Source organism: Rhinolophus hipposideros (genome assembly GCF_964194185.1).
Source record: "Rhinolophus hipposideros genome assembly, chromosome: 20".
Classification (NCBI taxonomy): domain Eukaryota; kingdom Metazoa; phylum Chordata; class Mammalia; order Chiroptera; family Rhinolophidae; genus Rhinolophus; species Rhinolophus hipposideros.
Window position 1 is genome coordinate 9,935,368 of NC_138066.1, and position 117,956 is coordinate 10,053,323.

Below are 117,956 nucleotides of genomic sequence, written 5' to 3' on the forward strand. Positions count from 1 at the left end.
TCGGAGTACTCTGCTATGAGCTGCTGGTGGGAAACCCACCCTTCGAGAGCGCTTCGCACAATGAAACTTACCGGCGCATCGTCAAGGTGGGAGGGCTGGCTCCGGGGGCCTGGCCCAGGCTGTGTGACAGCCATAGAGATCAGCGGCTGGGAGTAGCAAGAACATAGTTGTGTGACCTACAGAACTCTTCACATAGAATAGGTGGACAAGGAAAAAGCAGCCAGGATAGAACTAATGGGGTCCTTCCTTCTCCTTTATTGCAGGTGGATCTAAAGTTCCCCGCTTCTGTGCCCTCAGGAGCCCAGGACCTCATCTCCAAGCTGCTCAAACACAACCCCTCAGAACGGCTGCCCCTGCCCCAGGTCTCAACCCACCCTTGGGTCCGGGCCCACTCTCGGAGGGTACTGCCTCCCTCCGCCCTTCAGTCTGTCTCCTAAATTGTCCCTGTCATTTACTCGTCATCTGTGTTTGTACGTCCGTATATGTGTAGTTGAAAGGAGGAGTCCCTGTCTGTTCCCTTATCTGTCTTCTACGTCCTTTTTATTTAATAAAGTCTGAAGCTTTTTACATTGATGAGTGTAGATGTTTACAGGTGGAGACTTTGCCGGGGAGGAAGCTGTCCCCTATAGGGAGGAGGCTGGGGAGTTGCCCAGGCTGGGTGCAGAGATGGGAACTGCATCACTGCCCCTGGTAGCACCCTGCCCTCAGCTCTGACACCAACCCCGTCAGCTCCCAACCACCCTGCTCCCACTGTCTTTTCTTTCCCCTGCTCTGACTCTCAGGGTCTGGAGGCGCTGGGGACCTCGGCTCCACTCTGCTAAGCCTGATCTCTGTCTACCTCTTCTCACTCTCAATTGTCTGGCCTCTAGTCTTTCCCTCTCCTGGTTCACTCCCTGCCGACCTAGGAGCAACTGAACAGTGCTGTACCCAGTGCTTGTGTTACTGCTCGGGTCAGGATCTAGTACAGGAATGAACTGGAGCAGTACTGATGGTGTCTCATTCCTGACTCAATTTTTCACTGTTAAGTATAATGCTTGCTCTAGGTTTACCCTCATTTGGCAGATAAGACAACAGAAGCATTACGTGATCTGCCCAAATTCACACAACTAGTAAGTAGAGGAGCCCAATTTTAAAACTCCATATTTAATATAATAACTCTAGAATGGTATAATGCTGCCTTTCCACAGCACACACATTTATTTTCTTTTTATAAATTTTATTGGGGGAATATTGGGAAACAGTGTGTTTCTCCAGGGCCCATCAGCTCCAAGTCGTTGTCCTTCAATCTAGTTGTGGAGGGCGCAGCTCAGCTCCAAGTCCAGTTGCCTTTTTCAATCTTTAGTTGCAGGAGGCGCAGCCCATCATCCCATGTGGGAATTGAACCAGCAACACTGTTATTGAGAGCGTGCGCTCTAACCATTTGAGCCATCCGGCCACCCCACACATTTATTTTCTGTGTACGTGTATCACAGAAGCAGAACAAGAATTACAATTTTTGCTGTTACTAAGTAGTCTTCAAAAAAGTCCTTTATCAGGTTAGGGTAGGCCTCGTGTCTTCCTAGTTTGCTAAGGGTTTGGCATTTTTGTGTCATTAATAGGCGTTGACTTTCATCAAATGCTTTTTCTGTATCTATTGATTATTTGCTCTTCTAATCCATGTGGCAAGGTACACCAATAAATTTTCTTATTTTTATTTTACCTCAGTGATTCATGCTGTATTTGATTCCTAGAGCTGCGGTAACAAAATACCACCAACTTGTGGTTTGAAAGAACAGAAATTTACTCTGGCAGTTCTGGAGGTCCAAAATCAAGGTGTCCACCATGCCACACTGCCTTTGAAGGCTCTAGGGAAAAATCCTTGCCTCTTCCAGCTCTAGGTGACTCCAGGCATTTCTTGGCTTGTGGCTGCATACCTCCAGTCTCTGCTTCCGTCTTCACACGGCCTTCCCTCTCTGTCTTTGTCTCTCTGTGTGTCATAAGAATGCTAGTCATTTAATTTAGGGCCCAGATAACCCAGGATGCTCTAGTCTCAAGATCCTTAATTATATATACAAAGACTCTTTTCCAAAAAACCTTCACATTCATAGATTCATAGGACATAGATATATTTTTTGAGGGGCCACCATGTAATCCACTACCCATAGCCATAGATTAAAATAATTGGATTATAAGCCTTTTTTTTTTCCTAAGGCAGTCTGCTCATTTCTTTCGCCAGAGACATCCAGTTCTAAATTTTTTTGCTGTTTTGTGTTTAGTATTTACCATCTATTTCCAGATAATATGCTTCTGTTGTGACTTCGTAAGTCTTCCATTTTAGGCATTACCTAGTGTTTCCCTGCCACAAAATTTAAGGATTTCACTCTTCCACCCCACTGCTACCATACACATGTACATTTTCTGTTTCTGTATCCTTCTAATATAATTACGTCATAATTTGGTTGGATTTATTCATTTGACAATAGTTATTAAGTGCTTTCAACATTTGGGTACTGTTCTATAGAGGCTGGAGGGTAAAGCAGTGAATAGAAGAAAAAAATCCTCTGTGCTCATGGACCTTGCAAATCGAGAGGATCAATGTCCAGTGTTTATATTTTGACCATTAGATGCTTGCCAAGCTAATTTATGCGGCATTCTATTGTTTTCCTTTCTAGTACAATAGAACATCCCTGAAGTCAATAGCCTTACGTCATTTGCTCAATCCCTTATGTACAGATCACTCATCCATCTCCAAGTTCTCCCCCAGTCTGAGTGTCTTAAAGCTATCAACACCCATCAAGTGTCACTTCATTGAGTCACACAGACCTGATGTGGAGTATATTTTGTATTTTTCAGGTCTCAATATCCTCTAATTACCATTATGATTTCTTCTCTGATCCAGAGTATTTCAAAGGTGTTTGAAAAAGTCAAAATACATGAGGTTTCCTCCATCTGGGCTCTGCCCTATTTCTCCTCACTGCCAAGCCTGCTAGGCAAATGCACCAGTGACTTCTAATTTTCCTTATGCCCAGGCTCCACTTCCCCAGGGCTTGTGTTTGAGCTGTGTATTGTCTCTTTAAAAATTTTGTTTTAATTTACACAAATGAGTTAGTTCACTTATAAATAACACAAATAATACTACTAGTAAATATAAATAACAAAAATGCCATTTGTTGATGGACATGTAGACTATTTTCAATGCGTTATACTATAGCCATGTCTTTTACATTCTTCCCTGTGCTCCTGAGTGAGGGCTTTTCTGGGAAAGAGCTAGAGAAGACATGGCACTGCTGGGTTGTAGGGTATGCCTGGGAAATGTTCAATATATTTTGCCTAATTGCTCTCCAAAGTGGTGGTACAGCTCCTGCTCCCACCAGCAATGATAAAGGATACCCATTTTCCTGCACCCTCCCCCATGTGTTGGCTTTTCCACTCCCTAAGTCACCAAAGTTCTCCACAGTCCCCACCCTTATGACATTCCCTTGCATTCTCTGAGAAGCAGCAGAACTAGGTCTTTTACAATCCAATCAACGCTCCCAAGCTATCTCTCTTCACAAGTCAGCTGCCTCCGCACTCCTACTCTCAAGTGGAAGAAGCACCCTGGTCTCATCAGAGGCCACCTTCCAGGTGTGCTCTGGACCCAGTCCTTTTGCCATTCAACAAGTTCATCTCAGCAACTGTCCCTTTCTGCTTCTCTTGTCAACCATTAATATGTTCTTTTTTTGGTGGACAATTCTCATCATACAAACATCTAGTAACTTGAGCCACATCTGATTATGTCCCCATTTACTCTCGCAGCAAAATTTCTCAAGCGCATTGTCTACACAATGTGTGCACTGGCTTCCTCACCAATCTGCCATGACCTTTGTCAGTAACCTGTGCTTGACCCCCAGAGACTTAAAAGGCATCCTGTCCTGTATTGCTCCCCCACCCTCACCCCTCAGCTGCTGAAACTATTCCAGCCAAATCTGATACGCCCTTTTCTGACCCCACCTCTCAGCCACATTCAACGGGTGAACTTTCTCTTCTAGAACTACATCCCTCCCCTCCTTCCAACTTCAGAAACCACACTATCTTCATTTTCCTTCTGACCTAGCTAATTCCCTTGAGCTAAGCCCTCCTCTGAGCCTGATGGTGGACCCTGGGGGCTCCGTGCTGGGTTCTCTTTTCTTTTCCATCTACACTCTGATGTCATTCTATCCTATGGCTTTAACATGACTCTCACATTTAATATCTCTTACCTGAACTTTTCCACCAAGCTCGAGACTTGGCATCTCCATTTAATGTGTCTAATAGGCGTCTCAAAGTTAACACACCTAAAATGTACTTTCGATTCACTACCCCCCTCCAGAAAAAAACATATCTTCCCTATCTCAGTCAATAGCACCATCATTCACCCAGTTGCTGAGACCAAAAAACTAGGAATCATCCGTGGTTTCTGTGGTTTCTCTCCCTTTTCTTCTCCGCTACCCCTGCCCTTCCTACCTCCAGTCAAATCCACTGAGTCCCAGCCCCACCCTCCTTACAAACTTCTTTGTTGGCAAAAGATGTTTGCCGACATCTTTTCTGGCTTGGACGACAGCAACAGCCTCCTAACTGTTCTCCCAGCATCTATTCCTGGCCTCTACAGTCCATGCTCCACAGAATGGAAATTAGAGGATGTCATTCCCCTCTTCAAAACCCTGCTTTGGTTTTTCAGTGTAGTGCTTAGAATAAAATCCAAAATCCTTACCATGGCAAGGTCCTCTGTTGGTTTTCAACATCAGATTCACCTGGAGGGCTTAAAAAGAAAATAGAACTCTCAGACCTTCACTGTGAGAAATTCAGATTTAATTGGCCGGGCTTGAGACCTAGACATTTATATATGTTAAAACTCCCCAGGTGATTCTGCGTTTAAAATCCCTGCCTAAAGAGATCCTGCCCCTTCCTACCTCTCCAAACTTGTCTTCTGTTCATCCCCTTCCCTCACTAAAGCATTGGCCTCCTTGCTGTTCCTTGAACATGCCAAATTTGTTTCCACCTCAGGACCTTTGCTCTTGCTCTCTTCCCTCTGTCTAGAATGCCACTCCCAGACTATTTTGAGCCTGTGTCCTCAGTGATTTTGTTAAGATGCTGAATTAGCCAATCCTGGCGTCCTTGGCCATCTTTCTATTAAGAAAGATGCCGTTAAGTAGCATCTTTTGCTACTTGTAAGATCAAAGGATATCAATAATTTATCATGCTTGTATACTTTGCCAACTTTTTTTTCCTTTCTGCAGTCTGTCATGCGGGGGGTCCCTGCTCGCTGTTCCATGTGTCATGCAGGGTGTCATGCGGGTTTCCTGTCCTGCTCCCTACATAAGAACGCAGGATATGGCTAGGCCAAAAAGGAACACCCACAAAGCCATACATATGGGAGTCATACCACTATAGTCTCACTGGTGGCTGGGTTGGAGACACAGGAAGAAAACATCCTCCAGCACCCCATTAAGGGGTCTTTCTGCACCAGTCTCGCTTGCTAGCTGCAATCCGCTATGCTAACTGCAATATGCTCTTGCTAGCTTAGCCACCATCTTCTTGCTAGCCCCATTTGCTGCTTCCATAGCCGCGGCAGTTATATTAGTAGCCAGTGGTTCACTGGTTACAGCTGACGGCCAACTAGCCAGAGCTGATGGCCATCTAATCACAGTTGATGGACATTTACTACCTGAGCCAGCACCTTTCCACGTGAGGCTGAGAGCCTGGCAACTGCACTCCTGGCTCTGTCCCCAGTCTTTTAACATAATTTAGGGTGGCTTTTCTATGTTGAAGATTTCCAGTTTTATGTTGTCAAATCATCTTTTTCCTTTGTGGTATTTTACTTTTGGTCTTTCTTTAAAAAACCTTCATCATGCCAAGCTTATATATATATTTTAAATGCACTTTGTTTTCTTTCTGTACTTTCCTTCTTTTCATTTAAAATTGTGCTCAAAATGGAATTTACTTTATTTTATTTTTTGATGTAGGGAATGAAATAATTGTTTTTGGTTTTGCTTTAGTTCAAATTGCTGGTCTCTTATACCGTTTATATAAATTGATTCAAAATGCCATTTTCTTTGTATACTAACTTCTCATATACAGGAATTGCACAGTTTGCAACAAAAAAATACGTGTATTCATGGAGTAGCAGGGAAAACATGGGCCTTTAACAGGACACTGGTCCCTGATTGCGACAAAACCCATCCATCTCTAGCTCACTGCGTTGTGTATTACAGGCCTCTTTGACGAAAAAATATTTTTATAAAATATTGAAAAGCATATTCCAAAGCCTCCTGAACAGAGTATGCATATGTGTGAAAATAGGAGTGACATCAGACCTCCAGAAGTAACCAACAGTTGGTGACAGTGATAGGCAAACAGGAGAAGTAAGCACTTCCTGGGAAGTGAGCCACTTCTCAGCAGCCTGCAGTACAAGAGGTGGCAAACTTTATCTGTAAATGTCTGGGAGGTACTTAAGGTTTTGTAGGCCATATGGCTTCTGTTGCACCTCCTTAACTCTGCCGTTACAGCACAAAAGCAACCATAGACAGTACACTAACATAAATGAGTGAACATGGCTGTATTCCAATAAAATTTTATGGACATTAAAATTTGAATTTCATTCACATCTTGGGAGGCCAAATATAATGACAAATGACCCTTGTTATGGATTGAATGTTTTTATCTCTCCAAAGTTCATATGTTGAAGCCCTAATATGTGATGATATTTGGAGGTGGGGCGTGTGGAGGTAATAATGTTTAGATGAGGTCATGAGGGTAGGTAGGGTCCTCATGATGGGAATAGAGTCCTTATAAGAAAAGCTAACATTCTCTCTCCACCACGTGAGGACACATCAAGAAGGTGGCTGTCTGCAAGCCAGGAAGAGGGGCCTCACCAGGAACTGAATCAGCTGACACCTTGGACTTTCCAGCCTTTAGAACTGGAAGAAATAAACGTCTGTTGCTTAAGACTCCCAGTAGATAGTATTTTGTTGTAGCCAACCCAAGAAGACTAATATAACCTCCAAAGAATGACAAGTGACATAGCTATTTTGCCACCATAAGGAAGCCCACTTGCGATAAAGCTGCTCACAGACAGAAACCAAGGCCTTCATGATGGCCTTAGGGCACTGAAAGCAAGCTTCTTTAACATGCACTCTGTCGTGAGACCATTATTGCATGACATAATCAACCCCCCCCACACACTTTGTTGGATCAACTTGTGTTTTCTGTCACTTACTGAGTAAAGAGGATCTGTCTACAGAAGGGGTAAAAGAAAGATTGGTCTGGGGGGCGGTGTCAGTCTTGGAGAAAGGGAGTAAAGTTTAGAGTAGACCATTGGCCTCATGGTGTATTAATCAGGACTCTGGGTGCAAATGACAGAAAGAAACCCATCTTGAGTAAGCTCAAGCCAAAAAGGGGAAATTAATGACTTGGGGTGATTTATTTAATAAAGATTGAGCACCTACTATATACTAGGCACTGTTCTAAGCACCGGGGTTACAGATTAGCACCAAATAGACAACATGCCTTACTTTCATGGGACTTACATGAGCAAGAAAGCAAAATATATAGTATGTCAGATGGTGATAAGTACTACAGAGAAAAAGCAGAGAAGGAAGATTGGGAATTGCTGGGGAAAGCGGTGCAGTTTTACACAGGTTATAAGGAGAGGCCTCACTGAAAATTTCAGGTAACATTTGAATAAGGACCTGAAGGGAGAAGGGACGGAGGAATGTCCAAGTTGGAAAATTTTCTTGGTAGACTCAGCCTCCAAAAAAAAAAAAAAAAAAAAAGCAAGAGCTCCCTCCCTGAGGAGGGAGCATGTCTGTCCTGTCAGAGGAACAGTGAGGAGGAAGCCAGTGTGGCTCCAGCAGGCCAGTGAGAGGAAGGGAAGGAAGATACGAGATCAGAATGGTACCAGGGCTCTGATCTTCGTGTAGGGACATTCACTTATTGAATGTGTTATCTAGTAGTAAATTCACATGCTATTCTCCCAAGGGGAGAGACTCTCAAACCTGGAGGGGGAAGGAGAAAAAGAACAGAGTGGCAAAAGCACAGGAAAATCCTTCAAGCCCGCTTCGCTATCCACCGTTAGTGGTTCTGAGTAGTTCATCTGCTAGGTCAGTAAGCCGAGGACCATGGAACGAACCATTCATTTTCTGCTGAGAATTCTGGTTTCATCCTTCCTGATCAACAAGGTGCAATTCAATCCCGATAGTCCAAGCAGGATATATTATTTCCATCCCAAGAACCTCTTAGGAACTCCAAGTCTGGTTGGTCCCTACTTGTGTTTTGCTAAGCAAGAATTGTGGGCGTGACGACTGTGGGCATTAAGAATCTGAGCCCCGCCGGTGGAGGACTCCGGTATTTCAGGACCTTCATCTTTAAGACCCGCCCCCTGAAGTTGTTGAAAGGGCGGGGCAAAGACAGCACCTGTCATCTCCTTCTCTCCACCCCGTTGGTTCTCACGTGTGTCCTCCTGTTCAATAACAGCTCTTCTTCCGGGATTTCCTGGTCACTGCAACCAATCAGAGTGTTATTCCCTTCCTTACCATTGTCAGCCCGCTGCCAATCGGCGCGCCTCTACAAACGCCCCTTAAAGGCGCCGCAAACGCCTCCGGAGCAGGGGCGAACTAAGTCCTGGGTTCCTACGTTCATCTGCAGTATGGAGTCGTCCCTGGAGCGGCCTGGGCCGGAGACGGACCTTCTAGCTCTGAGGGGACAGCAAGCCGCGATCTTTGACAGCGGGCGGGGCCGAACGCCCTCTGAGTCGCCCTCAGGCCTCCGGGTGTCGGGGGAGGAAGAGGCCAAGAACGTTGGGGGCTCGAGCCACCACACCAGGGCGTCCCCGAAGCCTTCGAGCTGCAGTGTAGTCCACCGGCCTGACCCGGAGGCTCTGGAGAACGTGCCTGGCCTCGTAGGGACGCCGTCTGGGTCGGGGAGCCGCCGAGGGGTGCCGGGTCCCGAACACGACTTGCACGGGTCCTCCCTGCGCAAAGACCCTGAGCCGTGGGAGGACCAGCCTGCATCTGAAAGGGTCTGCTGTCGAGGGAGCGGGGGCGGCGGCGACATGGATGTTGAGCAGGAGGAGGAAGACGACGAGGAGGCGGCGACAACCGGCAGGGCTGGCCGCTCGTTCTCCGGCCGCCTTCAGGACAGCCGTAGCCTGGACGGGCTGAGTGGGGCGTGCGGTGGCGCCGGGTCCTCAGGGGGTGCGGAGTCTGGCGCAGGTGGCGGGCGTCGCGCCACCATCTCCAGCCCCTTGGAGCTCGAGGGCACGGTGAGCCGCCATGGTGACCTCACCCACTTTGTCGCCAACAACCTGCAACTCAAGATCCGTCTGAGCGGCGCCCCTCCACCCCCGCCCCCTGTGCCCGGGCCGCCCTGTTCAGCGCCCGCACTCATTCCGGCCATCCCCCCCATCGACCCTGAGGTGCTGCGGGACCTGGAGCGGCTCAGTAGGGAGCTGGGCGGCAGGGTGGACCGTCTGCTTCGCGGGCTGGGTGGCGCGGTGCAGGAGCTGACAGCGCTGAGCGTGGGTTGTATCCAGACCTACCGCGACGCCGTGGACTCCCTAGGCGAAGCTGTGGACATGAGCATCAAGGGCATGTACACCCTGCTGGCGCGCTGCGAGGAGCTGGAGCGGGCTCTGCAACCGGTGCAGGGGCTGGCGCGCCAAGTCCGGGATATCCGACGCACCCTGGAGGTGTTGGAGGCTCTGTGCAAGTGACCAAGGAGGGTAGGAGAGGCCAGGCCGGGCCAAGGCCCAGCAGAATCCTAAGGACTCTTCAAGGAGTCCTAGTGGGAACTGCCCGCGGAGAGGAGGCTCTTCCAAATGCATTTAGCAGGCCCGTGACCACTGGCTGGGCCTTATGCAGGTGTATATGGGGAAGTTCTAAAGGCCCTCCTGGTTGGAGGGGATGATGCTCTGCTTCGATTCAGTTGGCCATCTATAGCTACCTTGTTCTCCCCTACTCTTCCCTAGCTACCGCACCATCCCTAAGAACTCAGGTCTTTGGGTCTAGGCTTGGGAGACATGACTGCCATACGTGATCAAGAAAGGAGAACAGAGGAGGCCCCAGCCCCCACTGTGGTCACCCTGACTCCAGTGGCCACATCTCAGGTGCCAGGAGCTATGGGAGCTTGAGTGGTCCTTGACCACACACAATGCTGACAAGGCTGCACACCTGCAGATGGATAACCTCTTGCTTCTGCCCTCTGGCCCCCACCATTCCACTTCTTCAGCCAGAACCAGGGTGGAGCTAGAAGGAATGCATTGCATGGTAAAGGGGGTGCGTTGGGAGGGGTTTCACTGCTCTCAGGTTTCAGTAGAATTGTTGCTGGTTTTGAAGCTTACCTGTTGTGGAGTGTTCTAATCAGTTTTGGCTTTCTGAGTTTTTGTGGAATTAAAGTGCTGCTGCTGCTAAGGCTGAGGCTGTGTCTGTGTGGCGTTACAGGGATTAATAAGCCAAAAAAATGGGAATAAGGGTTGGTCTTTTTCATGAAGCTCCCTTGGGGCTGGGGCTGGGGTGGGGACACAGGTTATATGGGGAAGGATATCATTCCTGCTCTTAGGCAGCAGGTCTGAGCAATGCAGGGCACAGATACTGGCTCAGAGATGCAGTAAAAGCCGAAACAGAAACAAGGTGCTCCAGAAGAGAAAGGGAAGGGCTCTTTTCTCAGATGCTGAAGTAGGCAGGTAGGAACTGGGCAAACAACATCTGGGCTGTGGAGGAAGACTGAAAACACTTGTTAGCTTCATTCCTGATCCCATTTTCTACACTGCACTGATCAGTGCCATATGTATGGTTGGAGACAGTCTTTGTACCAATCCCTGGCAGCGTTCTGTTTATGGTCACATAGTTCCAGCAGCCACCATGTTATTTATGGTCAGGAGATTTAGAAACAGAGATTACAGAAAAAGCTGGTTTGGTTGCACCCTCCTCCTCTTCCTGAAAACACTACCACTTTGAAACGAGTTTAAACACGTTTTTCTTTTGTGTGTGAAGAGTTCTGAGATTGGAAATGTTGCTAAATAAACCTTGCCCGGTGACAAGAAATTAACAGCACACTTACTAAAAGCAACCTTGCTGGCCCGTACGGGGATCGAACCCGCGACCTTGGCGTTATTAGCACCACGCTCTAACCAACTGAGCTAACCGGCCGCTTCCTGTTCAGCGCCTCCATAAAGAAGTATATAAAACTATTTGGATTTCACATTAGCCCTCTCCTTGGAAAATTTTAAAAAATGGAGATGATTGTTTTGGGAGACATGAACAGGATGCGAAAATTGAATCCCCAAGCATTTCGGGAAGTAATAGAATGGCCAAGCTGTAATATTCATAAGCACATATGATTATGGCGTTTGGCGGCAGGCGGAAGTGCAAATCAGGTGCTCAAGACTGACACATACACATGGTGCTCATGAACAGAAACAGACGTGGAAAAACACAGCCTACTAAGGCCCTGGGAGAATCCCGGAGAGAGAACGTGAACCTGTGGGGCGTTTTATGGGCCGGAAGCCCAAATGTTCAGCGACTATCGCTCGCAGGGTCTTTGCATGAAGAACGAAGACTCAAGGAGACACCACTGATACTCTAACCCACAATCTACTAGACAGGAGCCTTCATTAACTAAGCCACTTCACCTGGAGTTGGGAGGGTTCGCATCTTATTTCCCTAGGGAGGGGACCTCCATGGTCAGTGAATAAATTTGCGCGGGTGTTTTATTACCAACCTTTGTCTATGCTGGAAAATGGAGTACAAGTAACGAAAAGCCAAGGAAGGCTGCAGGTAAGAGAGAAAGAAGGCGTAGGGCGGAAATTGAATGTCTGCAGACAGAAGGTCACGGGAGAAATTATTTTTGGATTGCAAAAACGAAGACGTTTGAAACGCGTGAACAGCACACCGACGAGGATGGGATTCGAACCCACGCGTGCATAGCACAATGGATTAGCAGTCCATCGCCTTAACCACTCGGCCACCTCGTCCCCGGTGAAGCCGCTTTGGATGTGTCTTCTGGGGTCTGAACTTTTATCCCTCAGTAATATGAGTCCGCTTAGGTGACGAAGAGAGTTCATTTTTAGGATCCTGCCCAGCCCTGCGAAGGCAATTCTCAGGGTGCTGACGGAGCGACCTTCTCACTTGCGCGAACGCCCGACCCTCTTCCCTCTGGGTTGAGCTAACCCGAGAGTGCGCCAGCTCTCAGGAACCCTGCAATAGGCCCAGATCTACGGTACCAAATCTGCCACAAAAACCACCGCGAGACTGTTGGGGTCTCCCGACCGGGCGGAGCGCGACTTCGAGCCAAAAGACCTCTTCTTCCGGTCCCTTCAAGATGCTTCTTCTTTTAACCGGGCCCTGGGCTCTGGAGCTCGAACGCAGTTGAATATGAGGAAAATAAAGCAACCGAAGCCCATCGGGGTTAAAAAGGGAAGCACCTGACCCCGACGTGATTTGAACACGCAACCTTCTGATCTGGAGTCAGACGCGCTACCGTTGCGCCACGAGGTCAGCCGGCCAGGGTTGTGGTCAGATCCCTTCATAACCAGTTGGTGGCTTGACCGTCTTGAATTCGTGGCTTGGTGCACGCGTTTTCCTACCTGCCTCCTAAGATGAGCAAGGTCCACTGCATACCCGCTGGGCAGTGGCTTTACGTGCTCCGGACTCATCGGTTCCTCCAGCCCAGGCCCCAACGTCCTGCCGAAGATCAGGTGGCCCAAAGCTGGTTACTGGGGAGATCCAGAGCTCACAGACCAACAGGGTGGGTTGAAAGGACTGGATACCAGGCCGAACGTGATGGAGCCATGCCAGAGCCCAAGGCACCTGCAGCGGTGAGAGATTAGCTCCTCCAGAGTGCGTCTCCTTCCTGGCAGCACAGAACAATCGCCTTCGGTTAGCCACGCGCTAGCCCCAGGTTGGGAGAGCCTCATTCAAAAGTCCAGGATAGAGCCCGGGCATCGGTAATTTTATTACTTTTTACAATTTTGAGAATAATTTACATACAATGAAATGCACAGATCTTAAGTGTGTATTTTGATGAATTTTGACAAATGCAGCCTACAACCCTTTCAAGATGTAGGACATTGCCTTCACGCGAGAAAGTTCTTTCATGTCCCTTTCCAATCGATCCCCGTCTCTCCCTTTCTAGGGGCAACCACTGTTCTGATTTTGATCACCATAAACATCAGTATTTTTTAAAAGTTCCCCAGGTGAGACAGTTGGGATAGCAGAAGCTGGCAGAGACCCCCCATTTGCTTCTTGGAGGATGAGAGGAGTTCAACAGGCCAACATGAGAGAAGAGGTCGTGTTACATCTCACCCCTTCCCTTCCAAGCCAAATGTCTGAACATTCTGCACAGTGGCTCTCCAGAAAGTTACCAAGGACAACAGAAATGTCAAAGCCCCCCCCCCCCTATTTCTCAGGCCTGATCTTAATTTATTCAGAGCAACATCTTTTAAGAGACTTCTTCTTTGGTTGTCATGACACTCATCTGCTGGCCTTCCCGTAGCTCTTACCCACCCCCCCGACCCCCACCCTTCAGTCTCTTTTTCTGTCTCTTCCCTCAAAGTTCTGTCTTCTCTCTTCACACACTTCCCCTACAGTCAAGCCATCACATGCTCCTACCTCTGGATTCAGACGTCCAGTGCCTGCTCGACAGCTCTACTTGACCCTGTCATCCTTCCTTCCCAGTCCTTCTGCACTCCTGGCGAATGAATGGCCTTGACTCTTCCCTCTTCCTCACTTCCCATTTCCAGCCACCAAATCCTGTCAATTTCATTTCCTTCATAGTCCCCTGTCAGCCCTCATTCCCATAGCTATCCCCTCAGTCTCTCTCACTGGGTTATTGTAATAGATCCCTGTGATCTCTCTGCAGAATAATCCAAGAGAATCATCTTTTTAAAATGCAAACATGATCCCATCATACTGTAGCTTAAAATCAGGATTAAGTTCTAATTTATAGGCTGTGGCCCCAGGGCCAAGCACCTCTTAAGCACTGGGGGCTCTGGAACCAGGTTGACAGGGTTATATGCAGGCTTTGCTACTTACTAGTTGTGTAGCTTGGGCTAGTTATTGAACCTCCCTGTGTCTCAATGTCCCCATCTGTAAAACAGTAAAGATTATAATAGATGACTATTAGTTTATTCGCTACAGATAAAGTGCTCAGAGCCTGGTTGGTGATAATTACACAATCATTATGTTGTTTTTGTTGTTGTTGTTATTATTATTATTATCTGGTCCTTGCCTGATTCTTCAGCTACTGCCTGTTCATTTCCCATGTGACAACCATGCTGACTTATTTACAGTTGCCTAAACTTACCTCAGTCCCAACTGTCTCGGTGCCACTGTCCTCGGCAGTATTGCTTGATGGTCTTCCCAATCCTTCCTTACATGACTGATCCTTGCATCCCCCTCAAGACTCAATTCAGAAGCTCGCTCCTCCCCACTTCTCCACTCATCTGGGGGAGGAGGCCCTTCCTGTGTCTTTTCCAAGATAACACTTAAAATAATACCTTTTAATTGTTCCTTGGTTATTTCTCTTACTACAGTCTAAGTTACTCAGGAGTAGAAAATATGTATTTCTAGCACCCAGTACAATTCCTGGAATATAGTGTGTATTCAGTAAGCGTTTGTGAAATTAACGAGGGATAACTAGCAAAAGTATTATAGTGGGCATTATAGAGGAAGCAGACATGTCTGTGTAGCTGAACAACGTGGGTTGAGGTGGAAAATTTTCCTAGAAACGGAAGTTGGGTTAATGAATATGGTACCAAGGAATGTGGACTTGATCTCTAGGTTCAGAGAGGTTCTGCAACAGGTGTGAAGTATGATCAGTCCAGTGTCACCATTCAGAGTACTCTCTGAGGGTTAAATCTCCTCCATTGGTCCCACCAGTTTCTAAATTTTTAGAAACCAATAAATTATTCTGTCCAGCATGGCATTGCTCAATATGGTAGCCACTAGGGTGATGGCTTTTCAATACGGGGCTATTCAAATTAAATTAAAATGTAAAAATTTAGTTCCTTAATCCCACTAGCCACATTTCAAGTGTCTGACAGCCACATGAAGCTATCTGGCTACCATACTGAACAGAGACAATATGAAATATTTTCATCATCACAGGACTTCTGTGAGACAGTCCTGATCCAGAGGCTGAAAGTTGGTGGCCTGACACCTGTATGCTAGTGCCATCAAGGTTATATTTTTCTTTCTCATTTTTTCATTTTTAAGTTGGATACCAACATTTATAATTGGAATAAGAATCTGGATTTCTGGTCTCTCTTAAAACACACACACACACACACGAATCCTGCAACACTAGACTTTGATTCCCTCAAGACAATTGACTGAAGCTGAGAAGCTGCTGCCCCACTCCGCTGCTCTATACCCCTCAACTCCTACATAGATTTTAGAATGGGCAAGGGACCTCCTGGGCTTTGTTTGGTGTGTTTTTTTTCTCCCTGACTTCAAGGAACTTCATTTATCTGTTGCATTCATTTTTTTGTGTGTGTTCTAGTAGGAGAGACACAATAACTGAATAAAGTAATAAACCAAATATTTACAGATTATAATGAAGACTAGTGAGAGGTAACAGACTGATAGCAAAGAGCTCAGAGTCTCAAGTCAGCCGGGGTTTGAAGCCTGATGTCATCAATTATAGGATCTGTGACCTGGAGCGGGTAAATGTATTGCTCTGTGCTTCAGTTTCCTTATCTGTGTCTCAATACCACTGAACTGTATACTTTAAATGATCAATTTTATGTTGTGTAAATTTCACATAGAAAAGAAGCACTAATGAGCCAACTTGAAGAGGTTCCCGTTGGTCAAAACTGAGACAATTTGAGTATCAAAAAGAATAACAACTGCAATGAACTCAAACATACAAAAGATGATAAAATCTACAAGTTTCATAATGATACTAAAAACTACTAATTTGTCAGTTTTGGAGGATGCTAGGGAACCAACCCATTATTCTGAAAGCTGGTAAATAATGGAGGGGACAAAAAACATACATTTATCCAGTCTTTCCTGTATGACCTATATCTCATGGTAAACAACAAGCTGATGAGGGCACATTCTTATTTATAGCAGAATCCCAAGTGATAAATGCAGAAGGAATGATAGAATTAGGACATCCTCATTTTGCAACCTTTCATGAAATAATGGAGCTAGGCCATGACAATCAATTAAACCCATAGGTGAAAAGTGATAGGGAACTTTATAATGGTCGTCTCAGTCTAACCCCACTGCTCAGATTTTACACCAGAAAAAAGAGAGACAAGCAGGCATTAAGTAATTCCTGCTGTGATGGAATAAGAAGTACAAGCCATCACTCATAATGTATTTTTACCATAAAATTAAATGTGGGACTTATCTCACAGCCAGTTTACAGGAAACACAAGGCACAGAGGAACATGTTAAATGACCCAATCAGAACACAGCCCATAAATGGCCTGATGTCTTCAACAGATAAATTTCAAGAAAAGAAAACAGGAGGAAGAAGGAGGGAGAAGAACCTGAGATTAAAAGAGATTTAAGAGACAGATGAACCAAGTACAATGTGTGGACTTTATTTGGACCTGATTCAAAGAAACTGTAAAAAAAAAATGTATGAGTGGGCAATTTGAACTATTTGGTGATGTCTGAGATTTTACCTGAAAATAACCTAATAGGGATGGGAGGGAGAATATAGAGGAAGCAAGGTTGGTCACGTGTTGGTAATTATTGATATAGAATGATAGGCTTCAGACAGGCTCATTATGCTATTTTTTAAATTTGTATATATGTTTGAATTTTTGCACGACAAAATTTTTTTCTAAGTTCTTTTATGACCAGTTCAAATAAATGTTAGGATATGAGGGTTCCAGCTCTGGAGTGAGTGAACACCAAGTCAGCAGCAGTACCTCCTATGACCACAGGCAGGCTCCAAAACGCAATGTTTTTGAGATTTCTCTAGGTCACGCTTCTGTGAACCAAGGTAATGGAAAAATGACAGGACATAGCTAAATGCCTGCCTGCTATTTATTAATCCACAATGTGAAATATGACTACCCGGTTCTTACTATCTAGTCAGTCCCCCAGTCAGGAAGCCTATTTTAAGCAGAATGACCCAAACTTCCAGCTCCTGGAGCCAAAAATCTGTCATCCTTGACCTCTCCCTTTTTTTCACCAACCCACAGCCCCATGTTCAGACCTTCTTATCTTCTAACAATCTCTTGATTCCTTCCACGTTACCTTCTTGATTCCACCCTGGTTCAACCTCATCCTGTCCTTCTTGGATAACTCTATGGTTTCTTCACTAGCCTTCTACTTGAAATCTTCCTAAAATTCATTTTCCATGTTGCAATCAATATTATCTTCTAGAATACAAACCTGATCATGTCCTTCCCCATGGTTGCAAGGCCCAACATGATTTGACCCTTGTCTACACATCCCATCTCACCCTGATCTTTTTTCCCCCTTCCATTAGCTAGGCTTCAGACACACTAGCTTCTGTTCTGCTCAACAAACACACTGGGCTTGTTCTCACCTAAAGACTTTTGCACGTGCTGTTACTCCACCTAGAATGCTCTTTCCCCAGATTTTCACACAGCTGACTCCTCTATATTCTCTTTGTTCCAGGGACCTCATTTTGTAAAAGCAGGTCCCAGTCTTTCCTTATTTTCACACTATGACAGTGTTTCCTTCATGTACGAACAGTCAGACTTGATAAACTGTCACTGGAGGAATTTGGCTCTGAAGGCCTGGGCTTTCCATTCTTAGGAGAAAAGGCATGTAAGTTATAGGCAGAGGGAAGAAAAGCATGAAGACGCCTTCGGTCCTTGCATCTTGTCTATGTGCTAAGAATGTTTCCATGCTTGCTACTTTGTAATTTCCACATTGGAGAATACAGGAATCCCACCTCTCATTGTACTTTAGGTGTCATCAGTGTCACTCATTTTGAGGGTCTCATAGTGATGAGGGTGACCTCAAGAGAGAGAAACAGTTGGGTCTACTGTACTTGATGAGTTTGCCTGTTTAGCCTGAAATAGGGGAGGTTTGTAAATATTTTCAGAACTTTGAAATGGTTCAACAGTTAAAAGAAACTCCCCCCTGCACATCTGAGAGCTGAGATACCAGTGTGGGTAATATTTGATTATCATCCAATATTTTTCTGAGTAGAGAATAAAGAGATTTTGCTGGACCTCACTCTTGATAAAAATAATTTCTCTGAAAAGTCTAAATGATTGCAATTTGTATTTTATGAGTTTTGGAGATCAACTGTGTCCATTATGAGGAAAAGGTTGTGCTGTATTATATGAAAATACCATTATATGGTTTCAATATATGGTCCAACATTTCGGGAACTTCAATCCTAGAAATCATTCGTTTCATAAAGCAACTTAATGTCTCATTAATAATATTGTATAAAACCTGGAAGAAAAACTTTAAAAGGGCTTATTATGTAAAACTTATTTTAAAATAATTTTATTTACAGAAAAGTTACAAAAATAATACAGAGAATTCCCATGTACCTTCATCGAAATCATGTTTGCTTTATCATTCTATCTCTACAGACACATATATTTTTTTCTAAACCATTTGAGAGTAAATTGCAGACAGGCCACTTTATCCCGAAACACTTCAGTGTGTATATTCTAACAAGGACATCTTCCATAAAGGCAGTAGCATTATTTTCAAAAATCAGGAAATTAACACTGATACATACTATTATCTAAGCTAGAAATCTTATTCAAATTTTGCCAATTGTTCCACTAATGTCCTTTATAATAAAATAATAAAAGAAATGAAGTTTTTTTTTCCTGGTCTAGGATCCATTAGGATAACACATTAAATTTGTCATGTTAAATTTGTCAGGTCTCTTTAGTCTCCCTTAATCTGGAAGTGTTACTCTCTGTCTTTCATGACCTGAGGAAACATCTTTTGATCTCTTTGAGTTCTGAATTTTTTCACCCACTGGTTTAGAAAAAGGAAGTCCACTTATTACACTGGGGTCCTGGAAGAGCAAAATGTGTTTCTTCTCAATTTTGACCACATTTCCTTAAACAAAGATTAAGAACACATGACCCATTTTCAAAAAGCCTTTCCTTAATCAATATTATTCTAGTGTTTCCCTTTAAAAAATTTATTTATAGCACATATTACCATGCAGATTTGTTATTTATTTGCATGTTTGCTGTCTATCTCCCTGACTAGAATATAAACTCTATGAAGGTAGAAACTTCTGTCCTGTTCGTCAAGAACAAGAGCCCAGCACTGTACCTGGCACTTATGAGTTGGTCAATGAATATTTGTTGAATGAATGAATTAATAAATAAATCAGAAATAGAAATGCCTCTTGGATTTGCAGTTTAGACCGCCTTAAAAGAACTGAGATAGGGAGTGGGAAGAGAGCTAGCTCTTCTGGAAAGTGGGCAGGGAGGTCCCTACAAGAATGTTACTGGACTCTGAGCAATAATCACAGGTGAGAACTTTCCGTTCTTTAGGGATCCCCATTGAGGCCCAAAGGTCAGTGAAGTCGCCTACAGTAAGAAGTTCTTGGACTGTAACTGGGCAAAGTCGGGTGTCCACACCTGAAAGATGTAAGGAAATCGAAGCAGTCTGCATCGCTGCCCTCCCTTGCCTCCCAGGGACGCGGGTACCATTCCCTTCCTCCAGTGCCTCCTAGTCGGCCCCGTAGTCCATTCCCTTCCCAAAAGACGCTTCTCATCCACATTCTAGTTCAAGAGAGCTGGCCATTTTCTGCACTCTGCAAATCCCTCGCCAAACTGAGCAAAGTTGTCTGAGGGGGAACCGGAATCAAGGAAGGTTCAGGTCTAGGGTCCTAGGACAACCAGGGGCTCCGTGACAATAAGTGACAGCTGACAATCTAGGGATATCCACCTCTCCACGTTCGGCTTCCTTCGTCTCTTCGGGCCCAGGGCAGGGATGCTAGAGAGACGCGGAGGAGGAAAGGAGAGAAAGTGTCCATGCCTAAGGCATGGGGGTGCCCTAAGTCCGGCACGACGGTGACAGCGGTCAGCAGCGAGTAACTCTTACGCGGAAGGTCATCCTGGGCTACGCAATGGGGTGTGGGTCCGGGTCGCTCCTGGCGTAGGACATCGCGGAGGAACCGGCGTTCCCAGGCTAGGACAGGGCGGGTTTCCGTCCGCCGGACCCTCGTGGGAAAATTCGGCGGTGCGGGACCCAGTCACACAGCACAGTCTCAGGTGCAAACAGACGGCTCGGCTGCGCGTGGGGAGCTGGCGGGAGGCGGGCACCCGATTGCGACCACCCGCAGCTGACCCCAGACCCAAGCTCTCCAGGAGGCCCACTGCGGCTCGAGAATTTACTGATCTCGCGAGATTTTCAGAGATCCGGTCCTACTGTCCGCCTCCGCGGTTGCTAAGGCAACTGGGCGGCGCCAGTGAAAGCGGGAAGACGGCGTACGTCGAATTTTTGCCTGCTAACCTGGGAGACTTTCAGGAGAGGCGCTGCCTGAGCTTCCAGCCCTAGAGACCACGGCCTCTGCTCCAGGAGGTGCCCTTACCCCTGGGAGCCATGGGCCGGATCTCGGGGCTCGTGCCCTCTCGCTTCCTGACGCTCCTGGCGCATCTGGTGGTCGTCATCACCTTATTCTGGTCCCGGGTAAGACCCACGGCCACCCTCTTCCCAACCCCCATTCCCACGTCGGTGTGGTCCCAGCCCAACACCGCTCCTTCCCCAGGGCCTGACCCGGTTGGGTCTTTCTATCCCCCCGCTGCCAACCCCTCTTTCACTTCTCTTTCTCTGTGACCTGCTCAACAGGACAGCAATATCCAGGCCTGCCTGCCTCTCACCTTTACCCCCGAGGAGTATGAGAAGCAGGACATTCAGTGAGCACTTGGGGAGGGGTGGTCAGAATTAAGTAGTAGTTGGAGTGGAAGGGTCTTAGAAGAAGTCCAGAAGGCCTGAGCCAACCCCCTTCCTCTCTGCAGGCTGGTGGCAGCGCTGTCTGTCACCCTGGGCCTCTTTGCAGTGGAGCTGGCCGGTTTCTTCTCAGGAGTTTCCATGTTCAACAGTACCCAGAGCCTCATCTGTATCCTTTCCGCCTGCGTACCTTTCCCACAGGGCCCATTGCCATCGCGACTTCCTTCAGCCACTTAACTTTTTGGTACAATAGTGTCTGCCCTAGCAGGCAAACAGAATCTCTCCGGTTGAGAGGTCTTCTTAGATAATTTAATATAATCTCCTATGTAGCCTGGGGTAAATTGGGAACCCACTTCTACCTCATCTGAAGGGTCCAGGCTGGCCCCTAGATCTGGGATGGGGGCAGCCTGGCGTCCCAGCTGTGCAGGCTCAGCTCTAGCCTCTACTCACATGGCTGTCCTAAAACTCAGAAGGCAGGGCTACTGGCTCTGTGCCTTCGCAATTGGCGAGGGAGCAAGAAATGAACCAGACACAAATGCCAGCCCCACCACTGGCCTTTTCTGGTCCAACACTGCCTATGGATCCAAAGACTTTCCTTGACTCAGGTGCATTCCCAGCCATCGGGGCTCACTGTAGTGCGTCTGTGGCACTATCCTTTTTCATATTTGAGCGTTGGGAGTGCACCACATACTGGTACATTTTTGTCTTCTGCAGGTACAGTAACATCCAATGTTTGGGGATGGGATGGGGGAGGAAGGTTTACTCTAAATCTGAAGGTAGCCCCACCCAGCCCTTTACTCCATGTGTGAGATACCAGATCCACTCAAAGTCCTGTATTTAGTTTTTTGAAGTCCCGCTCCACCTATGCTTTGGGGGTGGGGTCTCTGGTTCGGGGATTTTTATTGGAAGGGGCCCTGAACCCACCACCTTACCCTTCCACAGTGCCCTCCCAGCTGTCACTGAAATGGCATTATTCATCAGCGTCTTTGGGTTGAAAAAGAAACCTTTCTGATCACTTTCATGGGAGCCTAGGGAGGAAGGCTGGAGAAGCAAGGGACCATGGACCGTTCCTGGAAAGAGGAAAGCAAAATCTTCAACCTTCCCTCCTAAAACTGCATTTGGCGGAGGATTTTAGAGTAATTATCTGTCGAGTCTGGGATTATCAGCGTTTTATTTAATGATTTGTAATCAAAACTATTTTAGAGTAAGATCAAGGCTTACAAAAATTTCAGAGAAGAATTGGGGTAGCCAAACTACTAGAGAAACGGAAGGCTGTTTTCCTTGCAGATTGTATCGCTTTTTTGGTTATTACGGTAGACGCCGGGCAGAAGGGAGTGGGCGGAGATATGTAAATAAGTAATGCCAAAAGGACTGCAAGATCGTGGAGTGGAGCATTCTGGGAGAAGTTAGTTTGTCCCTTTTGGCAGCCAAATGGGAAAAAACATGTATTTTAAAAAGATCTGCAAATAAATGTAGCAACAGAAATGGAAGAATCTGAATATCTTAGGTAGCTCCAACTAACGTGTTATATTCTCACCCTTGCTTATAGCGGAATCTTTTTCACTGAATGTGGTAATGCCCCCATCAATTCCTTATCGTCAGGTAGGATAATCCTTACCTGTTCCTCTTCGGAGGGCAGATTAGAATGTGATGATTGGAGTTCGCATGATTCGTGATTAACGTCTCTGCGTAATCAGGTCTTGCAACACCCTGATTGCTCCTATCTGATTCTTCCTGGCGATCATTTCTTTATACAACTGCGGTTGTTGGAGTTTACTGACTGTAGGTTTCATTAACGAGTGGTTTGTTATCTCGTCGTTTCGGTTTGTGGAGTGTCTTTAGGCGGTTTTGTTTGGAAGCTGTTAGTTCCGTTTTCTGACCTTGAGGCTTTGCGTTAACATACAAGGTTTTTCTTTCAATTTCTGGGCCAATCCAAGTGCCAAGTACTCCCAGTTTTTTTCCAGAGAAATCTGTCACCAGTAAATGTTTTTTGTTATCTTCGGTTTTTCTATAAAACGGTCATTAATGTTGATCATACCACGTGGTATCATAAATGGTCTTTTGTCAAATCTTTCACCTCACCATGGCAGGAAGAGCACGTGCTCAGGGAGAATTTCCCTGGTGGTTGGAGCTCCTACCCAGAAACCTGGCAAACCTGTTGTTCGCCGAGGAACAACACTCCACCTGTTAGCATCTGCCTGCTAGCACATGAAAAGAACATATTTAAAAGAAAAAATTTTAAAACACACACTATTGGGCATTATACACACAAACTACAGGAGTCTAAAGTTCTAATGTCACAAAATGAATGTTCTCAGGGTCATGTTTCCTGGTTAAGTGTATGTTGGGAGGGTTCTCTGTACTCCCAGGCCGTTCTAAATAAGCTAAAGGCATCCAAGGAGATACTTTCTGGTGATGTCTCTTTGAAGGTGATGCCGCACATATAACCCTTCCCTGGCCATGTTCCTCTCCTGGCAGTCCTTCATCCTGAGCTTTCACTCAATACTTACTGAGCATTTACTACATGTAAAGCACTGTAGTCGGTACTGAGGGACCTGTACTCAGCCTCGGACATCACAGATATTATGCCTCATAGAGACAGACATGAAACAATATCTGGTACTCCCAGAGTAATTTAATAGCAACTTGTGATAAGTGCTAGAAAGGAGACTTACAGATACTATGGAGTAGGGATTAATCTGCCCAAGGTTACAGAAGTGTTGCTCCTACAAGAGCAATTTGAGTGACTGGAGTAGACGCAGGGGAGCAGATTGTACAGAAAGACAAGGTGGACATTCCTGGCAATGTTTAGAGGCCTGATCAGGAAAAGTCATATCCTACTGCCGTCTGGCTTTCACCCCCACCCAGTGGTGTGTTCTACTGATTTGTGAAAGCTGACTTTTTGTTTTACAAAAACATTGTGGACTGGTTATTAAACACAGCTATTATTGAAAATTAAATAAGTAAACTTATAATTAAATAAATTCTATTTTAAAACAGAGGTAATAAATACTCAAAATTCATTATCTCCTGTTTATTTTACATTTTACTATTACACGCTCTTCAGGTTATTTACATTTATTGTATCTGTGTGGTAGAGATACTATATAATGATGTGCGACTGTATCTTTTCTGAACTTATTTAGTGACATCTAGTTGATAGTTTGAAATTGGTCTTGATGGGAGTATTTACACCATAGAAATTGGCAAACACAACAACATATCAGGCTTTGTTGATTGTCTAGATTTAAGAAAATGATGGAGAAAATGTTAATAATGCAGATTCAACTTAGAAGTGTCATGTCTGTAACTGTCGCATTGTGAATAGCACAAAAAAATTGAGCAAATATTCTCCCAGGATTTGTAAACTATTACCAGATTCGTCCAGTGTTTTCTCATGATTAGATTGAGATTATGCATTTCGGGTAAGAATACCAAAATCACTCAAGTTATGGAGGAACTAGAAGTTTCATATCTTCATTGTTTCATTTTTTGTGTTACTTGAAAATGTAAATAAAAATATCAACCAAAATTTATGTTGGAACTACTTGTATACCTGTAGTTAGGATACAACTCCATTTATGAAATCATGGACGTGAGAGTGGAATTTACAATAAATATTATATATTTTATTATTTGTAATTCTGTGGTACATATCCTTCACATCAGGAAAATTTGTAACAAACTTATGTACATACATAAATGGATACTTTTTTTAGAAAGTTGGTTGTTAAACATTTGCCAGCACTCTCCTGCCCCTATCATCCCAAGAAACTGCTCATTATCAGTGACTCCCTTGTTCCTAAATCCAGAGGTCATGCCTCAGACTTTAGCTTGAACTCTTTTCAGCATGTATTTTGACCACTTCCCTCTTTTTAAATTTTTTCTTGCTTAGCTTCTGAAAAATGGTTCCCCTGGTTTACCTCCCACTGTTCTGGCTTCTCCTTCTCAGAGTCACCCAATAAATACGTACAAAGCATCAGGCACTGAGGACATGCTACTGGGTTGTCTCTTCCGCTTGTCCCTTAAATCTTGGTGGTCGCTACTCCTTGGGTGACTTCATCTACCTCTTGTAGATGAGCCAGATGCTTCTGGTTTCCAAGTCTTGGCTCTGTTACATGAGCGCTAGCTCAGGGCAAAGTCTTTGGGAGCAAGTGGTGGAGCCAATCCTGGGTTCAAAGTGCACCCTCTACTTTTCTTGGCTGTGTGTTCTGCAACAGGCAGGTCACTTAACCTCGCTCTGCCTGAATTCCCTCAACCACACTCCAGAAGTAGCTACTATTAACACAAATACTTCAACTATTTGTTTCTTGGTCAACACCGGAGGCTTTGCCGATAGCATCAGAAATAGGTTTTCATTTTATTGTTAAATTTGTGGCTTGTTAATCAGCATAAGCCAGTCACAAAAAGAAATACTGCTTGGTCGTACTTATATGAGTATAAAAGTAGTCAAATTCACAGAAACAGAAAGTAGAATGATTTCTAGGAACTGCAGGGAGATAGGGTGGGGAATTATTAAGGGGTATAGAGTTTCACTTCTGGAGATCGCTCACACAACAGAATGAATGTATCTAACACTACTAAACATACACTTTTAAAAAGGTTAAGATGGTAAATTTTGTTATGTATTTTTTAACTCAATTTAAAAAATAAATAGATAATTAAAAAATAAAAATATCCCTGGGGAAAAGAGGGATTAGTCAATAAAAGAACATCTGAGTAGCCATCTGGGGAAAAATATGGATCAATACCTTATATTACAGATATCAAAAATTACAGTGTAAAAAATAAAACTGTAAAAGTACTCAGAGAAGCCTTGACATTTTTAATTTTTATTTTGAATAATTTTAGACCTATAAAAAAACTGCAAAAATGGTACAAAGTTCCTCTATACCCTTCACCCAGCTTCTCCAAATGTTAACATCTTGCCTAGCCATGGTATAGTTATTGAAACCAGGAAATTAGTGTTGATACAATACTATTAAATTATCTACATGTCTTATTTGAATTTTGCCAGTGTTCTAACTAATGCCCTTTTTCTGATTCATGATCTAATCCAAAGTTTCACATTGCATTATGATGTCTCCTTAGGCTTTTCCAATCTGAGACAGTTTCTCAGTCTTTTTTTTTTCCTTGATATACTTGAAGAGTACTGGTGAGTTATTTTGCAGAATGTCCCTCAGTTTGGATTTGTCAAGTGTTTTCTTGGTGACTAGATTGAGGCTATGCATTTTGGGCAAGAATACCACAGAAGCTACATATACACAATGGAATACTATTCGGCGTTAAGGAAAGATGATATAGGAGCATTTGTGACAACATGGATGGATCTTGAGAGTATAATGCTAAGTGAAATAAGTCAGACAGAAAAAGCAGAGAACCCTATGATTTCACTGATATGTGGTATATAAACCAAAAAGAACAAGACAAACAAATGAGAAACAAAAACTCATAGACACAGACAATAATTTAGTGGTTACCAGAGGGTAAGGGGGTGGGGGGTAGGTGATGAGGGTAAAGGGGATCAAATATATGGTGATGGAAGGAGAACTGACTCTGGGTGGTGAACACACAATGGGATTTATAGACGATGTAATACAGAATTGTACACGTGAAATCTATGTAAATTTACTAACAATTGTCACCTCAATAAATTTAATTTAAAAAAAAATGTCAATTAAAAAAAAAAAAGAATACCACAGAAGCAAATAGTGTGGAACAGGGAAGACATTTCTAAGTATGATAACAAGACACAGAAGTCATAAAAGAGAAGACTGATACATTTCAATATATATTAAAAATGTTAAAAGTACACATGGCAAAAAAAGTCAGCAAAAGTAAAAAGATGACAATCTAGGGGAAATATAATTCATGTTGCAGAGAAAGGGCTAATTTTGATACATAATAACCTCCTTCATATCTATAAGAAAAATACCAACAACCCAATTAAAAATGTACCCAAAAATGTGTGTGGACATTTTACAGAAAAGGAAACACAAAGAACTCTCAAATACATGAAAAGATGCCTAATCTCTTTCACCATAAGAAAAATGCTAATCATGTTTACTCGTAACATATTTGTAATGACCAAAAAGTTTCATATAGCTGGAGAGGGTATGGGTTTAAGTAAACAAACCTCACCTGTTTGCTAGTGGGAGTAAAAATTGGTAACATATCCATAGAGAGCAATTTGGCAATATTCATCAAAATCAGTAAAAATCACAAATACCCATACCCTTTGACCTAGGATTTTCATTTCTAGGAATAAACCCTACACATTTGCACATACTGTTAGGTGTAATGGAAATGTGTAGATTATTCTTTGCAGCTTTGCTTATATTGGCAAAAGATTGGAAACAATCTAAATGTCAAGGGAATTGGTTAAATTATATTACAGTGTAATATTATGAAGCCAGGAAAAGAAGCAAACTTTATACACTGTTACGGAATGATCTCCAAGTTACATGACAAAAATAAGGCACAGAACAGTTCATATAATTTGCTTCCATTTGTGTAAAGAAATGGAAAGCTGTGTGCATGGAACACCTCTGGAAAGAGGCCCAGGGAACTGGGAGAACTGGTTGTTGAGGGGCAGAGAAGCTGGGTGACTGGGAGACAGGGTGGGAGAGTGACTCTCTCCATATGCTCTTTTGAACGTTTGGAATTTGAACCACATACATTTAAAAAGAAAAACATACAAACTACAACATTTTTTAAAAATGGGAGACTGCAGCTGTTTATGTTCCCTGTCTGAAAATGAAGCTAAGTCAGAGGCCAGCAGAGCTAGAAAAGGAGAAATAGATCTCTGCTGACATCATGTGAGCACCTGGATCCTGCTGTTCCATTTATGTTCCAGTTACGTGAGCCCTCAGATGCTTTTTGGTTTAAATCTGTTTGAGCTGTGTTGGCAAGTGTCTTGATTATTATGCCCATCAAAGATCTCTCATGTGAGTTTTTTTTAACCTTTATTGAGATATAATTGACAAACGTACTGTGTTTTAATGACCTTTTTTCTTGTGTGTTATTGCAGCTCCTAATGCCAGCAGAATGCTTAGCATTGTAGTATGAAAGAGCCCTCATGCAACAAATAAGGGAAATAAGGCCCAAGGAGAAAACCATTTGCTTGGGGACATCATGCAGATAGGGAGAGGTGTGACTAGAATGCAAGTCTCCTGGCTGTTAGACCAAAGCTGACTCAATTACAGGAAGTTATTGAGCATCCACTACGAGCTAGGCTCTGGGCTTGGCGTGTGATATGGTGGGAAATAAAGAAGATGTGGCTTCTTACCAACCATACTATCAGAAGGGGGACTTTCTCCCCCAAATAGAGGAGCTTGTTAACCCCAGTGAATCTAACGAATGGAGGGTCAGAAAGTGAGGGTTTGGGACCAGGGGGTGTCTCTTATCTCCTAGTCCGAGAGGGTAAGCCTGTGTCTTGTCCTGCCCACACAGGGCTCTGGCATGTGGCTCCCCCACCGCCCATGCCCACACTACCCTGCATCCCACACTACCTTAAGAGCTGGGCCTACCTGCTGCAGTGACAGGAGTTGGGTCCCTAGCCAAACTGATAACAAGTGATCAGGGTTTGACCAGCCTAATCATGGCTGTCCTCACTGGAAGATTGGGCACACGGGTCCTGCTCAAACCCATCCTCCCCAAACACGTGCCTGGGAGTTCACTATTAGCAGTCCCCGGCTATCCTGGGTTCTCTAGGAAAACACTCTTCACTCAGTCTGTAGTTCACCATCATTCATTCACTATTCAGGTACTTGTACAGGGAGAACTACACAGATTAAAAGATACTACTCTATCTATATTATGTTTTATATTTTAAAAATCTAGAGATACTCTATCTGAAAAAAAGTTGATTAGCCAATTAAAAAAAAAAAAATGACCCATCAAGGCTAGGTTTCCCCAAATGTAAAATCAAGACTTCTTAATTCATAGGATTGAGGGTTGATTGATCATGGCAGGTATTTAGAACAACATTCCTAAGCACTGTTGTAATAGCAAAAAATAAACAGCAAAACTGGAAACAGCCTAAAAAGCTGGTCCTTGAGAAACTAGTTAAATAAACTGTGGTAAGACTTCTGTTTAAACATGAGCCATGAGCTCATGGCCATGAGCATTTGTCTTCTGATGATTGGCCATGATTGGCCATGAGCATTTGTCTTCTCTTCTTTCCAAACGTTAACTAAGTAACAGGAGAAGAGTCAAGTGTAAATCAATAAGTACCAAGAGACCAAGAGAGAAGACAGCTGCAGACCAAAGATTTCAACAAGGCTTTGGAGGCTGGACAGCAGCCAAAGTATGGTGACAAACCAAGTAGGGCAGAAGGAATCAGGAGGACATGGTGCCCGAAACCCTGTGGGTCTCCAGACCCTGGGTCCAACCTGGCTGAATGCAGGGGTGGCTGAGAGTTTGTGTTCAGTGTTAAGGCCCCTGGGGCTCCCTCCCCTTTTACACCCAAGTCACACATACCATTGCTCCCTCTACATGCTCATTTCCAAGGACGCTTTGAACTTGGGGACACCAGGCCCAGCAGAGGTAAGAACGGAGGCTAGAAACAGGAGCCCCCAGCCTGTCTCAGATCCACTCCCCCATCAAGGGCAGGGGATGGAGAATGAACGATATTGTTCTCTCAAAAATCTGAATGGCCCCAGAGAAAGCCTGCCACTGATCAACACTTGAGAGAGTCCCCCTGAAAAGCAAAGCTGATATGATAGCCAGTGAATGCTCCTTCTGCCCCCCACAGCTTTCACTCATCCTTTTGGTGGCTTCCTATTAAATATGAACAAAGTATCAGCCAGCATTTGAGGAAAGTCTCTAAAATGAAAGACACTTCCATATACAGCATCACAAAAAAGAAAACAAAAAAAGAGCCAATCAAAGAAATCTGGAAGAAACAAATACTAGGGAGCAAAAGTTAAAACAAACAAACAAAACCGATCATTGGAAAGTAAAACAAACAGAAGGAACAACTCAATAGTCTGTTAGCATTTGTATTTTTAAAAAGGAAAAAAGAATCTACAAGTATGGTGTTTCCCTGAAATAAGACCCATCTGGAAAATAAGCCCTAGCAGATTTTTCAGGATGACATCCCCTGAACAGAAGCCCTAATGCGTCTTTTGGGGCACAACTTCATATAAGACCAAGTCTTATTTGGGGGGAAACACGGTACTTACAAGACTGGAGACAGCAAATGTGTCAGGTATGGGTCCTGAGCAGCTCAGAACCAGGGTTCGTTGTACATTCCTTGGTACCTTTTGAATTTTGATTGTTACCTATTACCTCGTTTAAAATTTAATACTGAATTTAAAAAATATCCTCTGAGAGATGAGAGAAGATACTGCATTTTTTGAAATGAAAAAAATAAAATAAATATAACAAAACTTTTTTTTCCCAAAGAGGAAAAATATATGAAACTGTCCAGAAACTAAAACAAAAAGATAAATGAGTTGAAGGGGGACACCAAAGGAACCTCAGCTTTATGTGTAATGTTTTAATATTTTGCAAGGAGAATGTAGTCATATTATTTAATTTAAAAACTGAGCACATGTGGCAATCCCTCTGAAGCCTCTCGCACACAGTAGGTCTCTGGCAGTTTCTCTTCCCTCCAGATGAGCCCAGGGCTTTAGGCAGCCCCAGAGCCTCCCTGACTGGAGGACTCCGCCAGAGGTTACAGGGTTTGAGCAGTTGACTGTCATGGCAGTGACGCCAGCCCCTTGGTCCCCATTCCAGGCAGCATTCTCGAGGGCACACCTCTTCTGTTTCTAATTAGAAGGCTTTGATTTACAAGCTGCATTAAGGGACACACAAGGTCTCTGAAATTATAATTACCAGTTTGGTCTTGTTTAACTCGTGTGGATGGAGCAAGTTCATGAGTCAGTGTGGAAATGACCTAGGCCCCTTCTATCCCAACTTTTCAGTCAGTTGTGTTAGAAGAGGAAAAAAAAAAAACCTTTATAAAAGGTTTTCTCTGGGTCACCTACATCAGAATCACCAGAGTAAGTACTTGTTACTTACTTGTTAGATGTGTACTTAGGCCCCCTCCCACATCCTTTAAGCCTTGGGAGTGGGGGCCAGAGATTCAGCTGCCAACCCCTGAAGCAGGTAAATGTAGAAACCAGATCTCAGTTATGCAAATATCTTACCTTATTTTTCTTTAGTTCGACTTACCCCTATTTGGCTCTCCATTCTACCTGCTTGCAGAAAACATTCTTTTATTTATTTCCAAGTGAGCTCAGTCATCCCACCCCTCCCCCTTTTCCTGCCTCCACCATTGATCTAAATTTGGGGAGTTCCTTAACACCAAAGCACATGTTTGTGGGGGCCAGGATGAACTGCTCAGAGTCCTCTCTCTGAGATAAATCCTCATGGTCCCTGCCTCAGTGGATCACACTTGCTCTCATTCCTCCTCTGCTGCGGCTGCCCCCAGCATCCTGGAGTGATAGCAATATGCCAGCTTTCCAAGCCACACCCCATGGCCTTGGCTGCCCAACTTTACTCTGGATTCTGTCCCTTTCATGTCCTGGATTTGGCCATGTGGGAAATGGGGATCACTCCTAAATTGGTGTCTAACGTCTTGTCCTCCACTAGCTTCTCCACAGCTAGTGCAGGGTCTTTGGTCAGAGTAGGGAGGCTCTGTCTGTTTGTACCTCTGTCTAATTTTCCCTGTCCTAGACACAGACACTGCGGCTTTTGAACTTAAAAGTTAGAATTTGGTCTTTTTGTTCTCTGGCTAGAAAGTAGTGTAGCTTCAGGGCCTGAAAGCCAGAGCCAGCACCCCACACTGTGATCTGAAGCCCTCATGGAAGCCACTCTATTCCTCCTTTTCACATAGGCTGAGCCACCAGACATTCTGTATTAGTGAGTGCACAAGGACCAGTGAAGTGGCCGCTCCTAGAGAAGGAGGGAGCTGACAGCATCTTATCTTAGACCCAGCACCCATGTTCTCTTCTCACTCACCTCTCCCAGACAGCTGGGAAATGACACCTCTGGTGACACAAGCAGTCCCCAGGCTTCTGTTGGGAGGGAGTGGGGCGCTGCAAGGGGGAGGTTCTCACCCCTGGGAAGCTGGCTCCTGTTTGTCTCAGAAGCCAACACCAGCCTCCCCTCCTCCCCTTCGAGGGATACAGTGAGCACCCCCACTAGTGCTCCTAAGATGTCTCCTCCTTCATTCTTGAGACTTGTCTTCACCCACCACACCGGTTAGGCAGCTTACTTGGTCCTGTCTTCTCCTGGCTGCAGTGTCAGGCCTGCTGGGAATGAGCCCGGTGGGCATGTACAGATGCTGGGTCTGTTTAGGAGGCGTAAAGCAAGATCAGTCAGGGATGAAAGGGGCCTTGGATAAACTCCTCCACCATGTTCCAGAGCAATCCATATAAGAAATGTATATTTAGAGCCCGTACAGCTAATGTATTTTGGGTCCAGAGACAGGACAGGAACTGTCCAAGGTCACACCTAGGAAGCCAATCAGCATGTAAAGTAGTACCACGTAACCTGGATACTGCAGGCACCCCCCTTGCCTACTGTTCTTTCCACCTAAAAAAATAAATAAATAAATCCCAAAACAAAACAAACAAATAAAAAACTGTCCCTTTGGGCCTAGGCCCTGCGCGTGGAAAAAAAGGCTGAGCCCTCCTCCTGAGGCCGGGCTAACAATGGGCCAGAGCTAGGTTTTGGCCAGTTTGCAGCCATCATGTGAAGTAGCCCCAGGAAGCAGCCTCAGAGTCCTCCTCCCTGGGGCCCTAAGCTTGCCCTACCTCAGTCGGGCCTGGCTTGCCAAGTAGCCCTGGTCTGAAGCACCCAGTTGTGAAGTGGAGCACCTTTCACACCCGCAGTGACTTGGCTGGGGTGTGGGGGAAGAGCCTGCCTCATCTCCTTTCCTTCATACCCCCTACTCAGCGGCGGGGCGGGGGGGGGGGGGGAGGGGGTCTCAGACGTCCTTCGAGACATCCACCTGCGGGGTGATGGACTGGTTCCCAAATGCCGTCACTCCACTCCACCTCGGCAGCAGGGTCCCAGCTATTCGCATTGTTTCGGGATCGACACCTGCCTTTTCTAATTTTCCACCTCCAGCCCACGCCAAGGGCTAAAGGCGGGTTACCAGGCGTTGGGAGTTGGGTGAAGGGTGAAACCTTGAGCTGTGTAGAGTGCAGACTGATTGAAGTTTCACTATAGGAGGGAGGACGTGGTTTGGGGGTGAGAGGTGCCGTGGGGTGCGAGTGGCAGAGGCGTGGGGACGGCTGTGCGGGCTCTGGTCTAGCAGGGTGGGAAAGCAGCGGGCGCACGGCAGCCGCAGTCGACGGGCTGCGGCAGGTGCAGAGGCTCAGCGGGCACGCCCCGCGGCCTGCCGCGCCCCGCCCCCACGGCCCGGCTCGTACCAGTCGCCACTGCGCCCCGCCCCCGCCCCCGCCCGCAGTGCCCGGATGTGGGTGACGTGCAGCCGCCATCTTCCCGTCCCCGGGAGCCAGCGCCAGTCGGAGCCAGCGCGAGCCGCCATTCCTGCAGCTGCCAAGTCCTGCACCCGCTGCCCCCGCCATGTGAGTCGGTCGCCCTTGCCCGCCTCGGGCTGGCCTGCGCCCGGCTGCCGCCCTGGGGCCGGGGCCCGGGGTTCGGCTCGCGTCCCTCGCTCCCCGAGGCCAGGCCAGCGCCCGTGACTGCGCGCGGGCAGCGGGAGAGCCCCGCCACCCGGGCTGGCCGCGCGGGCGGTGGCCGCGGGAGGAAGTGGACCCGGCGTCCGCCCGCCCCGCCCCTGTCATCGCTGCCGCCGGTCATTTCGGGTCGACCCTGGACCAAGTCTGTGAGGTCGCCCTCATTTGACAGGCGGGGAAACTGAGGCCTGGAGGGGGGAAGGGGCCCCACTCAAGGTCATGCAGCTCTTCCGCGGCGGGGCCAGACGGAATCCAGGGCTCCCATCGGCTGGCTTCCCACTCGAAAAGGAGGAAGGGAGGGACGGCTGGATGGACAGGCGGATGGGCGGAGTCCTGGCTGCGGGGCCGAAGGCTCCAGGCCCTGGGTCTGAATCCGTCCCTGCCCCTCAGGTCGGCTACCGCTGCCACCGCCCCCCCTGCCGCCCCGGCTGGGGAGGGAGGCCCTCCTGGGCCCCCTCCAAACCTCACCAGTAATAGAAGACTGCAGCAGACCCAGGCCCAGGTGGATGAGGTGAGTGGAGAGGGGGTGGGGGGAACCAAAGACGGTGGGAAGGGCGCTGAGGGTTGGCAAACCAGTGTTGGGGGGTCCATCTTGGGCTGGGGGTGACGGTAGTTCACATTTATGAGTTTTGGAACAAAGACATACCGTGCCCCATCCCTGTGAGCATGCACTTGCAAGGGCCTGGGAGTGTTAGCTTTGCTAGTCCTCCGGTGTTTCAGCCTGGGCAGGAGTGCTCCGGCGATGGGCAGGCTACTTGAAACTGGATAAATAGAGGGTGCTGCTATGACATCTGAGATGTCTGGCTATCAGCATGCCCCTGATGTGTACTTCTTGCATGTCCCCAGGTGTGCTAGGCTTGTTCTGTGTGTGTCCTTGGCATGTTAGCCTGGCGACATCGGGGTGCATGTTCCATATGTGGGCATGGTGGTCGAGGAGTGCCCTCATTGAGGCGGGCCTTGGCATACCCCCTGCCTCGTGGACCCCTCCTCCAGGTGGTGGACATCATGAGGGTGAACGTGGACAAGGTCCTGGAGCGGGACCAGAAACTGTCAGAGCTGGACGACCGTGCAGATGCACTCCAGGCGGGGGCCTCCCAGTTTGAAACAAGTGCAGCCAAGCTCAAGCGCAAATACTGGTGGAAAAACCTCAAGGTAATGGTGGAGGCACGTGGGAGGGAAAGTAGGAGGACTGGTGGGCGAATGGGGAGTTTGTGGCCTGTCCACTGACCCTCTCCTCTCACCCACAGATGATGATCATCTTGGGAGTGATTTGCGCCATCATCCTCATCATCATCATCGGTGAGTAGGGCAGGAATGGCTAGGGCCCTTTCTTTGGAGAGGTTTCCCTATGAGTTCTGGGTTCTGAAGGTCATTAACCTAGTTTTTACTATTCATCAAAAAGCATATATAGCTGCCAATGGCAGTTCTGATTCATCTAGAGCTCCAAACCTTGATTTTGTTTAGCCTGCGTTTTGCCTGGTTCTGGGCAATTCTGTTTAGATTTTTGGAAACGAGAGCTAGTGGATCCCCACTACTCCCTTGAGGACTCTTTGGGCCTGAGAACCCTGAAATTGGGGAGTGGGAGAACAGGAAAGGCCCATAGGCTTGCTATATGGCTAGGAAGCCAACCACCGAATTATTTAACAGCTTGTGGTCTCAGAGGCCGAGAGGATTTGGGGTCTGTGGCTCTAAGGCCATACCATAGGCTTGAAGAGACCTTGGAACCTCCTGTCCAACCCCCTTGCTTTACAGGGGAGAACCCGAGGCCCAGAGGGGAAGGGATGTCAGTCAGCTGGGGAGTGGGGAGGATGGGAGCAGGGCCAGGCCTGACACACTGCTTTCTCTCTCTTTCTCCCCTCTCCCCCTTCATCCTTCTTTCCCTCTCTACAGTTTACTTCAGCTCTTAAACCCCCGAGGAGCCTGCCCTGCCCAGAGAAGGGCCTCTCCCCCCCATTCCCAGCTGCTCCTCCACCTCTCAGCCATATCTTCCAGCCCCCATCCGTGTGTGTCTGTGTGTGTGCCCCCCCTGTAAATAGCCAGCTGTTATTTATACATATATAATATTATATATATTTGGTCTGTTTGTAGTTTTATTACTAGAAGATTTTTCCGGTTGTCCTTAACACCCCTTCCTGAGGTTCCCGTCCTTCTTCCTCTTTCCCTCCTTCCCAGTCCCTCTTTTCCTTACCAGCCCCGAGTCCCTTCATTTGCATCTGCTATGCAATAGTCCCTCTTCCTCCCTTCTTTCCTTGGACTTAGCTGACCCTTCTACCCACCCTGGCCTTCCCCATACCCGCACCCCCCCTACAAAAAAGACAACAAGCAATTGTCCAGGCCTCCCTAGGTGCATTGGCTGTGCATCATTTGGGAGGCTCTGAGACTGGCCCCACTTGGTCCTATGAATCCCAAGGTCTGGGAGTTTCCAGCATGTTAATTAGCATTCATTTGCACACTGACATCCCTTTTGGTTTCCTTCTTTTTTGTTCCATCACTTTGTTTTTTCAACCCGTCTGTTTTTTGTTTTGTTTTGTTTTTTTTACTGAGGAGTTAGTCCCCATTGGTCACACTTTCATTTGCATGACATTACTTGTAGGTGGTGGGGAGCCTGGGCTTTTGGGGAACCAGGCTGCTCTGGCCCCCAGAATCATCCCCTCCTACCCCCGCTAGTCTAGTTTGCCTCCCCTACCCCCATTTTCCAAGCCTCTTGTCCCCTCCTCTCCCGCCCTCCAGCTGGTGTATACGTGTCTTGGAGTTCAGTGTGTTATGATGGACCAATAATTCTGCCACTTAGAGTTTCTCCCCACATTCCTGATCCCCAGTTTTCATGTGGGGCACTCAACTGACATTCCCATGGGGTCTCCCTCCCATCTGACTGATCTGCCCCTCCTCCTCCCACCAGGAGAGTTGGGGGTTGGCCACAATCTGATATCTTTTGGGAGGTGGCTGCCAGTGTGTGAGGGGTCATCACTGCCTTGGAGAGGAGTGGAGCAGGGCAGAGAATCTCCCCAATTCCTGCCTGAAGTCTCCTCTGGCCCCACCCCTGCTGGGGGCTGGACTGAAAACCCTCCTCAGTTTGGGGGGTGTTGCCTCCTTCACTGCCCAGCTCCTCTGACTGCCCTCGCTGAATTCAGAGCGTGGGTACTAGTCACTGCCAATGTGTGTGCGGGACTTGCTGAAAGATGGGGATTCTTGCCCCTCTCCATGGTGGTCCAGCCCAGAGAGAGAGCTGTCTCCTCTTTAGGTGAAGTGATAGAGGAAGGGTCTAATGTCTTTTTAAATGGCACAATTTTAGGGGTTTAAGGGTGCAGTCCCTTAAACTGTCGCTAGAGGGGACCCCCCCCAAACTTTCCCCCACACTCAAGGTGTCTGTGGAGGGGGAGCAGGGAGATCTAAGCTGTGGTGTGAAAGGGTAGGGAGAGATGCTGGGGGTGGGGGTGTTGTGCTCTAGACCCCCCCCATATTATCCCAGTGTCCCCTGCCCCCCTTCCCTCACCCCATGCCCCCAATTCTGTGGCGCATCCAGATTGTGAAAATGTACAATAAATGTGTAATGAGTAACTAAGTGGTGTCTGTTCTAAGGTCTTTTCTTAACCAGTGGGAAGAGTATTGGGTCTGCAGATTTAACAGGAAGGTTGAGAAGATACATTGGGAAGGGACTGAGCTTTTGCTGGAGAGGGCCTGACCTTGGACAGGATGGATGAAGTGTGATTCCCAAAGTGGCCACGTGGGGGGGCCCACCAAGAGGAGTTAACGGGAATGGAGATGACACACATGGCTCACCCTGGTGAACCCTGAGGTGTGGGCTTCCCAGCTTTCCCTCCCTTCTCCTTTGCCTGGAAGCAGGTTCGTGCTGTTTGTTGGATCCCTTTTACCCCTTGATTTAACTCCTATACCCTGTGCAGTCGCTCCTGTGGTCATTTACTCTTTTGCCTGAAGTAAATGGCCAACTTTTGTGAAACATCTCTTCCCCTTTGCGCCTGACACAGTGCCAGCTGTGTCCAGAAGGGGTTAATAAATACTTACTGAACAAATTGGCGCAGGGAGACCGAGCCGAGTGTGGTGTGGAGCTGGCTATAGATGGCCTGTTACCCCTGCACTCTGCTGTCCTGCTGGGAACTACTCCGTGATACATATCATGCGCCTGACGTGGCACCCTCGCATTCCTGTCCCCAGGTGCTTCAGCAATGAGTGGAGTGTGCTAGGAGAGCTCTGGAGGACACACTTCTCTGGGCTGCAGCATTAAGATTCAAGAGCATAAGTAACCTAGACAGCGTTTCCCAAACTTGTGGGCTCTTAAGAACTACCAAAAATGCATTTAAAATGAGATTTTCAGGCCCCTTCCCTGGAGAGTCTGATTTACCAGAGATGATTCTTATAATTAGGTACACAGTTACAATGTCCACCATTTATTGAAGGTTTACTATAATATATTCCAGTCAGTGCTCAGAGCTCTTTCTCATTTCATCTACTGAATACTTTCTAGGTTTAGGGTTCTCCTAGGCCTGAGAACCTGGGTTGGCCCCATTACTGCCTAGTGTTAATCCGGACGGATTATGTAACCTTTCTGGATCTGACTCTCATGTGTGAGGCAGTGGGGAGTAAGTGAGCCGGCCTCCAGGTCTGAGAGAAGAGCCTGGCCTGGCCCACAAAAACTCACAGGAGCCTGCTATTATCTTCATCGTCACCCTCACGCGGCACTGAGCTCCGAAGACCACTTCACCCTAATGTACCTTCTAACCTGGGGGAGCCTCAGGAACCCAGGACAGAATTTCCAGGGCTGGAGGCGCTCTCGTCGTCACTCCCGTAGTGCTCACCCGGGTCTCAGCATAAACCCCTACCAATGCCACCGCCGCTCACATCTGCGCATGCTTGTAGGTCACATTCGCTGCGCCTGCGCAAAGTCCGCAGCCTTGGGTAGGAGTGTCGTCAAGGAAAATCCCCAGCTTCTAGGTAAACAAGTTGCCGCGTGAGACCGCCGGCACGTGTCCTCTACAGCTCTGAGACCTCAGCCTATGAGAAAGTTCGGAGGGCTGGGTTGGCATTTGAGTCACCGATCTAGGCCATTCGGTATGTTGCCACAGCCAATCTGAACTTTGGAAGTGGATGGGGGCGTGGCTTCCTGTCAGGCTTGCAATAACGCGCCCGGACAGCCCCTCCCGCACGTGTGTCTTGTCACTGCCGGTTGGCAATCTTGACCAATGAGATGATGGCGACGGCGGGTGGCGCCAATGGTGGCTCTGCTGCGGCCCGGCGGCCGCACGCGGCGCGGGGCATGGATCGGCGCCCTTAGGCCAATAAGCTTGAGGGGCGTGGCATCCCAGTCGGTGGGCGGGCTCCTGGAGGAGCGAGTCCAAGTCTCTGTGGTCGTAGTTGAGAAGACACTACTCTGCATGCTAGCCGAGCGGTGAGTACTCCGGGTTGGAGGGAGGGGAGCAGGGGTCCGTGTGAGTTTTTCCGGTGGTGTGTTCTGTTTGTACGGGTGTTAATGGAGTGTGTGTGTGTTGGCGGGGGGGAAAATCCTGCGACTGCGTGATCGCCTCGGTGGCAGCCCTAATAGTTGAGGGGTATAGGGACCGAGAACTCAGCTCTAGAGGGACTGGGGCGGAAGCCACTGACATCAGATCCCTCACCGCCCTGGGGTACCTGGAGTCACGACTGCCTTGGGGGAGGGGCTTGGAAGACCTCAGCGACCTGAGGGATCTGAGACCCCAGCTACCAAGGAGGTACTGGGACGGAGACCCGAAGAGCGGGTGAAAGACGTTCCAGTGCGTAGCTGTTGTTTGGGTATGTGCCTTAAGCACTTGACAGAGGCACGGGTTCTGAGGCTGGAGGGACGCACTGGTAGGACAGGTGGGAGGATTCCAAAGGTTTGATGTAGTGATTTGTGTGACTCTGAGCCAGTTACATCACGGCTCTGAAAGTCTTACGTGTAAAGCGGAGGGGTTGGGCCTCGGAGTCATCCTTGGGAGTAAAAGTGTTGGATCCTTAGAGGGAGGATGGGGTTGTGCAGATTGGCTGTGCACGTGTCTTTCTGAGCCCCTGGAGGTGAGGAGGAACCAACAGGGTGCTCAAACAACCAGGCAGGTGGTAAAGGGACCTGGTGTAGGGTGGGAGAGTGAAGAAGTGGAGTTCCTAGGGCTGGTAGCTGCTAGGATGATCTCAAAGATTTCGAAAGCATGTGAAAACGGGCTATGATGATTCAAAGTGTGTGGGGAGTACACACTGAATATCGCAAAGGAAAGGAGGGATTAGATGGGGTCTGTTCCAGGTACCAAACTCAGAATCAGCTAGATATTTGAGAGGTACAGGTTCCCCAGTGCTGGGTAACACCTCACAAGTTCCAGAAGGCTAAAAAGCCAGAATGACAACCCATCATAGAGCTCAGATTTGAACCCTGGGTTCTATTTGTTTAAGAGCCTGAGAACATATTATGAGACAATTTAGTGAAGTTTAGTAATTTATTAGCCTTAGTCCTTATAGAATGGGGATATAATACCCATCTCACAGGGATGTTCTGGTGGTTAAATAAGATAATGTTTATAAATTGCTTAACACAATGACTGGGTCATGTTTTAAAAATTATTTAGCTGTGCTCGCTTCGGCAGCACATATACTAAAAATTATTTAGCTAAAAAATGCCTGTAGGACGACAAAACAACAGTGATAGGGCTAGAGATTTATGTGAATGCTGTGGTTGGGACCTATTCTCACATTCTCCGGTTTTTCTGCCAAGTTTGGTAACTCCCTCCCCTTTTCCTTCTTCCTGGTTCTGGTCTTCCGGCACCATCCCCAAACCCTCATTCCACCCTTTTATCCCTCTCCCCAGGATCCAGGCCCCAGGCTGGGCCATTTGCTCTGTCCCAGTATGATTTCCTCATCCTAGACCATTCTCCCTACTCCTCCTCCCTCTCTCTGCTGCCATAGTAACAAGAGATTCAGGCTCTGAAGGGGGCCTCTCTAAAGGAGCAAAGGTGCGTGTTCTCTTACAGAACGTGGGCCTCCAACTTCTCCGCCCTGTCTCTTTGGGATCGGGCCAGCAAATGTGTACAGTTTGGGAGAGGGGAAAAGCCATTGCCAGGAGCTGTAGAAACAAGCCGAGGGGAGGGCGGATGCGAGTCTGGAGAAGAGAATCAGGCATAGGGCGGGGGAGGGGGACCCCTTGTAATCCTCTCTCCAGGAATCCCTGGCGTTGAGACAGGACGGCTGTCGTTGGGTTGGGGGTGGCGCCCAGCCTGGGTGCATGTCCTGGGCCACCAGCCAAGAGAACATGATGTTCCTAAGTGCGCTGGCTGCCGCCCTCTTGGGCTGGCCGCCTCCCAAACCACTGCCTCTCCAACCTCCCTGCCCCACATTCCCCGGCGGCTTCGCCCCGCCCCCTTCCTGAGCTTTGACGTCACCTCTGTCTCCCGCCCCCTCTCCTCCATTGACGGCAGCAGGGCCTGGTTACTGTGGGGACCGTGAGGCAAGACAACCAGAGCCCTGGGAGCAGGTGAGGGCTGCTGGAGCACTGGCCCTTTTGTGTATGCAAGAAATAAATAAGGAGGTGGAGGTGGGAGAGCAAGGACTGCCTGTGTCCGGGGAGATTACACCTAAATCCCTGAGGAGAGCAGCGGAGGAACAAAAATGATGTTTCCAGAGAAGAGGTGTCTGAAAATGAGACCAGGGACGGGACCACAGTATGTGAGCTGGGGGTATATTTTCAGGGAGAGGAGACTGAAAATCCGGGCTCCTGAATCCTTTGTTTCCTATGTTTTCTTGCTTTGGCTTTTCTAGGTTATTTTACAACCCCACCTCCCCCCAGCTTTTCCACAGAGCCTCCTCCCTGGCCCTCCAACGGGAAACACCATTGTTAAGGAAAGCATAGGCCACGTGACAACGAAGGGAGTGCACCCACAGCAGATTATGTCAGCATGAGCTTGGGGGCCTCTTCACTTGCCATCCACATCTCCAGGGTGCCCTGGGAGGAACTACTCATCACAGTCCTGGATGGAGAATTCTGTGTAACTGCAGCTCCCCTGGGCCCAGTCTAGCATTTTGTCCCCCAAATCAGGCCCTTTATTTTTTTAGGACTCAATGTTCTGCTCCCCCTTTTTTTAAAAAGGCTATAATTTCCGGCCCCTTCTCCATTGCTGAAGCCCCTTTCTCTCCCCTATCTATCCTTGTTAAGGACGAAAATCACCGTTTTTATTAATCACCTACCATGTGTCAGGTTCTGTACTGGGGGCTGGGGAATACTGAAGGAGACAGATGATGTCATTGGCTTTCTCTTTTCCTAGTGGTGGGTATCTGAAGCCCTACCCACTCCCCTGCCCGGACATTTTCTCTGATTGAACACAGAAGCACCTGTTTGTTTCCCTTCACAGCCCCCACTGGCTCATTACTGTCCCTTCTATTGTTTGTCTCCTCCCCCCCAACTCCATCACACGTAGGCCCTCAATTGCCCTCCTTCTAGCTGTTCACAGGATTTGAAGTGTCAGACGAAGGGGCCGGGTAAAAGGGCTTTATTATGATGACAAGTTTGAGGCAAAGAACCCAGTAGAGGCCAGGCCAGTTTTCTGTCTGTCCCCCTCCTCCCAAAGACCAGCCATTATTATCCAGCTTTCAGGGTCTGCATTTTGTTACCCCACCCCTAGGAAGGCCAAGGTGTCCTGTTCTCCAAGGCTGGTCAGTTCAGGAAGTAGACATCTCTTAGGCACCTACTGTGGCCCGGGCATATTCCCGGAAGAAGGGCAGCTTACCTCCCCTTTTTTCCCCTCCCCTTCCTTTCAGTATTTACTGTACAAGGCGTCCTGCGCCCATTGGCTGGGCGGTGGTGTCTGGGGCTCTTCAGCTCAGTGCCAGCACCCAGATCCACGTGCACCCGTGTGTGTGACACAGCCCTGACCTCAGTGGGGGCCAGTAGCCAATCAGGCGCCACGACGAGATCCCCAGCCAATCGGGGGCGGGGCCTGTGGCTCCGCCGGCGGGAGGCCAATGAGGGGCAGTGCCTGGCATTATGCAACTCGCCTCCTGTCCCTGCGGAGCTTCCACTCCTTTGCAGGCTGCAACAGCGACGGGCAGGCGACCGGAGGGCGCTCGCGCTGACAGGTAGGCGTCTCCGTGGCCACCCGGAGACCGGTCACCGGCCTTGAGCCGGACAGCCCCCACTTCTAACCTTAGGTGCCGCTTTCGGCCCGGGCGCTCAGACCGCACACCAATAATTCTTCCTTGCGGCTGTCCATTCCCTCTCTGCCCCCCGGGGGCCCAGGTGTTCCTTGCAGCCCTGCACCCGGTGTCTGCATTCCTGACCCGCTTACCTTACCTTCCACTTTGCCTTCTGTTCCCAGCTCTCCTGGCCTCACACCCGACCTTCAGCAGTCATGCCCCCTGCCGCCTTTCTTGTCACTCGCGGGTCCCCGCTTTTGCTCCGGTACCGGGACCCCACCAGGCTCCCGGCGCTCCCCCTCCAATCCCTGGCCCGGCGCCGGCCGTGATGTCAGCCCGGTTCGGGCTGGAACATCCCGTTCCCGGCGCTAGTTCCTGCTGTTGGCCACAGCCTTTCCTTTTCTCCTGGCGCTCAGAAAAATGCTCGGGGGTTGGGGGTGTGGTTGGACACGGAGTAGGGGATGAACTAACTATGCGCAGGCTATTGTGTATCTCTGGCTCAGCTAAATGTATCTGCTTCGGATGGGGGTGGGGTTCTCTGGAAAAGTAGAGGACTGAGGAGAGAGGATTCCTGGGTTCCTGACACTGGCAGGTGCCGGCTTCAGTTCTGAGAGTCGGGAGAGGGTGTAGGGGCTGGGGAAGGAAAGGCTGTGTGTGCTCTTGACTAGAATGACTGGGATCCAGGCGACGCCAGGTTGCTGGGCTTTTGCTCTGAGGGCGGTGGTGGTTGTGTTTTGCCCTGGGGAGCAAGGCCTGTCCGTGGAACCCCGATAGGCCGCCCCTCTTCTTACGGCCACCTGGTTCTCTGTGGACCGGGAATGTATTAGCGGTGGGCGACCCCTGGCCACACCCGCCAGTGTGGGAGTAGGTCCATCCCCCACTTCCGCCGGGAAATGGGGGAGGGGTCGCCCCTCCCGCCCTCGCGTGGTCCCTCCAGCAACTGCTGAGCTCAGCCGCTGACGTCGGTTTCCCTGGCGACCGTGACAGCGGCGGAAGCGCGTGGTGGGGCTGTGCCTGTCCCGGCGCATGTGCAGCGGGGGTGGCGCCGCCCCCGGATAAAATTAGCCGGGGAGCCTAAATATAGGAGGCGACAGACTCACGCCCCTGCCCAGAGGCCTTGGAGTGCCAGGCAGTGTGGCGACCCGGTGGGAATTTGGGGATGGGAAGTGTCCGGGCTTTGGCCCATAGCCATAATTTTAGTCAACTGCTCAGACTCTACTTACCAGGCCACGTTGGCAGGAGATGTAAGGGAAGGCCAAAGAGAGACCCCTTTCCCACCTACCCCCTCCCCACGGGGACAGGAAATAGAACTTACCTAGGCTGCCTGTTGGAAGCCGGTTGCAGGAGCGGTTCTAGGAGCGTGGGGACATGCGGGGGAGGGTCTCAGTGAAGCCAGCAGGTACTGAAGTTAACAGCTCAGCTTTCTCTAAGCTCTTCCTCCTGGTCTCGCCCTCCAGGTACTGGCTGTGATCGAACTTCTCTCCTCTCAGAAGCTTGGGTCTCCCACCTCAGTCCCCTAGCCAGGCCTCCCGGCCCCCTTTGTGCGTCCGTTGTGGCCTCTCCGCCATCCCTGTTCTCCGCCTGCTCTCCCCATGGCCCAGACATGAGTGGCCCCCTAGAAGGGGCTGATGGGGGAGGGGACTCCAGGGCAGGGGAATCCTTTTGTCCTGGAGGGGCCCCATCCCCTGGGCCTCCACAGCACCGGCCTTGCCCTGGCTCCAGCTTGGCTGATGATACGGATGCCAACAGCAATGGCTCAAGTGGCAATGAGTCCAATGGACCCGAGTCTAGAGGTGCATCTCAGCGGAGCTCACATAGCTCCTCCTCTGGTAATGGCAAGGATTCGGCCCTGCTGGAGACCACAGAGAGCAGCAAGAGGTGTGTATAGATGTGTGTTATATACAGTCTGGGGGTGGACTTGTGAGCAGGCCGAGCTTGGAGACAGGCCCATGCTGCTGGCCACTTTCCCCTCATCTTGGACCTGTTGCTTCTTCTCTAGCACAAACTCTCAGAGCCCTTCTCCGCCCAGCAGTTCCATTGCCTACAGCCTCCTCAGTGCCAGCTCCGAGCAGGACAACCCATCTACCAGTGGCTGCAGGTTCGTAGGGTGAGGGCTGGAGGAGAGGCTAGGGGCCTGGATCATGCTCTAGGTCTAATGCCTGTATCCATTCTCTTCCTGTGGTCCCTGCAGCAGTGAACAGTCAGCCCGGGCAAGGACCCAGAAGGAACTCATGACAGCACTTCGGGAGCTCAAGCTTCGGCTGCCGCCAGAGCGCCGGGGCAAAGGCCGCTCTGGGACTCTGGCCACGCTACAGTACGCTCTGGCCTGTGTCAAGCAGGTTCAGGGTGAGTGGTGCTTCCGAGGAGGGCAGTGGTCAGGTCCTGGGGTGCTATGGTGGAGCAGTTCCCTCAGAATGTCCCACTACCCTCACCCTGCAGCCAACCAGGAATATTACCAGCAGTGGAGCCTGGAGGAGGGTGAATCTTGTGCCATGGACATGTCCACCTACACTCTGGAGGAGCTGGAGCACATCACATCTGAGTACACACTTCGCAACCAGGTCAGCCACAGCCCGGTATTTCCATCCCAACACACCCTCATTCTCCACTCGCGTGGCTCCTGAATCTACTCTTGTCTTCACTCTCCTGCCAGGATACCTTCTCCGTGGCTGTCTCCTTCCTGACAGGCCGAATCATCTATATTTCGGAGCAAGCAGGTATCCTGCTACGCTGCAAGCGGGATGTGTTCCGGGGTGCCCGCTTCTCAGAGCTGCTGGCTCCCCAGGATGTGGGCATCTTCTATGGTTCCACGGCCCCATCTCGCCTGCCCACCTGGGGCACTGGGGCCTCAGCAGGTGAGGTCCCCAAGTGCTTGGAGGGAGGGATGAGCAGTCCCAGGAAGCTCCTGCTGTGAGGGGCCAAGGGACCTATCATTTTCCTTGCTGGGTTCTTCTCCACCCAGGGAGGGTATGAGGGGGCTGTGCTCACCTCTCTCCTGGTCTGTTCCAGGTTCAGGCTTCAAGGACTTCACCCAGGAGAAGTCTGTCTTCTGCCGTATCAGGTAGGTGGGCGAAGTGGGAGCAGATCCCTCTCACCTTCCACATACCCCCTTTTTTTACTGTGTGAATTATGACCTTGAGGTAGAGGGTGGGTGACCCTTCATTAGTAGTTCCTAATGTCTCTCTCTCTCTCTCTCTCTCTCTCTCTCTCTCTCTCTCTCTCTCTCTCTCTCTCTCTCTCTCCCCCTTGCTAGAGGAGGTCCTGACAGGGATCCAGGGCCTTGGTACCAGCCATTCCGCCTGACCCCATATGTGACCAAGATCCGGGTGTCAGATGGGGCCCCCGCTCAGCCATGCTGCCTGCTCATCGCAGAGCGCATCCACTCGGGTTATGAAGGTAGGCAAGCCAGGGCCTGGCCTGGTGGGGACAGGAGGAAGGGTGCCTCTAGACTGGGGGTGAGGCAGAACGCGAGTCTGGGTGGCATGACGAGCCCGCCAGAATTTTGAAACAGGTATTATAAAGGTTTGAGACCTGCTTTAGAGGTAGAATTGGATAAGAGCACTGAGCTAAGAGAGAGCAAAGAGGGCTCTGTTCTCAGTTTCATTATTAGTATGGAGCACAAGAATGGTCCAGACCATCTTTGTAGGCCAGAAGACCCAGGGCAGAGCTGTGGGGAGGATTGCTAACCGGCCTGGGCCCCAGGCGGGGTGGAGGGCTGAGGAGCTGGACCATTCCAGATGAAACCCAGTGGCCACACTTTCTGTGCTTAGCTCCCCGGATCCCCCCCGACAAGAGGATCTTTACCACACGACACACACCCAGCTGCCTCTTCCAGGATGTGGATGAAAGGTGAGGTCAGGACCTGGAGGAAAAGTGAGTGGCCAGGGCTGAGGCCATGGCAAGACTGATGCCTCCTCCCATTTCAGGGCTGCTCCATTGCTGGGCTACCTCCCTCAGGACCTCCTGGGAGCCCCAGTGCTCCTGTTCCTGCATCCCGAGGACAGACCCCTGATGCTTGCCATCCACAAGAAGAGTGAGTTCCTCTTACCCTGTTCTTCCTTCCTGCTGTCTCCTGTGCTTCTTAATGGCTGCCCTTGTGGTTATGTGTCTTGATGCCTTGGTCTCCTGGATCTCCAGTGGGGCGGCTCTCTGCCTTACTCAGCTTTCCCTCCTGCTGACGCTCACTTCATTTCCCACTCCCTTCAGTCCTGCAGCTGGCTGGTCAGCCCTTTGACCACTCCCCTATCCGTTTCTGTGCCCGTAATGGGGAGTATGTCACCATGGACACCAGCTGGGCCGGCTTCGTGCACCCCTGGAGCCGCAAGGTGGCCTTTGTGTTGGGCCGCCACAAAGTACGCACGTAAGTGGGCCATGCCCCAGAGTTGGCATTGGGAAGTGGGACAATATGAGCGGGGCAGGGCTCGACTTACCCTTCCCCATCCCACAGGGCACCCCTGAATGAGGATGTATTCACTGCCCCGGTCCCCAGTCCATCTCTGTCCCTGGACCCTGATATCCAGGAACTATCTGAGCAGATCCACCGGCTGCTATTACAGGTGAGAGTTGAGGGGAGTGGGCTTGGGACATGAGGAAGGAGTGGAGTACAGGGCTGTAGACACCTAACCTGTCCCTCTCTTCGCCTCAGCCTGTGCACAGCTCCAGCCCCACGGGGCTCTGTGGAGTCGGCGCTGTGACTTCCCCAGGCCCTCTCCTCAGCCCGGGCTCCTCCAGTGATAGTAATGGGGGTGATGCCGAGGGGCCTGGGCCTCCTGCCCCGGTGAGTGTCCTCCTCCCACTTCACCTCGCTAGTCTCCTATCCCGTCCTTCTTAGAATCGGCATTGCCAATCCCAGAGGAGCTCTGCCTCGTTCCCACTCTTTTTCCTTCTTGTCATGCTCCCATGATGGCCTGCATGCCTCCCCACTGGTACCTTGTTGCACTGTGCCCTGAGCCCCTGACACTGGCTAGGACCCTCCCCCAATGCTGCCCTGCTCTGTCCTACAGGTGACCTTCCAGCAGATCTGTAAGGATGTGCATCTTGTGAAGCACCAGGGGCAGCAGCTTTTTATTGAGTCCCGGGCTCGGCCTCTGCCCCGGCCCCGCCTCCCTGGTGAGTTGGTGAGGGTGTGAGTAAAGGAGTGAGACCTGGGGGTCCCTTGACCTTCACCCCAACCCAGAGGAACTTTCCTTTTTTCTCTCTCTCCTTGGCCCAGCTACAGGCACATTCAAGACCAAGACCCTTCCCTGCCAGTCCCCAGACCCAGAGCTGGAGGCAGCCCCTGCTCCAGTGCAGGCCCCACTAGCTTTGGCTCCTGAGGAGGCTGAGAAGAAAGAAGCCTCCAGTTGTTCCTACCAGCAGATCAACTGCCTAGACAGCATCCTCAGGTAGACCGGTCTGGCCCCTTCTCCCGCTTGGGCGCTGGCCCACCCCACCTCAGGCCCTGCCCTCATGTCCTCTGGTGCATCGCCAGGTACCTGGAGAGCTGCAACATCCCTAGCACGACTAAGCGTAAATGTGCCTCCTCCTCCTCGTGCACCGCCTCCTCCTCCTCCGATGATGACAAGCAGAAGACAGGTCCAGTCCCTGTGGGGGCCAAGAAAGGTAAAGACCCAGTGCACGTCCTGCTCCCACTGCCTCTGGCCTGCTGGCCCCATGTCTCTACCCTTCTGCCTTTGGGGCCCCCACCTCGTTCTGCCCTGTCCCTCTCCCAGCCTCCAGATCTCCAGCCTCCTCCCTGTCTATCCCTCTCCCTCCTCCCTGGGATTCCCACTCCTGACCACCTGGTGGGGGCGGTGGTGGTAACTGGCGCCATCTCTCTGCACAGATCCATCGGCAGTGCTGTCTGGGGAGGGGGCCACACCTCGGAAGGAGCCGGTGGTGGGAGGCACCCTGAGCCCGCTCGCCCTGGCCAATAAGGCGGAGAGTGTGGTGTCCGTCACCAGTCAGTGTAGCTTCAGCTCCACCATCGTCCATGTGGGAGACAAGAAGCCCCTGGAGTCGGGTATGGGCGTGGAGTGAGGGGGCAGTGCCCAGGCTCCCCTTGGTCCCCAGCCAGAGCTCCCTCCCGCCTGCCTTTTCCCTCCCCCTCTGTCCCTAACGGAGAGCAGGAGGCCGCCATCTTAGCTTGGGGCTGCTGCTGCTTGCCTCCACCCCCACCAGCCTTTGTTGCTTTGTCTTTCCCCCATTCTCCTTCCTATGTTCTGTTAGTTCACACACCAAGTCTGGGGTGGGGGTGAGGGGGTTCAGCTCTGAAGTGCTGACCACAGAGGGTCTGAAGGCAAGGATTATTGAAAAACCCTGAAGGGCCTTGACCTGGAAAAGGAGGGAGGGAAGGGAAGGGGGTGGGCTTCCCTTCCAATGAAAGTCATGGAGGTGTCTTCCTAGGGCAGTGCCACTGGAGGGGACTGAGTAGCCTCTGTATCCTGGGACAGCTTTGCGTAGAGAAGAGGGCCCAGGGCCAGTCCTCATCTGGGAGGAGGCCAAGAGATACACACAGGGCCCAGGCTTGGCTGTGGGGAAGAGGCCAGGGGTTGGCTAAGCTGTTGGACAGGGAGGGTGTGGTGTGGATGTGTTAGCCCCTGAGATGATTCCAATGACCTTTCCCTTATCTTGCCTTCCTCAGACATCATCATGATGGAGGACCTGCCTGGCCTGGCTCCAGGCCCAGCCCCCAGCCCTGCCCCCAGCCCCTCAGTAGCCCCTGACCCAGCCCCAGATGCCTACCGCCCTGTGGGCCTGACCAAGGCCGTGCTGTCCCTGCACACACAGAAGGAGGAGCAAGCCTTCCTCAGCCGCTTCCGCGACCTCGGCAGGCTGCGTGGACTCGATGGTTCCTCCACAGCCCCCTCAGCCCCTGGTGAGCGAGGTAGCCACCTGTTATCTCCTTGAGCCTGCTTTCTGCCTGGTCTAGGACCAGATTGTTGTGGGAAGGGGGTTCTTGAGAGAGATACTTCTGCTCCAGGGACCCAGGCTGGTGCTCCCTCCACCAACAGGGCCCTGCCTTTGGACAGGCCCCTCGCTAGCCTCTCCCCACCAGGCCGGGGTTCCAGGCTGCAGCCAGAGGAGGGCAGCCTGGGGGTTTGGCACTGAGACAGGCAGGCGGAGGTGTTCTGCTCCAGGTAAGCTACTTCAGGCCCAGCCTGGGGGCAGGGGCAGGAAATATGCCCACTCTGGACTCAGTTATTGTTGATTAAGAAATCTGTATAGTAGACTCTGGGCCAAATACAGACAAAGAGGGCTGGGACAACTCTGGGCGGGTCAGGCTTCAAGGGCAGGTGACAGCTTGGCTTCAAGGAGGACCCCTGCAATCAGAAGCAGGGCTCAGGACTGGGCTTTGTTGCCCACCTCTTCACTCCATCATGAGCTAGGCAAAGCATGGCCTCTACTGGCAGGAGCATCAAGGCTGGCAGTGCCTGCTGGAGTTTGGCGGATGGACTGAAGCCGCCTGCCCACTCGTCCATGGACCCACCCTGCTTCCTCCCATCCGCTAGCATTCCTCTCTTGTCTGCACACCCCCAGCTCGAGCCCTCATGTAACCTTTCCTTTCTCCAGCTCCTTTCTCAATAAATCCCCCTTTTCCTGCCTCCTGTGATTCTTCCTTGAAGGTTTCCATCTCCCCAGAGTCCCCTGTAATCTGTGTGGGCTGAGAAGCCAAACTCTCTCTAGGGCCTTCGCCTGCCCTCTCCTTGGTTGGGGTAGCAGGGAAACTAATCCTCCAGGCTGAGGCCTTTCCTAATCCTGGTCTCCTCCCCACAGGCTGCCACCATGGCCCCACACCCCCTGGCCGCCGACACCATTGCCGATCCAAAGCCAAGCGCTCACGTCACCACCAGATCCCCCGGACTGAAGCCCCCTGCTATGTCTCTCACCCCTCACCTGTGCCACCCTCTGCCCCTTGGCCCCCACCATCAGCTACTACTCCCTTTCCAGCTGTGGTCCAGCCCTACTCCCTCCCAGTGTTCTCCCCCCGAGGTGGCCCCCAGCCTCTTCCCTCTGCCCCCACATCTATGCCCCCTGCAGCTTTCCCTGCCCCTCTGGTGACCCCAGTGGTGGCCTTGGTGCTCCCTAACTATCTATTCCCTACCCCATCCAGCTATCCCTATGGGATACCCCAGACCTCTGCTGAGGGGCCTCCTACCCCTGTATCCCACTCACCTTCTCCGTCCCTGCCCCCACTGCCCCCGAGCCCTCCCCACCGCCCGGACTCTCCGCTGTTCAACTCAAGATGCAGCTCCCCACTCCAGCTAAATCTGCTGCAGCTTGAGGAGTCCCCCCGTGTTGAGGGGGGTGTTGTTGCAGGGGGCCCTGGGAGCAGTGCTGGGCCCCTGCCTCCCAGTGAGGAAGCCGCTGAGCCAGAGTCCAGACTGGTGAGCACTGACAGCCCCCTGCAATCTCTTACAGCCCCCATGCAGCCCCTCTTCCCTTGCCCCTTCTCCACCTCCCACTTCTTCCTGCCCTCTGCCTGCCTGGCACCTCCATCTCCAGAAGATGGTGTCATGGGGTAGGGAGACCTCAGCTGAATTTCTGAATGAAGCAGAAATCGGCTGCCTCATCTGTGAAGTTGAGACAGTCCTGTCTGTCTGATAGGTGGTGGGGACATCCCAGTAACTTCTGAGAGTGTATCTGCCACTTGGAAATGGTTAGCGTTATGTCCTTATTCTTTGCCAGCTCTCTGCTCTCATTCTGGCCCTAGTGTCATTGAGTGGGATCAGAGACCGCTTGGGTTGTGTAGGCCCTCCAACCAGTGGAAGCAATTAAAGGGAAACCCAGGTGTTGATCGTTCATCCTTCCTGTCCCTCTCCCACCCCCCTCCAGGTAGAGGTAACTGAGTCCTCCAATCAAGATGCACTTTCGGGCTCCAGTGACCTCCTGGAGTTGCTGCTGCAAGAAGACTCTCGCTCGGGCACCGGCTCTGCTGCCTCAGGCTCCTTGGGCTCTGGCTTGGGCTCTGGGTCTGGTTCAGGCTCCCATGAGGGGGGCAGCACCTCAGCTAGCATCACACGTAAGTGTGTCCTACCATTACCTCCCAGGGTAGGACAGTGGGGAGTTGGGAGGCCAGGCTCTGTCTCCTAAGGCCAATGGGCTGGACATGTGTCATTCAGGGAGGCCCCAGGGATGGTGGCACCAGCTGACCTGACTCCATTGGCTGCCCCCTGCTTCACAGGCAGTAGTCAGAGCAGCCACACAAGCAAGTACTTTGGCAGCATTGACTCTTCCGAGGCTGAGGCTGGGGCTGCCCAGGCCAGGGCTGAGCCTGGGGACCAGGTCATTAAGTACGTACTCCAGGATCCCATCTGGCTGCTCATGGCCAATGCTGACCAGCGTGTCATGATGACCTACCAGGTGCCCTCCAGGTGAGGAGTTTGAGGCCTCCTCTGCCTCCCTTTCAGAGTCAGGGTGGGAATGCGGGCTAGCCCAGCAAACGGGTTTTTCTTTTCCGGGGCTGGCTGTCAGCTTCTCATCCTATCCTCTGCTTGATGGAGTCCCCTCATTAGTTCCTCCCAGGCCGAGGGAAGCTTTCCTGGTCTTAGAAGCCCTGAACTCCCAGATCACCAGTTCAGGGAAGGAGCATGAAGCAGTGGGTGGGGAGTTGTTGTAGAAGAAGTATGCCAGCCTCATGGGCCCTGGCCCCTACTCCTGACCTCTGCCTTCTGAACCCCTTCTCTGGGTAGGGACATGGCCTCGGTGCTGAAGCAGGACCGGGAACGGCTCCGGGCCATGCAGAAGCAGCAGCCTCGGTTTTCAGAGGACCAGAGGAGGGAACTGGGTGCTGTGCACTCCTGGGTCCGGAAGGGCCAGCTGCCTCGGGCCCTTGATGTGATGGTGAGAGGAGAAGTCTGGGCCAGGAGGGAGAAGAAAGAGTTGAGCTCAGGTCAAAAGGATATAGGCTAAGGGCTGATCCCTTTATTGTACTTGGATTATTAATCCTGAATGATACTAATTCCACTAAGTTTGCTGCTGGGTTATATAATATTGAAGCACATGAGTTTTTGTAGACCTTTTCTGGGCTAAATCTATGCTAATGTACATTGTGACTGTCCCGTAGTGGGGTCTGGATACAGTTTACAGTGCATTTTCCAACCTTGTTGGCCCCATGTGCATCTGTGTGGACTAGTGTTTCTTCAGAATACATTTTGGGAAGTACTCTTGGGCTGGGGGACAAGGGGAGCTGGGCTAGCAGGTCAGCAGTGAGAGATCCTTGCCTGACTCACTCATCCCCTTTGTCCCTCCAAGGCCTGTGTGGACTGCGGTAGTAGCACCCAGGACGCTGGCCGCCCTGATGACTCACTCTTCTCAGAACTGGATGGATTGGGGCTGGAGCCCATGGAGGAGGGTGGAGGTGAAGGTGGTAGCGGTGATGGTGAGGGAGAAGGCGGAGATGAGGCCCGGGCCCAAGCCGGGGCCAGGGTCTCAACCTCTCAGGACCTGGCCATGGAGGAGGAGGAACAAGGTGGGAGCTCATCTAGTCCAGCCTTACCTGCCACAGACAATGGCACCAGCTAGACTACATTTGGGGGCCTCCAGGAATGCATGAGAAGCTTCCTTCTCCTACATTGTAACTCTCAGAACTCAAATGTGGCTGGACCAACCAATAGCAAACTGCCCCAGCTTCTCCCGCTGTAGGGGGCCGGACCCCCATCAAGAGCCGAGGATCCAGGGGCTGCCTCTAGCCTATGAGGGAACAGAGTGAAACTCTTCAGCCCAGCCTGGAGAAGCCTCACCTAGCACCCTTGGTGAGGAGTCCTTTCCCCTGGACAAGGTTGCTGACAGGCTGCTGAAGTTGTCTCTTCAAGTCCCAGCTGAACCTAAGTCCTGGTCCTCGAGGGTTGTAGGCTTCACTTATTTATTGGGGGAGGAGGGCCTGAGGCCCAAGTAGGAGCCAGTGGTCCAAACCCTTAGCTGCTCCAGGGTGGAGGAGGTTGGTGGACCATGGAGTCCCTGGTGCTGCCCTTCAGGTGGGACCCAGGAGTTCTCAGCTGTATCCTCTACCGATGACATTTGTGTTTTTGATATTGTGTCTGTTAATATTTTTTAATACAAAAAAAAAAAAAACCAAACAGGACTTTGTGGAATGAAGTTTGGGGGTTGGGTGATGGGAGGTTTCTGTGGGGAGGTGTGTGTCGGCTTCCAGGAAGGTTGTAGTGAGTGAGCAATTCCCATCCCTCTTCTCCCCACACCTTTTCCAGCTGAAGGGCCTTGCTGAACCTGCTAAATCTCCACCTAACTCAAACTCTGCTCTCACCTCTAACATTATCTCAGTGGTATTTGTCCTGGGAAAGAGTGATGAAAAGCAATTTGTGGCTAAGGGCTTGGGCAAGCTCCAACTTGGGTCACAGTGCCCAAGGGAGGGAGAAACCCACTTAACCTGTTAGTGTCCTGAAGCAGTTGAGGGCGTTTGGCTTCTTCAGCACCGCACAGGAGAAGGCCTGAAGCTGTCTAGGTGGCAGAGGGACGGGAATTATGCACCCAAGCATTAGTTGGCCTAAGAAGGGAGGGGCGGAGCGTTAACTCTCCTGTTCAAACCTCAGAACCTGGGAAGGGGGCGGGACACAGGAAAGAATGAGTCACTGAAGTCTAAGGGCAGGCATAGCTTTGCAGCCTTTTACTGGCGCCCATAAACAGCTGATCTATGTGTAGACGCACCGTGTTTTCCCGCCGGCGCCGTGGCTTAGCTGGTTAAAGCGCCTGTCTAGTAAACAGGAGATCCTGGGTTCGAATCCCAGCGGTGCCTGTGCCCGGTTGGGAATGGTATATTATTGTTGCAAGGTTAACGGGTTTCCCTAAACCTCTTCCAAGGGTTCTTCTTCTTACCAAGCCAAATCTCTCTTTGGGCATCCGTTCCTGTGCTCCCATTTCCCCTCGAGTATGTTGAAGCCGCCATCCGTTTGTCGGCTTTGAAGGGTGTGGGTCCCTGAACCACGATGTAGGCCTATTTTGTTGGAGCCCTACCGTGGCTCGGGGCGAGGAGGGACAAAAGGAAAGTTGCTACGTCTTCAGGGGGCGCTGATGACGGATGCGAAGTAGGTGCAGTGAGCGCCGCAGAGCCGGGGCGCCAGCGCGCAGACATCTCGAGATTGCAAATCGAGTCAGCAGAGGCAGGCATGTTATCGGCAGTTATAGCTGCGCTGCCTAAGGCCGCGTGCGGCTGTGATGGCCGAGTGGTTAAGGCGTTGGACTCGAAATCCAATGGGGTCTCCCCGCGCAGGTTCGAATCCTGCTCACAGCGTCAGTACTTTTGACATTGAGAATGTGTATCAAGAGAAAGTAATTTGTTTTTCTAGAGCTTTCCTCCCTTGGAGAGGATCCCGCATTTATCAGGGGACTCTTAGGGACTCAGCTACATGGGACCGCTCCGCGAGCGCCCTCTTGCGGGTCTCAGACAGCTGCATTTACTTCGAAGGCTTTTAACTGATAATTTGAATTCATAACTCCGCCAAACTCAAGTGATTCCTCAGCGCTATCGGACAGTTGTATTACATTTCCTTAATCCATTCACCTTGCAACTCTTCTCTACTATTTCATTCCTTCTCCTTTTCACCACAAACCATGAATCCCTGCCACCTCCCTCAGCTTTACTTCCTGTTTCACTGAGAAAAGGCATTTGGAAGAGATTTTCCCATCAATATCCACAATTGCACCTACCTACCTACCTACCTGTGTCCACATACTCTTCCTTTCCCTCATTCCTGTAGATGAACCCTTCCAGCGAAGGCCAACCCCTACACTTATTCTCCAATGCATCTGGCCCATAAGGGCTCAAGGACATTGCTCTCTTTACCATATCATCAAAATTTCCCTCTAACTAGATTATTCCTACCAGCCTATAAACATACTGAAATGTATTCAATTTAGAACAAGCAAGACAACAAAAGCTATCTTGACCCCATGACTCCCTCCAGCTACCATTCTATGTCTCTGTTCTTCTTTTCTGCAAAACAAGTTGTGCTCACTGTCTGCAATTCCGTCTTCCCATTCTCCTTTGAACCCTATGTAATCAGGTGCCTCCCCCCTATTCATCAAAGCTGCTCTTGTTAAGGTTACCAAGTGACCATTACCTTGCTAAATCCATTGATCACTACTTAGGTGCAGCAGCACAGATGTCTACTCTCCCCTCTTAGAAACACTCTCGTCTTGTACACCTGAAACTAATACATTTAAAAAAATAAAATAAAATAAAAAATAAAACATATGGGATGATTCAGTGAAGAAAAAAAAGAAAAAAAAAAGAAACACTCTCTTCCTTGTCTTCTAGGACACCACACTCTTTTAATATTCCTTCCAGGACATTAGCAGTTCATTCACAGACTCATTTGCTAACTGATCATCTTCTAGATCTCTAAATGTTGGAGTATTCTCAAGGCTCAGTTTTCCAACTTCTCTATGTGTACTCACTCCTTTAGCGATCTCCAGTCTCAGGGCTTTACATATCAACTAGTAATATATTCTTAATACATCCAAACCTTTCATCTCCAGCTCCAGAATTCTTCCCTGAATTACAGATGCATATATCCTATTGCCTATGTATCATTTCCACTTGGCAATCAATCTTAATATGTCCAAACCAAACTCCTGGTTGTCTCCCCAAAACCTGCTAGTCTTTCCATCTGAGTTAATGGAAGGAAATTCCATTTCTTCAGTTGATCAAACTAAAAATCTTAAAATAATCTCTAATTCTTCTCTCACACCCTGCACATTGAATCAATCAGCAATTATTTAAAATATGTAAAATACTTGACTGCTTGTCACTGCTCTACCACTACACCCAGGTCCAAGCCACCTTCATCTTTCACCCAGATTACTGCAATAGCCCCTAAATAATTTCCTTGCTTCTGTTCTTGTTCCCTGTTCCCTTACAGTCTACTATGAACACATTGGACAAAGTGATCCTTTAAAAAATAAGATTCTGTCATTCCTCTTTTCTTCCAATGGGATATCAATATGAATTTCTGGTTTTCAACATGCATAGGTATAGAAATAAATGTATACACATACACAATGCATACACATGCATATACTTCCAACTCTGCCCACTGAGAGAGCCTAGAAGGAATCATACACAAGTCATGATCAGCACACCAATTGCCCAAATATTGGTTACTAAATATCATTCTCTACTAAAATGAACCAGGGCTCCTTGGAAAAAAAAGGTCAATTCAGGGGTTGCAGGTGGGGAATTACAAGATGATCTTGAAACATTTTGTTGCACCAGAAAGTAAAGAGGTGCTCAAAGAATATTGGATATATATCAAAAAGACAGAGCAGCTAGGGGCTGTAGCCAAATTGACTAAATCTGGGACAATCTGAGCATTAAAATAAATAATGATTGTGGTGGATTATATATAACTCATTGAATCAAGTAAGAATCTAAAGTTCATATCATATAAATAAATGGGAGGAAAAGTGAAAGCTCTTTTTATAGCAAACAGCCAACTAATAAATATAGAAGGAGTGTTAGAGTTAGAAATCATCAATGGACACTAAACTAGTGGGTAAACTTTTGATGAGGTACTAAAGAATCTCAAAATATCTTCCCATAAATTACATATTAATTACTAATAAGGGGAAGTAATAACTTTACAGTGGAGAATCCCAGCGAACACCATTTTAACCATGTGATTAAAGTTAATATCTCAGTATTGGGACAAACTGACATGTATCTTCTGATGTGATGGACTGAGAAAGACACATCACTTCTGTGGTGACATTCCTACCAGAAATGCATAACCTGAATAATTTGCATCTAACCATGGAGAAACATCTGACAAAACAAACTGAAGGACATTCTACAAAATACCCCAAACTCTTCAAAACTGTGAAGATCAAGGACGACAAAAATTCTCCCAGATTAAAATTTGATAACCAAACTATCAATTAAATTAGGTAAAGACATTTTTCAGACATACAATATTAAAAAAGAAATACCCATCATTCCTTCTCAGAGTAAACTAGAGATTGTCCTACACCAAAACAGAGAACTCACGTGAGTTACCAGAAACTTAGAGTCTAACACAAAAAAAGATATGAAGGAAATTCTCCCCAGGAGCTTTGTAGCAAAGAGAAGGAGAAACCAGCCTAGGCTGGAGCAGTAAGTGTGCTCCAGAAGGAAGACTGGTAAAAAAAAATTTTTTTAACCTGAAATTGATGGATTATGTGACTTGTTTTCTCACACTTGAAAGTTTAAATTGAGTTTGGATAAAAGAATTAGTATACACTATAGAAATTAAGCAAACCAAAAAATAAAGCAATTATTAACTATAGGAAAAATAAAATTACACAATGAAGGCAACTCAAATGCAAAAATATTTACCTTATCATAATTATATAAACACTAAATATTCATTTAACTAAAAATTATAATAATAGAACTGTAAGAATGAGGAAGAAATAAAAACATCTGTGAACAGAGGTCTGGAAGAACAGAATAGAAAGCCAGTAGAAAGTGTCTAAAGTGTGGGAAAAGAGATCAAGTATACGTACATGTATGTTACTCAGAAGTATGAAGTATAAATGTAAATGGCAGAACACACAACTATGAGCTGTCAAGTTGCCTCTGAGGAGTAGGAACCAGGAGTGTGAAATGGGAAGCCAACTAGACAAAAGTCTAGGAAAACGAAGTAGAAGCCATCTGGAAAAAGAAAATTAAAGGATCACAAGTGACGTTTTCAACAAGGGCAAAAGCTGGTGTGAAGGAATAGAAAAATGGCAAATCAAATGAGATGAACAAATGAAAACACAATGGAAGGCTGGGAAGATATGAGACTATGGACCCATTTCCAGAACTTGGACATTCTAGAAAGCATGGTCAGTTCACACATGACCAGTCTCTGCCATACTGGGAGTCAAATAATACTAATCTCTACTCTTCACAGCAGCTGCTTTGCCCCCTCCACCATCTCCCTTCCAAACTATCCAAAGCACCCTGTTTTGTTATTTTACTTAGATCTAAGTTTATAGAATATCTTCACATGTTCCAAAGTTACTTGCTAACCAATATTCCACTGAAACCTCCAGGTTCTAAAGTAAATGATTTATCATTGTTTGAAGAAAAACATCTGATTAAAATAATACTCTTTAAATGCTTTAAAAAAAATGATTCTTCCAGATTAAATGAGACTGAAGAAATATAACAACTAAATGTAACATGCGATCCTGGATTGGATCCTGGATTGGGAAAAGGCTATAATGAATGTCATTGAAACACTTGAGGAAATTTGAATACAGACTGAGGATTAAATTATAATATCATTTTAATTTTAATATCCTCATATTGACAATTGTACTATTACATACTATTATGCTACAGATATCCTTGTTCTTAGGAAATACACACTGAGTAACTAGGGGCAAAAGGGCCTGCCTGATGTTTCCAATTTACCCCCAAATGGTTCAGAAAACAAATATTTTGTATTATATTTGGAGGGAAGTGATAAAGCAAATGGGCAAATGCAAACAACTAATGGACTTGGGAAAAGAATATACAGGAGTTCTTGTAACTTTACTGAAAGTGAAATTATGCAAAAGTAAAAGGGCCAAAAAGCAAAACAAAACAAAAAAATGAAGAGAATAAAAGGCCTCCAGTGGCTTTTCATCTCACTCAGAAATGAGCCCTGACAAAGTTCTTGCAGTGGCCTAGACGGTCCTTCCTTTTATGGCTCCAATCTAGCCTCCTACAACTCCTGCACTTGCTACCTCCACTCCAGCCAAGCCCGAGCCGCCTTGTTGCTCTTTGTTCCTCTGACAAGCCAGGCACATCGCCCCTCAAGGCCTTTCTGCCAGCCTGGAGTGTACTTCCTCTAGGCGTCCCTGGAGCTTGAGCCCTTACCTCTTACATTTCACCTTCACAATGAGTCCTTCCCTGATCATACCATCTAAAATTACAGTTGCCACTCTCCACTCCTCTGCTTCACTTTTTTCCATAGCACTTATAACCATCTGACAAATAAGTTTTGTATAATACTCATTTGGCTTTTCCCCACAAGAAGTATATGACTCTTAAGGTCAAGGAGTATTGTCTGCTTTGTTTTGGTATATAGAGAGGTCTTCTGTCCCAATTTTTCCCTTGGCCCAAGAGCTTGGTCCTCCTACTTCCCAACCCCCAAGCTCCCAGGATTCACTCTCCCGGCACTCCCCCTACCCAGGACTCAGGGGGTCCCAGGAAGCTGCCTTCCCTTTGAAGAACAAAGAGGGAGGAGCTGAGTCATTGAGCCCAGCAGGGGAGGGGAAGCTCAGACAACTGGACCAGCTGTGCTGTCTCAGTTCCTTCCCTGCTCCCTGCCTCCCTAGGGGCCCAGCACGTGTGGGACACGAGCCCCCCTTACTCAAGCCCAGACTTGGCCCAGTGTTGAGAGCGTGGCCTGGAAGAGACTGGAGGCCCAGACATTCGGACACACACCATGCACAGACACAACCACAAACAGACATGGACACAGGCCTACACTGACACAGGTGTGCCAACCACATGGAGACCCCCAACTGATACCCTTAGAAACACTGGGGATGGGGATGTCCTCACAGCAATATCTGCACAGGAGCCGTAACTGGAGAAAATTACCCAGCCCCAACAGCTGGTCTCAGGTTGTGGGGACCTGAAATACGTGTGTGTATTTATATTTATTTATATTTACATTTCTATTTATATTTATATATGAAGTATATAAATATAAATACACACACATATTTTTGGAGTGAGGAGGGCTTTTAAAGAAAATGATACAAAATTAGGTACAAAAAGTAATATTTAGAGTGAAACACGAGATCACAACTTACAAATTGAAAAGGCTGACAAATGCCACAAATGTCACAAAGTCCAGAAGAGTAACTTATTTGTATTAATTAACTGCATGCACACCTCTGTAATAGTTTCCACAGACTAGCTACTGGCTCTATATTATTTCAAAACTCGTTTCTCCTCGACCACCTATGTACTTAAAGTGACAAAAGCCACTAGACACATTCATATCACATGTGCCCTCTGGCTTTGCCCGAAGCCTAGTGAGTAACACAGGTGATAGAGGTATTCCTGGAAGTCATTCCTATACCAGGACGCCTGAGCTAACTTAACTATCTGTGGAGTGACTGGGAATCATATTATATTAACATATCCCTCAAAACCATAAATCTTATGTCTGTTCAAATCACCTTCTCTATAACTGGATCCCCCAAAATGCCCACATCCGCCCCACACCAGAGGGAAAGTGTGACAGAGAGAAAGCCAAGTGGAAAGTGACAGTAGTCTTAACCATTTACTGTTAAACTACCTTACATTTGCAAATTTTACAGAAGCATTTGGGCCAGTGAAGGCATTGCTAGGACACTCCCAGGGGCCTGTGTAAGTGAGGAATCCTGAAAGGTAAACTTCATTAGTTTCATGGTTGAATTGGCCTCCCAACTTGAAATGTTTGATCCCGCATTTCAAATGGACTCAAACTGCCTAGAAATCCTATTCTCCCAGCCTAGAAGGTTTGTTTTCCCACCGTAGCTCTCTCCCCTCCAGCGATGAGCTTGATTCATTCTTTGAGAAAATGAGAGCAACTGAGAGAACTTGCCTCATCCTTCCCCTACACCACCTGACCCAAGCCCTTTGTCTCCCCCACCTCCCTGTGCATGAGCAGGCTTCCTTATTAGCTGAGGCTGATTTCTCTACCTGGCACTGGAATCTACCCATCTCATCCCACCCTCCCCCACCTTCCAGGTCTTGGTTATTCCCATCAGCATCAAACCTGTTTTAGCAACCCTCATCTCCTGTGCTCCTACTTGCCACACATTGTTCTGCTCACCAATCACAGCAAAACTTGATGGTGCTGTCTACTAGCCGCTGTCTGCATGCCTTCACATTTCATTCTTAGCTCACTCAGTGGGACTGCACACAGTCACTCTCCCGCCACATCCTCTGTGACTTCCAAGATGCTAAGCTGAATGGTTGCTTGTCTCTCTTCTCTTTATTTGACCTCCCAGCAGCTTAGTTAGAGCTGATGGCTCTATCCTTCTTCATACATTCTTCCTGGGTTTCCAGGACACCCCACTCCCCTGGCTTTCCTGCTACTTCTCTGATCACTCTAGATTCCTTTGACAATTCTTCCTCCTCAACTTGACCTCAAATGTTGGCGTGTCCCAGGCCTCTTCTCTCTCCATACTCTCTGCCTAGATACTCCAGTCTCATGTCATTAAAGACCATCTATCTTCCAATGACTCCCCTGTATTTACCCTCCAGCTCTGATCCCCAAACTTGTATATCCCTGGCCTACCTGGATAGGATGTCTAACGGAATCTCCACTAACCTGACTAAAAGTTCGTCTAAGGGGATGTCAACTAACCTGACTAAAGTCTAGTGTTTGATGTCTCTCCCTAAAGCTTTTCTGTCCCCTCCCCCTTTCAGTCTCAGTAAAAGGCACCAGCAACTTCCCGGTCCCTTAGGCAAACAACCTAGGAGTTCATGTTCACCTGCATTGCCACCACTTCAGTATAAGCCAGCATCATGTCTTGCCTAGGTGACTGCTCCAGACTCCAGATGATGTCCCTGCTTCCATCCTCCACACAGCCTCTACAGTGATCTTTTAAAACATAGGTCAGTGAATATACCTTTCCTATTAAAACCTTCCACTGGCTTCCCATTGCACTTAGGCTAAAATCCAAACTCCTTCCAGAGCCTCCAAGGACCTGTGTGATGGAGCATGCCTGACTCTCTGTTTATATCTCTGCCACACTCCAAATTCTCCCTAAGGGACATTGGCCCTCTTGCTCTAGCTCCTACCAGCAAAACCTGTTCCTGCCTCAGAGCCTTTACACTTGCTGTTCTTTTTGCCTGGACTCATGGCTGGCTTTGCTGGGCTGCATTTCATCCCCTGATAGAGGCTGTTTGACCACCCAGAATAAAGTAGCACTTCACTCTCAAGTTATGGCCATGCCTGGTTGTTCCTTGCCCCACCCCCAGCTTTGTATCCATCTGAACTTACATTATTTCCTGCTTTCTTAGCTATTTTGTGTCTCCCCTGTCTACTATGATGTAAGCTTCAGGAGGGCCCAGGCCCAATGTACCTCAAATCCTAACCAAGCTAAGCACACAGGAGACACTCGGTAATTATCCGCGGAGTGAAGAAATACAGCGGCTGTGCACACAGACATACAGATGCCCAGATTTGTTGTACATTCTTCTTCTGGGAGTCACTGTCCTGCTTTAGAGTTGAGAAGAGAGCATTCCCAGTCATTGTCACAAACCAGAAAGGCCCAAACCCTAGCCCAGGTGAAACAGGCTGAAAGAGATAGGAGACAGAAAGAAACCAGAAGCAGAGACACAGACCCAGGGCGAGGTCCAGAGAGAGTGACCGAGATAGATCGAAGTAGACAAGGCCTAGACCCAGACTCAGCGACCCTGAGACCCGGGCGGGCAGAAGCCTAGGCAGCAGCCACAGTGCCAGGAGGAAGGGCGCGGGGAGAGGCGGAGCTCGCCGGAAGGCAGCGGAAACTAGAGTGGCGACTGGAGGCCCTCCGCCACCTCCGCCCCCCGCTCACAAGTGGCCGCAGCAGCTGGCGGGTGCGCCTGGCCACCCGCAGGCCCGACGCGTGCGGGATCAAAGCGGCCGGGAAGGGGCGGGCGGAGAAGTGGCAGGAACCTGGAGGTGTGAGTGAGCTTCCCATGGGATGGCAGGAGCGTGGGAGCTCAGAATGCCGGGAGGCAACAGAGACCCGAGAGACCGCGAGAGACCTCAGAGACCCGGAGACCGCGAGAGACCGAGAGGCCGGAGAGACCCCGAGTCAGAGATGCAGGGACAACTAAACACCAGCAACAGACAGCAGAGAGCCCAGCGCGGAAGTTGCTAAGATCCCTGGAAAAACCGTGAAAGATACAGAGATAGAAGCCAAGAGGAAAGCAGACGTAGAAAGACCGTGAGACAAAAAAGGCCGATACCCCTGGGCTAGCAAAAAGAACGCACTCTTCAGAGAGAACAGGAGGTAAGACGGAGAACGGGCGGAGAAATGGAAAGAAGAGCAAGGGAATTCAGGCGCGTGGGGCGGGAAGACCTCGCTCCTCCCCCGCGGAGGGCTGAGAGGACCCCCGGGGCAGGGATCCGAGCGCTTCGTCCTTTCTCAGGGTCACGCCTGCGGAGGTGGGGGGGCCAGGGGCGGAGGGAGGGGTGGGAAAGGCAGCAGGAACCCCAGGTTGGCAGGATGGGCATGTGAGGACGTATGGAATCAAGGTCTCCATCCAGAGCCTCGTACTTTGCGATAGAATGAAAAGTTAAATACTAATATCTAGCCGAAATGTTAAACGAAGATGTTTCTTAGGTTATTAGACTTATTCCCTTTGGGGAAGGAGGGGTGGGGGCAAAAGGACGTATTGCATTGGCCGGGAATCGAACCCGGGCCTCCCGCGTGGCAGGCGAGAATTCTACCACTGAACCACCAATGCAAGCGATGAGGTCCCTGCCGTGATGCTATTAGAGCTTGTAAGAGGTTGTGGCTGCGGTAGCCAGGCGTGCCGAGTAGGTCCCGGCCCGGCGAAGGAGTGGGCCTGAATTGTCGATGTGGGTGGAACATCAGGCCATCCTTCCTCTAGCCAGGATCCGGCCACACGGCCATAAAGTCGCCCCATATGGCCAGGGGCGGCCCCACACCCGGGTGCGAACTGCCCGGAGTCCCCAAGCCTCGAGTGCAGGTGAGAAAAACTCAGCCTGAGTCCAGATTCCCAAGGACGGGGGTAGTGGGGGCTGCTGCGGCCACACATCTGCGCTCCCATTTGGCACAGGTAGGGGGAGGTGGGATGTGTTGAGGGCCCTGAACCCAAATGGAAGCGCCCTCCCCAAGATCTGTGTTCCTTCGGGCTCAGGCCTTGGCAAGGCAGGCTCCGTGCACAACAACAACAACAATGACAACAAAAACAAAGTGTGGCGAGGTATTGGAAGGGCTGGGAGGAGCCAGGCCCATCCGTCTCCGACTCCGCACCTATCTTCCGACTCGGTCTGCAACTTTGTCTTTACTTCTTGTCCATGGCACTCTTGCTGTCCCTTTAAATCTCTGATTTTATCTTCTCAGGCATTTTGTCCTGAAGTCTCCGAGTGTTCATGTATCATTCTACAGAGGGTCATGATCTTAGTTTGAGGTGGGTGTTGATCCCTTTTTGATCCTTTGAGAAAACTGCCTGCTCCCTGCTCCCCTACAGTCACGGAGGGTCCCTGGGAGCAAGCAGAGAGAGCACACTTGTGTCAGGTGTCCTGGCAGTCATACGCCTGAGTCTTCTGTCATTTTGAATCAAACACTTGTAGTAAGTGGAAAGCTCTCTCCACCTCCTACCCGTGCTTCAAAGCTTTGCTTCCGCTTCTTTGAGGTTCCCCTGCCCCAGTCCAGCCATCCCTCGGGATGATCGTTTCCCAGAGCACCTACTTTGCTCCGATTCGGTGATAGCTACTTGATAACACGTCATTGTCTCACTAGGTCCTGCAGGGATGAGCTGGGCCTCCACTGCGAATCTTAGTATAAACGGTCCAAGTCCAGACCAGTAGTAGCCAGGGCTCAGGAGAGCGGGTGATCAATGCTCCTCCGGTCCCTAGAGTGGACCGAGTCCCTTCCCCTTTTGGGGGAATTTAATATGATTGCCTTAGGTCGAACAGAGCTTCTCTGCCACCTCCAGACAGAGCCCCAGTTGAATAAGACGAATCCACCTCGCACACGCAGGTCGTTCCCTATCTCAGGCAGGAGGTGAGATTTTTGGGGGAGGATGTATAAGATCCAGCTTGGGGGCTGTGAGGTGCTAACTTTTATTGTATGGTCTGTGAGGGTACAGTGACCTCACAAAAAAAGCTGCAGTTCTGGGGGGAATTCTGAACTTTACTCCGGAGTCTGTCCGCAAATCACTCAAACTCCCTCTCCCCCTAATAACCTCCTCCCTTCAGCTGGGTCCTACCTCATTATACAGCCTTATGGTCCTTAAACCAGCTGGTGCTGCACTGACCCCTCATTTCCCACACTCCCAGGTCAGTTCCATTCCCTCCCCTCCCCCTTGCGCTCCTCCCCTTCCCGGGAGCCTCGTGCCCAGGGTCCCGCCGGGCGGGATCTCGGTGCCTAACGGGGCGGGTCCGGGGCCTCTCCCCCCACTCACCCCGGAACCTGAGAGATATAAGGCGCAACGTGAGCAGAGGCTCGTTCCACAGTAGGGTCCGGAGGAGCGATGGTCACCCGGGATCGAGCCGAGAATAGGGACGGCCCCAAGGTGAGAGGCGGGAGAAGAGGGAGCAGAGGTCCCTGGTCCTGTCAGGAGACCACCTCTCTGAGACTGTGGGTCAGGGAAGAGGCTGGAGACGCTGGGCTGAAAGGGGGAGAGTTGCTCGGGGAACCCAAGGAGCCAGGAGCTGGAGAGGAAGCTGCAAAGAATGAAGAAGGGGACAGGGTCAGAGCAGGACCTGCGTGGGCAGCAGAAGCAGAGGTCTGGGGTTTAGGTAACGGGAGTTGGCACCTTGCGGCCTGAAGGGTTTGGGAGGGGGCTGGAGTTTGAGTGAAATAAGCAAGAGCAGCACAGAGCTAAAGGAGGAGGGTGGAAACAAAGAGCGGAGATACGCACTTGCTCCACGCGGGCTGGCCCAATGGGCGCTGGTTCCAGGGGCCCGAGATCGGGTGGAAGATTTTAGAACCATTTGAAAACCGTGAAGGCTTAGACGGGTTAGAGGGAGAAGAGGAGGCGCGGTCGCGCTGGGTATCTCCGTTTCTACACTCAGGGCCGCCAACTCTGAGCCCGGCACCTTGCGGCCCACGTGTCTGGGCGCAAAGAGGGCCCCCAAAGTTCCCCACTGAGACAGAGAGAGACTGCACGAGACGGAGACGTAGAGAGAAAAGAGGAGGAGAGACACAGAGAGGGGAGGAGGGAGGACAAGACAGAGAGGAGACTGCAGAAGACCCGGGAGAGAGAGGAGGCGAGCTACAGAAACTGACCCTAGGGGCATTGGGAGCGGGAGCGGAGAGGGATCCAACGGGCCCGGCCCGAGGCTCTCAGCGGTCTTGGGGGAAGGCGTGGAGGCGGGACTATCCCAGCGGCGGCATCCAGGTGCCCGCGCGGCCGCGCTGAGTCTTGGTCCGGTCGGCCCGCTCTTCCTTTCCTGCTGGTCGCAGATGCTGAAGCCGCTTGTGGAGAAGCGGCGCCGGGACCGCATCAACCGCAGCCTGGAAGAGCTGAGGCTGCTGCTACTGGAGCGGACCCGGGACCAGGTCAGTCCTTCTGCCATCCCCGGACCCTCAAATATCCCCTCCTCGCGTCCTAGGGCTTCCCACTTGGGTGGGGACATATGCTGCGTTGGCGACCCTGGCCCCAAGGCATCCTGACCTGAGTCCCGCCCTTGGAATCCCATCCCAGACCCCCTTTTGCTCTCAGAACGCGATCTTCGTGGCCACCCCTCGGGTCTGTAAGTTTCACACCCGGCTCTGTAAATTTCACTCCCAGGGTGGGTCAGTATCAACCTCTGGGTTTGCAAATCCTTCCCCCCCCACCCCCAGAACAGCCAGCATGGTGGTTAATTTCACTCACTGGGTTTGCTATTTCAAATCCTCTGCTCACACTGCGGGGTTCGTTTCATCCCCTGGGATTGGACAGTTTCGTCTCAGGGTGGGCGAGGACCATCCTAGGTCATCTCCACTCGGCTTCTGGTAGCGCGCTCTGTGGTCAGCGCGCAAACGCGATCCGGGGGCACCCCCAGCTCCCGCATCCCCTCTCCCTTCTTCCCCCTGCCACTTCCCCCCTCTCTCCCCACCCCTCTCTGTCTTTGCGCCCTCCCCTCCTGTCTGTAGAACCTCCGGAACCCGAAGCTGGAGAAAGCAGAGATACTGGAGTTCGCCGTGGGCTACTTGAGGGAGCGAAGCCGGGTGGAGGCCCCGGGTACAGCGCGGGGGTGGGGCAGCCGAGGGAGGGAGGGGGGATTCACCGAGGCTCGGGCCGGGGTAGATGGGGCGGACCCTGCCGAGGACGGTGGGCTTGGGGAGTGGCAGGCTCTGCTCCGAGGCCAGGTTAATAACACCCGCGCGTGTCTGTCTCTGTCTCCCTCATTTTCTCCCACTGTCCGTCCACCTGGCTTCCTGTCTCTGTCTGTGCGCCTGTCGGGCCTTGATATCTATGCGCCCCACCCCTTCCCTTACCCCCGCTGGGCCCCTGCCTTGCCCTCCGGTCCTCCCGCCGGCCGCACCCGCCTCGGCGGCTCCAGGGGTCCCCCGGTCCCCAGCCCAGGACGCCGAGGCGCTCGCCAGCTGCTACTTGTCCGGCTTTCGCGAGTGCCTACTTCGCCTGGCGGCCTTCGCGCACGACGCCAGCCCTGCCGCCCGTGCCCAGCTCTTCTCCGCGCTGCACGGCTACCTGCGCCCGAAGCCGCCCCGGCCGGAACCGGTAGATCTGAGGCACCAAGCGTCGCGCCCACCGCTGGACCCCGCCGCCCCGGCGCCTGGCCCCGCGCAGCACCAGCGCCCCCCAATGCACCAGGGCCCCCCTAGCCCGCGCTGCGCCTGGTCCCCGTCCCCTTGTTCTCCCCGCGCCGGGGATTCTGGCGAGCCGGCGCCCCTCATCGGACTGCTGCCGCCACCAGCGCCGCCTCACAGACAAGACGGGGCGCCCAAGGCCCCGCCGCCCCCGCCGCCCGCTTTCTGGAGACCTTGGCCCTAAGCTTTGGGGGGTGGGGGCGGAGGCTGGGGTTAGGGTAGAGACTCCAGCCCGAGGGCAGCAGAGGGACCCGGGCATCCGGGAGAGGAGGTGTTGGGGAGGGCGGCGGGGCGCGCGGGCGCAGCGCGCGGGTGAGATGTGGTTTATATTAGAGTATCTATATAAATATATATTTCCCTGGTTCCTGTCCCTTTTCCCTGCCCCTCCCCCACCTTTGCGTCTAGGATTGTACCCTCTCTGCCCCCGGCCCAGCTCCTTCTCGAGTCCCTAGTGCATGGAATAAAGTGGTTATTAAATCCCGGTGTGTCCCCGAGCCAGGGGCCTGCCTTTATCTCGGCGTCCACGCCCACTTTCCCTCCCCTTCTGTCTCCTGCCCCCCCCAGTCCTGCTCTCCTTGGCTCCAGCCCCGGGGCAGACAGGTAAGTAAAGAAGAGAGCTGAGAGGAGACTGAGGTTGGAACTAAAAACAGGTGGAAAACAGAGATAGGTAGGGGGAGAAGGGATGGAATCCTGAAACGAAAGGGAACGAAAAGGTTTAAATAAAATCGACTCTGGTGGGATTCGAACCCACAACCTTTGAATCGCTCTCTGATCACTAGAAGTCCAATGCGCTATCCATTGCGCCACAGAGCCACCTAGCGGGCGGCGGCGTCTAACAGCTTACGGGTACTAGAATGGGAAAGAGGCAGTGGAGGGCAGGAGTGTGAGGGAATTGGGTGGGGGATGCCAAGAGTGTTTGGTTTGGACCTCAGAGGCCTGCCTGGGAGAGGTAGCTACAGGCGCAAAGCAGGTGAGCCAGGTGGTAGGTGCAGGCGCGCATGGGTGGAAGAAACAGGGAGAGAGAGCAACAGAATATGAGCGAGAGGGCGAGTACAGAGCTCCGGCTGCCCGCTTGGGAGATGCTTCCAGCCCAGGAGCACCCCACTCCCAAATGTGGGCCCACCCATCAAAATAAACTTGTTTTGTTGTAAATTTCTGTGTGTCTCTGTTACCTTTGGTCTGTTTGCTTTGCCATCCGCTGCTCCGCGGTCCTGAGTCTCAATAGTGATGATTTCCAAAGACCAGTTAATTTAACACAAACATCTGTAGCTTGCTTTTCTTCTTTAGTCTCTTAGGAGGGCCACAGAGACAGCACTCTTCCACGCAGGTAGCGTGGCCGAGCGGTCTAAGGCGCTGGATTTAGGCTCCAGTCTCTCCGGAGGCGTGGGTTCGAATCCCACCGCTGCCAGACCAGAGTTTTTCTCGTGATCTGTGTACCCTGTAAACTCGTAAAAGATCTTCTTGGGATATTCCTTGGTTTTATGAGGACCTCCTGGTAGGTGTCTCACTAGTCTTCCCTCTGATGAATTACAAACAGGTGCTAGGTCTGCCTCTCGGCCCCAAACCAAGACCTGGTGGAAACTGACGTAACATGTTCTCAAATGACGTTTTTCTCTCAAAATTAGCGTAACTTGCTGTTATATTTAAGCGTGTGTTCTCTTGCTATTATGTTTTATTGTGTGTTCTCACAGTGTACTACAGGCTCCAATTTCCTACTCTGAAAAGCTCAAAGAATGGCATCTAGTTTGTTTTTCTTTTCATATCCTTGGATTAAAATGGAATCTCATATATGAAACTAATTCATAATTTTTAATAGAACATATTCTAATACTCAATGAAAACGAAAAAAAATAAGGTTCCACCGAGATTTGAACTCGGATCGCTGGATTCAGAGTCCAGAGTGCTAACCATTACACCATGGAACCTCTTTTGCGGCGTCTCCCTGAGAGTATATATTACTGATCCTCCTGTTCCGCATCTCCACTGCTTTTCATAGAAGATAAAACAACAAAGCTGTTGGATAAGGTAGACGCCGCTATCCAGCTCTTGAAATACGAGCTGAGATGTACTGTAAGTGTAAAATACAAGCCTTACTTAGAAGCTTTAGTACAAAAAAATTGTTAAAATTTAATTACTAATTTAAAAATATTGATTACTTGTTAAAGATTTCGGATATATCAGGTTTAATAAAATATGTTCATGAAACCAATTTCGACTGATTTTTACTATTTTTAATGCGGCTACTAGAAAATTTAAATTTGTATGGCTCGCATATGTACTGCTCTAAAACACCTCGTTTCTTTCCAGTTATTCATTTTACCTTCTGAAAACTAAATCCTTGACACATTGAGTAGAACTTCTTTTAAAACCAAGGAATAGTACTTTCGTTTGATTTTCATTTGTTTTTTTCGACGGAATACAAATACTAATTTTACTCAAAAGAATCAAGTTCAGGTAGGAAAAGAGCAGACGCCCGAACAGGGACTTGAACCCTGGACCCTCAGATTAAAAGTCTGATGCTCTACCGACTGAGCTATCCGGGCTCTCCCGTACGTGTTCTCTTGCTATCTATAAGAGTATTTTCTTTCCGAAAGTGCACTGTCACACAATTGATGTAGAATTGTATACGTACGTGCACAAACTTGGAACAAGCAGGAGAAGCCGGGCAACCGACTCGCGATCGCGCTTCTTACGCGTGCTCCCTGGAGTACAGCTCCCGCGGAGTTTGTGACGCGCAACGGAGGCTGGGACGGTGCTGTGCAGGGACTGGCCGCGCGGGGCCGCTGCCGGCCGCGGGCTTCCGTCGTGGGTTGGATGCTGTCCGGTCTGGATGACCTAAATCCCAGGCACCCCAGCACCCCTTCTCCCGTCCCCGAGCCCGAAGTCCGAGGGTGGGCCCCGAGCTGAAATAATGCCACGTGGAGCCTTCAGACGCAGTGCTCCCGGAGTCCACTTCGGTCCCCTGACTGCCCCCATTCCAAGAGATTGAAATCCCGCGTGCCAGACAGGGGACACAGAGGTCCGGGCGTGGGGACCGTGGTGGTGGTGGGTGACAGGAGAGTAGTTTCTGACCCCCATGCAGTATGTAGGAATGCGTGTGCTACTCACCTGCGTGTGGCTGGTGTCACGTGTGATTTATGACTGAGTGTGGCTCACTTGTGTATAGTGATTCACGTGAATGATTCTGATTCACAAATAGGAATGTGGGTGCTCTGTGCCCAGTTGTGGTTGAGGGAGGAGGGAAGAGTCTTGGGGAGTAGGCAGACGAATAAATGCCCCAGAGCATCAGTAGGGCCCCTGATCAGGAGGAAGTCAATGTCCCAACCATACAGGCGTCACCTATACTCCCTGTCTCTTTCTCAGCATTTGGTCCCTCCCTTCCCAATGAGACCCAGGCTCCTGATAGCCATCTGGGTGAGCCCTGACCTGCCAGCCAGAGGGACCGGCTGTGCCAGAGGCAAACAAACAACTATTGGGGCGCAAGTGTAGGCGGGAGAAGGAACCCGTAGAGAGCAAGGGCACAGGCCGGGAGCTTCGGGGAGAGACAGAGTATCCTGGAGAGAGCTGGGTCTTTCCTCGGAGGCCTTCCCTGTCCCTTATATCCCCTATTTCAGAGGCTCAGCAGCCCAGCAGCCCAGTCCTGCCCTGACCGCCGCCCATCTCTAGTCTGGCTGCTGCTGTAGCTAACCTTGCCGGGCGGCATCCCTTCTTCCTTCCCATCATGGCCGTGTACCGCGTGCGTGTGACCACCGGTCCCTACCTGAGGGCCGGCACACTGGACAACATCTTCGTCACACTGGTGGGCACGTGTGGTGAAAGCCCCAAACAGCTGCTGGATCGCATGGGCAGGGACTTCGCCCCTGGATCGGTAAGTACAGAGGAGAGAGGGAGGAGCGACCCCTGAGGGGCAGGGCTCTCAGGGGACCCGGAAGGAGGGGAGGGTCTTCCCTCCCGGGCTCTTCAAATCCAGCAGAACTCAGGATGACCAACTCACCATCCCTATTTTAGACCCTCTCTTTCCTGGGGATGATAAACCCTACCCCAGGTAGGGCTGCGAAGGAGCCGTGGGGAGGGGGTCAGAAGAATTCCACCGGCTTCCTAGTTCCTCCTCTCATAACTGAAGGTGGGATTTGGGCAAGTCCCTTGAACTCCCTGGGTTTCCTCTTCTCTGGAGGCGGTCTGCCTGCCTCTCTCTGCCAGGCCCCAGGATTGTTTGCCAGTTGGTTTTGGGGCAGGGAAGTGGGCCACCAAAGGGGCTAGTGAAATCCAGAACCCACTCTGCCTGTGGTAGGCATGGTTGCTTCAGCCTGGATGAAGGGGTGCCTTTTTCTAATTCATACAAAGGCACCACATGGGTTAGCAGCAGGCTCAGGTTTCCATGCCAGAATAGGTGTAGGTATAGATGCACCTTGCAAGGTGCAAGGATAGCCTTGGAAGTTCCTTGCCTCTCACCTTGCTCTCTTGGTCCCCTCAGGTGCAGAACTACAAGGTGCGCTGCTCAGCAGAGCTGGGAGAGCTCTTATTGCTGCGTCTACACAAGGAGCGCTTTGCTTTCTTCCCTAAGGACTCCTGGTACTGCAGCCACATCTGTGTCACTGGCCCTGATGGTACCCCTTCCCACTTCCCCTGCTATCAATGGATTGAGGGCTACTGTACAGTAGAGCTGCGACCAGGAACAGGTGGGCCAAAGGCAGGGGCTGGCCTGTGCTGGAGAAGGCATCTGTGGGGGTTAAGGGCAGGGTCTTCCAGAGCCCAGGATGTAGGGAACAGGGTTGGGGAAGGGGCAACAGGAGTTCAGGGCTACCAAGTAGATGTGTTCTGAATAAAAGTGAGTCTCTAAAGCCTTGAAATGCAGGGGCTTTCCAGGTAGTTTTTGCGCCTCGGGAGACACAGAGACTAGACATGAGCTTATGTATACTCACACCACCGGAACACAAACACACACAGATGGCAGTTTACTTTCCTCTGACTCCCTCTGCACTTCCCCAAAGTGAATTCCTCTGGAGCCTAGAGAGGAACTAACCTGCAAGCTGAGTAATTGGATTTCAACAGGTGGAAAAGCCCTGAATGGTGAAAGAATTTAGCTGGAAAGACCCTGTCCTTTACTACTGGCTTTTCTGGTATGGATGAAGTCCCTGTGAGGTGCTGTTAGGATTCCTTCTTGAATTTGGGCCTTTCAAGAATCCTGGGCTCAAACTCTTTCAGCCTCTGGACCCCATGTCTCCTGAGCTGTCTGATCTGAAGAGGCAAGACTAGGGCTAGTTCAAGGTTTGAGATGAGTCTTAGGGATAAGAGATACTGTTCTAGGGCAAGGTGAGGTAGGTAAGTGAACATTGCCCCTTGGCCCATAGTGAGGTCTTCATAGAGCTCACTCTGAACCCCTAACTGTCCATTCATCAATTCACAAAATACAGTTGTTCATCAGTCATTTATCAATTGCATGCTATATGCACAGTGCAGGCACCATGCTAGATGCTGGGAATACAAAAACTGAATACAGTGTGACTTCTGCCTGGAAAGTGTTTACAGTCTTGGAAAACAGACACACATGCAAACAATTAGGAAGATTGTTATAATTTGGTGGTGAGGTTGTCCTGAATCCCTTCTACTAATGAATGCACAAAGAACATGGAACATCCATGTCACTGAGGGATTGGGTGCAAGAGTTAGGGGGTTCAGGCAAGCTTTGCTGGAGAAGGTGTTGTTTGAAAAAAGGCTTATATGATGAGTAATTTTCATTCCCAACAGCAAGAACGATTTGTCAGGACTCCCTTCCTCTCCTTCTGGACCACCGGAAACGAGAACTACAGGCCCGACAGGAATGCTACTGGTGAGGGTGACCTAATTTGACTTCCTTCCCATCTTTACACTACCTCAGACTTCATGACACTGTTACTAACTCTGACCTCAGTTCCAACCTTGTGGCTTCAACTCCAATCAGGACCATTATTTAACCCTAACCTCAATCTAATATTGACCTTGAGTCCAGATCCAGAATCAATAATTATCCCAAAACCATCAATGAATTCATACTCAGCCCTAGCTGCCCTTGATGTGACCCAGTTATCAGACATGACCCTAATATTGATGAATGTCAGCCCATCCTTAGCCTTACCCCCAAGCTGGCCTTGCTCTTAATCTCAACACGAACCCAATTTTAAACCAGCCTGGATATTTATGTTATCCTCAAATGCTACCCTGATCTGAAGCCCAGTGCCTGAGGGAGAATTCCAATTCTTTGTCACCTACCCAGAAAGTGAGTTTTCTGGGAGTTTTAATTTCAAGGCATGCCTTAAAAGCTAAGGTTTCTGTGTACCCTAAGTTTGACTTGCCACCTCTAAACTCTTTCCTCTGGAAGCTGGAAAGTCTATGCCCCTGGTTTCCCTGGCATTGTGGACGTCAGCAGCTTTGAGGAGATGGAGTCAGATAAGAAATTTGCCTTGACCAAGACAACAACTTGTACAGATCAGGATGACAAGTGAGAGGGGCCCCAGGCTTGGGAAGAAGGTGGAAGGGCATGAAGTGAAGGGTCGGTTGGAAGGATGGGACCCAAGCAGTCTGGAAAGAGAATGATAAGTGCAATTTAATTCAAGTGTCAGGAGCAGAATGGGCAGGGATGGCCCGGTGTCAGGCAGAGAGGAGGAGGCGGAGAGGGCCGTGGAGGAACCAGGGGTGAGGGAAGGCCTGGGGAATCTGGGGGAGGAGAGAGGGAAGGAACTAATGGGAGTGGGCTACAGGTCTCTCTGATTGTTCTCTGTTCTTCTGTCCCACTCCCTTCCACCCCCAGCAGTGGGAATCGGTACCTGCCTGGCTTCCCCATGAAAATTGACATCCCATCCCTGCTGCACATGGAGCCCAATATTCAATACTCGGCCACCAAGAAGACCTCGCTGATTTTCAATGCCATTCCTGTGTGAGGCAACTGCCCTCTCTGTGCTCCTGCTTCCTCTCCCATCTGCCTCTGCTCCTTTGAGGCACAGCCACATCTCTGCCTCAGTTTAACCTCTCTTTGCCCTCCAGTCTCCCCTCTCCATGGCCTCAGTCTCCCTTCTTTCTGCCTACAGTCTCCCCTCATCCTGTGCCTAGTCTCCCCTCTCTTTGCCCCCAGTCTCCCCTCTCCCTGCCCCCAGTCTCCCTTCTCTCTGCCCCCAGAACCCCCCTCTGCTCCTCCGTTTCTTGTCTCTCTCTCCTTAGACTCCTCCATTGCCTCCTCTTTGCTCCTTAGTCATCCCTTCTCTTTCCATTCCTCAAACCAATACAATTAATTGAGCACCTATTCTGTGCAGAGCATGGTCCACAGGCTGTGTTGGGACCAGAGAGGCCTGGCTCTTAAGCTTTAAGGACGTGGTCAGACCACCTCAGGTTCAAATCCTGGAACCAATACTTTCTAGCTGTGTGACCATGATTTTCACTTAGCCTCTAAATAGTTTCCTCATTTACAAAATGACAGTAATATTCATACCTACCTCATAGGTTTGGGGGAGAACTTAATGAGATAACACCCAGCACAAAATAATCTCTCAGTTGATGTTACTGAGCAGTAGTAAGATATAGTCTTGGCTGTGAAGAATTCACATTATCACTGGGGAGATGTGTAGTACAGTTAATTAGCAATCAGTGGAGTTGCTCAACTAGCAGCTCAAGTCAACAGTTGAGGCTCTGAGTGTGACATGGCTGGAGGGATACAGTTAACACTCGGGTGTCTAGAGGTGGCAGGGGTTGGCAGATGGCTAGGAGGTGGCTCCTGGGAGGCTGGTGGGCTTTGAGCCAGGGAGAGGAGAGATGAGGGGAGAGTGGGTGGGTCCTGGGCAAATCCAGGTCGCTTTAGCAGGACAAGTGGGAGGCTCAGCTGGCCATCTGTGCAGTGGCTGCATTAAGAGGCCCAGAGAAGACCGGGGCAAGGAGCTGGCTCTCATCTTCTGGGCCTCTATGCCAGAATAATTCTTTTGGAGAAGGACTAGTGGGAGGGGGTGCATAGGTGTGGTAGGGCTCCAGAGTGTCTGTGGTGGATTGAAGCAGGCAGGCAGCCACAGATGGACTAGGCTTCAGGACAAGGGCCCACTGAGAGGCTCTGGCAGAGCTGAGGGTCCAGAGAAGCAGCTCAGAAGGTAGAGTCACCTGAGTTGGTCCCTGGATGGATATGTGGCTCTAGGCAGGGGAGGGCCTGGGAGACCACCAGGACAGCTGGCTTGGAACTCACAGAAGGGCCAGCGAGAAGAGGGAGCTGGCATTTGGCAGCTGTCCGGTACTCATGGAGAGGAGCAGGCAGTACTTGGGTTTTAGTGTGGGGCTACTGCAGGGTGTTGTGAAGGATGTTTGTGGCTGGCCCTTGGAAAAAGGAAGGTCTTTTCTTTCTCCTTTAGTGCCTTCTCCTACGTAGTTTTTCCCGTCTCCTGCATCCTCCTCACTGGGAAGGCACTCAGCAAATGCATGTGCAAGGAGGAGTGAATGTCTTAGTAAGAACAGAGGAAATTATTCTGGGGCTTATCAGGCTGCTAATGTCTCCTTGTTCGCTGCTTTCCCCAGGTGCCCACATTCTTCACAGCATATCAGCATCCTTACACAGCCTGCCTTTTGCCACAAACCTGCCTGCTCTATGCTACATTCCCTTCCATTTGACTTGGCCCAGTTAGTGAGTGATTGTTATGAACTGGGTATGTTGGGGCATACAGAGACAATCATGGCCCTAAGAGCTCATAGGATAATGGGAGATGATATGACTACATTGGGTTTACAATGTAATGAAGGGAGTGATGAGATTTTTTGTGAAAGACACATAAAGGCATGTGTTTGGGGGTGATCATGTTTCATGAAGGACATTGCAGCTAAGATGAGCACAGGAGAACAGATAGGTTTGATAGCAAGTGGAGAGGTAGGAGATGGCTTTGTAGGAGAAGCACAGCATGAGCAAAGCCCTGGACAAGCAGACTTTATTTCAAACATTTTTTCTGATCGTAAAATAACATGTGCTCATTGTGAAAAATTAAACAGTATAGACATCCACAAAGTGAAAAGTGCACACCCCTCCGGGTGCCAACCCCACCTTTACCAATCTAGTATATAGAGTATATATCTCTGGTTGTGTTTAGCAAGACGGCTGTAGTTAACCTTGGCTAGTGCACAGGGTGGGAGAAAAAGCTGGAAAGGTTGATAGAAACTGGCTGGTGGGGAGCTTCCTAGTCAGCCTTAGCAGTTGGGGCTTTGTCTTGTAGGGAGGGAAGAGCCAGTGAAGGTCTATGACAATATGGAAGCTTGGAGAAAGTAGGCCAAAATACCAATGAAAATGACTTGTCGGTACCACATGGCCACATGTGCCAACTTTGCGTACACATGTGGAGTCAGCCCTACAAAGCCTCAACTGGCTACTAAATTTTTCTCCCATGCAGATTGTTAGGGCACTGACCTTGTCAGACCCCTCCAGGACTCTAGGCTGGGGACACAGTGCCACCGGCAGCCCCAGGCCCCACACTCACTTCCTCTCCCCCTCAGGTCCTTGGGCATGAAGCTTCGAGGGCTGCTGGATCGAAAGAGCTCCTGGAAGAAGCTGGATGACATCCGGAATATCTTCTGGTGCCACAAGACCTTCACTTCAGGTGTGCAGAGCCAGGCAGGAGATGTCCATCCTCCACCATACCCAATGCTCAGATCCCTCTGCCCATCCTGGGAAAGCACCCTCCCCTAGCCCTCTCAGGGAGACTGCTGGATTCCAGTGGGACGAGCTCCTTGTTTCACTGGTGGCAATCTCACAGATGCCCCTCAGCCCCCATGCATCTCCCCTTCCTCTGAGAGGGGACAGGAACAGAAGAGTGAGGACAGATAGACAGACGCTATGCTTGCCTGGGAGAGGGTCAAAGGTCATTTAGGGAGTCCTGATCCTGATCAGGGGCACTTGCCTTTCTCCCTTTACTCCCACCACCAAGAGTTTTGGGCTTTGAGGCCGGACTTAAGTTCAAATCCCTGTTCTGCCAGTAAACCGAGCAAGTCACTCCATCTCTTTGGCTCTCAGTGTCCAGTGTTAAAGTGAAGATGTAACTATAGCTACCTCACAGGGTTACTGAGAGGAAAACCTAAGCCATAGTGATGAGCAAAGGGCTTGGCAGGAGTAGGATCTAGGGAAGTAGTTTCCAGACCAACCGCCCGCCATTCCCTTGTTCCCTAGAGTATGTCACAGAGCACTGGTGTGAGGACCACTTCTTTGGGTACCAGTACCTGAATGGCGTTAATCCTGTCATGCTCCATCGCCTCTCAAGCTTGCCCAGCAAGCTGCCTGTCACCAATGACATGGTGGGCCCCTTGCTGGGACCTGACACCTGCCTGCAGACAGAGCTACAGGTGGGTGAGTTGCCATTATGGACAAAGGATGGGTGTGAAGTGTAAGGATGGGATGATCGGGGCTGTATCCAGCTTGCAGGCCTCATCCTCTGGGAAGCCCTGACCCTATACCTTTTTAGTAGATGTGGATGAGGGCCAGATGGGGCTCAGAATGGCTTGCGGCTTGACATGGGGTCTGGTGAAGTGGTGTGAGTGATCAGGGCTCACTGAAGAGGTATTAATGAACAGGACAGTTTGGAGGAGGAGGCCCTGCCTCTGTTCTGGGGTCTCCAAGATTCCAACATCCCGATTGCTGAGGCCTGAAGAAGCACTTTTAGGACATGCTAAAGGCAGTGCCGTTAGATACAGTAGGAACAATAATGGAGAAGTAGGAGCTTTGAGGATGTAAGAGAAGATGATAATCTAAGCTCTCTGGGGCAGCCAAGCCCTCAGGTATTCTCCAGAAGGCTGGAGATGTGTTTGGTGATTTTGCTGTTGTTGGATACACTGAGGTCATCTGTATTGCGAGAGTAGGAAGGACCAGGTATGGGGAGAGGGGGAGAGGATGCTGGCTTGTCCAAGGTGGGAAGCAAGGTGAGAGGTTGCACAAGGAGAGACTCTGCTGGACCTCATTCCAAACATTCTGGGTAGGGTGGGGTACCAACGTTGGCTATTAGTGCAGGCACCAAGCATTACTGAGGCCCAAGCTGGGATTGGAGTGGGCAGAGAACAGAGAGGGAAGCAGAGCGCGGGTGGGTAGGGTCCTCTGAGGCTCTGTTGTGCCTTCCCCAGAGGGGGAACATCTTCCTAGCGGACTACTGGATCCTGGCGGAGGCCCCTGTCCACTGCCTAAACGGTCGTCCGCAATACGTGACCGCCCCGCTCTGCCTGTTGTGGCTCAACCCCCAGGGGGCGCTAATGCCCTTGGCCATCCAGGTGAGCCCGGGGCGGGACTTCTGGGGGCGGGGCCTCACGGGGCTCACTACCCTAGCAGTCTTGGGCCTCACCCCCTTATTATTCTTGAACGCAGCTCAGCCAGACCCCCGGGCCCGATAGCCCTATCTTTTTGCCCACTGACTCTGACTGGGACTGGCTGCTGGCTAAGACGTGGGTGCGCAACTCTGAGTTCCTGGTGCACGAGAACAACACGCATTTCTTGTGCACGCATTTGCTGTGCGAGGCCTTCGCCATGGCCACGCTGCGTCAGCTGCCCCTCTGTCATCCTATTTACAAGGTCTGTGTGTCTCCCGGGCAGGGCCAGAGGGGCAGGGCCGGGGAGGCCTTCTCCCCTGACCTTCGGCCCCTGTGACCTCATCTCGCTCGTAGCTCCTGCTTCCCCACACGCGCTACACGCTGCAGGTGAACACCATCGCCCGCGCCACGCTGCTCAATCCTGAGGGCCTGGTGGACAAGGTGTGTCCTCCCTGCCCCTCCACCCCACCCCCCGCTCACCCCATCTCTGAGGGCCCGCCCCCAAGGACACTTAGCCCCGCTTACAAGCCTTGTTCCGCCTCTAATCTCATTCCACAGTTCCTGCCAGCCTCTTCCCACAAAGCCTCGCCCCTTCCCTCCAGTCTCCAATTTGCCCCGCCCACAAATCCTGTCCCGGGCCTGCCGATCTCACCCACAGGCCCCCCTGCACAGCAAATCCCTCAAGATTACCTTCTCTGCGAGTAATAGGACCGCAACTAGTACAGCCCTTGTCAGGCCCCTATGGGTGTTTGATCCGTGGTCTTGGACTGCTTGATTAACTGAAAAATTTCCTCTGCTGAGTCACTAGCCCCATCTCGTCCCCAGGCACCTGGGTAAGGTTTGGGAGAGCCCAGGAGCTGAACTGTGATGTGTCCTCAGGTCACGTCAATTGGGAGGCAAGGCCTCCTCTACCTCATGAGCACTGGTTTGGCCCACTTCACCTACACCAATTTCTGCCTTCCGGACAGCCTGCGCGCCCGTGGTGTCCTGGCCATCCCCAACTACCATTACCGAGATGATGGTTTGAAGATCTGGGCAGCCATTGAGAGGTGTGGGCCTGGAGCCCTGCAACCAATCTGGCTCCACCAGGGCCTCCTGGCCCCAAGACAGTGTGGACCTCTGTGCTCGCTGATGCAGGCTGGGGTGCTTGGTGCTGGGGGTTCCAGGTGTTTTCAGGCCCAAGCATGGGGTGCTCCCAAGGGTGAGAGTTGGGGTGCCCTATGAAATGGCAGATAGCTTTGGAATGGGGAGGGGCTGGGCTGTGTTTGAACATAGTAGAGGAAGGGAAAGACAGGGTGTCCAAAGAAGGTGAAACAGTCAGGTGTGGGCTGGGGCCTCCAGGCAGGCGAGTCTTCCTTTCTCTTGGGCTTCGAGTGGGGAGGGGATCCAGCATAAGTCTGGCTCTCTTCTGTGCACCCTCCCCCTGCGCCTGTGCAGGGAGGAGGCCCAGAGCACCCATGATTCAGGAGTGGGTGTATGAGACTTGAGGGAAGCCTAAGCACTCAGGTTCCAATTGTATTTGCGACTCCCCACTGAATCCCTGGGGACTCTCAGGGGACTCTGACCCGCTGACTCTCCCCAGCCTGAGTGTCAGTGGACGTTGGATTTTTGGCCAGGCCTGAGCCCAAGGTCACTGCCATAGCATAGGCATCTCTTTCCTGCAGCTTTGTCTCAGAAATCGTGAGCTACTATTATCCCAGTGACGCATCTGTGCGGCAGGATTCGGAGCTGCAGGCCTGGGTCGGCGAGATTTTTGGTCAGGCGTTCCTGGGCCGGGAAAGCTCAGGTATCCCCTCTCCGTCCCATAACAACAGGCTCCCCATGACCCAATGCTCCCCCCCAGTATAATGTATAATGTAATGAACACCCATTTACTCACCAATCAGATTCAACAATTGCTAACGTCTTTGCCATATTTGATTAATCTGTTGCTTTCGTTTATTGCCAAAGTCTTTTAAAGTAATTACATATATTTCATATCTCATCCCTAATCAATATGCATCTCAAAAATGATGTTTTTCTACACAACACAATACTATCATCATACTAACAAAACTGACAATAATTTCCAATATCACCCTCTTTTCTAGTCTATATTCAAATTTCCTCACTTGGCCCATTTTCTTTCAGCTGATGCTCTTGATTCTGGAGCCAGTCAAGGACCACGTGATACATTTGTTTGTTTTGACTCTAAAGGCTCTTAATTTAGGACAGCACCCCCCTCCCTTTTTAAATCACATGACATCCCACAAAGGACTGTTGAAAAGCCAGGACTAGTTCTGCAGAATGTCTCACCTTCTGAATTTCTCTAATTGCTTCCTCATGATGTCATTCATCTTGTTCCTCTATCCTCTGTAATATCAAAAGGTTAAATATTTTTGGTAAGAATATTTCTCAGGTGATGCTGTGTTCTCCACATTGCATTATCTTGGGAGGCACATAATGTCAGGTTGTCTCACTATTAGTGATACCAAGAGTGATTTCTGGGTAAAGGTGGTGACAGCTGGATTGCTTTTGGATCTTTTAAAGGGTGATCCCTCCCTGAGCTTTGCAAGCCTACTGTAATCACAGGCAGTCCTGATACTGATTACTCCTCTTCCTGGAGGCAGTTTCTCTTTGGGGTTGTCTGTTTCCTATTTAAGACCCAGAAGAGGATATAATTACTGTTGGCTCAACTCTCCTATCTTATTTTATTAAACTTGTCTCTGATTTAATACATCAGAACATTTTTCAGATTGACATCTCTCCTGACAAGTACAAACTTATTCTATGTTCATGTTTTCAGGTAAAACGTTCATTCATTAACCTCAGTCAGTATGCCTTTTGCTCCATATTTCTAGGGGAAAAAATAAATAATAGGAGCTACAGAAAAATTCCCATAGGTGATCTGACTGCTTTACTTTTTAAGTTTTAGCCCTCACAGTTGGAATATCTACTAGGCACAGAACACTCAGAAAATTTCCACACACTCCCAGGCAGATACCCAGTCCTTCCTCCAAACCTCTCTGTCTGCTGTTGCACCAGTTTCTCTCCAGTCATCCTGACTCCAAATCTTGGAGCCATCTTTGACTCATGTTCCCTTCTGTCCTCTCTCTCTCTAAATCCAGTTGGGTGGCTAACCCTATTGTTCCCATTATTTCCCACTGTCACCGCCCTAATCCCAATCCTCACTATTCCTGCATTGTGGCAACTGCTTCTCAACCAGTCCCTCCTCTCCCAGCCTTTTGGTGCTTGCCGGCCAAGCCTGTGGGGCGCCACCCTGGTAATCCTCTGAAATAGTGCCCGGAAACCACCTGGCCTGGTACACTGCTGCAGCCTCACCCCCAATAAATGCCCTTCTTGACCCTTCACCTTGCTAAGCCCCATTCCTTCCCACTGTGACTTCTTACCCTCCCGTGCGTTCACTTCACTCAACCAGTCATTACTTGGCTCTTAATATGTGTTAAGCATTGTTCTAGGTGCTGGGGTTCAGCAGTGAACATAACAGACAAAAATCCAGGCCTTCATGGAGCTTAACATTCACGTGGAGAAGGACAGATAACAAACAAATATGCCAGGTAGTGATGAATGCTAAGAAGAATAAAACAGCATCAGCAATCACTAGTGTGTCGAGGAGGGGGGATAATTTCAGACAGGGGAGGCCTCTCTGAGAGGGTGATGTGTGAGTAGGGATATGAAGGAAGTGAGAGATGTGGATAGCTGGGGTAAGAGCATGCAGGCAGAGGTGGGAGCAAAGCCTTGTGGTGGGAGTATGCTGGTAGGTTTGAGAAATATCAGGAAGGCCTGTGTGGCTGGACTAGAGTGAGAGGGAGAAATGTCGGGAAGGAAATGAAGTCAGAGAAGAAGCCAGAGCCAAATCAAGTAGGGCCATGGTGAGGTAAGTGAGGTAGGAAGCCCTTAGAAGGTTTTAGCAACGGATGACATAACTGGATTTATTTTTCTAAAGGAGCACTCACTCTGGCTGTCAGGGGTAAGGGGGGAAGCACTTAGATTCATCCAAGAGCGAGATGACGGAGACTGGGTAGTGGTGGAGACTGGAGGTGGTGAGACGAAATTGGCTTCTGGAAGTATTTGCCGATATGTGCAGTATGAGATAAAAAGAAGAGTGAGTACACAGGACAGTATCGAAATGGGACCACTGTGGGAGGGACAGGGGTGAGGGTAGGGAGTCAAGCATTAGGTTTTGCAGATATAAAGTCTGAGGTGCCTCATAGACGCTCAGATGGAGCTGTCAGGTAGTTGCTGCAGATTTAAGCCCACTGTTGAGTCTAGAGTTCAGGGCGCAGGAGGAGCAGAGATGTGAACGTAGGAGTTGTCAGCCAGAGGGAGGCAGTGAAAGCCGTGCACTTGGAGACCAATGAGGTCCAGAAAGGAGAGGGCTGAGGGCTGAAATGCCTTCCTCTGTCATCTTTTTTCCATTCAAAGCTCATCCACTCTTACTCAGGGAAGTCCCTTCTCTTCCTCCAGGGGTCACATTAGCCCCAGTGCTCTGCCTGCCTGCTGTCTCCTCAAAGAGCCAAGCCCTGGCCTGAGAGCTTTCTTCTGCTTCCATCACTGCAAACCTAGGAGTAGCACATGTTGGTTATTTGTCCCTGCCGCTAAGCCCAGTAGCAGATGGTCCAGTACTGGGTGCTTGGACAAATCTTGGTGAACTGAGTAGAATTCTGGCTGCATATACAAATGCCTTGGCAGTCAGGGAAAGGCAGCTTGGCTGTCGTCTTGAACCTGGCTCCTCTTCTGTGAGCTCTGCCAGCTGGGTATTTCTAGTCTGATCCCAGCAGCCAGCTCCTATCCTGACCCCCTTCAGGGACCACAAGCCTTGGTGAGGATCCATCCCTCACCTCAGCTCAAACCTAATCTTAGTCTAATGACAGCGGTGGCCAAATGCTCAGCCCTCACTTCCTCAGTCTCCCCCTGTGCTGAGCCGGAGCCCTGAGCTGCCCCTAGGAATCTTGTCTCCTCCATCCACACCCTTTTTCCTTCCTCCCACACCCAGGATTCCCACGCCGGCTGTGTACCCCAAAAGAGCTGGTGAAGTTTCTCACTGCAATCATCTTCAACTGCTCCGCCCAGCATGCCGCTGTCAACAGTGGACAGGTGAGTCTGCAGAAGGCAGGCTTGAGGGGCATTGGGACACACAAGGTTAGGCTCAGCAAAGCGTGTGAGGCCAGAGTTTGGGTTGAGAGCATGGGTGGGTCAGCGTTGGGGTGGGTTTACGATTAGGGATGGAGTTGGAGTAGCGACTGGGTGGAGTGAAAGGCTGGTGTTGGATTATGACTGGGGTGGAGCTGGATCCACGGTTGTAAAGGTGACTTGAGTTGGTATTGTGTAGGGAGTAAAACTTACGGGCTTCTGTCATGGTTGGGATGCAGCCAAGTGGAGTATCAGGTTGCTCTGTGTGGCACGTCAGCCCAAGACCCATTTCTAGGGTTACGTCTTCTCTGGGTCCTCCTCCTTCCTTGATGATTCACCCCACCCAGTCCTGGAACATTGGGTGGGGAGTGACAAGGGGTGAGCCAGGCTCTTGTCCCACTTCTGGAACTTTCTACGCTACACCCCTCCTGTCTTCCCTTTCCACAATCCCCTCATTTTCCAGCTGTAAGACCTGAGATAGTAGGGGCAGGATCAGGGATGATGATGATAGAGCTGGTCCTCCCCCTCTGGCCAGTTTGCTCAATTGGGGTGGGGGTCTCCACAGCATGACTTTGGGGCCTGGATGCCCAATGCTCCATCATCCATGAGGCAGCCCCCACCCCAGACCAAGGGGACGACCACCCTGAAGAGTTACCTAGAGACGCTGCCAGAAGTGAACATCACCTGTAACAACCTTCTCCTCTTCTGGGTGGTCAGCCAAGAGCCCAAGGACCAGGTGTGTGTGGGGGGTGGGATGGAGGGGGGGGTGTTTGCAGGGCCTGGGCAGTGGAGGTGGTGGTAACTGTGTTAGGGGAGTTTGGGGACTGACTGCTGGCATTTATGCCCACTGCTAAACTGCCTTGGGTTCTTCAGTTTTTTCAGGAACTGATAGTTGATCCCAAGAGACAAGATACATTGATCCCAAGATACATTGAAGCAAATACCAGTTTAGTGGCTGGGGTACACTGTCCATCCATTTCAGCAGTTTACCCCTTTATGCATCCATGCATCCCTCCATCATCTAACCATTTATTCATCCATCAGTCATTCATCCATCAACCACTCATTCATTTATCCAAACATTCAACACACATTTTTTGGATACCTCCCAAGTGTCAACACAGTCCTGGGAACCAGGCACATGAAAGTCGAGTGAGACCTTCCTGCCTCTAAGAATCCTACCATCTAGCTGAGGAGATACACACATAAATGAAAAAGGGCACCACAGTGTTGTAGGAATTACTAACGTTCTAATTCCTCCATTTGAACATGTACTTCTTGAACACCTGCAATGTGCCAGACACTGATGGGCATATATGAACCCTGTCCTCATGAGTTTACTATGGTCTTGTGGTGGAGGTGAGGACAGGGTCCTATGGAAACTGACAAAGTCTGGGTGAAACCAGGGAGGCTTCTTGGAGGAAGTGACATTTAAGCTGAAACCTGTGAGACAAGCAGGAGTTTGGCAGACAAAAGAGGGCCAGGGTTAATTTCTAGGCACAGGGATAGGTGAGACCAAGTGAAATGAAGTGAAGTGAAGGCAAGAGTCCATTGGTGTGTCTGTGGAATCACAAATGGTTCAGTGAGGGCACAGTATATATTCAGAGGACAATGGGGAGCCCCTGAAGAGTTTTAAGCCTGGGGTGACATGGCTAAATTTGTTTTAGCAAGAGTGCTTCTTTGGCTGTGTAGATGGATGGATATGGAGGCATGAACGAGGCTGTTCCTGCCTCCCGAACAGGAGACTATTACGTAGGCTAGGCCTTACATGTGGGAGCAGCCCTTTAATCACCCATTGTCCTCATCTCCGTTTACACAGGGTTATCAGTCATGCCTTTGCCCTCCTGGTCTTGTTCACAAGTTCTCTGATGTTACACGAATATACTCATTTCTCACACTTGACTCCATTTGGTGCAGATATTTTATCTTCTTAAGTTTTAACTTACCATCTCATAGCCTGTGAATGCCAGGAACTCACCCCTACATCCTGATCCTTTTTAGTCCCATCTCCCAAGGGTTTGGAGACATTCATTTCTGTCATTATAAAGAAAAAAGTTCTCTGTTTTTTGTTTACTCACAGACTACTCTATTAATACTCTCAATACTCTCACTCAATACTTCTGGCCACCAAATGTGTGGTGGTTGTTCCCACATGAAACAATTCTCAGACACTAGCTGGGTGCCCTACAATTGAACTCAATTCTGACACTATCTACCTGGAGACTGAGGTTAAGGGCTCTGTCCCACAAGATTGCCCCTCCCCACTATGCAAATTGCCAACTGAAAGTCTAGGTTCTCACCTGTGATTCTGACCAACCAGCTATACATCAGAAGTTTCTACAGCTCCCTCCTCAGTTTCGATCATTTGCTGGGACATCTCACAGAACTCAGGAAAACCATTTACTTATTAGATTACTGGTTTATTATAAGAGGATACAGCTCAGGAACAGCCAGATGGAAGAAATATACAGGGCAAGGTACGTAGATAGGGGTGCAGAGCTTCCATGCTCTCTCTGGGCATGTCACCCTCCCAGCACCTACACATGTTCACCAACTTGGAAGCCATCCAAACCTGTAATTCAGGGATTTTTATGGAGGCTTCATTACATAAGCATGGTTGATTAAATCATCGGCCATTGGAGATTAATTTAACCTCCAGTACCTCCTCCCCAGAAATTGGGAGATGGGACTGAAACTTCCAACCGTCTAATCACATGGTTAATTCCCATGGCAACCAGCTCCCATCCTTACAGGCTTTTTTTGTAAGTCACCTTAATAACTCAGGTGTGGTTGAAAGGGGCTTATTTTGAATAGCAAAGATACCTGTAACACTCTATCATGAAACTATAAGGGTTTTAGGAGCTCTGTGCCAGGAATGGGGAGGAAAACCAAATATGTATATATTGGGGAATATTGGGGAACATAGTGTTTCGTCAAGACCCATCAGCTCCAAGTCGTTGTCCTTCAATCTAGTTGGGGAAGGCGCAGCTCAGCTCCAAGTCCAGTTGCCGTCCTCAATCTTAGTTGTAGGGGGCGCAGCCCACCATCCCATATGGGAATCAAACAGGCAAGCTTGTTGTCAAGAGCTTGCACTCAAAACCAACTGAGCCATCCGGCTGCCCCTATATTTTTTATTATAAATCACAATATCACCATGGAGAGGGATGAGGAGGCAAGAGGATGAGTGTGGAGGATTCCCTCCCCAAGGGCCACTGGGAAGTTTAACCTGGAAAATAATAATAATAACAACCACAATAATAGCAGCTATCTCTTATTGAGGATCTATCATGTCTCAGTCATTAAATCAGATACCTTATGCCCACTATTTTAAAATACAAAATAAATAAGTAGCTAGGTTTAAAATGCTTAATACAGTGCCTGGCATATACATGTTCAGTAAATGGTAGTTCCATTTTATAGGGGAGAAAACTAAGGTTCAGAGACACTAAGCAATTTGCTCAAGGTCACACAGCTGGTAAGTAGGCTTTGAACCCAGTCTGTAACATTTCTGTGTCCTGCTTTTTTGACAGCTACACTATAATTTCAGAAATTAGATGTCAACTTAGTAAATATGACATAACACTGATTCTTTGAAAAGACCAATGAAAGTAAGAAACCAGAGACAATTCTAATCAAGAAAAAAAAGAACATGAATGTACAACATAGGAATGGGAAAGTCATATGGCCATAAATACAGAGAAGATTGAAGAAATTAGAAGAAAATATTACTTACAGTTTTATGCAAACAAATGTGGAAATCTAGATGAAATAAATTATTCTGTAGGAAAATATAAATAAAACTTAACACCAGAAGAAATGAAAACCATACATAAAGGAAAAGGTTGTAAAAGATCTGATCGCTGTCCTTACAAAGAGAGATTCTAATAAACCTTCAAGGAACAAGTAATTCCTAAATTAATCAAGCTGCTTGCAAGTATAGAAAAAGGTAGAAGCTTCCCATATAATTTTACTTGGGACCCTGATAACCGCACCTGGTAATTGTAGTGTTCTTAAGAGGGGAGGTGGGTCTCCGGTAGAGTCTGTAAAGTGAGAATGATAAGAGTACCTGTCTTACAGGATTGTTGTGCCATTGTAAGAATCCATGTAAAGCGCTTGCAACATGTTAGCTGTAATTAAGAAAATAAAATTATAAACTTGTTCCACTTAGCTATAACCATCTTAAAAATATATCATCAACCAATGAAGGCCAGTAGTAAATAGTAAAACAATAATACACCATGACGAAGTCTAGTTTATTCTAGGAATGAAAAGAATGAAAGGTTGGTTCAACCTTATGAAATCTAACAATATAATTCATTACATCAATAAAGAAACACACCATATAATCATCTCACTATAGGCTGAAAAAGCATTTGGTAAGTGTGAAGAGCCATTACTAATAAAAACTCAGTGTAAAATGAAACTCCCTTATGGAGTTTTGATAAAAAGTATATTTCAGAAAACAAAACACTGTACTTATGGTAAAACAGGAGAGGTCTCCTCATTAAAATCAGGGACAAGAAACAATGCCCAGTTACTGCTGTTATTTAGCACTGTTCTGGAAGGCTTTGCCATGCAATAAAACAAGATAAAATTTTTTAAAAAACATCAGTATTATTGGCAACAGTGATAGTGTATGAAGGTTACATTGGACGAGAAGTGTGTGTTGCTTAGGAGGCCAGCCCCACGAACTAGGATGGTGAACTGGTTGTATGGTGTGGTCATGGAGAGAGGGCAGTCCTCTAGTGCCACAGGAAGGTACTGATTGAAGCTCATTGCAATATTGCTTGATTGTGGTTGGCCATGCTGTATAGTGTGACAGTGTACGGTAATGTGATTGTGTTTGCAAAGGTTTCATTATGTAGGGTGATTGGGAAGATATCTCAGACCTAGTTGTCTTCAGGGGTTGAATTTTGTTATTGTGAGATAGTAGATGTACTCTTGGGCATATTTGCTGGAGCATGTTTACACTGATTTTTTTAAAATTAAAATTTATTGGGGTGACAATGGTTAGTAAAATTACATAGGTTTCCAGTGTATAATTCTGTAATACACCATCTATATGTCACATTGTGTGTTCACCATCCAGAGTCAGTTTGTCTTCCATCACCATATATTTGACCCTACATTGATTTCAATTGTGTGATGATGGTTGTGTTCTTTAGTTCACAGAACAGTGGACCAGGCACTGGAAGGGATCTTGAAAGATTTTCTAGTCCAATCCATCCATTTTTAGATGCAGAAACTGAGTCAGAGTCAGGCAAAGGGTTACCAGCAGAGGGAGCACTAACCTTAAGTTGGTTGGCTTCTGGCGCCACACTCTGTGGGCTGTGGGTGTCAGGGCTTCTCTGTGTGGGTTGTGTGGAGTGGTGGTTTGGGGCTGTGATTTGAAAGGTTTGCATTTACAGTAGCTGTGGCTGTTTTATGCCCTTGGAAGCGACTTGAACTGTATTTGTTGGCAAATGTGGTCCCTTATTACTCTCCATCTCGTCCTGAACATCATGCTGACCCCCTACTTGATTTTCTCCCAGCGGCCACTGGGCACCTACCCCGACCAGCACTTCACGGAGGAGGCCCCACGGCGGAGCATCGCTGCCTTCCAGAGCCGCCTGGCCCAGATCTCGCGGGACATCCGCGAGCGGAACCAGGGCCTGGCGCTGCCCTATATCTACCTGGACCCTCCCCTCATCGAGAACAGCGTCTCCATTTAAACCCCTCCACCTACCACCTTGAAAGAAAGGCCCAAGCATGCAGAGGGCCAGCTTCTCCTCATCATCCAGGCTCTTTCTCCCTCCCTGTTTGTTCTGTTAGCCTGAACTTTCTCCTCTGCAGATGGAGACTTTTTCCACCCAAGATGGCTCTAGCATCATATAAACTGGGCCCTGAACTGTGAGCAACTACAGCAGTGCTCAGGGTGAGAAACTGCTCACTAAAGTCAAATGCACAACAGACCCTCCAAAAGGAAGAAACCCCAACGCCCCTTGCCTTACTTCAGGCAACCTCCTACTTCCCTCACCTATCATGTCTATTACTACTTTATGAGTAATGGCTGTTCACACTTATCAAAATCTGCCTCTTCCCATTGGGACCCACAACTTGGGACTCTGAGCTCTCCTTTCCAGTCCTCCCCAATCTCCAAATTCTTTCTCCTACCTTGCCTGTTTGTTCCCACTTTTCTCCAAGCCTAGGACTAACCAATCCAACTTCCTTCTCTGGAAAAGCCTGGAAACTGGGCAAGAAAGGACGTGTGCCCTAGATCTGCCATGTGCTCCTCACTGACTCCAGTATCTTTTAAGGGGCGGGTTAGAATTAGGTCCCAGCTTATCTGGATGTCTAGCTACAGTTCTCAGGGCCAGGCTTCCTGGCCAGAGTGTGTACAGGGTCTCTCCCCAGGTCTTGTCTTATCCACACTACCATTCCACTCCTTTTGTTTTTGGTCCTTGAGCCCAGTAAGTTCAATAAAAACCAACATATTCGGCTCCCATTTCATTTTTGTTTTGGGGTGTGTGTGTGTGTGTGTGTGTGTGTGTGTGTGTGTGTGTGAAGGATATTGGAGAAGGATGGAGCAGCAATGAGTCCCTGGATCATCTGTTCTGGAGACAGAAAACCTCCCAATTGAATCCACCACCTAGCCAGGCCCGACATTCCTGCCCTCACTTCCGAGAGTGTGTCATCCATCAGGAAGTGAAGGAAGATCCAAACTCAAGGGGCTGACAGGAAAAAAGTATGTATTTTGCAAAACCTGAGAATCCAGCTTCTGGGTGTGAGAGTTGTTAGTGTTGCTACTGAGATCCAGTTCCTCTTCTGGATTCATGGACTCTAGCTCTTTTGTGTATGGGTGGAGTCATGGATGAGTTTTGGCTAACAAGCTAGGAGCAGGAGGGATGGGTCATCTTCAGGCTGGAGCTATAATAACTGGCATGAGCCCTCCAGAGTTCTCTTCTCTATGCCTCTGCTATTTTAGAAGCACGTGTTGAGATGACACTTCCATCAGCTTCTGTTTCTGAAGGACTAGAGCAGAACACCCTGCTGACCTGAGTTGGACATGGAGCTGAGAGAGAAATAAACTTTTGTTGGGTTAAGCCATTGAAATTTTGGGATTGTTTGTTGTTGCAGCATAGTCTAACCCATACTGACTGAAACAGATGGTAATCTGGAGAGTCTGAAGTCATCCCTTCCAGCCCTGTAGCTCTTAAAAATAGAGATGTGTGCAGCCCCTTAGGTCAGTCATCCATATCTTTCACTACAGCCACTCAACACCTTCCTGTTTCCTGCTTCCCTAGACCTCAGGTCCAGACCCCTTACCTCCTCTGCCTCTTGAGTCAAACTGTGTGCCTGACCAAACTCTGCTCATGGCCTCTCTTTGGTTAGAGTCACATTGCCTGATGTGGGAATGGGAGTAGTCTTTGGCTATGCCAAAGGTTAGATTTGCACTTCCTGCACCTGTGATCCTGAGAGAAGAGGATTCCCATGTTATTGTGTATGAAGAAGTGTGTTCGGGGATATCTCATCTGCATATTGCAACCTAAGAGTTTAGCCAAAAATCACTAGATTTTGTGCATTTTAGAACCAAATCAAAGGACTAAGTGATACCCAGAGGCGCCCCCTTGTGGCCAGGAGGACTGTGGCAGGGGCAGGATGTGCCCACCCTTTAAACCTGGGCTTTGACATAGAACAACAGGACCGGGATTCGCTGGAGGGAAGTCAGGCACACCCAGGCAGCCTGTCTTTCCAAGAGGATGAAGACTCCTTGGCCTGCACCAAATGCCCATCCTAAAAATGCCCAAGAGTCGGAGACAGAGGGACCAGGGCGAATCACTGGAATTTGGTTTCCCAGAGAGCAAGCTTGGAGGAGGATTTATTGAGGAGACACACTCAGCTGCACGTGGGACTCTGCCTGGGTTCTGGGCACCTCTGGGGGATAGGACGTGAGGAAGGAGCTCATGTAAAGCTCAAGCCCTGTCAGATAGGGGACTTCCTCCAGCGTGCACTCTGGACTCCTCCATGCTTTTTGGTCAGTCTGGAAGGTGACTGGTATAGTGGGAAGCACACCAGCCCTCTTTCCCCAGCTGGACTTGAGAAAATCCTTCAGCCTCGATGGCCCACATCTGTCAGATAAATGGGAGGGACAAGATGACTTGGAAAGTCCCTCCAGAGCTGATATTCTAGGATCTGCTTGCCTCACAGCTCCTGTCTCCCTAGACACTGTTTGACACTAGACTCCCCTGGCACCATCCCTATTTCCACTGGCTTATAAGGAGACAGACAACAAACACATAAATAAACACACAAACAAATAAATCCTTTCAGATAGTTGTAGTGCACTCAGGAGATGAAACCAGGCAGTGTGTTAGCATGACTTGGGGTAGAGGGTGGGGGAAACATTAGGTCTGGTGGTCAGGGAAGGCCATTCTGAGGAATGGCAGTTGAGTTGAAACCTGGATGGCAAGAACAAAACATTTGGGACAGCTTGGGGGGAATGTGTTACAGACCAAGTGCAGGGCAAATGCAAGGGCCCTGAAGGGCATCTGTTTGAGGAATAAGGAGAAGGCCAGAGGGGCTGAAATAAGGTGAATGAGGGGTGGGTAAAAGTGGGGTCATGCACAGTCCTATAGTGTACAGGAAATCCTTGGACTTTATTCTAAGGGCAACACTATATTAAGCTCTGGGAAGTTTTAAGCAGAGGAGTGACCCGATCGGATTTTTTTGTTCTGTGTTCTAGGGGGTGGGGCCCCAGTGGTTGCTCCCTCCCTTGCAGGCTTGGGGTGGAGCAAGGTAAGGGGGTGCCCCAGCAGTGAAGACTCGGCTTCCTGTGTGGGTGGCCCATTGCAAGTCAACCCTGCAAGCTTGCATCCTTCCCAGGGGCCTCTCCTGCTCTCTGGGTCCAGCCCGGTCCAGGAGAACCAGTTCTTCAGCCCAATGAGCACCTACCCAGAGTCATGAGTCCACGTTTTGGTTGTAACTGGGGAGTGCCCCATTGACATCCTCATGCCTAATTCCATCCATGTCCCCAGCCACGTTCACAACCCCATTTCCATGCCTGTTTCCCTCAGAACCTAATTGCCACTCTAGACTTGAGCAGAGCTACCACTCCTGCCTCATTGGTAGAGAGAGACTGGCTCGGGGGAGACCTACTGATAGTGGGTTATGACTTGAGGAGGCTTTTGGAGGATGGAGGCAGAGCCCACCGTTTATGGTGACACCCAAACTCTTCTACAACATCAGCTCCTTTCTTTATTTGCCCAAGACCCCCTCCCACCTTATCCTCTGGTCACCTGGGTGCCTCTGGCTCCTCCCTAACCCCCACAGAGTGATCTTACCACTAGAGTAGAAGGTTGAGGCTGGGCCTCTCATCCTTCTGCCCCAGGACCCTTTGTCCCGGAGGAGCCTGGAGGTGCAGTTTCCCAAGCCCCTGAGCCTCAATTTTTACTCTACCCCACCCTGTTCCTCACCAAGCCTTAGCAGCCCCCTGGGGACACAGTCTCCAGGGAAGGGGAGTGGCTAGAAAGCAGGAGGCTGGGAGAGTTTACATCATCAGCCTCCTATCATTCCCCAAGAGTCATCAAGGTAGCAGAGCAGAGCCCAGGATGGCGGGCCTGACCGGCCTGACAGCTCCCATCCTCAGTGGGGACAGCATGCTGCCAGGCAGATTAGACAGCGCTGACAGTCACCCAGGGTGGGGGCATGACCTTCATCGCCAGCCTTCTCCCCCATCCTGCCTCCATCCCCGTAACCCATCCCCCACACACACGACTCCCTGCCCTTCAACCCTTACCCCCATTTGTCTCACTCTCTGAATCTTCACCCTAATTCCAAGCCCATTTTTGATGCAGTTCTTAATCCTGACCTTGTCCTCATCACTAACCCATCCAACCATTAAGAATCATGTTTCAAAAATCTCCCAGGTACCAAGTATTTGCCAGGAGGTGGGGAGAAAACCATTGGTTAAATGATACCATGTTTTCCCAAAAGTAAGAACTAGCCAGACCATCAGCTCTAATGCATGTTTTAGAACAAAAATTAATATAAGACCCGGTCTTATATTATATGAGACCTGGTCTTATATTATATTAAAATAAGACCGGGTCTTATATTAATTTTTGCTCCACTAGACTCTTTAGAGCTAATGGTCCAGCTAGGTCTTATTTTCGGGGAAACACAGTAGTCTAGTGGGGAGGATGGACTTCAATCAAAAATGATAGTCACCATTTTGTGAGAGCCATTAACAGTTAAATTTAGCCTTCCTTGGTGAAGCAATTCTCAAGCTAATATCAGAAGGAAGAGGAAACATTAATCAGGTCCAAGAGGTAGGGAAGGATAGCATGTGCAAAAGCCCTGTGGTTGGAAGGGGCTGACCTTACTTCCTTCATTTCTTTACTCAAAAGTCCCTTCTCAAAGAGCTCTTCCCTGGCCACTCTATATCTAAAGTTTCTCCCTTATACTTTATATTATCCTTCCATGCTTTGTTTTTTCTCTTCAGCACTTATAACTATTAAGCATACTGTTTAATTTGCTTGGTTATTAGGTAATATTGTCTGTTTCCGCATTAGAATGTAATCTCCAGGAGGGATGGCAGGGATTTGCTTTGGTTACATTGTATTCTTAGGGTCTGTCACAGAGCCAGGCACATAGTAGGGGCTCCATTAGTGTCTGATAATGATGAATGAAAGGCAGACAGAGTTCCAGACAGAGCAGAGCAAAGGGGAACATGGTGAGGGATGAGACCTGTGAGATAGACCATGGGGGTCATGTGAAGGGATGACGTCATTATCTCAAAGGCAAGAAGGAGCCACTGCCAGGCTTGATCTGGGGTTGGAGGGGACAGGGGTGACATGATAGATTTGGGTCTTAAAAAGGTCATTTCGCTCCCTAAGTCCAACCACATTTGTATCCCTATGCTCAACCTGAATTGCAATCTCATCCCTATTCGTCACCCAATCAGGAAGCTCCCAGAACTTCTCTCCATCTTAGAATCCCAGCTCCCTTTGGCCTTAACTTGGCCCGGGCACTGTGTGACCTTCACTCGATGGTGACAGAAGGGTGCCACCAGGGAGGAAACCTGGGCTGGTGCTTCCTGGTTGGCAGGAACTGCCCCTGGGAGGCAGAAGGAAAGAGGGCAGATCCGGAAAAGGGGGACGGGAATGTGACTCTCTCCTCACTCTCCCTGGGTCCCAAACACTCTGCTGAGAGTAAAATTCTGAATCTCTCTCATAATATAATCTTAGTTACAACACCTCCCTGAACTCAGCCCTATCCTGAGGCCTGATCCCACCCCAGTCCTCATGGCTCTGGTTTCTGCGATTCTATCAGAAATTAGCCGCCAATCCCAACCTCCTTTCCACTCCAGATTTATTTTCTTCAGAGTGCTTAATATCCAAAACTACATCAAACAAATTATTGTTTACTGTTTCTTTTCTTCTCTCCAAGCTTTAGCAAGCTCTGTGTGTATTTTACTTCTTCTTTGTATCTTCAGTGCCTAGAACAGTGCCTGGAACACTGCGTATACTCCTTAAACATTTCCTGAATAAATGATGGCATGGAGGAATGAATGACCTGGTTCCCGACAAACCCAATATCATTGGAGCCCAACCCTGACTCTAACCCTCTTCCTAGCTTCATTCTTTTTGTTTCTTTTTGGGGGGAGTGGGAGGTGAGTACTTTATAAAATTGAATGATAACATAGGTATAGTAAAATGCATATAGTGTTCTATATACCATTCAGATCAAAATACAGAACACCTCTAGCTGCCTACATGGCTCTCCCATTTCAGAGCTACTCACTAGCCTGACTTGTATAAGAATCACTTAGTTTTGCCTGTTCTTGAACTTTGTATCAATGGGATGATAGATCCTGTACTCTTTTATGTCTGGCTTCTTTAACGCAATGTAATTGTAGTAAGATTCATCCACATCATAGTTCATTCTTTTTTTTCATCGCTGGGTAAAATTCTATGTTATGATTATATCACAAATTATATATCCATTCTTAGCTTAGTTCTTGTGCCCCACGTGTACAACTGTCTTCTACTTTTGTAGTCAACCCCAATTCCTCCTCAGCTTATCTTGGCTGGTCAGGAATCAACAAATTCCTCCTCTTCCATCGCTGATCACCTCTCTCTGGCGCCTCTCTGCACGCTAGGGTCCCTGAGCTCTAGCTTCAACACCCACCACCCTTTCTGTCATGGGCTCTGGGTCCTGGGGCGGAAGGATGTGCTAGCCTTCCCGCTGGGCCACTACTTGCCACATTTCCCAGAGAGGAATGCCAGGCAAGTTTGGAATGTACAGGAATGTACAGGCCAGCTGTACAGCGAGTTTGTGCTGCACCCTCTCCCCTACCCCCCACCCACTGGGGGCCCCCAAACCAATGCCATAACCCACTGCTCATGGGGTACCCAGCTCTGCAGCCCATGGAGGCGGGCAGAAGGAAAGAGCTTATTAGGCTGATAAAGATCTGGAGGCCCCGCCCAGACCCCTCCCCCAGCTTCCCTGAGGCCCTGGCTCAGGCTGGACTGGCTCCCCCACCCTGAAGTCTCCTTCATTCAAGGCATCTTCCATCCGCCCTCTCAGAGGCAGGCCCAGGCGCCCTGCCTCCTGTTCCTCCCTGCCTGCTCCCAAGGGCTTGCAGCCCAGAAGCTGGCTCACCAGCCAGGAGCACCGCCTCACTTCAGCCTGCCTGGCTCCCATCCTGCCCGCCAAGGGCAAGAGCTTCTCCAGGCTCTGGGCTGTTAGGGGGTCAGCCAGCCTTGCCTCACTTTACTATCTCAGGAAGCTGGCCCTTTCCACTCTTCTGTGTGTGGCTTCCCCTACCTGGCTTGGACCCTCCATACAGTACCTCACAGTGTCTGGGATTGAGCTCCCTCCTGAAGAGCAGCCATGGCCACCTACAAAGTCAAGGTGGCCACTGGTACCGACTTCTTGTCAGGAACAATGGACTCCATCTTGCTGACCATCGTCGGAACCCAAGGAGAGAGCCATAAACAGCTGCTGAACCACTTTGGGAGAGACTTTGCAACTGGAGCGGTGAGTGTGTGTGTTTGTGTGTGTGGTGTATGTGTGAATGTGGTGTATGTGTATGTGTGAGTGTGGTGTATATGTGTCTGCATGTATGTGTTTATTACGAGTTTGGTGTGTATATGTATATATGTATGTGTATATGTGTGAGTGTGGTGTGTGTATGCGTGTAGGTGTGTGGGGTGTGTACATGTCTGTGTGAGTATATGTGGTTTACGTGTGTATGTGTGAGTGTGTGTCTGGGGAGCACAAGGAGGAATGGTGGTGTGCAGAGGAAGGGGACAGAGCTTGGCCAGGAGAGGTTCAGGAGCTCTGGGAGAGGTCTCTGGATGCCCCTCAACCCAGACCTGGCTCCCAACCTTCCACAGTCTTTGGACCATCCTTCTTCCTGCCTAGTTTGTCACCTCTCATCCCTTTTTGGTCATTCTTCATCCCTCTCCCTCACCTTTTCTCACCTCTTCTCATCTCTCTTCTCTTTCCCTCTTCCTCTCTCTCATTGCTCGCTCCACACCCCTCATCTCTCAACCCTCTTCTATTCCCTTTTTCTTTTTTTCTTTTTCATCCCCTTTCCACTCCCTCTTCCCTCATCCTTTCCCATTTCCTCTCTCCCCTCCTCCCTCATTCTTCTCTCTCCTATTGTCACTCACTTTTTCTAAGTTAAGGTGCATCATAACTGGCTTACATTCATATTGCAGTCTCTGTGACTTCAAATGGCATCAAACCATCCTGGCCAGTGCGGGCCCGCCTGCTCCATGATGGAAGGCACCCTCTGCTGGGCCCTCACCCCTCAGACCTGATGTGGGTCAGGTCCAGCCACTTGCTGCTATGTGACCTTAACAGATCACTCTATGTGGCCATTTCTGAATCTCCACATCGTCACTGATAAGTTGGAGAAAAAGGGGCTCTTTGGACCTCCTCTGCCCACTCTAAGACTAGGAGGCACGAGGGCCCTGAACTCCACTTGGGCTTCTTTATACAACAGCCCTTGGGGATCTGCCTGGTTCCTGCAGCCTCAGACAGCTGGGGAGGTGGGTGGGAAAATAGGACCTCAGGAGCTCTGAGTGGAGAAAAAGGAGGGTTTGGCTCTTGCCTAGCCCTGGGTTGATGGGTCCCAGCAGGGGACAGTCAGGTTAGAGCGGTGGGAGGAGAGCCCAAAGATCAGGTCACCCCTGTTCAGGGAGGTGAGGCATGAGCAGGGCCTAGGTGAGGAGCCAGACCCGTAGGAGGCCTGAGAAGTCAGGATTGAGTCCTACACACTCAGCTGGCCCTGTACCCTGCCCAGGTGGATGAGTACACTGTCCAGTGCCAGCAGGACCTGGGGGAGCTCATCATCATCCGTTTGCACAAGGAGCGCTACTCCTTCTTTCCCAAGAAGTCTTGGTACTGCAACTACGTGCAGATCTGTGCACCCAATGGCCGTATCTACCACTTTCCCGCCTACCAGTGGATGGAAGGCTACGAGACCCTGGCACTCCGGGAAGCTACAGGCAAGCCCTCATTACCCCATCCCATGCCATTCATTTGGTCCCTTGCTCTGGCCAAGCCACCTCAGCATGGCCACTCTGGGCTCCCCACGTCAGCCAGGTGCCAGCCCCACAGGGATTCCCAGGAATGCCTGCCACTCTCACACATTACTCTCAGTCATCATTGCTGTGTTGGGCCCAGCTTGGGCCGCACCCTGAGGAATGGAAATGTATGAGGCATGGAATGACCCTCAGAGTGTCAGGCTCCCAGGTTCCGGCAGGAGACAAGCGTGCTCTCTGTTACCTTTACTGTCCTCTCCTAGATTCTCATGGGTTGCCTGGCCATTCTGAAAAGACCACTTGCTACTCTGGGTACAGGCCTCAGGACTCTGATAGGATGTCCTATTTATTCCAAATAGCATGTCCTGCTACTCCAAAAAGACTCCCTGTTATTCCAGCAGAGTTCTGTTACTACAACAGGATACCTTGTTGTTCTAATTGGATGCCCCAGCACTCCAACTGCTGCCTTGTTTTTCATTAAGAAGGCTGTTAGTTCAACAGTTCTCTATGGTACTATAATAGGAGGACTTGTGCCTTATTATGATGCTCTGAGTTTCTAATTTAGCATTTTTTAGACTAATGGGATGTTCTGCTCCAAAGGACTCCCTGTTACCCCATCAGGACACCTTATTTCTCTAATAGGACTCACTGCTAATTCTAAAGTCCCCTTATTCCAGTAAGGCTCCATCCCACTCCAGTAGGAAGCCTTGTTACTCATACAGACTGTTGGGGTTTTCCTTGGTGGCCCAGCTGTTTTCAAATTGCTTAGTTGCTCCCATGCAAGAGTGACAAAACCTGAGTGCCTGAGCTCCTTATGTTTACCCCTTCCACAGCCCTTGTCTGGCAGGCTTAGGCCAGCCTCCTAATATGTGGCTGCTACATGGGGACTGGAGGCCTGTCCTCTTTTGTCCCCCTGGCTCTACCACCCAAGCTTCTTCTGGCCTCCCTCGAGGTGGGTGGGAGGGAAGGGCAAAGCTGAGGGGGCCCAGGGGCCTGAAGCTCTATCTTCAGGAGGGACAGAGAGAGGCAGGCCTGGGGAAGGGTGAGGAAGCCAAGAGGAGGGTCTGACTGGGGATGTGGAGCATCTTCCCACAGTGAGTAACATGGAAGCAGGGGACAGGCAGAGTGATGCTGGGTGGCCAGGCAGGAATGGGGTTGGGTGGGGCAGCTGCCACGCAACACCAGGGCAAGGAGACTTGAGTCACCTGCTAGGTCCTTAAAGGAGTGAGGCTCCCACTCTGGGGATGAAGCTGAGCTGGGGCTCTGGGTTGAACAACTCCAGCGGGCACTGTTCACCCAGAGTACAACATGAGCTGAGGCAGATGGAGAAGGGAAAGACTGGTGAAGGGGTCTTGAGGGAAAATGATGGACCTGCAGTGATAGGCATACACCAGCCTGGGACGACCAGCCAGGATGCTGGAGCAAAACAGCTCTGCATTTGGATCTCAGCTGCTCCATGAGCTAGCTGGATAGCTAGGTAAATTTGTGAATTCTCTTAAACTTCAGTGTCCTCATCTGTAACATGGGGCTAACAACAGAACCTACTTTATAGGGTTGATGTGAAAATCCCATGAGACAACCTCTAACACGAGTTTTGAAAAGGCTTAACAAGTGTTCGTGGTTGTTAGTGGGTGGTGGATGAGTGGTCAGAAGCAGACTGCCTTGGTTCAAACCCTAGCTCACTGTTTTCTCTTTATGTAATACTGACTGTTTTCTCCTTGTAAAATAAGCATGATGATGTTTTCCCTTAACTGAAACTGTGAGGGCCAGAGGGGTTTTGAAATTCAGATTTTATATATAAATGCATATACACACATACATATATAAAGATACACACATATCTTTATCTTTATGTATCTTCTGTATACACACACACACACACACCATATATTATGTGATATATCCTCCAGAGCACCCCCTAATCAAATATACTAATATCTCTGCAGCAAAAACTATGAATAGTTACACTAAGTAAGTTAAATGAAGACTGTCTGTAGCTTCAAGTAAATTTTGAGCAGGTTTTGCTGACCAAGGAATTTGTGCCTAACTTGTAGAAAAAACAAACCAACCTGATTTGTATAGCCTGTTGGATTTTGGAATTGTGCAGAGCAGGTTGTGAGCCTACAATACTAGTCACCTGATTTATAAGGTTGTTCTTGTGTGGATTAAATTATTAATAGAAGGAAAGTGTTTAGAAAGTGCCCTTACCTAGTAAGTGCTAAATAACTGTCATTGTGTCAATGGATCTGGAAGAGAGACTTCCTTACAGCAGCACAGCCCAGCTTGAGGGCTAGAGTGAGAGGGAGGGTGGTCCCTGTTCCTTTCGTCTGAGTTTTTGGGAGGAGACACACCCTCTGTCCTTCTCCCAGAGTAAGTCTTCCCCCATCCTTAGCTGTGCCCCCTACCCCAGCTGACCTGGGAGTCAGAAGAGAATTCTGATCCCTGAAGTGGGCAGGAGCAGGCAGAGGCCGTGGCTGGGGGGGGGGTATCCGATCTGAGCCCCCTCTTTGGAATCCCTACAGGAAAGACAACAGCAGAGGACACACTCCCGATCCTTCTGGAGCACCGACGGGAGGAGATCAGAGCCAAGCAGGACTTATACCAGTGAGGAGAGGGTGGCACGGGTTAAGGGAGGTCAGGGGTCCAGTGATGTCTTTGCCCTCTGTCCCTGAGATGGTTCATGGCCATCAGGGCCTACCAACTCGGCTTCTCTTTGCAGCTGGAGGGTCTTTGTTCCTGGCCTGCCCAACTACGTGCACATCCCCAGTTACCGCCCTCCTGTCCGGAGAAACCCCAACCGGCCTGAGTAAGGACCTGAGGCAGCCTTGGCCTCTCCCAGGGCAGACCCCTGGACTCTGCCCCCTCCTTTGAGCCCTGGACTCCAGATGCGTGTTCCCAGCCCTGCACTCCTTCCCGCAGGTGGAATGGTTATGTCCCCGGATTCCCGATTCTCATCAATATTAAGGCCACCAGATTCCTGAACTCAAATCTTCGCTTCTCTTTCGTCAAGACAGCCTCCTTCTTTTTTCGCCTGGGGCCCATGTGAGTCTGTGTGAGTGGCACGGGGGTGGTGGTGGTGAGGGCTCCTGAAAAGACTGCCCCTCTCCCTCTGCTCCATGCTCACCTCCACTAAGGCCCGGGAGGTTGGAATAGCCAGGAAGGCAGAGGGAGCTGAAAAGATGGGCCAGAGAACTTGAGAGGTGACACTCAGAGACAGATCTAGAAAGACCTTGAGCTGTGGGCCCAGGAGACCCTGTACCCAGAGATTTTGAGACTCCGAGACCTAAGTGGGGTAGGGCAGTTCTGCGGACATTCGGCATCCTCCCTTGAATTTCCATCTCTTAGGTCACTGAAGTTCAAACTCCGCGGTCTGGTGGACTGCAAACAGTCGTGGAAGAGACTGAAGGACATTAAGAAAATTTTCCCTGCCCACAAGTCTGTTATCTCCGGTATGGGGTGGGGCATCACGAATGGAACACGGGGAACTTATCTCTGGCGGAAGGAACCCAAGACACCACCAGGAGGCAGGACCCCCACGTCAGCGCAGTGGGGTGGGAGGAACCGGCCAACCTGAGGCAGGAGTCGCGAGTTGTGTGGGCGCGCCCTCTGGCGGCCCGTTGGACAACGTCGCCTGGGCCCCTGTGGCCGCTCAAGGGGAGGATGAGGGCTTTTTCGTTTTCTTCTTGGGTGTCCATTGTCTTCCTCTGTCTTGGGCCTCGGCCCCATGCCTTTCTGTCCCTGATGGGGATAAGGTCGCGTCATGACGCTCCTGCGCCATCCTCCTCCCCCAGAATACGTGGCCGAACACTGGGCAGAGGACAGCTTCTTTGGGTACCAGTACCTCAATGGCATCAACCCAGGCCTGATCCGCCGCTGCACGCGGATTCCAGACAAGTTCCCCGTCACAGATGACATGGTGGCCCCGTTCCTGGGCGACGGAACGTGCCTGCAAGCGGAGTTGGAGGTGAGGTTTGGTCCAGCAGAGAGCTCCACGGCCTGCTGGCCTTCCTCCCTCCCTGGCATCCCCATCTCTCCCCACCTCTGCTGCCCGCAGAGTTCCACCCCCTTGCTTATCCCCCACTTGGTTCCTGGCCAACCCTTGCATCTGGGGGACACTCTGTATCCAAGGTGTGGGTCATGGGTGCCTGTGTTGGTGCCTACCTGTCTACTCATCGCGGCTCCCCTCCAGAAGGGGAACATTTACCTGGCAGACTACCGCATCTTGGAGGGCATCCCCACTGTTGAGCTCAACGGCCAGAAGCAGCACCAATGCGCCCCCCTCTGCCTGCTGCACTTTGACCCGGAAGGGAACATGATGCCCATTGCCATCCAGGTGCTTAGGGTGCAGGCCTCACTGCTGTGTGAGCATGTTGCCAGTGTGTGAGCCTTCGTATGTGCATGAATGTGTGTGTGCACTTATGTGAGTGTGGGGGCCTATGTATATACTTGTATGCCCCTTTCTATGTGAGTGTGTAGTGAGTGGGTCAGCCTGTGTGTGTGTTTGTACATGTGAACCTTATGTCCCTATGTGTGCACCTATTTGTGAGGGCTTGTGCCTGTGTGAGTGTATAAGCATGTGTGTCCATATATGTCCCTGTGTGTGCACCTGAGAATATACCTGTTTATGTATGTCCCTATTTATGTGTGTGGCTGGTGATGAGCCTGGTGTGTGGCCCTGTGTGTAAGCCTTGGGCTGAGTTTCTGTGTGTCCCTACATGTGCATGTTTGTATGCTGCCACTGTGTGCCTCCCATGCATAAACTTGGGTTCCTGTGGGTGCAGCGGTGTGTAGAGTGTATTCTGTGAGTATAAGCATGGAAACATTGAGCTAATTAGACTTAGCTGCTGCCTTGGGAGTCTGGTCTGGCAGAAAAGGGAACTGAGGTGCTTTCTTCCTAGAGGTCCCCACTAAGGTCAGATCCAAGTTAGAAAAAATCACCCCTCTGGGCGTGATTGGGTCAAGCCCTGATGCTCCTGACCCATTAGTGGAACAGTGTAGGCTAGTTTTCAGTAATTGTCTCCCCCCAGGGTGCTGGGTACCCTTGTGCAGTGCACGACTGAAGGTACCAGCGATGGGGTTGAGATAAGAAAGGCTTCTCAGAGGAGGCAGCTCATGAGCTGATTCTTGAAGAATCAGTGGGAGCTGCCAGGTAGAGAAAGGGACAGGGGAAGGGATTACAGGCCGTGGGAACAGCAAAAGCAAATGTGAGGAGGGAAGAAAGGCCCTGGTATGCTCAGGGGACCAGAATGACTGGAGCATAGGGGGTAGAGTTTTATACTTCCTCAGACTCCCCTTGGCCTCCTTCCTGCAGTGGGGGCCCTTGTGTGTGGGTCTTTGCACTCATCTAACCCTCCCTCTTTACCCATCCTCAGCTTAGCCAGACCCCTGGACCCGATTGCCCCATCTTCCTGCCCAGCGACTCTGAGTGGGACTGGCTGCTGGCCAAGACTTGGGTACGCAACGCTGAGTTCTTCTGCCATGAAGCCATCTCCCACCTGCTGGGGACCCACCTCGTCGCTGAGGCCTTCTGCCTGGCTGTGCTGAGGCAGCTGCCCATGTGCCACCCTCTCTACAAGGTATGGGCTTGGACAAAGGGACCTCTGTGAAGCATCACTGCCCTCACCCAGCCTCAGAAAGCCACCTGGTCCGCTCAGCAGTTAGAGGGATTCCAGTCAGACTTGGAGAGGCAGCTGGGGACCCATAAGACATGGCTTGAGTGGGGACTTCCTAAAGTGAGAGTGTCTGATGTTGCAGAAATAGGGGTGCCGAGGTCCTTTGGGGGATAACTTCCGTTCTCTCTCATTGTCCTTCTTGCTTCCTCTCACAGCTCCTCGTCCCTCACACCCGATACACCATTCAGATCAACAGCATTGGGCGGGCCCTCCTCCTCAATGAGGGGGGGCTCTCCGCCAGGGTAAGACTTCTGCGCCCAACCCCAGCAAGAAATTTGCTTTCCTTCTGGCTTTTGAGTTAGACTAAAAGCAGGACTTCCCATTTGCCTTTAGATCACGAGGGGGCATAGAGAGAGGGTTAAGGTTAAGGTGGATGCTGTGTCTACCTGGACACAGAGGCAGGCGCTGAGTGTGCTGGCTGAAGTGTGAGGGTTCCAGGGGCAGGGAAGGCTGGACAGGGGTGAGAGAGCACTCACTAGATTATGTGTGAGACGTGCCAGCCTCAGGGGAGAGGACTTGCAGGGACCCGATGGCCCCAGTATCTGCCTCTTCCCTGACAGGGTACGTCCCTGGGCCTGGAGGGCTTTGCTGAAGTGATGGTTCGGGCTCTGTCAGAGATGACCTATGACAGCTGCTACCTCCCCAATGACTTTGTGGAGCGCGGGGTTCAGGACCTGCCAGGATATTATTACCGCGATGACTGCTTAGCAGTGTGGGATGCACTGGAGAGGTAAGGTGGGGACAGCAGTGGGTGGCACTCAGGGTGGACACCCTGGGGTGTTGGAGGGGGCGTGGGGAGCCTTGAAGTACTTGAGCTTGTGTCTGGTGACATCTTCTGACTTTGGCAAGTTACCCTTGCCACTTCTGCCCCATAGGACTTGCCCACCCACAGGCTTGGGGCAGCTCTGGGGCCAGGGCATCCTGGGGAAGGTGGACGCAGCACAGTTGGGCAGGGCAGGGAGAGGGTCCAAACTGAGGCCCTGTCCCCTTGTCAGGTATGTGACAGAGATCATCACCTACTATTACCCATGTGACGCAGCCGTGGAGGGTGACCCAGAATTGCAGTCCTGGGTGCAGGAGATATTCAAGGAGTGCCTACTAGGGCGTGAAAGTTCAGGTATGGGCCTGGGCACCTGGGCATCCAACAGGGGCCTGGGGCTGTGGGGTGGCCCCAGCCCCACCTTGGCTGGGGCCAGAGCATGTCTCCTTGGGGGCTGAAGGAGGCTACATCACTGCCCTAGGATTTTGTCATGGCTCTTTCCTGTCCCTTGGAGCAGTGGCATCTCGAAGAGGTTGGGGAACAAAGCATTACTGTCTTTTGGTCCCTGTCTGAGCTCATGGACTGTGGGTTATCTCTGTAGAGACTTGGAAGGGTCCCAGTCCCCCACCCCAGAAACTAACCTTTGTGGACTAAGAAATGAGACATGAGCTTAGACTGGAAAGGGCAGAGTGTGCTGTAGTCTGGGGAGCTGGTGGGGAGCTGGCAGGTTCCAGGAGTGGGGGAGAGCATCCTGAGGTCAGGCCATTTGGGCACCCACTCAACAAGTATTTAGTGAGCATCTATGATGTCACAACCACTGTGCTGGTTACTGGGGAGGCAAAAGAGAACGAGTCAGGTGAAGGTGCTGCCCTCAAGAACTTCACAGACTGGGGGAAGGGGGACTGCTCAAGTAAAGGTGGACTTACACTATGGCAGAAGTGGTGCAGCTCGGGGGGCATAGGAGCCCAGGAGAGACACCTAACTCAGCTTGGGGAAGGGTGGTAGGTAGAGAGTGGTGTTGGGGAGCAGCAAGCTAAAATCTAGCTGAGATCACAGCTAAGATCTGCAGGATGTACAGGTCAGCTGTGAGATGACAGAGGTGGCATTGGAGAGTTCTGGGAGCTGCTGACATGTCCCTGCAACTAGAGCTGAGGGTGGGAGTTGGGCAGGCTCCCAGTGGGGCTAAGGCTGAAGTCATGGGCAAGGGCCAGGTTGCACAGCGTGGTGAAGGACTTTGGAATTACTCTGAGTGCCATAGGGAACCATGGAGAGGTTTGCAGGGAGATCAGATTTGTGTGTTAGAACATTGGCTGCACCAGCAGTCACACGACAGCTTGGGAAGCTACTGTGGTGTCCAGAAGGAAGGTGACAGGGACCTAACCAGGTAGGGGCTGTGGGGATGCAGAGAATTCCAGACAGACTTGGGAAATAGAAACAACAAGACTTGGTGACTGGTTTGGGTTTGGCAGTGGGGGACAGGTGGGGGAGAGAGGGGCCAAGGGTGACTCCCAGGTTTAGAGTTTTCACAGCTGGGTAGATGGCACAAGTCATTTCTTGAGATGGGAGCCTGGAGGGAGGATGGTTTTGCGAGGAAGATGATGGGTCTGGTTTGAATGTGTTGGACTTTTGGAACCTGGGTTCCCCATGGCAACCAGGGCTGGCTGCTTACTTGGGAGAAAAGCAAGAAGCCTAATTAGGTGTACAACCAAGAGCCAGGCTACAGAGAAATCTATCTGGAAAGTGCAGTCTCAAAAGAAGTGTGTGTGTGGTGGGGTCTAGATGAGGGACTGTACTGAATCAAGGCAAGAAAGCCAGGTTTCTTCCAAAGCTTTCTAAAGCCAGGATTCTTTCCCCTCTGAGATCTGGGACCCAAGAGGTCCCCCTAAGGGAGCTAGAATAGGGATCTGAGGGCCCCATCTCAGGCAGGTGGTTGGGGCAGCCCTGGAGGACATCTGATCAAAGCAAGTTGAGGCTCCCTCTCCAAGGTTTGTGGTGTGGCCTGGGGGAATGGGGTTGTGGCCACAGGAGAGACAAGCAGGCAGGATGAGGGCAAGGATGTGGCAGCTTTAAGTGTTGGCACGACAGGTTGAGCTGGGCTTGGTTGCGCCCCCCGCCGGCAAGCCAGGACCAGCGCAGGACTGACGTTGCCTCCGCCTTGCCCTGCTGCACAGGCTTCCCCAAGTGCTTGCGAACCGTGCCTGAGCTGATACGATATGTCACCATCGTCATCTACACCTGCTCTGCCAAGCACGCAGCTGTCAACACAGGGCAGGTACCTGTGCTCACCAACCCTTGCCCCAGCCCCAGGCCCAGACCTAACCTTAGTCCCAGTCCCAACCTCAACTAAAAGTCCTAGTTGGGCCTGACCTGTTTCAATCCAAGTTCCAGCTTCAATCCCAGCCTCAATTTAAACTCGAGAGTCCCGGGGTGCTCTCTGATCCAGAACCCCCTCCTCTACTCCACCTCCAGCTGGAGTTCACCTCCTGGATGCCCAACTTCCCATCATCCATGCGGAACCCACCGATGCAGGCCAAGGGGCTGACGACTCTGAAGACCTTCCTGGACACGTTGCCGGATGTGAAGACCACCTGCATCATCCTATTGGTGCTCTGGACACTCAGCCGGGAGCCGGACGACAAGGTGTCCTGGGCGTCGGGGTGCAGGTGGGGGTGGGGGAACTCTGAGCATAGGCAGGGGGCTGGGAGTTGGGGAGGGGAGTAACGACAGGAGGGGGGTGTCAAGGGAGAGGCTCCTAAACGTGCAGGGTGGAGGGGTGGGGGCCCGCTGTGTCTCAGTTGCTCGGTTTTGCACCCGCAGCGGCCCCTGGGCCACTTCCCCGACATCCACTTCGTGGAGGATGTCCCGCGGAGGAGCATGGAGACCTTCCGTCAGCGCCTGGCGGAGATCTCGCACAACATACGCCAGCGCAACAAGGACCTCCCTATCCCCTACTACTACCTAGACCCTGTGCTGATCGAGAACAGCGTTTCTATCTAGGACAGCCCTTCTCGCCTCGCCTCTTCACGCCCTAAGCCCGGCCGTTTTCAAAAAACGAAAAAAAAGAAAAGAAAAAAATAAAAAGAAAAGAAAAAACCCACTTCAAATACAGGCCCTGGGTCTGTCAGTGAGCGCGGCGTTTACTGGAGGGGTGGGCTGAGGCGGGGTTAGGGGCGGGGCGGGGCGGGGTTAGGGGCGGGGCGGGGCGGGAAGGCCTGGCCCCGCGCTCACCATGATGCTGTTCTCCATCACCACGGGGTCCAGGTAAGGGCAGGGCAGCACCAGGCCCGGGTTCAGTTCCCTGATGTCCCGCGACATCCGGGCCAGCCGGCTCTGGAAGGCGGCGGTGCTCTGCTGCTTGGCCTCCTCGGTGAAATGCTCCTCCGGGTTAGGTGCCCAGCGGCCGCTGCGGACGACAGGAAAGAAGGCTGGGACCTTCACCTGTGATGCCGTGGCCCCATCTTTCAACCCAAAGCGATTCTGATCTATCTGAAGTCCCCCTACCTGGGCACCCAGACCACGGAGGACCCCCTTCCACCAGAAAATCCACCCAACGACACAGACCACCACCCGAGCCCCCACCTACCTAGGAACCTAGACCACCCAAGACCTGTAACTTGAAACATAAACCACTCAGCCACCTAGGCAAAAGGCAGCCCTAAGCCCAACTTATTGAAAATCCAGACCCCCCCCCTAAGCTCCATCTACTAGGAACAATCCTACCCTAGAAACCGATGTCACCCCGAAACCTATGTCACTCCAGGCCCTGCCCACCAATGGGCCCAGCCTGCTAAGTGCCCCTCCAAGAATACCATTGTCCCTCAGGACTCCTTCCTCACCCCACCCATTCTCCTGGAACCTGAGATAACCATCCCCACAGCCCCCAAGCCCACCCCTCCACCTCTACCCTGGGCCTTGCTTACAGAGCCCTTGGTTTCATCGGTGATACCTTAGAAGAGCATGAGGCCATGGCAAGTGGCATTGACCTCAGGGAGTGAGGCCATCAGGTCTGTCTGGCCTCTGGTGGAGGCCTCTGGGGGGCCTCATGGCAGTGGGAGTATTGGGCATCCAGACACTGAATTCAAACTGACCCCCCACATTCAGTAAGCACAGGGTTGCCACTGCTCCTGCTAGGTCCATTCCTCCATGACCTGGCTTGTCCCCCAGGTCTGGCACTGGCTCACCTGGCCATTGTTGGTGGCAGCACATTGGGCTGAGCAGGTGAAGATGGTCATAGTGAGATACTCGATGAGACCAGCACAGCTGTCCAGGGTGCAAGGGACCCCTACAAGTGGGTAAGGTGGAGAGAATGGAGCTGAAACCCGAGGGGCCGCTGTCCTGGAGAAGTGGGGTCTAGAGGGTGGAAAACTGGGATGGACACCTCACCTGAGCTCATGCGGCTTAGAAAACCCTCCTGGAAGATCTCCCTGACCCACCTGCAGCTCTAAGTCCCTGCTCACTGCACTGCCATCTGGGTAGTGGATGCCTACTCTATTGCACATAAAGCTGGTGATCCAGGAATACACGGTAACTGTTGGTGGCTGTGTATGCCAGGGGCCGGAGTGAGAAAAGCTGCTGAGACCAGCTGCCCCAGAAGGAGGAAACTGAGGCCAGAGAAGGACAATGGCCAATCACGATTGTATAAACCGCTAAGCTGAGCTTCGAACCTGGAGGCCTCCATTTCTACCAGGAGGTGCCAACGGAGGGCCTGAGAGCCAGAGTTGGTTTGCAGATTCATTTTAATTGGTTGCCAGGGTTTTTTGTTTCTTTTTCCAGTTGAATCAATGGTCAATACTTAAATATTAGAAAATGTTTAGTTTCTCTGGAAAAATCAAAAGATCTGGCTATCGTCATAGCTGAGTTGCCATTGTCCCAGGGGACAAACATGAGTTCTTCACCAGCCACAGTTCCTGCCCACCCCTCTTCCCTAGCTTCTGGCTGCTTGCTGGCCCTGCAGGCATTTGCATTGCAGCCTTTCCAGCTAGATCAAGCTGCCGGGAAGGATTAGACCCCAGGCCCTTCGGTGTTGTGACTGGTGGATTGGATCCATCTCCCCCACTGGTTCCCAAAGAGCAGAGCTGGGTCTGTCCTGCTCACCACGGCATCTACCTCCAGCCATAGGACGGTGCATGACGGGTGTCTGGATCCATTGCTAAGAAGGGTTTTGACACAGGCAGCTCCAGAACTGGGTGTTCATAGTGGGGTGTCCCTGAGGTCTTCAAGTGGAGGTGGGGCTTGAGCTGGATTTGAAGAAGAGGTAGTGGTTGGAGAAGGAGAGAGGGAGAATTGCAGTGTCTGGCCACCCTAGGCTCAGTGTGTGCTGAGGAGGAAAAATAGAATGGGAGGGGCAGATTCCAGAAAGGCTGAGATGAGATGGTAAACATTGCATTTCAGGTGGCAAAAAACAGAGCCTGTGAGGCTCATGAGCAGGGCTGCCATAAATCCCAGTGCCTGAGGAAATTTGTTAATGGCAGAAGATCCCCATCAAGGAGATGGGGAGGCCAGACATTAAGAACACCTGACCAACAGGGTGGAGGCCAGAGGTACCTCCCGAGGAGGTCTCCCATGAGAAGGATTTAGAAGGAAAACCTGGAAACTTTATCTGTAGGGTGAATACTAATACTAGCTAATGCTCAGAGAGCACTTCCTATTCACCTGAGGGTTGTTTGTATGGCTTTACATTTAATCCTAACAATAACCTATGAGATAGGTGCCATTATTCCCATTTTCAGATAAAGAAACAGACACAGCGGTTAAGTGACCTGCCCAGGGTCACAGAGCTGGGAAGGAAGCAAAGGAGGCAGGAAGGGGCTTCAAGACAGCAGTGTGTTTGGGCAGCAGCCGGGAGGTGGAGGAACAAACCAACAGAGATGTAGCTGAAGGTCAGGCTCAGGCCGCAGGGGAACTTTACCTCTCTATGGCTACCAGGTCTGGAGTGCATCTTCGGGTAGTAGTAGTGGGCAGGTCCTGAACTTCTCAGTCGGCCAGTTGGTAGGACAGGCAGAGGGAGTGGTAGCTGACAGCCTCCAGCCCTTTCCAGGCAGCCCGCCCCTCCCAGCGACGTTGACTGTAATGAGCAGAGAACTTACTGCTGCCAGGAGCAAGAGGCTGAGGACCAAACCTCAGCCCCTCCTTGCTCCCTTTGCCAGGATCCCAGGCCTCCCCGGGCCCTGACTGGGTTGATGAGCTTTCCTGGTGCAAAGAACACAGTACGGGCCAGTATGTTGATGTGGAAGGTGTAGCGGGAATGAGGAATCAGCAGTTGGGGAGAACCAGAGTCAGAGGTTAGATGAAGCAGCCCCATATACCCCACAGTTCTGGGACCTGAGAAGAGGGGTCCTTCTTACCTTGAAGATGGGGTGGCACATGGGCAACTGCTGCAGCACAGAGAGAAAAAAACGTCTCCATCACAAAGTGGGTTCGAAGCAGATGAGTGAACATCTCATGCACCAGGAACTCTGAGTGGCGAACCCAGGTCTTGGGCAGGAGCCAGTCCTTGGCCGTTTCACTGGTTAGGAAGATGGGCCTATCTGGGACAGGTGTCTGAGTGAGCTGAAGTCGAGGGAACAGGGGAGGGTGGGCATCAGGCAGAAACTGGCTTCAGAAAGTGTGGCTCATCACCCTTTCCCTGGGGTCAAATCACATGGTCAACTCCCTTGCTAGCTGTGTGTCCTCGGGAAAGTTAATTAACCTCTCAATGACTCAGGTTCCTCATCTGTAAAATGAGGTTGATGATGAATCACTTCTTCCTTGGGTTGTTCTGAAGATTAAATGAGTCAATGCTGGTGAAGTACTTAGGACAGCGACTGTACGCAGTGCCATACGAGTGTTTCCTCTTGTGATTACTTCTAGTATAACAGGAGAGGAAACAGAGTTGCTGAGAGGTGAATAGACTTAAGGCCACCTTGTTGGCACATATGGCAGAGGCTGCTTGAGGGCTACTTATACCAGCCCAAAGTCATCCAGATCCCCAGTTGTATGGGGCAGAGAAGGAAGGGTGTGGCGACATCTCCCAGAATGGGTTTGTTTTCAATTATTGGGAACATCATTGAACTGTCAAAGGTGCATGATTCAGTAGAGTTGATTTTGAAACCCATATCAAGGTGCAATTTGTTCTCTGACAGTGACTATCACAACCTTTCCATCAAAATAGAAATCGAAGTGGAAAAAACAGAAAAACTAGGAAAAAAACAAACTAGGGAGGGGTGGGTAGGATTAGATGAGACACAATGTTTAGCACTAGGAATGGCAGTGACTTTCAGTCATTTTGAAGGTGTGATATGCTCCCCGCCCCACCAGGGCCCTGCCTTGCTGACCTGGATGGCCAGGGGCAGCAGGGGCCTGCCCAGAGGCGCTGGTGCAGCCGGTCAGGGGGGCAGCTAGGAACTGGGGCCATCCTTTAATGACGCTGGGGCGGAGACCCGAGAGGATGGTGTGGTCCACCAGGTACAGAAAACCCCTCTGAAAGAGAAGAGGAGTGGGAGGAGGGCCGAGGGAGGGGACAGCCCTATGCAATTCTGGGTAGCTTGGGGGGAAAAGAGGGAGTTACTCTGTACCCACAAGTATTTCACTTAAAGGAACCTCATTCTCTGGAGCCAGCAGGGCATTCTGGCCCAGAGTCACCTTCTGATTTCAAAGCAAGAGGAGTATTGGAGGTGCTTCTGCTGTGGCCAGGCCCAAGCTTCAAGGATAGACAGTGAAAGAAATGAGCCCTGCTGGAGGACGGTGCCTTATGATGTAGAAGGCACCTTACTGGGTTTGGGCCACATTTCATCCCAATATTCAACATGGGGTGGGGGCTGGATAGCCATTCTGGGAAGCACTCAGCTAATCAGCTGTAAGTCATCCTCAGTAACAATGACAACATAGTTTTTGAGCTGTGGGGTCCTGCCAAATGCATGGAACCTGGCAAAGTCCCAGGAGAGAGCATTCCCCACTCAGCCCTGCCCCTTCAGCCTTTGCCACCACAGAACAACACCCCTCCCTCCACTGATAAGCAGGAGGCCTTGACTCAGAGAAGTGGCTGACCTAGCCCAGAAAGGAGGCTTGACAGTAGTAAATGGGGATGAAGGGGCAGCCAGGGCTGGGTGGTGGTGATGGGGTCTGGGAACCTGGGCATCTTAAGCTCCTGAAGGCACTGAGAGGGGAGGGAGGGAGGCTGGATCCCTGGGCCCTTCATCTCCAACTCAGCCTTCAGACTGGTTCCGAGCCTAGCATTGGGGCCACCATGGCATCAGTGACTGGCAAGTTCTTTTAGAGGCAGTGACAGCGTGGATCAAGACTGCGTTGACGCCATTCAGGAACTGGAAGGCGAAGAATGTGTCCTCCCTCCAATGTTCAAACACATACTCTGCAGGGGGTGAGTGTGGGGAGGGTCACCCTAGTCCCCAGACACCCAAGTCCCCTGGCCCCAGTAGGGAGCATCACTGGGTCTGCCATCACTTTGGGGACCCAGATCTCCAGCTTCTCAGCATGATCATTTTCTGATATTCCCTTTCTCCTACCCCAACTGGATGGATGACTGAACTAGTGACAGGTTTCTTAAAAAATACGGAATTGCAAGTTTGAATTCTACCTGAGGAGTTTCCGACTCCCTTAGCCCCACCCATTTGGGGGAAGTCTTAGGCAATCTGTAGTGTGCACTAAAACTGCATTTGGTATTCAGCACAATTTGAGAAAAATCAGAAGACCGAGGAATGCTGGATACTTGCAGAGCCCATCCTTCTAACCTATCCTTCCTGGACTCTGCTCTATGGGAGTTCCTCCAATTCTTTGATAAAACTCACAGGGCCCATGTCCTGTTCTCCTATAATTTTGTCATGAGACAGTTTGGATAATTTGTTAAAACAGAATTGTCATTCACAAAGAGCTTTAGCACTACCTTGGGGTGTGGCGTTGGTGCTCGGGTTTCTTGAGCTGATGTTCAACATGTATAGTTTGAACCGAAGGTCAGAATGTACAGTTGGAACCACAGTGCGCCCAAGAGGACACAGATATTGAAGAGCAGAAACTCCTGAATCCTTTGACTTAGTTTGATTTTCAAGTCTGCATGCAAGGCACCAGGCCTCAACCCAGTAGGAGGCAATTTTGAAAGGAAAAAGTCTTTCTGCCTCAGATGTCTTTTCCTCAGCTGGCTGAGCTGTAGGAAAGGCCAGTGGGGAGAGAGGGGGCCATGAGTGTTTGCCAACCACTTAGTCGGACTCCTCCCCACTCCTGCCTTGCCTAATCCCCTGGCCAGCTGCTGACCTAGATGGCAAGGGGCAGCAGGGGCCCACACTCTGGGTGTTGGTATAGCAGGGTCATGGGGCCACAGAGAACTGAGGCCTTCCATTAACGACACTGGTATGGATACCAGAGAGGATGCTATGATCCACCGGGAACAGGATGCTATGATCTGCAGGAGAGAGAAAGGGAACCAGAGCTGCCATTTGGCTTTCTAAAGGATGGGGTGAGGGAAGATTCAGGGCCAGGAGAGGAGTGTGCATGGGAAAGGGCACACAGCACATAATTGGTCCTTAACAAATGTGAATACTGCCCCTCTCCAGTAGAGGATGGCCTGAAGGCACTAAGATGGGGGTGCACAGAGTCTGGACCCCTGTGCCCCTCACCTCCTGCTCAGCCTGCAGACTCGTCTCGGGGCCCAGCACAGGGGCATCAGTGACAGGGAAGTTCTTTGGGAGACAGCAACAGTGACAGATCAGCAAGGGGTTGAGGGCACTCAGGAGCTAGGAGACGAAGAAGGCACTCTCCTGCCAGTGCTCAAACACATACTCTACAGGAGGGTGGAAAAGATGGGGACTGGGCTACTACAGTCCCTAGGTCTCCCCTTAAGCTTCATGGTGGAGTTGCTTCTGGGTCTTAGGCCCCTTCTCTTCTTCCTCTATACTTTACTCAGGGAGATCTCCTCTCACCCCTTGGCTTCAGCCACTGCCCATTCACCAAACATTAAATTTTAGTTCCTGGCCTACTCATCCCACTGTTCCAGCTCTCTTATTAGAGATTTCCAGGACACCCTAACTCCAGGACTCACCAGCTTCAAACACAGCATGTTAGGGACTGAACATGGTCTCCCTCCAGCCCAGGTCCTTCCCACCGCCTAGCATCCCAAGGAATGGTACCTCCATCCACTCAGTTATTATGGCAGAGCCTGGGGACCTCTCTTGGCAGCCCCACTACTTCTCTTCCTATCAAGTCCCATTGATTCCCCATCCCGAGTACCTCTTAATCCACCTGTCATTGCCTTGCAGCAATCATCCTCTGCTGACCATGGCCAGAGCCTCATAACAACCTCCTGCTTCCACTCTTGTCCTCTACCAACCCATCACCCACAGAACACAGCTGGCAGCCAGTCGAAGCTTCCCACTGCATTAGGAAAGGCCTGAGCTCCTGCCATGGATTACACAGTCCTGTATGACCTGGGTCCCACACACTTTTTCTGCCTTGTCTCTTGTCTTTTGTCCCTGGCTCAACAGACTTTGGCCACAGCAGAATTCTTTCTTTTACCCAAAGATCCTTCCATTTTCAAGGTCTTCACATGAACTGCCCCCGAAACTGAAATGCTCTCTGGCCCCACATCCCATTCTTGGCACTGTTAACACCTGCTCAACTTTGAAGTCTCAGCACAAAAATCACCTCCTTGGGAGAGCTTTCCAGGACCCCACTCTGGACTAGGGCCCCCTTTACACACCCTCTCTGGAGCTGATGAGCATGTTTCACAAGTGAAACTCATTATTTTCATTTTGAGCCTAATGTCCACTTGCCTGCTCAACTGTGAGCCTTGTGGGAACAAGGGCTGTGTTCACAGCCCCTGACCCAGTGTCTGATGTATAGTAGCCCAACAAATGTGTGTCTGTTGGATGAAAGGCATTAAAAGGTCAGACTCCAGTCCATATCCTCTTTTCTATCTGTGAAATAAGGTCTAGAGAGGGACAGGGACCTACCCAGGTTCACAATGAATTAGTACTTGGTTTTCTGAAACTCCTGACAGCTGTGAGAGCTGATATTCCAGGAAAGAGGTAATAAGCCCCAGGCCAAGTTTCTCACTGGCAGATAGGGTCTTCTGGAAATTGAACACCATTCTCATCTCCTTCAGACTCCTCCAGAGCCCCGTGCAGTCCAGCAGCCCCTTGGTTTTCAGCTCTGCATATCTGCCAGAGGATGTGAAGTGTGGGGAGGGAGCAAAAGGCTCTGGGAGACCCTCCCAGGTTGGCTAGTCTTGTTCCCCTTGGGATCTTGAACTAGCCTCCAGGTTCTAAAGTATCCACTGTCCCTGAGGTAGCCATTGCCCTGTGAAAATTGATGGTGGGCACAGGCTATGCCCTGGGTAGGGCCACGTGATCCATATCCCTGATGGTAAGGAAGGTGGGAAGGGGGCAGAAGATAGGGGTCCTAGGGTATCTGAGGCCCAGGGCAGGACAGGGCAGGTGTCCTGCCTTGTAGGTAGAAGTTGGTGTTCTTGGATACTGAGTATTTCATGTTGAGGTACAAGTCTTTTACAGTCTATTCATCTAGGGAGTGAGGCCAGCATGGGATATAAATCTTTTAGCTGGAGGGAGGAGCAGGAAGGTGGTCACAAAGGAGCCTCAGGGAGCACCTTGACTAAAGTGGAAGATGTGGAGGCTCACTGGAGGCCCTGATCAGAGCCAGCCCCCTCCTACAAGCAAGGGCCTTCATGGGCTTTGCCTTTCTCTCCACCCACATGACTGCAATGGGAGCTGCCATGTTACTACAGTGAGACTTCTCCCCTGGTCACAGTTCATTGGTTCAGGTTGGGCACCTGACCAGAACTGGGCCAATCAGAGTCCTTCTTGAGGAATTGGAGTTTGGGGCTGAGCCAGAGAGGCCATCTCTCTCTGGATGTCTGGCTTATAACATGTAAACACAGGGACTGTTAGGTATGGCCATTACCTAATAACCCAAATCAGATTGGTATTCTTAGTTTCTTTGGCAGAAGAAAATAGGTATTAAAAGGGTTAAATGACTTACCTAAGATTTCACAGCTCCTTTAGGCAGGGCCTTGATTGGCCCACGGGTCTCTTGACTCCTGTGTCTTTGTTTTGACAAGAAAGAAAGAAAGGCCACTCCACGGTCACAATAGACCTCCACATCTGTTCCCTTACCTAAGGCTGTTATATTATATCCTTGGGGATATAATTCACAATATATATGGAATAACCAGGAACAAAATAAGCCCGCAGTCCTGAGACCTGGAGCAAAAGCCTACAGCCCGGGCTAGACAGCAGCCAAGTTGGCCAGACCATGATCTTTTGAAAAATCTGCCCCTAGTGTGGTCCCTGGTTTACTGCCTCAGAAATCCTCAATCCTCTTTTGAAACCTGTACCCACTGCCTTAAGGACCTAGATCTCCCTGCTGACCTCCAACAATGCTGAGCCCAAAGCAGAGAAAAAGCCCCCATCTTACCCCTTGCCCTTTCTTGAGGGTGAGTTTCTTGAGGTTTGGGGTGGTAT

The 117,956-nt window shown here is 50.1% G+C and overlaps 8 protein-coding genes across 18 annotated transcripts in view; all 8 read left to right on the forward strand.

Moving 5' to 3' along the window:
- The window catches only part of AURKB (aurora kinase B), a 5,078-nt gene extending 4,510 nt beyond the window's left edge, over window positions 1–568 (forward strand). The window contains exons 8-9 of the mRNA XM_081028498.1: window positions 1–86; window positions 264–568. The exon at window positions 1–86 is cut by the window's left edge and continues 89 nt beyond it. Coding sequence (XP_080884624.1) covers window positions 1–86; window positions 264–437 — 260 coding nt within the window. The 3' untranslated portion in view covers window positions 438–568. The remainder of the gene's footprint in view (window positions 87–263) is intronic.
- Window positions 569–7,406: 6,838 nt separating this feature from the next.
- BORCS6 (BLOC-1 related complex subunit 6) lies at window positions 7,407–10,402 on the forward strand. Its single transcript, XM_081028529.1, has one exon. The coding sequence runs from the start codon at window positions 8,642–8,644 to the stop codon at window positions 9,704–9,706; it is 1,065 nt and encodes a 354-aa protein (XP_080884655.1). The 5' UTR covers window positions 7,407–8,641; the 3' UTR covers window positions 9,707–10,402.
- Window positions 10,403–19,977: 9,575 nt separating this feature from the next.
- On the forward strand, window positions 19,978–24,503 carry TMEM107 (transmembrane protein 107). 2 transcript variants are annotated; one of them, XM_081027618.1, is made up of 5 exons: window positions 19,978–20,603; window positions 20,763–20,830; window positions 20,933–21,033; window positions 21,482–21,578; window positions 21,807–24,503. In XM_081027618.1, the coding sequence occupies exons 1-5, from the start codon at window positions 20,517–20,519 to the stop codon at window positions 21,874–21,876; spliced, it is 423 nt and encodes a 140-aa protein (XP_080883744.1). In that variant the 5' UTR covers window positions 19,978–20,516; the 3' UTR covers window positions 21,877–24,503. The 2 variants fall into 2 exon arrangements, with proteins under 2 accessions (XP_080883744.1, XP_080883743.1); XM_081027617.1 differs by having other exon boundaries at window positions 20,072–20,603; window positions 21,470–21,578.
- Window positions 24,504–33,269: 8,766 nt separating this feature from the next.
- Window positions 33,270–37,082, forward strand: VAMP2 (vesicle associated membrane protein 2). The gene is made up of 5 exons (XM_081029953.1): window positions 33,270–33,409; window positions 33,911–34,031; window positions 34,514–34,672; window positions 34,768–34,819; window positions 35,411–37,082. Coding segments are annotated over exons 1-5 (351 nt in total). The 5' UTR covers window positions 33,270–33,407; the 3' UTR covers window positions 35,428–37,082.
- Window positions 37,083–38,886: 1,804 nt separating this feature from the next.
- PER1 (period circadian regulator 1) lies at window positions 38,887–53,702 on the forward strand. Of its 8 annotated transcripts, XM_081028586.1 has the most exons (24): window positions 38,887–38,924; window positions 42,290–42,607; window positions 44,122–44,542; window positions 44,664–44,762; window positions 44,856–45,010; window positions 45,104–45,225; window positions 45,318–45,519; window positions 45,674–45,725; window positions 45,918–46,060; window positions 46,435–46,513; window positions 46,591–46,697; window positions 46,871–47,024; window positions 47,112–47,220; window positions 47,310–47,441; window positions 47,668–47,773; window positions 47,877–48,048; window positions 48,135–48,265; window positions 48,489–48,665; window positions 49,287–49,520; window positions 50,420–51,030; window positions 51,479–51,665; window positions 51,828–52,017; window positions 52,336–52,486; window positions 52,898–53,702. In XM_081028586.1, the coding sequence occupies exons 3-24, from the start codon at window positions 44,268–44,270 to the stop codon at window positions 53,165–53,167; spliced, it is 3,858 nt and encodes a 1,285-aa protein (XP_080884712.1). In that variant the 5' UTR covers window positions 38,887–38,924; window positions 42,290–42,607; window positions 44,122–44,267; the 3' UTR covers window positions 53,168–53,702. The 8 variants fall into 8 exon arrangements, with proteins under 8 accessions (XP_080884712.1, XP_080884711.1, XP_080884713.1 ...); XM_081028585.1 differs by lacking the exon at window positions 42,290–42,607 and having other exon boundaries at window positions 49,287–49,529; XM_081028587.1 differs by lacking the exon at window positions 42,290–42,607.
- A 9,415-nt stretch (window positions 53,703–63,117) lies between these two features.
- On the forward strand, window positions 63,118–69,259 carry HES7 (hes family bHLH transcription factor 7). 2 transcript variants are annotated; one of them, XM_081028175.1, is made up of 5 exons: window positions 63,118–63,613; window positions 64,694–64,760; window positions 66,761–66,856; window positions 67,433–67,520; window positions 67,843–69,259. In XM_081028175.1, exons 3-5 carry the CDS (start codon window positions 66,761–66,763, stop codon window positions 68,292–68,294), a joined length of 636 nt encoding a protein of 211 aa, XP_080884301.1. In that variant the 5' UTR covers window positions 63,118–63,613; window positions 64,694–64,760; the 3' UTR covers window positions 68,295–69,259. The 2 variants fall into 2 exon arrangements, with proteins under 2 accessions (XP_080884301.1, XP_080884302.1); XM_081028176.1 differs by lacking the exons at window positions 63,118–63,613; window positions 64,694–64,760 and having other exon boundaries at window positions 66,755–66,856.
- A 2,557-nt stretch (window positions 69,260–71,816) lies between these two features.
- Window positions 71,817–90,237, forward strand: ALOXE3 (arachidonate epidermal lipoxygenase 3; the record flags this gene model as incomplete). 2 transcript variants are annotated; one of them, XM_081028229.1, is made up of 15 exons in its annotated part: window positions 71,817–71,978; window positions 72,585–72,789; window positions 73,859–73,940; window positions 74,469–74,588; window positions 74,898–75,023; window positions 77,600–77,703; window positions 78,270–78,442; window positions 79,214–79,357; window positions 79,452–79,655; window positions 79,748–79,834; window positions 80,273–80,442; window positions 81,058–81,179; window positions 84,390–84,490; window positions 85,092–85,262; window positions 90,058–90,237. In XM_081028229.1, the coding sequence occupies 15 exons, from the start codon at window positions 71,832–71,834 to the stop codon at window positions 90,235–90,237; spliced, it is 2,136 nt and encodes a 711-aa protein (XP_080884355.1). The 2 variants fall into 2 exon arrangements, with proteins under 2 accessions (XP_080884355.1, XP_080884354.1); XM_081028228.1 differs by having other exon boundaries at window positions 71,832–71,978; window positions 74,901–75,023.
- A 7,162-nt stretch (window positions 90,238–97,399) lies between these two features.
- LOC308488444 (arachidonate 12-lipoxygenase, 12R-type) lies at window positions 97,400–108,489 on the forward strand (the record flags this gene model as incomplete). The annotated part of the gene is made up of 15 exons (XM_081028177.1): window positions 97,400–97,546; window positions 98,820–99,024; window positions 101,583–101,664; window positions 101,780–101,866; window positions 101,980–102,102; window positions 102,406–102,509; window positions 102,852–103,024; window positions 103,250–103,393; window positions 104,433–104,636; window positions 104,888–104,974; window positions 105,293–105,462; window positions 105,728–105,849; window positions 107,664–107,764; window positions 107,962–108,132; window positions 108,310–108,489. 15 exons carry the CDS (start codon window positions 97,400–97,402, stop codon window positions 108,487–108,489), a joined length of 2,100 nt encoding a protein of 699 aa, XP_080884303.1.
- Window positions 108,490–117,956: the final 9,467 nt, after the last annotated feature.

Bases quoted from the DNA above. Each gene is read 5' to 3' on its own strand.
- BORCS6 (XM_081028529.1), top strand. From the start codon at position 8,642: ATGGAGTCGTCCCTGGAGCGGCCTGGGCCGGAGACGGACCTTCTAGCT.
- TMEM107 (XM_081027617.1), top strand. From the start codon at position 20,517: ATGGGCCGGATCTCGGGGCTCGTGCCCTCTCGCTTCCTGACGCTCCTG. The intron at 20,604-20,762 runs GTAAGACCCACG...CCTGCTCAACAG, and splicing joins TCACCTTATTCTGGTCCCGG to GACAGCAATATCCAGGCCTG. The intron at 21,579-21,806 runs GTACAGTAACAT...ACCCTTCCACAG, and splicing joins TACATTTTTGTCTTCTGCAG to TGCCCTCCCAGCTGTCACTG.
- VAMP2 (XM_081029953.1), top strand. The intron at 34,032-34,513 runs GTGAGTGGAGAG...CCCCTCCTCCAG, and splicing joins CCCAGGCCCAGGTGGATGAG to GTGGTGGACATCATGAGGGT. The intron at 34,673-34,767 runs GTAATGGTGGAG...TCTCACCCACAG, and splicing joins ACTGGTGGAAAAACCTCAAG to ATGATGATCATCTTGGGAGT.
- PER1 (XM_081028583.1), top strand. From the start codon at position 42,516: ATGCAACTCGCCTCCTGTCCCTGCGGAGCTTCCACTCCTTTGCAGGCT. The intron at 45,520-45,673 runs GTGAGGTCCCCA...GGTCTGTTCCAG, and splicing joins GGGCACTGGGGCCTCAGCAG to GTTCAGGCTTCAAGGACTTC. The intron at 51,666-51,827 runs GTAAGTGTGTCC...CCTGCTTCACAG, and splicing joins CACCTCAGCTAGCATCACAC to GCAGTAGTCAGAGCAGCCAC.
- HES7 (XM_081028175.1), top strand. From the start codon at position 66,761: ATGCTGAAGCCGCTTGTGGAGAAGCGGCGCCGGGACCGCATCAACCGC. The intron at 66,857-67,432 runs GTCAGTCCTTCT...TCCTGTCTGTAG, and splicing joins TGGAGCGGACCCGGGACCAG to AACCTCCGGAACCCGAAGCT. The intron at 67,521-67,842 runs GTACAGCGCGGG...CGGCGGCTCCAG, and splicing joins AAGCCGGGTGGAGGCCCCGG to GGGTCCCCCGGTCCCCAGCC.